This window comes from Haemorhous mexicanus, chromosome 14 (genome assembly GCF_027477595.1).
Source record: "Haemorhous mexicanus isolate bHaeMex1 chromosome 14, bHaeMex1.pri, whole genome shotgun sequence".
In the NCBI taxonomy this organism is placed as follows: Eukaryota; Metazoa; Chordata; class Aves; order Passeriformes; family Fringillidae; genus Haemorhous; species Haemorhous mexicanus.
The window spans coordinates 9635771-9745354 of record NC_082354.1 but is presented as its reverse complement, the minus strand read 5'-3'; the positions used below and the strand labels follow the sequence as shown (position 1 = coordinate 9745354).

The 109584-nt window shown below is 45.3% G+C and overlaps 4 protein-coding genes and 2 long non-coding RNA genes across 17 annotated transcripts; 3 read left to right on the top strand and 3 right to left on the bottom strand.

Moving 5' to 3' along the window:
- The first annotated feature begins 3853 nt into the window (after positions 1 to 3853).
- LOC132333672 (uncharacterized) lies at positions 3854 to 13913 on the top strand. Of its 2 annotated transcripts, XR_009488230.1 has the most exons (4): positions 3854 to 4199; positions 10619 to 10804; positions 10886 to 11413; positions 12929 to 13913. It is a non-coding gene; the product is annotated as an uncharacterized LOC132333672 (long non-coding RNA). The 2 variants fall into 2 exon arrangements; XR_009488229.1 differs by having other exon boundaries at positions 10886 to 13913.
- Positions 9821 to 15238, bottom strand: LOC132333673 (uncharacterized). The gene is made up of 2 exons (XR_009488231.1): positions 14769 to 15238; positions 9821 to 10036 (listed from the first exon to the last, which is right to left on the bottom strand). It is a non-coding gene; the product is annotated as an uncharacterized LOC132333673 (long non-coding RNA).
- A 61-nt stretch (positions 15239 to 15299) lies between these two features.
- LOC132333668 (phosphatidylinositol-binding clathrin assembly protein-like) lies at positions 15300 to 44485 on the top strand. Of its 7 annotated transcripts, none has more exons than XM_059858978.1 (21): positions 15300 to 15734; positions 23198 to 23340; positions 24532 to 24607; positions 25439 to 25541; positions 25733 to 25826; positions 25931 to 26042; positions 27074 to 27180; positions 27803 to 27844; positions 31266 to 31351; positions 32411 to 32534; positions 33188 to 33324; positions 33614 to 33717; positions 34578 to 34724; positions 35163 to 35222; positions 35348 to 35458; positions 36129 to 36260; positions 36377 to 36407; positions 36900 to 37020; positions 39071 to 39127; positions 39466 to 39573; positions 40130 to 44485. In XM_059858978.1, the coding sequence occupies exons 1-21, from the start codon at positions 15602 to 15604 to the stop codon at positions 40142 to 40144; spliced, it is 2043 nt and encodes a 680-aa protein (XP_059714961.1). In that variant the 5' UTR covers positions 15300 to 15601; the 3' UTR covers positions 40145 to 44485. The 7 variants fall into 7 exon arrangements, with proteins under 7 accessions (XP_059714961.1, XP_059714965.1, XP_059714963.1 ...); XM_059858979.1 differs by having other exon boundaries at positions 15301 to 15734; positions 36144 to 36260; XM_059858982.1 differs by lacking the exon at positions 34578 to 34724.
- An 875-nt stretch (positions 44486 to 45360) lies between these two features.
- On the top strand, positions 45361 to 54870 carry VBP1 (VHL binding protein 1). 2 transcript variants are annotated; one of them, XM_059858986.1, is made up of 6 exons: positions 45361 to 45505; positions 49542 to 49666; positions 50261 to 50327; positions 50788 to 50886; positions 52613 to 52751; positions 53682 to 54870. In XM_059858986.1, the coding sequence occupies exons 1-6, from the start codon at positions 45380 to 45382 to the stop codon at positions 53750 to 53752; spliced, it is 627 nt and encodes a 208-aa protein (XP_059714969.1). In that variant the 5' UTR covers positions 45361 to 45379; the 3' UTR covers positions 53753 to 54870. The 2 variants fall into 2 exon arrangements, with proteins under 2 accessions (XP_059714969.1, XP_059714970.1); XM_059858987.1 differs by lacking the exon at positions 45361 to 45505 and adding an exon at positions 47548 to 47567.
- Positions 54871 to 56049: 1179 nt separating this feature from the next.
- Positions 56050 to 63930, bottom strand: RAB39B (RAB39B, member RAS oncogene family). The gene is made up of 2 exons (XM_059858988.1): positions 63662 to 63930; positions 56050 to 59583 (listed from the first exon to the last, which is right to left on the bottom strand). The coding sequence occupies exons 1-2, from the start codon at positions 63874 to 63876 to the stop codon at positions 59157 to 59159; spliced, it is 642 nt and encodes a 213-aa protein (XP_059714971.1). The 5' UTR covers positions 63877 to 63930; the 3' UTR covers positions 56050 to 59156.
- A 9226-nt stretch (positions 63931 to 73156) lies between these two features.
- Positions 73157 to 108432, bottom strand: LOC132333973 (synaptotagmin-like protein 2). 4 transcript variants are annotated; one of them, XM_059859598.1, is made up of 17 exons: positions 108293 to 108432; positions 95680 to 96226; positions 93262 to 93413; positions 88596 to 88689; positions 87436 to 87526; positions 87168 to 87261; positions 85438 to 86553; positions 83954 to 84052; positions 81935 to 82026; positions 80785 to 80886; positions 78787 to 78956; positions 78528 to 78630; positions 77724 to 77885; positions 76919 to 76997; positions 76289 to 76388; positions 75836 to 76041; positions 73157 to 74776 (listed from the first exon to the last, which is right to left on the bottom strand). In XM_059859598.1, exons 2-17 carry the CDS (start codon positions 95778 to 95780, stop codon positions 74631 to 74633), a joined length of 2907 nt encoding a protein of 968 aa, XP_059715581.1. In that variant the 5' UTR covers positions 95781 to 96226; positions 108293 to 108432; the 3' UTR covers positions 73157 to 74630. The 4 variants fall into 4 exon arrangements, with proteins under 4 accessions (XP_059715581.1, XP_059715582.1, XP_059715583.1 ...); XM_059859599.1 differs by having other exon boundaries at positions 85495 to 86553; XM_059859600.1 differs by lacking the exons at positions 83954 to 84052; positions 85438 to 86553; positions 87168 to 87261; ... (3 more) ...; positions 95680 to 96226; positions 108293 to 108432 and adding an exon at positions 83257 to 83562.
- Between the last annotated feature and the right edge of the window lie 1152 nt (positions 108433 to 109584).

Below are 109584 nucleotides of genomic sequence, written 5' to 3'. Positions count from 1 at the left end.
GAGAGCATTGTCCAAACTCTTCTCGAGCTCTGGCAGGCTGAGTGCTGTGACCACTTCCTTACAGAGGCTGTTCCAGTGCCCACCCTCTGGGTGAGGAACCATTTTCTCACATCCAGCCTCTCAGCCCTGCCCTTTTTTGTCTCCTCAACTCTTCTGGTTAAAGTGCAATGGCTTTGGTCTTTTTTAGGTAGAGCTGCTCAGTAGAGCTTCTGCCTTAGAACTGGCATTCCTTCATAGTCCTTGGGCTCTGTATCAACTCAACACAACAGTGATGATATCTCATTTCTCTCCAGGAGATCTCCACGAGTTTTGGCAACAGAGCCATACTTTACTTCCAATTTTTCGTGTGGCTTTTGCAGGACAGTGACTTCACCCAGGCCAGTGGCAGTAGCAGAAACAACACTGAATTTGTGGGATTTTAGTCCTGCACTTTTGCTAGCAACTTATGCAGGCTTCACACTGTGTTTTGACAGGTCTTAAGATCTGCATTTCCCCATCAAACAGTATCCAAAGTTCCTCTTCCAGTTGTTTAGGGCAGAGAGTGCAGAGGGACTCAGCTATCAGGTTATACATATTTATGGGAGCACACTGGGAGCCAGGGGTACCACATCCAGCACAAACAAAGGACGCACTGGCAGAGGCTCAGCCCATTCCCACCTGGGGAGCTGATCCCAGGCTCTGTTGTAATGCAAGAGCGAGCAGGGAGCAACCCAACCTTTCATTCACTGTCCTGTTTTGTTCTCCTTTGATTTTCCTTTCACATCTGATTTTAGCATAAGCTCATTGTTAAACAGCCCCAACATCCTGCTCTGACAGCTTTGGGATCTTGGCATATCCATCACTGTGTAAGAACCTGAAAAGCCCTTGCTCTCTGGTGGGCTCACACTGAGGGCCTTAAAGCTTGGAGCAATTTGAGGGGGTGTTTTCATGGCATGCAGCTGTGGTGGTTGTTGCAGTTCAGTTTTGCTCCTTCGTTCAAAAATTCCATTCTTTGTCAGGAGCTCAGCTTCTTGGAGTTGCCTCTGACTATGCTGCTATCTTCACATGGCTGGCTTTGCCACTGCTGCTGTCACTTCTTAGCATCCTTCCCAGCATGAGCAGCATGGGGGAGACCTGCTCTGTATTTTCCCCCAGAAAGGAAAAACCACAGACCCCTCCCATGAAGAATCCTTTCTGTCACCTGCTCCAGGAGACTGTCACTCTGCCAGCATCTTGGTTTTCTCTGGGAAGTCACAGAGTGTTTGTAGAGTTACACAACAGTGAAAGGACAAGACATCAAATAGAGGCAGCACTGGCAGGTGTCTGCAAGCACTTGAGGAGGTGCCAGAAGGGAAATAGAGCTTTTTCCAGATCAAAATTCAGGACAAGCTTTAAATGCAACCTTTTATACAGCCTGAAAGTGAGAATTCCTCTACAGAAAGACATGGAGGACTGAGCAACACAGGAATTCATTAAATCCCCGAGATCTCCATAACTCTTCCATGTCTCTGTTTAGCATTAATGTGGAAGGAAGCAGCCAGGCTTATCAGGCAAAGGGAGACAAAGTTTACAGGAGGAGTCCTAGTGGGGCTTGTGTGCCTCCACTGCAGTGGCATCCAGCTGAGATCCCTGCCACCAGCCCCAGTTTGACACCGAGCTGTTCCCCTTCACACCTGAGCTGCCTGAGGACATGCCCAGCCAGGGGCTGGTGACAGGCTGTGCCCAGGTGCAGGCAGCCCCAGGAGGGCTACAGGGACAGACTGACCCTCTCCTGCCTCCTGCTGCTGCTGCTTCCCCTGATGAGCAGCCTCACCCCCACAGGGCTGTGCCCAGGCCCCTTGGGGCCCCAAAAATCCAGAGACCAAGAGATTTGCCCCTGGCCATAGGAGCAGATGACTCAGTCATACCTTAGGGTATGTTCATTTAGACTATGAACAATTTATTTTAAAGCACTTAGCAAGTCCAGTGTACTGACCCTGGCGAATGAAGTTCCCCCAAAATGGTAAGGGCTTCCCAGAAGAAAATTTATCTGGCTTTTGGTGTAAATTTCATGCATGAAGATGAGGCAGACAGCAGGACAGCAAGGCAGGCTGTTTACAGTTCAAAACAATAGATGTCTTTTAAAAAGTGTTTTTAAAATAAAAAATAGAAGATTCATCATTTCTTTGGTTTAACTTCCTCCACAGTTAGTCAGAAATCATCAGGAAATGGCACCGAAGGAAATCCGTCCCGTTCTGCCTGCTCAGCACAAGGAATGTGCTCACCCCAGGACAGGGGCGGGGGGGCTCTGCCCTTCAGAGCTGAGCAACACACCAGAGACAGCTCAGGAGGGAACTTGCATGGCATGTAAAGACAAAATGACAGGGAGAAAAAAATAAAGATGGATTTCCACAATCAGCACAGCCAGAATCTGACATTTACACCAAAATAAAATTTGGTGTCAGTAATTCTTTTTTCCGTGTTTATATAAAAAAACCAAAAAACACACAAAAACCAAAACAAACAAAACAAAACAAAACAAAAACACAAACAAACCCCCAACACCCACAAACTACACACTTTACCATCCATACACCTCTTCAGACTTTTCTCTAAACAGCTCTGACTGTTAACAGCATGGAGCCCGTGCCTGGCTGTGGGAACTGCTCTGTGTGCCCACCAGCCTCCAGCATGGGGAACTGGCTTTCATAGTGTAGGAGCCCTGTGTAAGCTCCTTTTGCTCTGTGGATCGAGAGGAAAACACACCCAGCTGCTTCCACCCTGGGAAAAAGTCTCAGTCTTGTACCTGGGGGAGGGAAACCCGCAGCCTCAGGAGAAGGCAGAAAAATTATATTCCACCAGAAGCCTTGCCTACAAGTACTGTGCCTTAGCAGCTGGTGGGATGGGCTGTCACAACAGCCTTTTAACTCTGAATGGTCAGAAAATACTTAAAAATCAGATTTCTCTGGTAACTCTGACACTTGCACTGCAGCCAAGCAGAGCCCTCTGCTTGGAAAACCTTGACACAAAGGCTTCCTGGTGCTGCAGAGTCTGTGTGAGATGGGATCAGTAACTCCAGCCCAGGATTGAGCAACCTGTTTGTAAAATTGTGATCTGGCCACTTCACTGGGGAGATGATTGCTTCCCTTCCCCATCAACCCCCCCAGTACAAAGGGCCAAGGGCAGGGCAGGCAGGGGAATCCCAGTGAGGAAAGCTGCAAGGCACAGGGTGAGACAGTGCTGAGCAAAATGCAAACCCTACCCTGCTGTGCCCAGTGCCTGCCTGCTGCTTCCACTGGGAGATTACAGCCCAGGAGACACCAGTGCATTCAATCCCACTTTGGTGAGGGGTTGGCAGTAGCTTTAGGGTGGGCACAAGGTGTCCAAAGATGGCTGTGGCTACATGGGTGAGAACTCAGGGGAACAAAACTTTCGCATCCCCAACCATCACCTTTTATTTTGGCTTGGGAAACATGTAAATATCTGTCCTTCAAAAGGTCTGGAGAGAATCCTTATCTGCTGTTCACATCATGAGTGGCCTGGTGGCCATCACCCCAACAGCAGAGGGGAGGAAAAAAGGAGAATACTTTGGTGAAAGAAAGCACTTGGTGCTGGCAAGGACTTTCAGTAGTCTTGGAATATACTTTGTGCTGTGATAGCTTTTTTTTTAATAGGCAGCCATGGTGATGAGCTTCCCCACTTTCTGCTTAAGCAATAGCCACCAGTCGTGGCTGAGATGGTTTTGGACTGTGGGAAGACAAATAATGTCAATAGCTAAGGGCCATTCCTCTTGCTCAACAGCTGAGGGCTGCCTGGGCATGTGCCAACCAAAATACAGCTGGTATGTAAATATGACCATAAGTCAGTCATCTTCCTCCATAAATAGTAGGCAGCCCAATGCCTGTTGAGCTTTCCTGCATCAGAGCAGGCTGCAGGACTAGAGCTGCCCTTGAGGAGGAACACCTTCTCCTCAAGGCTGAGAGAATCCTTGTCCTACCAGAAGAAGTGAATTAGGAATAAGTGTGCTGAAACTTTGAAATCTTAGCTAAGTGATACACAGAATTGCTTGGGCATGTACAGTCCTTCAGACTTAAACCACTGACCAAGTTTGTGTCTATGTCTGGATACAGCTGCACAGACGCCCCTGAGAAAGGAGTTCAGAATGCAAGGGGGCCTTCTGGAACCTTGTGTCTCAACAGGAGGGTCTCCCTGACACTTCTGGCTGACCTGTCCTCTCTGCAGTAAGTAGTCAAGCATACCTTGCCATGTTGCTACTTCTCTCTTGCAGGTGAAGTGTGTCACTGCATCCGTGACACAAACCTCAGGAAGAGTCACAAGGCAAAGCCAGAGGGGAGCGAGAGCCAGTGGATTTCTTTTAGCCAGTATCTCTCTCTTGTCCTTGCAGCCAAGACCTGGGGGTGCAGTGAGCCCAAATCCAACCCCTGCTGCTACCAAGGCAGAGAAGAGGAGCAGCTTCCACTGCCACCTGAAATGCCAATCTTCCATCTTAACTTGTGAATCCTTTCAGGGGGAAGTAGTTGATCTCAAGCTGTTGTTTGGAGTCATTTTAACGGAAACCTCCAAATAGATGTTTCGCCTCAGTGCTGAAGATAGCACTTCTTAGGAAAATAAATAAAATGCTGTTACCACAGACCACATTTTGCTGCTGATGATACTGAAGTGGATCAAGTTCAGCTGTATTCCTCCTGCTCCCTGCACACCCAAGTGTGTCCACAGCACAGGGAAACAAGTCCAGCAGTAACTCCTAGAGCCTTAGGCAAAGCTTGAGGGGAAATCTAGGACTCAGGCCCTCAAGTTAAAGGAATTCACCTGGATTATTTCTCATAAAAGGGCATTTTTCATTGACTGCTTGGTAACAAAACCAGTCCACATGCTGTTTCGGCTGATGTTAAATTGGCTGTAGAATCATAGCTCCCCTTGCCTGTTCCCAGCCCCACGGTGTCCACTGCCAAGGTCCATGATGTCCAGTCTGCTTCTACTAAGGCTGAGCAACTTGGATTTACCAAAGCCAGAATTTCTCGTATGGGTTGTTGTTTGTGCCACCAAGTTAGACACAAAGGACAGAGCTCAAGGACACCCTTCAGGCAGGGCTCACTTCCTCCTCCCCATGTCTCAGGCTGTCAGACACCTTCCTTATGTGCTTCTTCTTCACTTCACAACCCATCTGAAAGACTCCCAGCCCTGAGGAGCTGCCAGTGGAACAGTACATGCTGGAACTAAAAAGCAAGCAGCCCTCTATCTGTATAAAAGATTTTTATCTCTATAATGTGTATCTATATATAGCTTGAGGACACATCTATGTACAAGAAGCAGAAGACATCTGCCTCTTACACTGGGACACAGAGGCATGTGGGGGCTGGCCTGGAGCTGCACTGCTCCTGAGGGAAGACCAGAGTTTCCATTTCTGTGTCTGCCTTGCTGCCCAGTGCCTGCTCTGCCATGCCTGTGCACACCTAAACCTTGGAGACCATGCCCACTCCAGCAGCTCCCTGTGCTGCCTGGGAAAGGGACAAGAAAATGCCAGTTTTCCCTGTCACCTCTCCCATGCAGAGCTGCCCGGGGGCAGTGTGACCACCAGCAGCTTGGGCTGTGACAGAGATGGTGCAAAATTCCAGCCATGGTGACTTCAGCTTTCAACTGTATTTATTGCTATGGGAAATGTGCTCTCTCATGCTCTCAGTGTCATGTGGGCCTGAGCCCATGCTGTGGATCCTGGGGTCAGGCTTTTAAGGGTTGGTTAAGACAAATAAGGTGCAGTCACCTGTAACAACTCTGCTCCTGATCAGGTCAGTGAGGGATGGCTACAGCCAGGTTCACTCCATGCTATCTGTGAGATCCATTGCAATATTGGTCATATAGAAGTGGCCTCTACTGCAGAACTCGGAACTGGTGACACCAACTCTGCAGCTCCTCAACACCAGCAGTGCCAGTGCTGCTGTCACAGGGTTCTGGCACACAGCACGACAGAGGTGTGAGTACTACATGAGCTGGAAAGGCCTTGGTACAAACATCTCCCCTCCAGTGTCTTGGGCTCCTTGTCCCAGGGAGATAACCAGCAGTATCAGGCTGTGCCCAGCAGAGCAGGGTGCACCAGCCACGGGGTGGGAACCTGCCAACACCCAGAGCCTTTAAGGTGGAGGGCCCCAGGCTGCACCATGGCAGTTCACTCCACGACAGTTTTGCATGCAAGAATCATTGCAGTCCCTGGTTTTGTAATTTTTGCCATGTTTTACCTTCTGAAGCAGGCAGAAAACTGTCCATGTTAATATAGTTGCCTTTACCCTCTAGCATGGGCATTTGTGTGGTTGCTGGATGGTTCCCCAGACACCCCATGGTGGGTGGTGTTCCTAGGCCAGACTCAGAGATATCCAAGCCCCAGGAACACCCATCACAGTTAATCCTGGTCAGATGTTGGCCCACTGACCGCCACTCCAAACCCACGGCCTCCAGGGGTGGGTGAAACCCTGGTGAAGGATGGCCCAGCTGATGGTGTTTGCAATGAACACCCTCTCTGGCTGCCTCTGCCGCCCTCACAGCCCCAGGCCCTTCTCAGTTGCTGCCTGAGGAAGAAAGTGATGCCATTTCCTTCATGAGCTCAATTCACAGGTAGCCCTGCTGTGGCCATGCTGCCACCATCAGTTCTCAAGTGGGGTTTTGCTGCTCCCCTCAAGCAGGGACACAAAAACTACCATCACCTTCTCTGGTGCACATTCTGCTGGGTGCAGAAAAAGACTCTTTCCATGACACTGCAGAGCCCAGTGCCTGTGGCTGCATTGCTCTGTAACACCAACCCCACCACTGTATGAGGAATGGAAGGTTCATCCATCACCAAGATTCTGTGTGTGCTTGCATACTAAACCCCACCCACACTTGCATTCATCAGAGAAAAACCTGTCAGAAGTGGGGATTTGTGAGGGGTTGCCAGTACTCCCTTTCCATTTTTGCTGATTAATTTTATACACAGAAGGAGAATTCTTGCAAAAAGCAAGACTGGGGTTGTGCTGTGATATTTAAGGGTGTAGGGATGATGAAACCCAGGGGAAGAGGGGATTTTGTTGAATAGGCAGGATGGTGTAGTTGGAAACCAAGCAAATGGCTTTTCAGCAAGCAGATGTCTCTGTCACTGCCTGCACACTCTCAGCCTGCACAACCTTAACACTTCAAAAAACAATAGGAGCCAAAGCAACTGATTGTAATGCAAAAGTCATTTCATAGCTGTGAAAGTAATAACAACGGGCAGCTAATAAACATTTTTATTTTAGCTGATCACAAAAAGAGGTGAAATAAACCCATGCTTGCTGAGAGCAAAGCACATGCACAGGCTTGTGCTGTTAACATGTCTGTGTTCCACACTTTGGAAATGTGCATGCAATTTGGCCACAGGGCTTTCAGCAGCAGCCAGAGGATCCTTGTGCCAGCTGCCTATGGAGCACAGGGCACTGTCCTGTGCACAGCATTCTTGTGCCCTGAAACTTGTCCAGCCCTTGATGTTTTTTTCCCTCCCAGGCAATGTGGTGGATAACAAAACTTCACCTCTCTAGCTAGCAATGCTACCTCATGAAACAAGCTATTTTATAGCTGATACTTGGTACACCCATTCTCACCTCTGGGATGATGATGGCTTGTGTAAAAAGAAGGGAAGAGCACAGAAAGGAACGTGGTACTCTCTGCTTGGCTGACTTTCTAAAAATACCACGCTCAGCTCTCATCTGCACTCTCAGCACAGCAGCTCCTCCCGGCCCTGCCAGGCTGATGGGATCTGATTTTCAGCATTTTCCTGTAAGATCACACTCCATCCATCCTCTCCCCAGTAATTCTTGAACCCACCTTATTTTCAAAGAAGTAAATGTCTTGCTTGCAAATTTTGTGAGATCAGGTAATCAGGCTGAAAAAAAAACCAAAAGAGGCAAGAGAATGAATTAAACCCTGGGAAAAAAAACTTGATTGGGAGTCAGTGGCTATTAGACACCAGAAAATCCACTCTTCACTTAAGGTTTCTCTCTCATGTGGATTCACTGGTGCTTAGTAAAGCATGAACTTCCATTTGAGTTTTTCCTGTGGTTAGAACACTTGCAGTGTGTGGCTTCTCTGATGTCTTTTAAGCAACTGAGTTGTGCTGCAGCCTTGGAGAACTCAGTCTGCCAGTCCCCCAGCATAAACCCATTGAAAATTATCCCTTCATTCATTTATTAGTTCTGTGGCACATGGGGCTGCTTTTTGGATGCAGCATTTCCCACAGCACAGGCAAAAGGACAAGTGGCAAAGGCAGGTTGTGTACAGTGGGAGCCACTCCATCTGACAGTACCTGCTGCAACACCAGCTCAGGCTCCTTCCTCCACTGTGACCAGCCTCTCATCTGTCTCTAGAGCCTCTCAATTACCTCTGTGAACACCCCATTTTTGGTTAAATTCTTAGTGCTTGTGCTAAATTCTAAATTCAAGTATCTTTATTTGGTTTATTTCAGTTTGTATTAAAAAAATTAATCCCACATTCAAAAAAATCCATCTCTTGGAGAATTTCAAAACCACCGTGTTTCAGTGTCATTGACTTGGTACTTCTTCTATCAGCAAGGTATTGCAAACAAGCATTTCAATTTCAAAATACTTGTAATTCTACTGTTTGCATCTAATTCTGTGTCTCCCTTTCAGGATCAGCTTTTCAGAGGCTTATGAGCACTTAGTAACACAGTGAGATCCCTTGATGGCATCTCACAAGTGCCTAAGCTCATTTGTCCAAGCCTTTTTCTGTTTTGTTCAGGGGTTTTTTTTGCAACTCTAGATAAAAGGTATGTGCTGACCTTATCTTCCATTTCACTGACACACTTAAGGAACTGAAATGGAAGATTTTCCTTTATAAGTATCTGCAGCTTTGTCCCTCTTTATTCCTGCTTAGCCAAATGCCTCATTTTTATTGTTATTTTTTGTGGCCATTTATTTATTTGGTATGAAACTAATGCCTGATGGGCTGTAATTTCCAGGAGTGCTTTAAACTGATTTTAATACAGGATTGATTTCCATTGGCAGTGTTTTTTTTTTTTTTTTTGGAGGCTGTGCTGCTAGCTCCTTCCTCTGTTGCCATGGCACAGCCCACCACCCCCCCCCCCAACACCCAGATCCTTTTCCCCCAAGCCAGGTATGCTCCTTTTCCTTGGCAGGGATAGAAACATTGGGAATCTGCTTTAGTCCACAATTTGTATAATTTTATTAGGCTGATGATTTTAGCTTTCTTGCTACTGCAGGTTTTATCTAGTCTATAGTTAAAATTATAAGTGTAAGGGCAGGGAATGGCTCTCCTGGTCCTGACCAAGGGTTCTCCAAGCTGCAATCTCTGAGGCTTCCAAAATAGCTCCAGCACCTGCCTCATACCCTGTCTTATCACCCTGAGTCCCCTCTCACAGACAGGCCCCTGGAATGAACCCCAAGGTGGTGGAAACAATGAATGAATACACTGGTCACCTGTCAACACAAGCCCTCTGAAATGTTTGGAGCAGGGCAGCCATGCCATTTCCTCAGGTGAGAATTACACCTCCTTAAGTGTCTGCTAACACCAGCAGTGCCTGTCTGTATCAGAATTGCTCAGTGGACACAGACACACACACAGACACACAGACACACACACACACACATATGGTTCTGGAAAATAAACAGGGTTTGTCCTGGGACAGTCCCAAAGCCAAAACTGAACCCTCCCCCTTTAACCAAGACTGATCCTCCAAGCCTAAATCTCAATCCTAAATTTGTATGAGATACTGTACTCAGGTCCTGCTTTTCAAAACCCTTCTCATAAACCTACTCAGGAAGTAACAGACCAAACCAGGAATAATTATATTACACCAATTGCATCATATTGTAGTATTTATTTTGTTTTCCCTTTTAAAAAACCATTGAATTTGTTAAACAGAGAAGTCAGGCAAAGGAGACTTCCATGAACTTTGGTCAATTGCTCAGTAGATGGAACCAGAACAGCTTCTTCACCAAACAGAAACTCTTTCATAGGGAAGTACTTCAGAAATAAATCAGAAATCTTCTCAAATCTGTTGTTATTGACAGCCATACACCTGCAAAGAACACGAGGAGCCTAAGGGCAGGAACAGCAACCAGCTGCTGCAACGGGAGCCACAGGAGTTCTGCCTTTCTGCCTCCCAGCACTTTTTGCAACTGTGGCATAACTCCAGATTAGTTTTTCCTTCCCTTTCTTTCTTTTCCTCTTTCTTTTCTCTCTTCTCTATACAAAGCCAGCAAATTAAAAGTTCAAACTTCACCAGCAGTCAAGTTTGAGAGGCAGAAGTTGGAGATGGCTGGGAAGAGGAGAGACAGCTTCCAGGGCCAAGTCCTGCCCCAATCTCTGTCCCTTGTCAGGGGCTGAATGGAAGGGATAGAGGAAGTGAGACCTTCTTCCCTCATGTGACAGAAGAGGTGACAACCAGTGTGTGGCTTTAGCATTCCTACACTGTTCAGTATAAATATCATGTCTGCAGGGTGCTTGGAAAAGGGGCTTAAAGGCCCAGGGATTGTGTACAATTTTTGCATCTTGTGGGCTCCAAAACCAGCCCTGAGACAAACTTAGTAACTAGTCAGGGTCTCTTGAAGTGAGGTCCTGGAGGAAGGGGCTCGTGATCTGATTTTCTTACATTTTGCAGATTTGCAAGGTTTGAATGAATCCAGCTATAGAGGGTCCCAGTTCTGGAGCTCAATTTCTTACCAACATTTTACAACCCAGAGAGAGGGAAAAAAAGATCTTTAAAAGAGACTGGCAGAATATGGTACCCATAAATCCAAGTTGGACAACAGTGTGTGGAGTTTTTTCCTGTCATGTCTCTGTTTAGGTAAGAATTAATTAACTAACATTGAAACTCCTTCTGGTATTAGGCTTTATAAATTATGGTGACACCTTGTTTCTCTCCCAGAAACCTCCTCATCCAATTTTAACCACGCCTGACAGCAGTCAAGATTCCCAAAACACTCTGCTTCGGCAAAGCTCATGGAAAACTGGGAGTCAAGAAGAACTCTTGGTGCCCCTGTACAGAGAAAGGCTGGGACAAGGATTGACTCATTGCTCATGACTGGAGTGCTGGATCAGAAAATCAGCCTCAAGCCCCATCTCAGCCCCCAGGAGTCCCATCTCTGCTGCTGCCATGGTTTGTTTCCTTCCCTTGCAGGCAGTGTGGAATCAAGGTGTTTCTCAGACATTTCAGTGCCTGAACTGTGAAAGAAGCAGCCTTGTTTAGAGCTCACTCCTCCATGCAGATGTCTTACTGGCCACCAGGAAAAATGCTAATGACAACATTTTAACTCTCCTGGGTTTAAACTGGGATTGAACAAGCCTGAATACATTTAGTTTTATAATTTCAGATGCCAATCGAAGTATTAAAAAAAAATAATTGAGTTGTGATTTTTATCTTAACTCTATCAGCAAAACAACAGCCTCCAGAAAGGTAGGTTGTGCTCTATTTTGGATTCAGTGCTACTGAGCAGATGGTATTTATTGACAAACCTGCTGCTAAACTGTTTGCATTCCCGGGGCTGTAGGTAGAGTCAGCCTGCAGCATGCTCACTACTCATTGGTAAAATACTCATTTCCCTGGAAAACCATCTGAGTCATTCAGCCATGGCAGAAGCCCAGAACCATCCACTCCCTCCACTATCCCCAAGCACTATTTATATGCATCCAAGCCTGGACCACATTTCCTGTGTGATGCCTTCATTACCTGCCCTATAGTAAACAGAAGGCAGCAAAATGAATGAGATGTAAATTGTACATATAATTTCCACTTTTCATCTTTACTAAAATGAACTAAAGCATAGGTGCAGGAGAGTGGCCATGAGCAAGGCTTTTTGCATTAGCCTGGGCAGACATCAGGGCCTGAAGGGCAGTTTCTTCCTCCAAGTAACAAGGGACAGGACAAGAGGAAATAGCCTCAAGTTGTGCCAGAGGAGGTTCAGGTTTGATATAGGGAAAAATTTCTTTGCCAAAAGGGTTGTCAAGCATTGGAACAGGTTGCCCAGGGCAGTGGTGGAGGCATCATCCCTGGAGATATTTAAAAGCTGGGTAGATGTGGTACTTGGAGACATGGTTTGGTGGTGGCTGTGGCAATACTGGGTTAAGGGCTGGACTTAATGATCTTAAAGGTCATTTCCAACCTAAATGATTCTGTGATTCTACCTGCAGACATCCAGGATATGCATAGGATGGCCTGAACCCAGAGTAAGTCAGTGCACTGACTGAAGAGGGACATTTGAACTCAGATTTGGGCCTGACCAGCACATGGAGTAAAGACAGAACTATGGCTAAGGGAAACACTCAACTCAGGCACTTTTATGTGGAATTTAGGCTTTCTAAAACAGAATAAAATAAGTGAGTCCCTGCTGGGGAAGGAGGTAGTACAGAATGGCTGCTGTGCCTCAGCTCACACCCTCTTTTATTGCAAAAGAACTTCCCTGTTTAGACAGGCCCAAAGAGATGTAGACATTTGTAATGTGTATTTAATCTTTCCATCTCTTCTTTTCTTACTGTTTTGATGTTCCCTCAGGCTTTGAAGATTCAAAATCACTTTTTCCTCAGAAACTACAAGCTTTATAACAAAAATAAGGCAGCTGGAAATTGCCTGCTGCCAGTGAGACTGAAGAGGTTGTAACTTTTCCCAGCACAGGAAATGTTCAATAATTTAGTATCAGTGACCATGTATTAATGCATTTCTGCCCTTAGGTCTATAGAAATCCTTCATTCACGACATTACACACCCCAGTTCATTCACTAATATTTGTTCAGTGTTATTTTGTTTTTCAATGGTATCAAAAGAGACATCTCTGATGCTGACCCTGCTCGCCTTTGTTGTTCTCTTCACATTTATTTGGTCTGGCTGGAATGGAGTTGATCTTCCCCACAGCAGCCCTCATAGGGTTGTGCTGTGTACTGATATTCAATTTTAATTTTTTCTCCATTCCTCCAGCTGAATATACAGATGGGCTCTTGGTCGAGGAGGGGACCTGATCATGGAGGCCACCACAGTGGTCATATATGGATGTGAAACGTGCTGCAATCAAGTTAAATCCCCCTGGCAGAGAGGGTTATGGCTGGGTTTTGATATGGCAGGTCCTGGCAATGTTCTGGACTGTTCTGTTCACAGCCATGAAGATAGCAAGGTGAACACTACACAGTCACCACAGTGGGAGCAACCACCAGGAATGAATTGGGCTGAAAAAGAGGGAGTTTCACAAGGCATTGAGTGACTGCAATGATGACACAAACCAAGCTGGTGTTGGTGCCCAAGAACTTCACATGCTGCTTCTCCTGCCCTGAGCACCCATCTTGAAAGATGGGCTCAAACTACAGCCTGATCTTATGAACATTTGGAGGAGTAGAAGAAACCTACAGAATGGGAGTGTCTGTTAAAGGACAGGGGATATTAGTTAATAAGAATGTATAAACCTTTGTGCTGGGTACAAAAATGGTTTAAGTATGCAGCATAAGTTGGTAAGAAGATATTTCAGTAGTCCTTGTTCCCTGTCATGATCAATAAGGAATATGCTGAAGCACCTAAGAAACACCTTCTATATCATACATATATTATGAAAAGATAAAAGTTTTAGGTACTAGTGAAATACACAGTACTGTGAGTGCAAGTGTTTCCTGCTTTAGTGCTTTTATATGTGTACTGCAATAGAAAACGGTTGGTGTTGTGGCAGTCTACCCACATATTTATGGTGTATTTCAGTTTAGGGATAATTTAAGCAATACAGTTTTAATCAGCACCCTAAAATATGAGTTGACTGTCAGAAGCTGCTAGATTTTTGTTTATAACACTCATATTCAACTGCCTACTTTTTACTCTCCTTACTTTTTGTATTTTTACTTCAAAGTAAAAATAACTATTGCTGTGTTCTATCTTCTGTTTGTATGAGTGTTCACACTTATATTAGTGTACTATAAATGCAGAAGTTAAAAAACACTCCACCGTGGAATGGCTTAGGAAATGTTTGCTCTGACTGAGTAGTAGTGGTGCTGCATTCTTTTGTCACAGCTCTGGGTCTGGCTGGGATGGATTTCCCTCATGGCAGCCCTCACAGGGTTGTGCTGGTATCAGTAGCTGGAAAGGTTTTGAGAACCCAGCAGTGGTTTGTTGTTGTCCTGAAGGTGAGTAGTGCTCCATGGCATCCAGGCTGGGGTTTCATCTCTTCTCCCAGGCCACAAGTGACAGGACAAGAGCAATTAGCCTCCAATTGTGCCAGGGAGGTTTAGATTGGATAGTAGGAAAAATTTCCTCACCAAAAGCGTTGTCAAGCCCAGGAGCAGGCTCCGCAGGACAGTGGTGGAGTCACCAGCCCTGGACAGGTAAATGTGGCACCACTTGGTGACAGGTTTTAGTGGTGGGCTTGGCAGTGCCAGGTTAAGGGTTTGACTCAATGAGCTCAGAGGTCTTTTCCAACCTAAATTCTTCTACAGCCCCTTGAAACAGGCTCAGCATGGGAAGTTGGGCTCTTTTTTTTTTTTTTCTCCCCAGACGTTGCTTCTGAAAGTAAAGTCCCCAAGAGAAAACTCATCACCACAAAAACTAGTGTAACCGCATCTAGCAGGTGTCCCTGCCCATGGCAGGTAGGTGGAACTAGACTGTCCCAGAGGTTCCTTCCACCCCAAACTGTTGTGATCTGTGATGAAAATCTCATCTCGACCATTCCCCTCGGTCCCCGCTCCGCGCGGGTGCTTGTCCCGCCGCCCCTCGCCGTGAGGGCCCTGCCCGTCCCGCCTGTCATTCACACCCACCCACAAACAAAGAGCCGGCGGGCGATTACCTCAAAGGAGGCTGGAGCGGGCTGGGGAGCGGCCTCGTCTCCCACGCAGATAGTGACAGAACGAGAGATCATAGTCTCCAGCTGTACCAGGGGAGGTTTAGGTTGGGCATTAGCAGGAATTTCTTCACAGAAAAGGTGATTAGACACTGGAATAGGCTGCCCAGGGAGGTGGGGGTGTGACCGACCCTGAGGTGTTTAAGAAAAGACTCAGTGCCCTGGTTGACACGGTGGTGCTCGGTCACAGCCTGGGATCAATGATCGCACAGGTCTATTCCATCTAAGCTCATTCTGTGATTTTCGGTGCCGGGGGCGGCGAGTCACGGAGCGCCTCGCTGCTGCGGGGGGGCGGGTCCCACCGCCCGCGGACACCTGAGGCCCGGCGTGGAGGAGCGGCCTCGGGTCCTGCCCCGCTCCCTGCCCCGTTCCGCTCTCGCTCCTCTCCCGGCCCCGACCCAGCCGGGCCTCGGCCCCGCTCGGCAGCGGCGGGGCGGGAGCGGGGCGGGCGCGCGGTCACCTGACGCCGCGGCCGCCGCCATTTTGTCTGTGAGCGTAATGTGAAAGGGAAAGCCGGGCGCACCCGCGGGCGGAGGCGGCAGCGCCGAGCGGTGCCGGGAGCCGAGCGATCACCGCCGCCGCTCCGCGGAGCAGCGGGAAGAGCCCCGGCGGCGGCGGCCGCCGACAGGAGCCGCTGAGGGGGAGCCCGGCGAGCGCTCCTACCGGAGGGAGCCGCCGGCGCCCTTCCTCCGGGAGGCTGCGCTCGCCCCCGGCCGCGGGGGAGCCGCCGTCCCGGCCTTGCGGGGGGACGCGGCGGAGCCGCCGCCAGGGCCGCGGCGATGATGTCGGGACAGTCGATCACCGACCGCATCACGGCGGCGCAGCACAGCGTGACCGGCTCGGCCGTCGCCAAGGCTGTGTGCAAGGCGACGACCCACGAGGTGATGGGCCCCAAGAAGAAGCACCTGGACTGTGAGTAGGAGCCGGCCGGGTGGGCCCGGAGTTGGAGCTCCGAGCTCGGGGCAGCCCGACGGCCACGGGCGGGGGAGAGGGGAGAGCCGGCCGCTTGTACCTGGAGGGGGGTGTCGAGTGAATCTGGGTGGACCTGACTGGTGTGATCTCCAGAACTTATTTTCCACGTGGAGGGAGCGAGCTTTGTAACACCCGGCCGCGCCCGGGGAGCAAAAATATTCCAACCTCATGTGCTGTTCCCGGTGAGAGCTGCTTAGCTCTTGTGCTCTGGATACAGTGGTGCTCATTAGTCCGACACCTGCGGAAAAGGTTGCAAGGCAGAATTTAAATTTTTTTAAAGCACTGTTTAGTCCTTCCGTGCATCTTGTGGACTACAACCGCTTAAAAATTTCGAACATTTCCCGAAATATCATAGTTTTCTGTTTTACAAATCGCGAAACGAGGTAAAAGATTAAAAGGGAAGGGCGTAGGTTGATCAGTGTGTCTCTTCTGGATGAGAGTATGTTGCACTTAACGTGTTTAAACTAAGTATGTTAAAACCTCTTTCTCTATACCAAAAGATGCAGAGAGTTACCCCTGAAATCTACAGAAGTGTCAGTGGTGTTGCTTTGCTTTAGTAACAGAGTAGCAATTGGAGTTCCTTTCTGATTGCTCAAAAGTGCGCAAACCCTGTACGTTCTGTAGCATACCCGCTCTCCAGCTTGTAAAAGCGAAATAAGTGTCTGTGTGTTTCCATTAAAGAGAGGAAAAAAGGCTTGAAGCCTTTTGCTGGTTTCTTCAAAGACAGGCGGGGTAGTTTTGCAGGATTCATGCAAGTTGATGGTACTAAAGGTGCTGCTGGTTCAGGCTCTCGGCAGAAGCGTTCTGGGTTATATTGTTTGGGGATAGTTGGGATGTGTGACCCTGTGACACTGGTCTGCTCATACTGGCTTGTGTGAGAGCTTTCGGTGTGGATCAAACAGTTAAAACCAGCCAAATATATATTTCATTTGTTACTGCTCTGAATGGGTGGCGTCCAGCTATAGTAGTGAACATTGCAGCTATTGTGTTGAAATGAAAAGCCTTAAAACTGGGTAACTGACAATTTGTTTTCTAAAGATACCTTTTTTAAGTTACCTTATTTCTTCTGGTCTTGTGTTCTGCTGTGGTACAAGTTCAATGAGGTAACCTTTGAGTCCAGAAATGGCAACATAACAGGAAGCCAGAAAGTGGTGACAGCTTGCTCAATAGTTTGAAAGGTTCTGAATCCTAAAAAAGGTAGTGTGTTGTTTGAAAATACTATTGAAATAATGTCATCAGCTGTAAGTCACCCTTACAAAAAAAGAAAATGGAAACATGGAACAATTCTTAACTTGAGAATACCGTAAACTGAGAGTGCCTTTTGACTAACGAGTTCCTTTTGATCCCAGGCTGTTTAGAGCTGTCAGTCTCCTGACAGTCCCCTTCTGTGCCACGTGAGTTCTGTATTCTGGTGTAATTTGTTTGCTCAGACTTTGGCCTAAGACAGACAAAAATCTTGCTGTCACTTGGTATCTGAAATAGAGGAATGCTTTGGTGGGGTAGGGAAAAAAAGATGTGAAATATGGTACCTTAAATATGTCTGAAAGGGTTTAAAAATTCCCAGTGAACATGCCCCTGTCTTCATTGAGCCTACCCAGGCACTGCTTTTCAAACATCTGCAACCCTTTGGGTAGCACTTTTATTTTTTCACTTGTCCACAAGACAGACTTGTATTAAATGTGAGCAGGTAGATACGACATACTGCAATCTCTGGGGAAAAAAAAAAAAATCATACAGTATGTTTTTCCAAGATACAGTGCAAGTACTTCCTATTTAAGTACATTATGAAGGAAAACATAGCTTGGATTTGATGTAAAACTCTGGTGGTTGTACTCTGGTCACTACTTGTGTGTGTCATTCAAAATGCTACACCATCTGGTATTATTTGTAATTGCTGCTCAGGAAAAAGCTTTACCAGGAACAGTTTTTTGAGAGTTGCTGCAGTTGTATCAGGGATTGTGGAAGAGTATCAGTTTGTGCCCTCTGTTCAGATTAATTCTTAAAATCCCCTTATTGCCAAGTTTCCTCAGCAAGAATAACTGTGGTATTACAATATAGGTTTTTACAGAAAGGTGTTACATATGCAGTGTCCGTGAGTATTTAAGAGTCTTGTGGTTTGTCTGACTACTAACTGCTGAGTAGTATAGTCATATTTTACTTCAGGAGTGAAAAAACACCCACAAAAAATCCACCCCAAAAACCTAAGTAATGTCAATGGGCATACTTGGGGATTTACCTTTTAAAGTAGGTCATGGTGTCCTAAATAAGTAAACAGATCTGTTTCTGTGGAATTTTGTAATATTTTCGGATAATATAAAATGTTCTATAGAGGCTGATAGTGGAGCACCTGAAGGTCTTGTTTCTTCTTTCCTGGTGACAGTTCTGTCACTCCCTCGGGCTTCAGAGTCTGGGTTACAGCAGAGTGGGGCTGTTACACCTTTGGAGACAAACATCCTCTTGTCTAACCACTGAAGAATCACAAGAAAAAAGGATAAATTAAAGCTGTAGCCAAGCTGGTTACTGGCTGAGTAGACTTGTGTGTAGACCAAAACTTGGAAAAAACAAACCCCTAAATTAATTGCAGCTTAAACTTCTAAATTAACACAGTAATGAAAAAACAGCTTCTGTTTAACTGCTATACAGCCCACTAAAGAAGCACAGGGGAGGGGAAGGTAGTTAATGTTGTTAATCAAAACTTAAAACTCCCTTATGTATACAAGCTTTGGAAACCCAAGAAGTGGTAATTCTGGTACTGCCCATTCTTTCTTTTGGCAACTTGAGCTTTTGACTGTCGAGTGAATGCTGATGCAGTGTGGTTCATCTCTGTGCAGAGATGTGAAAGTTGTGATACAGGACAAAGGCATTTTCTTGAACCCTTTACAGACCAGTGGCTATCATTCATTTGAAGTTCTTTAGCCATTTGTGAAATTTTTCGGTACAATAATTGAGGAATTTAACTTGAACAAAAAAAAAAGAGTTAATATTGTGGGAATCTATAAATGGGGGTTGTATATAGCTTTTCTTAAAACATTATGAGCTATCTGTCCTGTGTCCTTGTTTAGTGGGGGAGTGAGACAGAACAGCAGAATTGCTTTGGTTGTGGTAAAGTAACTCAAAATTCAGATTTAGCTGTTATTATATAACTGAAATTTCAAGATTGCTCTCGGACTTGCACTATGAGCAAACATGGGCAAAACAATGTTTGTAACAGTTGAGTGCTGTCTTTTAATTCTTCCAGCAAAAATTGTTGCATTCCTTGGCTACATTGAGGAAGTTGGCTGAAGTGGCTCATTTTTGTAATATGCCATCTATGATGCAACTTTCTAGAAGAAAATGTATTTTTTTAAGACTGCTGGGACTGAGGAAAATGGTCTTAATTCTTATATCTGTCTTAAAGCAGTTTCAGTCCTGTGACAAAATGGAGGAAATACATGAATATTAAACTATTATGGTTGCCTTTATCTTATGTATTTACAGCTCTCTTGAGAGAGATTCCTGACTCAAGAAAATTATGGCTTTTCCTGTTACTTAAAAGTTGAAAAGTATGTCCGTTTTTTTCTGAGAATTTTACAAAAACCTGATATATATATTTTTTATTTTGTTTTTAATATCTGGATTTATGCTGTTCTCTGAAGAGCTGTATAGCTTCACAGATGATGTGCCAGTATTTCAGATGAGTTGTGGGAAAGAAATACTAAGTACTCTTCTAGGCACTAAGATTCTCACAGGTCTTCCAGGCTGCTTGAAAACCCCTATGGTACTCTTCTGGTTTAAAGCTGTTAGATTTTTTTTGTTTTATTTTATTTTTTCCTTTTTTTTTTCCCCCATGTGATGTTAACATGTCTCTAAATTCCATTCTAGAAATAGTGCTGCAGTTTCACTTGCAGTTGAAATGATTCCTCTGGGTAATTGGCAAAATGCTTTGAGTTGTGAAGTGTTTATATAAGTACTTCGATAAGAAAATGAGCATCACTCGCCCTGTGCATTTCATTCCAGTTTTTGCTGCCAACATCCATGTTACTGTTGCCCAGCTGTCAGTCTCTCAGGTGCATGTGTTCCTTTCTACTTCCAGCTGTATGGGGATAATAGTCTCTTCCTTCTGTGCCACCAGTTGTAATAGATCCCTACAGTTGTCTCTATGTAGATACTCCCATCGCAGGCTTAGAAGAATCATGTTAGAGAAATGGCACTTGCATTTCTTTTTATGTATCTCAATTGTAGGATTAAAATGTAATGTCAGCTTTATTTTTATTGCTAGTTGTAAAATTCTATTTTTTTTTTAATTACCCCAAATAGCCTTATTGAAGCTGCCTTAGTTTTAAACCTGGTCTTTTGCAACATGCTCTTAAGAAAGTCCAGTTTTGGCCAATAAAACGCAGTAATATTTTTTGCTTAGTTTAGTTTCAGAGACATTTAGTTTGTCTAAACATGTGTTCTCTGATATTGGTAACTGAGACTTACGTGCTTGGCTATTGAAGGAAGTTTGGAATCAAAGACCAGGCTGTGCTGAGTACCCCTGTAAAAATTGTCTTCAGGGCAGCCAGTGAGTGTTGTCCTCAGCATGTCTTGAGTGCATGGGGTGGCAGCTCACTCAGCCACAGCTTGAATTAGACTCCCAGTGGCCCTGCCTATGTGAGGTATTTAATTTTGGTTGCCTTTTGAAATGGACAGACACGTATCTTACACAGAACTGTCCACACTTGAGAAGGAAACAATAACAAAAGAGCTTCTCAAATAGAGCAGAGCTCTGTCAGCTTCACTCTGTTACTGACACTTGACAGAAGAGATCTGCATGGCTTCCTGTAGAAGTAAACCTTTATTCTGGCATAAAGCAAAACTTGTTTTGCTTTATGGATGTGGGGCTTAAGGAGAGCTCTCCAGTTAGATCACTGCATGCAGGTGCTAACAGTAGGATTCCTGTCACATTGTGCCCGAGCAGCACTGTGAGAACTCTCAATAGCAGTCACAGACACTAGAATGTGCAGAGGATCTCCCAGTGTTAGCATCATCTTGGTGTCTGCTGGAACATCTGCTGGGAGACCTTAACTTGAGGGAAGGGGACAGGACAGAAATCTTTGGGGGGCACTGGCAAAATATGAATGAAAATACCTTGGCTGGTGTGACTGGAGAGCAGCAAGATTTTGGGGTTTAACCTGGATCTTCCTTCTAATTCCATCTGTTATTTAATAAGCACATTTAATATTGAAAAATCTGCAGTGAAAAATTTGACTTGCTTACTAGTTATGTGAAGCAAAAGGACTTTGTGCTGAATTAATATTTTCGATAAGCTGTGTGGTCTTTGACCTCAGCAGATCAATGGAATTTCTTTAACTGTTACCTAGTTTTATAAGTATTGCTCTTGCAAGAGTTTGTGAGATTTTTGTTGGTTGGGGTTTTGTTGGTTGGTTAGTTTTTGTAAACTGAGAGTAGAACTTTTAATAGTCCTGTAACATTTCTGTGTGGGGTACAGACAGATCAGCTGCTGCTCTTAGATACTGCTCTGTATTTTCCATGTATTTCTATAATACCTGATTATAAACTGAGTGGATTTAGGAAGACTTAGTTGCCTTAGTGTGTTTTGAGATAACTACTTAGAAATGTCACAACAAGATCCTAATTCAATTGATGAGGTTGTTGCTTCATTATATGGGGCAATAATTGCCTATAGACTGTTTAGACTTCCAGGTTAAGGTACTTACTAATTTGACAGAGCATCTGATGGTGTTATAACCATGAGAAGGGAGCAGTAGCTAACAAGTTACTTGGGTTTTGAGGAAGTTCACATTTGTAAATATTGAACTATTTGAATGCTACTCAGCAGTAGGGTTTTGATGTATAGCTTGCTTAAAGCTGCTTTCTGGTGCTCTTTTTTTTGTGTACCTATTTCAGCATTTTTGTGTGTTGCTAATAAGAGTGAAAGTTTTCATCCCAACTTCCATGTTTTGTACGTACTTGGAAATCTGACGCCTGAATGAAATTAGTAACTTATTATAACTTGCATTTTATAGCTTTTTACCTTGATGAGATACTAAAATTCTTTACTCTATTAAAATTACTCTGGTTATTAAACTATTTTAAACAGCAATTCTTAATCAAAGGACTTTGTCTTAATAAACTAACCTTGAGTTAAAGTCCATCTGTAATATACTCTGAAAGATATAAATTTTAAGGGCAGTATTTCTGTGAAATATTTTGTCCTAAATTATCCATGTGTGAGCTCTAAGTTGACATTTAAAGTGCTTCTGATGACACAGTCTGTGCTCTCTGTGCTGCTGCTAAGGCAGAGCAGTTGGCTGTTTCAGTGGTGCCAACACCTCAGAACTCTCAGCTGCTGCCTGGCTGCCCAGGCACCTGCCCTCCTTCAGGTCCTCATCCAGACAAGCTGCACAAACAGCAGTGGGCTCTGCTACCAGTGGGCTGCTCACAGGCTCAGCTTAAATGAGAGGCCACAAAGGAAGCTTTTCAAACCAAATGTTTGTTTTACTGGCCTTGCCCAGTCCTTAGGGTGTACTTTGATCACACCTGAGCCAAATTTAGCACAGAGAGAATAAATGTCTGATGTGCATTTCTTGAGGGGTTTAGAGTAGTCCTGGATTCAGTTCTCTGCTCTTTCTCTGCAAATGCCTTCTTTAGCCTTCTCAGGCAAGTGTTCTTCCCATGTGTGTGCTGGAGCCTGTCCTGGATTTTTGCTAAATCTCAGGCAAAGTCTTCAACCTCTCTGTCTCTGACCTTCCAACTTAATGCTCTAGTATTGAGTTTATTGTCCAAGACACAAAGAGCTTTTTCGTATGAAAGCCCAAGACCTACCATGATCCATCACAAAATACTCAGTAAGGCTTGTGATCAGGTGTTTTTAAGCTAAGTGGGAGGGTGCATAGATGCAAATTCTTGCTCTTAATTCTTACAGAAAAGAGGCATATTTTAGAGATTTGTAGCATCTCATTGCCATCATGTGTGAGTACTTAGGCCTAGGTGGGAGTGGCAGGGTTGTGCTGCCTGTTGATCTCATGAGGTTGGGATGTCTCAGCTTTTTGTTACTTCTCAGATTTTCATTTTTTTGGTTAGATGGAGTGGCCTCGGTCATTGAGCATCCAGAAGGTCACACATCCAGCCAGCTCACACTGGCCTTCAGAGACTAATTTGGGCTCCATTTTAATGGAACAGGTTTTTTATTGATGAGATATTGGGACTCCATCAAATTATTGAAATGCCTTTGAAGTTCATACTTGGAGTGTTTCAGTAGTGAATCTGAGCAAGGAGAGTAAAGAAGCTCAATTATTTCTTAAACTACTGAAGTTAATGCTTCCAGTATGTATTCTCAATGTAAAAACCACAAAATAACATGTTGATCCTCTGAGCATGCAATTCATTGTAATGCTTTGATTTTTTTCCCTTTAATTTAGATCTAATACAGTGCACAAATGAAATGAATGTGAATATTCCACAGTTGGCAGATACACTCTTTGAAAGAACTGCAAACAGTAGCTGGGTTGTAGTGTTCAAAGCTCTAATTACAACACACCACCTCATGATGTATGGAAATGAGGTAAGACGTGATTTGTTCTCTTAAAGCCGACTAAACAGCTTTTAAAAAATTGTCTCAATCTGTAAAGCATTAGATATGTACTTCAGTTTTTCAAAGATTTTGTTTTTCCTCTGCTGGTAGCTCTAAAGTATTTGTCCAGAGGAAAAAAAATATAATATTCCTTCATTATTTCAATACCAAAATATATCAGTGTTTGCAGTTTACCTGCAGGTATCTGGGTTGGTCTGTGAGGGAATAATGAGTGACCTTTCTAGAATAAAGTCTTGAAAGACTTCTGATGAGCTTTACTTCATTAGGGTAGTGCTTATCAGTAAGAGCACAGCAGAAGAGTCTTGTTAGCACTCTGTAAATGTGCAGCCAACCTAATAACAGATAAGAAAGAATACTTGGTAAAGGGGAGAGGAATACAGTGACTAGCATATTTGATCTTGCAAGACATCATCTAATGGGCTGGGTCTTCATATGTTGTTGCTGTTAACATTCCTCTGAAGCACCCTTCTACTGTGTTTAATTCACTTAAAATATTTCGTTACTATTCATTAAAAGCTTCCTAGACAATAACACGGAGTTAGAAACGTAGCCTCTCTTGCACAAGCCTCGTGTTAAAAGCTAAACTTTGGTCAGGTGACGGTCCTGAACCTTTGTGTGGTCATTGACCTAAGAAATGATTGTTCACCACTGGTAACACTGAAGTGACAATTCTTAGAAGTGCTTTCCAGCCATTAACCTGCTGTGAAAGCTTGGTGTTCCTCCTCTCTGCCAAGCTCCGTGAACTTGATTGAAATGACCTGTAAAACATAGTGTGCTCTTCACAGTGTAGCAGCTGCGCTCTGTCAGACTTCAGGAGCCTGGATTATGCAAGTAGTGTTTTTGTTTTGTGTTTTGCAGCTTGTCTGTTTTAAAGTACAAGGTTAACTAGGAAGCTTCCTCTAGGATTATTTGTATTTTATTCATGAGCAGGGATGTCTCTTTGTTTAAATTTATATTTTTACCAAATCAAGTTTTGGATGTCAGAGGCTTTGCTAATGAGTATTTTCAGGTTTTCCTGTAATTTTTTCCCTTTTAACTAATTTCTATTGTACATAGAGGTTACTAGAAACAGTTACAAGGTAAGTGTAGTTTGCTTGTAATATGCTTCTATGTTTTGACTCTCACATCAATTACATTCTCCATTTTTTCCTTCACCAACAGCGCTTTATCCAGTATCTTGCATCCCGGAACACTTTGTTCAACCTAAATAACTACCTGGACAAAAGTGCCATGCAGGGTAAGGATCTTTCACTGAAGGAGATAGCTCTACTCTTTCTCTGTGATGGTGCATGCACTGGTGCACACTAGGAGCTAAATGACATTTAAATGGAAGGGTGTTTTGGTTTTTGTTGTGTGAGACGCCAAAGAATGTCCAGCCAAGAATGTAGACACAGGTAAAGTGACATTCTGAGTTACCTAGGTGAGTACTAGAAATCTGCCTGTAATGTATGTGGCATTGCACACACAGCTGTAAATTTTACAAAGTGAGCTCTTGATGCTTATTAGAATAAACCTGATTAATTATCAGTACAATAGTAATTTTTCTTGTTCTATTTTAAAGACTCAGAAGTAAATATTTACTGTTAAGGTGCATGGAATGGTAACTAAGATGTGCTGTACAAACAGGGAGAACGTCTTCAAATCTCTGATAAGTCCTTCAATTGCTTGCTCGTGGCAGAAAACATTTTTAGGTTTTTATGTGGGGTTTGAGGGATGGCAGATAAGTTACCAAATTCTTCTGCATTTTACTAGGAATACATTTTTATTCTAATTTCAAGTACATTTTAACAATAACTGCTTGGTGCTTGGCTAATCTTTCATGCTCAGTTCTTGTCTAATATTTTAATGTGTTTAGGTGTTTATTCTCATAATTGCACCAAATGTTTTCCTAATCTTAGCCACTTGGGAAGAAACTAATGTCACATCTCAAGATCCTGGAAAGTGCCTAGGAAGGACTTTTTATGCAAGCTGATGTAACATAGGCTAGTAGGAGAACAGTTTTTGAAAAGAACTGAAAAACTTCAGTTTTCCCTTCAAAATGTCTAACTTACAAATGCTTAACTTCTAGGCTATGATATGTCTACCTTCATTAGGCGATACAGCAGATACTTGAATGAAAAAGCACTTTCATATAGACTCGTAGCAGTTGACTTCACCAAAATGAAAAGAGGGTAAGACTACTCAGCTACCTGTGTTTGATCCTTCCTATTGCAGGGGATGGGACAAGGAGGACCACAGTTGTTCTTGAGCTTGCCATAGAATGGTCCTCTTTTGGCCCTTGAAAGCAGTGTTGCATTGTTGAAACAATACAATGTGTGCTGAGATCTCTGTATCTTGTAAATGTGTGTCCTTTGCTCTGTAGGATAGATGGAGTGATGAGAACTATGAATCCTGAAAAGCTTCTGAAAACCCTTCCAATCATACAGAACCAGCTTGATGCACTCCTTGATTTTGATGTAAGTACTTTAAGCTCAGTGTTAAGTAACATTCTCTCTCTTTGAAGTGAGAGTTTCATTATTTTGTTAAATACTAATTTACTTTCTCATTGCTTTCTACACAGGCAAATCCAAATGAACTAACAAATGGTGTTATAAATGCTGCCTTTATGCTCCTCTTTAAAGATTCCATTAGACTTTTTGCAGCATACAATGAGGGGATTATTAATCTTTTAGGTATGTGAGAATTTTTTTTAGCTTTTGAATTTTGTGAAAGATATTGAGAAAAATAAAGAACATAGATAATTTATTACTTCAATTTCTTAATAAATTTTCTCTGCTTTGTTGCTGTTAAATGAAGCCCGTCTTAGTTTTAGTGACCAGGAGCATAGGCTTACACATTCACTTCTACCTGGAAGAATGCATATTGAAACAGAAAGTGAAATGAGAGGGTGATTGGTGAGACTGAAACAAAAATACCATGAAAGTGCAATGGATAACCTTTGCAATTGGACTGTAAAGGTTTGGTGAGATATGTGATGTTTTGAGTATTTAATATATTCACAGTATGGCTGAATTCTGTTTTCCTGTTCTTTAAAACTTGGCTGGTCACCTTTGACTGGTACCTGAATCTGCCTGAGCTGATGAGATGAAATGTAGGGTTTTTTTTAAAAAGGTGATAAGCTCATAGCATAGCCTTTTCATTACTTTTTAAGCAAATTTATGAATGAAGCCATCAGTTTGTTCTGTTAATCCATTAATTTTTACTTGATGCCATATTTGTAATTATATAGGGCAAAACCATAAAAAGTGAAAGATGTGGTTGGTGCTCCTTTTGGTAGGTCAGTTCAGCATACATAGCCATTTCAGTATCAAGATGTATTGACACAGGATGTGAAAAGGTAAATAAATACCAGGAATATTTTCAAATTATAAAATAATTTGTCTTATTGCCAGCTTTTTGAAAAAAAGCTGACTTTTTGAAAATGTTCACCATAATACCTAATTTAACGATTTGCACTGATTCACATCTTTGTTAAATAAATTTTTGCATTATGGTCTAACACACTGAAACAGGAAAATCAGTGGTTTTGTATTGACTGACTTTTTCTAAAAGGTTTCAGGTATTCCTATAAGCTTGAATATCTGAATAGCTTTGAGTTACTGCTGTCCTCCTACTGAAGCTTGTGTCAAAGTAATTTCTATAATACTGTGTCAGCTTTTTGCTGGGGAGGGTATTTTCTTACAAGTTTTATTTGCATCCTCAGAAAGATATTTTGATATGAAGAAGAACCAGTGCAAAGAAGGCTTGGATATTTACAAAAAATTTCTAGCCAGAATGACCAAATTGTCAGAGTTCCTCAAAGTAGCAGAGGTAAATAAATCTTTGTGTATGGAAAGGATATAATTTAGCTGTCTGTATTGGTACACAATCACCATTCACAGAAACACCTTGAAACAGAGTGTTTGCTTAACTTCACTACACAAGGAAGTTTTCTAGAGATTAGGTATTTTAAAGATTGTATATGCTTGTTAACATGGAGTGGGATTCTTGGGTATCCTTTTTATTAGCCAGACCACATAGTAAACTTTCTGAAGTATCATTATAAATTTTATGAATGCTCCAGAATGTATAAACTGATTATTACAGTCTATTTAAAGATATTAATAGGGCTCTCCTTTACTGTAAGTACTTAAAAATTGATAAGTAGTTCCAGTAAGCAATGTGGCTGTTTCTGATGCTTCTAGCAGGCTTTTCTGCATGAAAGTTAGGCTGAATGGAAAGCTGAGTTTGCCTTCAGATACAGTTTAATGCATTTTTGATTTCTAAGGTGTGTTCCTGGCTAAACTTGTAGCAGTTCAGAAAATTATGAATATCCCTTTTTAATATGCTAGTTTCTATGTAACACTGCTGGTTTTTCAGACACTGCTGGTTTTTTATGTTCATTTGCGCTGCGTGTAGTAATGTACTTTTTTTCCTTGTTTTGTAAACCCAGCAAGTTGGAATTGATCAGGGTGACATTCCAGATCTTACTCAGGTCAGTATACATTGCATATTGATTAACCCAGTTATTTTGTTCTTTGTGTTTTTAAAGGTTGGCATGTAGTATAGTAATCTTGAGGCTGTATTCTCTTTCATGTGTTTATATGTGGCAAATGTGTATAGTAGCTTCTCACATGGATTAAATGTATTCTTACACTTCGCAGTTCTTAATGAGATATTTTGATTGTTTAAAGCAATAAAACCTGTAGAAAATATTTTTCAAGAACTTCTGGTTTTTATCACAGAGGATTCCTTGGTAAGTAAGCAGAAGTATCTTGCCATACCTAGAGGAAAGCCTTCTATTTCACTCTAATGTCTTCCAGCACTTAAAGATGACATTAAGCTGGTTCAGTTGAAAGTTTTTTCTGTCCCCTTAAATCTGAAGAATAAATTGGATGTTTCTATATCAGCTCTTAATGCTGGCTTTTATTTTACTCAGTCGTGTAAGGGACGTGTGCTATGCAGGTTGTGTGCTGGAAAACTCAGTCTGAAAGGTGGAAATCGGGGAAACACCTTCCACTGAGGATAAACTGAGGGGCAGAAGGGAGGTGAGAAAATGCTTTGACCTGGTGAACAGGAAACCCTGGTAGTGCACAGAGGTCAACAAGGTTATTCTTTGTGCGTCCCTTCAGTTTACAGGGGTGTTTTATTTCTCACCTAGGGCCAACCCAACAGAGCAGAGTGTTTGTCATTATTTCTGTAGCACAGAGTAACCTGCAGGGTGCAGTAAACAGCCTGAGGAGACTTGGGCAGAAAATGCAGTGCCTTAGAGCTCGAGTACTGGAGCTGTTGGAGTGCAGTCAGTGACAAACTAACAATCTAATGTGTAATGTGTGAACAGTCACATCTAATCCTACACTAGCTTCTTGAAATTAAATTTCAGGGGCTAATAATGAAAAATATATCTAGTGTGAAGATTTGCCTAACCTTAATCAGCGTCTTTTTAATATGGAAATCAAACCTAAGCCACAAACTTCCATTGTCAGTGGTGTTCATTACTGCCTACAGTATGATTTCCATCTGAAATCACGCATGCTTCAAAGCACAAATCTCTGATGCTTGCTCCCAGCATTTAATATTAATCACTTTAAGAACTTGCCTATGTGGTATGAAGGAAATATGACTGAAACCATCAGGGTAAGGGCAGGTAATGATTGAAAACAGTAGTTTGAAGTTTTCTGTTGCTGTTTGATCTTAGCGTCTTGCTTTGTCTTTTGATTAGTACTGCAGTATTCAGCTGGGCGGTATTATGCTAATCACATTATACTGGAGTCTGAAGTTATTTATACCTCACTGGGTTAGTGTGCACTTGGCCACTTAATTGGGTCATTAAAAAGCTCTTGAAAGCAAGTGGGGTTTTTTATTTACTGGGAATAGGGGTATTTAACTTCATTTTGCTGCTTTTGGTATCTGAAACTTTCAGTGAGAAAATACTTAATATCTACTGTGCCCACAACATTTTATTTCTAACAGGCTCAGCTGTTTTGTTGTAAGAGCACTTAGATGAGAAAAGCAATTCTGAGCTGGTGGTAGACCTCAACATCCTGTGCATTTTGGCAATTTTAGTGCCACTATTAAACATTCCACTTAGACAGAAAATTTCATGGCATTTAATATGAGCTGAATAATTGTACATCCATTTAGTGCCACTTTAAAATTATTTGTTCTAATTTCTTAATACTGCCACTTTTGCCTGTTTCTGCAAAGAAAATATTTTCCTTTGTAGGTGCCCTGTTTCACAGTGATGTTGCTTTCTGTTAATAGCTGTTCTTGTATTTCATGAACATAACTGGGTTGATTCCCTCTGTATGGATGTTAGTCTGTCATGTGTTTTGGGGGGTGGGGGATGGAAGTGAATCATGAAATACAGCCTTTCTCAAGTCAATGGCTGGATTAGCCCAGGTATAATTTCTGATATAAAACTACCCTGTTCACTCCAAGTCTGATGTTTTGTTGGAGATCTGCAGTAGTGAGAAAGTTCAGAAGAGGTTACTGGATTGTTTGGTTTAGTTCTTGTGGTTGTGGGGGTTGTTCAGAGGGCTTTAAAAAAAGTAAGTACAGAATATGCTTTTACATACATAGAAGTTTGAGTGGATTTGGGAGGTAAAAAATAGGATAAGCTTTCTGGAAGTAGGGCATGGTCTCCTGTTACTAAGACTATCTAAGTAGCTGTGCCATGCAATGCCTTTTGCAAGCTATTGTGTCTCCTGAAAGGTAAAAGTATGGGAAGGTTTGGTCTGATTGGGTTTTTTTTTGTTTTGGTTTTTTACTTCTTGTTTTTCTTTGTTTGATTTGGGTTTTTTTGTCCCTGATACTTTTCCAAAAGGTTATTTCAAAATGTCCCCCTTGGGATTTAGCTGTCTGGGTTAAATGCTGAATTTATTCATGACCTGGGGTGAGGTAACTACACTGTCTTAGCTTACCTTGCTCTACTTAAGAAATATTTAAGCTCAGGTCTTCATTTTAAGACAAGCAGTTTTACAGGATTATTCTGATTGTAATTTTTTTTTCATCACTTAAATTTGCCTTCAGTGAAAGTGGGAAAGTAGAATTGTGCTCAGTAGTTCAAAGGGGAGCTTGCCTGCCAAAGCCTTGTGTGAATAATATTTTCCTCTTTCCAGGAAATGCCTTGTTCTAGCTTTTGGTACAGAAGGGCTAGCAAGGGCAAGTTTATTTTTCCTCCAAACAATGCCTGTTAAATCTGTTCTACCTCCTGAAAGTTGGCAAGTGGTAAGAGAGGCTTAATGTCTCTGAAACCCTGCCAAGTGAGGAGGACTGAGCTGGCAAATAGATTTACATTTTAGAGGTACATTCCCTTCATCTAAATCTGCAGTAGGATTTATTTCACTTAGAGTAATTGAGTTGGTTTATTGTACAGTTACATGTTGAATAGCTACTCAATCTGCAGTAGTGTCCTTGGGATCAGATTGGATTTGCTTCCCTGTTTTATCAAACCTAACATCCTGCTGTTGTCAGGTGTTTCTGCTGCAAGCCTTTGTAAATATTTGAATGGAGAGTGACTGGGTTTCTGTTGTTACTTGGGAAAATATATAAAAAATGCCAGATCTTTGTCTGGGGACTTGCATGACTTTAAGAGAGTAGTGCTTCGTCAACTTTGGTTATTCAGTTACTTCTAACATAGCAAATACCGTTGCCAAAACCAAGAATCTGACTTGCATGCACAAAAGCAGAGCCACTCTGGGGAATCCTTCCCTCCTGCCTCTGTGATCCCGCTCCTTTTAAGGAACCACCATTGAGTAGATGGAATTTGGATGTGTAGGATGGCAGCAAAACCCAAAGGCACCGTTACTGATGTGTGAGATTTTGTTTGTTTTCAGTTGGTGAGAAAACCAGTCTGTGTACTAAACAATGATGTGTTGATAGAAGCAGTGTTTTATAAATACTTTTAATTTTAGGCACCCAGCAGCTTGCTTGAGGCACTGGAACAGCATTTGGCTTCTGTGGAGGGAAAGAAAACAAAAGAAGTCTCTGCTGCCAGCAGGTGAGCACCCAATGAATTACAACAGTGCCCGTACTTTAGATTTGCCGTTGTCATTCTAACAATTTTCAGGATTCAGTCGTGTGCTGTTGTTGATTTTTTTTCACTTCTGAATGTATCTTCCTAGAAATATAAATGAAACATCTAGTAATAGTCTGATAGCTTAGCCACATTTGAAATGTAGGTATGTCTGCCTGTGTCTCAGACAGACTTCTGATTATGCTGTAATAAACCACTTAGACCTTGTATATTATTCCTTTTAGCTTGTACTTTTTTAAAGTCCTTTGACTTGTAACATTTATAAGGTGTTTGGATTTTGATACTCTTCTTACCCAAGATAGGATGGTATTTATCTGAATTGTTATTATTTATATATTCATGGCCTACCTCTCAGACCATGAATTTATTTTGACCTTCTCATAAAAGTTCTTCAGCCCCTCCTCAAAATAGCCAAATTTGCTTAGATGTGTTGTGCTGAAAGAAATTGTGTTATTCTTTCTGTCAAGTACAGTATCAGTATGTATGAAAATATTTCTGACTGAATAATGAGAGATCTCTTTTGGCATAGACATTCTCCCACAGAAACTTGGTAATTATTGATAAATGTATCAGGCTGAACTTTGTTCCAAATTTGCTGGCTTTCCCCTCATTATTTTTTTCAAGAATCTAAGGATTCACGGCCACAATATTCTGTTCATATGTGTAATGCTGTACTTTCTTTGCTGTTATATAGTGCACAAACAAGCTTTCTGTGCCTCTGACATTTGAATAACATTCCAGTCTAGTCTAGATAACTTTAAAGAGGAAAGACAACTGCTACGTTCCACATTTTCCGGTTCCTACCCGCTGAAACTCAGGGGTGTCACTCTGTGCACTCATGCCTCTTTGTCACCAAACTGTTTTTGGGATGTCTGCTCTTATGTACCAGAGAGTAAGGGGAGAAGTGACTGGGAAGGAGGATGACACACAACTAGATAAGACATTTGATGATGAAACTGTAAGTGATGTATACCCGACCATGGGTTTTTTAATAATATTTTTTTAAAATCTTGTTCTTTTTAGAGCCAGTGCCCTATCCAGTGCTGTTTCCACACTTGCCAATACAGGAATGTCATTCAGCCGGATGGATGAGAAAGAAAAACAGCAGGCATTGGAGGAGGAACAAGTTAGGCTGCAGGCACTTAAGGTAGGATGTTTTTATCAAGTTTTGTATTCAAAGATTTTTTGTAAATTGATAAAATGGTGAATGGTGATGAAGCTTGCACGGTCACTCAGTGTTGTATGTGAGGAGTGTGAGCTGTGTAAAGCATACACCTGTGCTTTGACCAGTGCTGTAAATATGCATTGAACATATCTAGAAGTAGTGAGGGATGTAAACCTGAAATTAATTTAAACAAGGCTGTTACATTGCTACATTATGGTTGGGTTGCATGTTGTGATACTGATTTCTGAACATCTGAGTTGAACAATGAAGAGACTCACAAAGTAGGGAGATGAGTCTACTTGAACAAAGGTCTATTGAGCTGTTTCTCTGAGTGACTGTGGAGGGAGCCTGGGATGTGTAGCTTGTCTAGAAGTGATTTACTTCTAGGCAGATATGGTTGTTAAAAAACAACTATTTAAAACAGCAAGTCTCACCTTGATTTTTACATGCTTTGTTAAAAAAAATACTCTTATCTCTAATTACAGTTATTTTTCTGGTTTTAGAACTCTACATAAGAAAGAGTGGTTTATTTATTAAGACCATAATTAAAATTTTCTTCTTTGAAAAGGTCTCCAGGACTAAAATGTTAATAAATTAATAAGACTAAAATGCCAACTGTCTCTCTCACCTTTCAGGAGCAGCGATTAAGAGAAATCTCTGTAGTATCAAATTCCACTTCCACATCAGCATCCCCAAGCACTTTATCAGGAAAAAGTGTGAATACCACTGTAGCTGTTGACCTCTTTGCTGCACCAGCACCCACAACAAATAGGTGAGAAATATTTTGCTTTCCAGAAGAAACAGAAATTACTGCAGTGATCTATAGCTCCACAATCAACTGCAAAACTGTGATCTTAGTTACCTCTCAGGTACCTTTTGCTGATGTTTTCTTGGTGTACCCACAATAATTTTGTCAGTAAGTGCTTAATTACCAGTTTGTTGTATCGTTGTTGATGGGCTGCTAGCAAATAAGAGAAAATGAGATTGGTATGAGTGTTCATAAAAGCAAGACTACAATGCCTGTTACATATCTTTATATTTCTCTCTCATTTCTTATTCAGCATGCCCAACCTTTCTAGTGATCTTTTTGATCTTCAGCCTGCATTTGTTCCAACTGTGCAAAGTACTCCAGCTATATCAACATCAGCAAGCAATGCTTGGGGAGGTGAGCTCATACCTTGATTTGACTGTCTAAATGATAAGGGAATTCCTAGAATACAAGGTTCATATTTAATCGAATCCACATCTTAAACCTTAACTATTTTGCATCCAAACATTTATAACAAAATATGAAGTAAATCTTCTGAAAATTCTGACAACTTCCTTGAACACATAGCATTAGTGTTGATGGAACAAAGGAGTGGAACTGTTCGATAAAGGGGCCAGGGAGAAGAGTTATAACTCAAGATCTAAGTTAGAAAACACTGAGAAATAAAACCTGAGTAGGTGTAACTGAGAAGATCCTGGACTAGTGTTTCCATTTAATTAAGCAATATTTAATATACTTCTCATTTAAAAAGTGTTGGCAATTTCAGAGTTTTTGTAAAAAAGCTGTGGACCCCAATTTCTTCACTCATCCTTCCAAAGAATGGTCAGGCTAGATGGCAGAGAAATTGCTTAAATGCCAAAAGAAGGCAGTGATAACACCATGGTAAATGTTAGTATTTTAATAGGTGGAATTGATATTCTTATGTGCTATTTAAAAGGTAGATTATTGAAGCCAAAAACGTAGGATCTAACTTCTTCGATATATGTTCTGTCATTCTCCCCCTCCCACCTTATGTCAATACTAGAATTATTTTCCCTAAACAGAGAGCTGTTAAGATTTTTATCTGAAACTAAAAATTTGTATCTAAATTTGTATTTAGATAATATCTATCTAAAATTTGTATCTAACTTTGATCATTAGGTGGAATATTTACAATTTGACTTAGTCTAGAGATTCTCATATTCAATCATTTCAGTCTGTTTTTCTTTTCCATTATTTGTACTCTGTATTCTTTCCTTCACTTCTGCATCTGAAAGGTCCTTTCTCGTCTTCAAATGGTTGTGTTGGTTCTCCACCTCATCTGGACATCTTTGACATGAAGCCTGTTGAAGAAGCTGTAAAATCTGCCACCCCTTTCATCAATTCTTCTTTTTCCTCCAAACAAACAGTGGAACTGTTTAGTGGTAAAAAAACCAAACCCCATGTAATTTATTTGCAACTGGAGGTGATAATGTTAATAATGTGGGCCATGTAATCTTTTTGTGATATGGGCCAATCTTCACTTTTTATTAACAAGTGAAAATGGTGCATTAATTCCAGATGTAGTAAATTATATGTTTCCTTAAATGTTTATTTCTGTAGTTGAAATAAACTATTATTTTGTTCTGCTTACCCAGTCTAGACTAAGACCTGCAGCTGATTTCTTTCAAACTGCAGCCGCCTTTCTCTTTTGTAATGGGGAATGCAGGAGTTTCTTGGCTTTTCAAATCTGTAAAATAAAAAAAAAAAAACTTTTTATATTAGTAAAATTACCTAATTTTTAACTGCGGACTTAATTGTTGGGTTCCATCTTCCTTTTTCTCTTTAAAACTGATCTTATTTTCTTCTCTCTTTTTGCAAAGATGACTTTAGTGGTCATAAACCAACATATGCTTCTGTGTATCATCCTGTGACTGTTGATGGTAATTTGATTTCTTTTTTCTTTTTTATAAACTTTTTTAAACTTTAAGTTTTTAAACTTTCTGGTTTCACTAGAATGAGTGATATTACTTCATGGCTGTATTTCATTACTCAACTTTTTTTTCAGGTTTTCCTCTTCATTCAGCTTCTCCGAGTACCGCCTCTTCAACAATTAATGTGGACTTTGATGCTGTTTTTGGAGGAAAATCTACAGCACCAGAGTACAGGACTGCAAGTGGTAAAAACTGCCTTATGACTAATTTATACCCTACAGGCAAAAATTGCTTAACAATTTAGCATAATTGCTATTGCAGTTGGAAATTTAGTAATGTAATATATTTGCAAGGTGATTATGGACTGATAAGAGGCAATCAGTTCAGTTGTTAGTTATTTACTTTAAAATTAGCTTTGACTGATTTCATTCTCTGTGTAATAACTGTTTCCTCTCTCTCTGGGGGAACAAACTTGGAATTGTCCTGAACAAACACTGGATTGTCCTAATGGGTAAGCTCATGTTCATTTTTCTTCTATGCTTTCTCTTGATGCATGGTGATGATTTCCCTCTGATTCCATTCGGAGGCACAGCTGTTGCAGAAGTGCAGAACTGGTTGTGTGTGTTTCTTGAAGAATACCTGAGTTAGTGTCTTTCTTCTCAGTGTAGCAAAATATTGTTGAAGTACAGTTAAAGATTCTTTTAGATTAGTAGGTACAATACAGTATTCCATGAAAAATAAAAAGTTAAACTATGCTTCTGTCAAAGTCTTAAATACTTCCATCATGTTGAACCTTCACATATAAATATTCAAATTAGTGCTCTATAAAGAAAATACCTCCCTGGCCTATAGATGTCATTTGTTAAATGTAATGTAACCATTTTGTTAACAGTTGCTTTTATTTTCTTTGTTTAGGTTTTAACTTTCTAGATGATGTATTGCAACCCACAGTACCACCACAAAGTCAAAGAGCCACTGCAGCCAGCCAGCAAAGTGGAAAAATTTTAGCAAATGACCTTGATTCTTCACTTGCAAATCTAGTAGGAAGTAAGTGTGAAGCTTTTAAAATTTACTTTCCCATTTTTTACTAAAAGCAAAACAAGCTTTTTTTCCCTCCTAAATTAAAATGCTTAAGGATTTTGTATCCTTCTTTTCCCCTACAGATCTTGGCTTTGGAGGAACTCCATCCAAAAAGTAAGTGCATGTATGTACTCTAGACTATTCTCATGTGACTGTTTGAAAGTCTCTGGCACGAACATTGCAAGGATCTCATCTCTTGAAACAATCCAAAATAGCCGAGAAGTTCATTGGAGCAGTGTGTTTGTGATCAGTCAGCACAACGTGGCCAACCTTAACTTTTAGAGAAACTCACTTTAATTAGTTTTGCAATTGCTGTATTTTTATTGAAGTATTTTTATTTTTATGAAACACTATAAAAGTTACATCAAACTCCAGTTAGTCATTATATGCACAGTGCAGCACTGATAGTTCACCTTTAACACAAACAGAAGCCCCAGACTTCACACTTACTGGAGAAAAGATACATAAGTAATTACTCAAGTTCTGAGTGTTTCTTCATAGATTTCAGCTGTATGCATGCATTTATGGATGTTTGGGTTTCCTGTCATGTTGTTTTACTCTAGCTGTTGCCTCTCCATGAAAACTAACACCATGGCTTCATTTTAGATCAGATATGCAGTGGTCTCAGCCTACAGAGAAAAAACTTACAGGTGGAACAAACTGGCAAGCAAAAACAAGCACATCAACCACGTGGACCCCAACTCCCTTACCCACTATTCCACACATGGTAATTTCTATACTGTGAAATCACACTTCATTCTAGTAAATGTTGCTTCTCTGCTTGTGTAAATTTATAAAGAGCAGCAAAGGCATTTGATACAAGACTGGGGGTAGCAGGGAGTGCTTATGGGATCATAGGATCTTACTGAATGAGGTAGAGATTTAAGCATGCTTTATTTCCCCTCATTGAAAAACTTGTCCATTAAGGGCTTACAGCTCAAGTGAAAGGCAGATTACCTGTCTCAGTTCATAAATCCTTTCAGGATTGAAACAAATGATCCCAGTCCAGAAAATTGCTGTGTGCATATTTGAGATGCTCCCACTCCCCCTCACAGGCAAATATGCACACAAAAATTCACTTTTAAGAATCCAGAGAATGTGTTTTAAGGGCAAAACTGCTGTTCCTTCCAATCCTTGCTCCTCTTTCAGTTTTATCATGAAACACTGCTGCAACCTCTGTAAGGCACCTTAATAATGAGGTCAAGCAGCACTTTGGACTTCTGATAATGCTCAACAGCAACTTCATATTTTTAACACAGTACAAAATGTTAAGTGTATCTTCTATAATAGGTTATTTAAATGAAGAATTTTCATTTCTAGGAGGGGTATTTGTAGGCAACTGACTTTTCTATGATTTTAAAAGAGATTTTTCAACTGTTGTAGTCATAATATATTCACAGAAATATGAATCACTTCTAAAATACAGCTCTTAGAGGGAAGTAGATGTTCATCTCAGTTACATAGACAGCTAGGATAATTACCACATTTCCTGTGAATTTTGGACTGCTGTCTGACTTAATTTTGCAATAACTATAGTTTTGCCTCAAATGCCTATTTTCCTTGTCTTCTGACTATGCTCATTTAGAATTATAGAAGTTGAATACAGCATTTAATTCAGTATTGAACTCAAAAATGAAACTAAAAAATTTGAGAGGGCACAGTTGTGTTGCACTTTTATGTGATATTTTTTGAGACCATACAATCTCTTTATCCCCTCTAGGTGCTCTAGAATCTGTTGTTAGAGTGCTGATGCATTTTTATTTACGGAACATAGAGGGTACCTTAGTACCCGTCGTTCACTGTGGATTTGAAGTTATTTCATGTGTTCATCAGGTCTAAGCATTTGACTGTTTTATGCCAGGTGTCTGGTCATGCATTTTCCTGGAACTCCCAGCAATTACTGATGTGAAGATCTAGCTCAGCTATGAGCCCCTTTAAAATGTGTGCCCCAGAACTGCAAAGGTCTCAGTGTCCTGGCTGGCCTCTGGCCTCTGAGCTAACCCTCCAATTCATGAACCACTGCATCCTATCCCATAGCCAAGTGCTTCATCCAGCACCTGGGATTCAGTGTAATTAGTACAGCTTAACAAAGCATGGCCTTAGGAAGCACATGCATTGCTGGGCCTGTGAATGTAACCTGATAAGCTTCCAATGTTCTTCATTTTTCTTTTGTCACGTTGTGGTACGTGCTGACATCAGATGTTAGTAGGTGGGCAACACCAACCTGACTCAACATCTGTTGCTATTCGATTCCTAAGCCAATGGTCACTGGCTTTCTTGGCTTTTTTTCCCATGCCCTTCTCCAATAATGGGAGGAAGAAGGAGCATTGCATGCCATGCCCTCTAAAAGCTTCTCACACACATGCCTGTGCAAGCAATATGCTCAAATCTGGCTAGGTATACTAAAATTTCTAATTTTGCTGTAAATTGTACTAGTGGTAGCTTTCTAAGCTTATTAAATTATGTTACTGTCCTTGCACTTTTTTTTCCTCACACTTTAATGGTTTTAATAAATGAGCATATTAAAAACTGTTATGGTACTGGACTTGAAGCCATCCCTTAGTTAGAATTTCCAGTATGAATACCTATTAAATCATTTTCTATCTTATCCTTTTGCTATGCCAGAATGGAGTACACTATCCTGCATATGTAAGTCAATTTCTTGTAAATATATTGGTTATTTTTAGTATTGAAAAATATGTGGTTTTCAAAGTTCTGTATATCTATTACTAAGTATGCATGAGTTTCCCTGAAATTTAAAATTTTCTTGTTTAAAGGTACCTGCTCCTATCACATACCCATTGACCACACCTCAAGTGCCTGTATATGGAATGGTAAGAAGCTTGATTTGTTTTGTATGCCTGAAAACTGAGTTGTCTCTACCAGTGGGTTTCATGTCATGAATTATGATGTTCAAACCATCCTGCAAATTAAATATATTGGCAGTAGTGTGTGAAATCTAGTATGTTTCTCACACTGCGTTGAAAGAGATGACTCTGAGGTTGATATAGCAGTGGTTTTTAAAAGCTTTGACTTTATTCTCTGTGTGTGTGTGTGTGTGTGTGTCTATATTTTTCTTTTCTACTATAATTCAAATGCAAAAAGATGTATCTTGTGGAAGTAGTTTGAATTTTATGTATTTGGTTTTGTGGGGTTTTTGTTTTTCTCACAGGTACCTCCTCAGGTTGGAGCTGCTCCTTTGATGGCACCCCAGACAATGATGTACACACAGCCTGGTCTAAGGCCAACAAATCCTTTTGCACCCGTTTCTGAAACTCAGGTGAACAGTGCTCTTTAATCTTATTGGCATTGTAACTTCAGCCTTGGCAAACACAACCAAATGCTTCATGAAAGGCTGCAGGTGTATTTCTGCGTATGAAAGTGAGGGGTTCCTCAAGGGCAGCAATTTTTTCTGGTGAGGAGGCAAATTCAGATGATGGAATTGCAGGAAGCAAGGAAGAAAGTCAAAATCAGATTTTTTTTTTCTCACTGTTTCAATATTAAGTAGACAGGAGTGGTGAAGGTGTGTAGGCTTTAGTCTCCCTATGACATTAGCTGGATACCTGGTTTAGTCATGCTGACCAGAGCAGTGTTGGAAGCTTCTTCAAGGATCGGGTGATCTGGAAGGGGAAAAGGCATGGACAGGAGATCATTCAAGCTGGAGAAACTGTACTCTTGTCATCCAAATAGGTCTTAATATTTGGGGTTTTTTAAAGTGTCAAAGTCTATAGACTTAACTTAAAAGTAACAAAGCAGCCAAATAGATTCTTTATTCTAAAACACTGGGAAAGCATTTGTTATGTAAGTGGCATTAATACATAATCTTTGTTTCACAGATACAGTTTATGTAGAACCACCAAAGCAACAAGATGTGACAACAACCAAATACTGGTAAAAAAGAAAAGACTGAATTTCAATCTTTCCATGATGTATTCCTGAACAGGGCAACTGCTTTTTCCCTGTATAATACAATATTATTTTGAACTGCAATGCTTTAGAGATTCTTGTTTATAACAGTCACTGCAGTGTGAAGTCATGTTTGTTTCCTGATTTTTTTTTTTTTTTAACTGCTCAGCAGAAGACTGTATTTTTATTGAGGTTGACTCAGAAGGTGTAAGCTGGATTACCATGTTCAAAATCAAGGAGAAGGTTACATGATTGCTCTACAACCTTCATCATCAGTGGGTTACCTTAGGAATTTACTGAGAATGTCAAAGTTATTTATTTTATTCATAAATTCTGTGGCTGCTGTAACCAAGACACAATACAAAATCAAGCTGAGCAATAAAATTTTTATGTGCTCTAATAAATACTCTGATAGAGCAATGCTTGCATTATCATAAGGCCAACATTGTGTGAAATCAGACAGCTTTTTCACATTAGAATAACTCATAGTAATTTGCAAACTTTATAATGTGAGTTTGAAATGCTGTGAATCATCAAGACACATGTTACACAGACATAGTAAAAATAATAAATTGCTCCATTGTTATGTCAGTATTACAGGGCTAAGTAAAAAGAGCCAGCAGCCACAAGGCTGCAAGTCTGTGATGGAGTAGGGGAAATGAGTGTGTTCCAGAACAGCTCATGCAGCTCCAGCAGGTGCCAGCAGCTGCACTTCCACAGGTACCTTCTCTGCAGGTGGCACCTTTCACCAGGGGCTCGGGGGAGAGCAGCCTTGGGAGCCAGGGTCTGTCAGTGCCCCAAGCACAGCACACTGGAGCACTCTGAGAGCCTTTTGATAACTGCAGTGGAGGCAAGAGAGCCAACTCTTCTTTCTAAAGTCCATTTGGTCAAAAAAAGACTCAAACCTTGTAATCATGCTGACACTCGTCAACTGGCAACTATTTTGAAATTTGAAATCCAGCTGTAGAGAATAGCTTGTGCTTCTTTTTTGAAATAAGAACCTAGTTGTAAACCATATAAAAATAATTATTTTTAAATGTGTAAATACATGTAAACTTTTAGATAGATGTTTCTTTGATGCTGCAGTAATCTTTTTCTTCTGTAGTAATTTCCAGGTAAAAATGCTACATTAAAAAATCCAGACTCTTTTTGAGAGGAAAATCTTTAAAATAACTAATTTATGAAACATTGCTGTTCACAATGGGTCAGATGTGTACTGACTTCTGGATCATATTTTGTACTTAAGAATCTTCCTCCAGATCTGAAATTGGCTATGAAAATGCCTTATCTTGTATTTTTCACTGTCTGATAAAAAGTGATAGCATTAAAAAAACCCATTAGTTATAATTAAGTAGATAGAAGTGGGAACCTTTCCTCCAGAAGTTTTGTGGCAAAATGCAATGAAAAGCTCTTCTGTAAAATTACTTGTAATAATGATTAATATTAAAGCTGAGTTTTCTATTGTTACAATCGACCTCCAGCATAGTATGTCCTTTATCTTTTGGGAGAGTCTGTAATTGCAGAAATATCTCACTCTCACCATAAATGCAGATAGGCCTGAGAATCTCGTCAAACTCTCCTGTAGAGAACTTCTAAATAAAGCACATTCCTCAGAGTGAGAACAACCCTTCTAATTTTCCAAATGCTTAATTCTGTCCAAAGAGTGCAAAAGTAGTATTTCTTAACTCTATGGTAAATATTTTGCCCAATGAATCAATACAAAAGAAACAAAATAAAACTCCTCAACCCTTGAAATCTGTAACTGCTAATTTCCTGGAAAATGAAACCTTGCAGAAATTTAAAACTCAGTGTTCCTTGATGTATATTGATGTTGAAAGAATTTGGACCCAGTATATGGTAGTTTAATGTTCAAGTTTGAATTACAAAGGGCTTCAAGCTTTAATCCACCTTTATTGGGTTGAACAATTGTACAATTTTAAGCCAATGAGTTCTTCAGTGCCTATAGTTGCCCTCCACATGCTGAGGGAATAGATGCCATTTAGAATGGGTCGTTGTGTTAAGGGGACTGTTTATTTAAGAAATAGTGAATTCCATAGATTCATTCAGCAATCAAAAGTCTTGTGTTCAAATTAGATCAGTCCATGTAGTTATAAATGTCTGGGCATTAATGGCAGAAGTGAGAGTGCTACAAGCAGGCAGTTCCTAGCACTGTAAGCTGTTAGGTCTCTTTCTTATACTGAGTTGTATAAGTAATAACACATTATTTTAATAAAATATGCAAATAAATGCCTGGCAAGCAGTATATATTTGTTATAACTTTATTTCAGAGCATTTTGAATATCTGGAATATACCTGGCTCAGAAATGGATTTAGTACTGGATAATAGCTTGCACTACTTCTGATTTGCTCTGGATCTTTTAATGGTTCTTTTGGTCTGCTTTCTTGTAGCAAAGCTGTCTGATACCAACTTACTAGTATTAAAACAGGAGAAACAGCCACAAAGTATGTTTTAAGAACTTTGTAACCTACCTTCTTTTGTTGCTTTGAAATGCAGCTTACAGCTTGATCTTTGTGAAGCAAAGATTGCATTGTACCTTGTCTCTGCACACAAGTGCACAGGACTGGGCTTTGCCCAGCTCTTCCTTGTGCATGTATTGAATCACATAAAATGGCAGAGTATGTGTTTAAATAGCATATGTGAGAAGTGGAAACCAAGGACTTAAGATGCTGTCAAGGCTTTTATGGCTATTCTCCACAAAAAAACCCACTTAGAACACCAGGGTTGTTCTTGAGGGTGACTGTACCAGCCTGCAGAAACTGCCAACAGTAGTTGTGAGGAGTGAAGAGAGATGTATATAAATGTGATTTTCCTTCCAACTCATTGGATAAGAATCATGTTCCGAAAACTTCAGGAAGCTGATGACTAAGATCTCTCTCCGTGCTTGTCTGAACAAGGGGGAAGACTTTGATTTGTGCTGTACACTTTGCATTATTGTACTTTAGGGGGTCGCTTGAGCCTCACTGTTGGGACCTGGTGCTGCTACAGGCAGGCTGTCATGGAACATGCCATAGGATGGCTTCTGAGGGACTTTGGAAGGGTGGATTGTGTGAGGCCTCTTGGACTTGAACATGTACCTCTCTAAATAACTGGGGTTTTCTAATGTTCTCTAGATATAGTTTGACTTTGCCTCCAAGAAGTTATTGATTTTTTTTTTAAATAAATTTTGGACATGTGTACTAGAAAAATCTGTTCTGTGCACATAGTGGTGGAATATTTGTAGGTAAAATAACAAATGGACTTTTGTTTAAGAAAAAAACAAAACCAACAGCAAAAACCACACACACAAAAGTAACAACAGAACTTCTGACTACAAGATTGAATACAGGGTGTATCTATCCCCAGCTGGATACTTTGATGTGTGGCAGGGATGGGGGGGGGAGGTTACAATTAGAATAGTATGCACTGTGGATCGGTGCTTAATTTGTACATAAAAAGGAGAACTTTGTTTGGGGTAGTTTGTATTATAAGGATAACATCTAAAGGCACTGTATCAGTCATTTATTTCCATTGAAAAGATTCTATTTTTGAGCAATGGAAACTGTACATGTTATCATTTATACATTACTGATAGCTAGGATTATAGAAAACCTGTTGCTATGACTCTGAAGATATATCTGACTTGTCATTGATTTGTACATTGCTGCATCACTACTTTATGCAGATTCTCATGATCATCTATTTAAAGAGATTGTAGTAACTGGTACAGTTACAACAGGAATTGTAACGTCAAATCTTTCAGTATCTCTCAGATGTGTATCCTTGTGATTAAGCTTAATCCTTTACCAAATGTTTGGCTGAAATCTCATCTTGGAGCAATGACAAAATAGGTGCTGGAACAGATTTTCCCTCACCCCAACCCACACTTTATTTATTTAATAGGTCTTGTTTTGTATGTTATGTTTTCTCCCATAACAGGTTTGTGCCTTTTATTGGATATTTATTTAAAAGGAGCTATGATAATTTAGGTTGCTTTTTTTCAGATGTATTCTTGTACAGATGTTCCTTTCTGTGAGTTCCTTCATTTTATAAGAATACAGAATGTGTGGAAAATATACTAGCCACAAACTGGAAAAAAAATCTAAGGATTTATGTTCTATGATTTTTTTAAAAAATAAGCCTAAGCACAAGACTGGCTGTGTTGATATTTTAATTGTGGAACTTCACAATTTGTTAATATGCAAATTGTTCATTTTTTAAAAAACTGCTCATATCCACATATTTGATGAAACAGGTTTTGGAAAAAAATAAACTTTGGCATATGCAAGGCATGTGTATATGTGATCATTTTTTGTGTTCTCAGGTTTATGGCTTTCTAGAATGCTTTAAGCCATGGCTGAATTAGGGTGTTTCATTGGTTTGTTCCACCTCTGTTTACATTGGAGAAGAGAAGGCTCCGGGGACACTGTGAGCCTTGGCTGAGTTTGCCTAGAGCTGGGTTCATTCCCCAGCCATCATCATGCCAGCAGTGTGGAGGGCCTGCGACAGAGTAAGGACATGGGGGTGCTGCAGGTGCTCCTTCTTTATACATCCAGAAACTCTATTTTTCATAGTAGTATTTTGTTTCTTTAGGCTTCAGAGATCTGTTTTCGCTTGTGAGCTTGGACTACTTCGTAGTTGATTCGTGTTGGTCTCCATCTCAGTGCTACGGCGCCGGGCAGCAGCGATGAGCTGCGGGCTCCGGGGGCTCGGCCTGGTGCTGCCGGAGCGGCCGGGATTCAGTGAGCCGGCTGCGAGGGCACGGGCCGGGGAGCAGCCTGGGCGTGTGAATGCAGGGCAGGCATTACCGGTGATCCTTTAGAAATGGTTATTGCAGACTGTTAAAGGCAGAGCAAACAGGAGCAATATGTGGCTTGTCATCTGCACTGTGGGAGAGGCGGAGCGGCTGCGTGTAGAAACAAGGGCGCTTCCGCCGCAGGCAGAAGCAGAGGGTGGGACAGGCGGCATCTCCGTCCCGTCCTTCCCGGGACACGGCACGCGAGGCACTCACAGTTCCGGCCACCCCAGGCAGCCCCCGCTGCCGGAGCCTTCCCTTTCACACCGGAGCCGCCCTTTCCTCCCGGAGCCCTCCCTTCCTGCCCCGCCTCCTCCTCCTCCTGGCCAATGGGCGGTGCCCGCGGCTGCCACCGCCCCGCCTGGCGCCCCGCTCGGCGCTGACGTGATGACGCCGTGTGGCGCACGCCGCGCATGCACCGTCCGTTCCCAAATGGCGGCGGCCGGAGGCAGCGAGGCGGCGGCGGCGGGCGGGAAGCGCGGCCCGCTCGGCATCCCTGAGGCGGCGTTCGTGGTGAGCAGGGCCAGCGAGTGCGGCTGGGCAGCCCTGGGGCGGGGTTCCTGGGGAAGGGTCCGGGCAGTGGGGCTGGGCGTCCCCGAGGCGGCGTTCACGGGGAGCGGGGCCGAGGGGTGGGGGCTGTGCTCCGCCAGCCGCGCCCGGCCCCCGTGAGGCGGCACCTCGGCGGGCGGGCGGTACCCGGGGGCGCGGGTGGCCGAGGCCCTGCACGGCCTCAGTCCTGGGCCTTTTCCCCGGTGAGTTGCCCTGTTTCCATCGCGAGCTGGCTCATTACCGTACAAGAAGCCCAGCTGCCCGCGCTCAGCAGTATCGCGTAATTGCACTGCCAGGCTCGGCAGTGAGCAGCGTGTAGGGAGAGCCCTCCGGCACGCACTGGGCGGGGCGCGCCTTGCCGCTCCTGCTGCATGGGTAACGTGCCGTGCTTCAAGCACCTTTCCGTCCATCTTCGTCTCTTAATCAAGTTCTACACTGCTGAGAAGATTCACTTTTCAGGGGCGCCTGTGTGTTCTTGAAAACCAGCAAATGTACATCTTTGGAAAACAGGCCGAACTTGTTTATTCAGCTTTGAAAACTGATGTACCGAGGGTTTGATGATTCTTTTGAGGGGTTGAAAGCAGGAATCAGTGACTGGTGCAGTGGCATTACCTCGCAATCATCTGTTGTCCACTTTCAGCTGTGAGCTCACTCTTGGTACGCAGTCTTGATTGCTGTTTTATGTCTTTTGAATTATTGATCACAGTGGCTGTACCTAGCTGCCTTGGGGATCTTGGGAAGTGTTGGATATCTGCCCCATCTGATACAGCTGCTTTTATAGAGATAAATTTGTTTGACTTGCATTTTGGTGTTTCTAGATGTAGTGTTTGTACTGCTGATGTGTCTTGTCTGGGCATAGGACCTGACCAGACAGGTGCAGTGCATTTACTTCCAGTGATCCAGTTCTTCCTTTTCCTTTAAGGTTTTTTAACAATAATTAGGATCTGGCAAATCCTTAGTGGGCTGGAAAACCATTGCTCTCCATGCCTCATGAGAGACCAGCAAAGATGAAAGGGAAGGGCCAGGTCTTCAGCTGCCCTGTGAGACCTCACTGATCCTTACAGAGAAGAACTTGTGGTCTCTGCTGACTTTGCAGTCAAGGTGGCCACCCTGGCAGAAGGCAGGACATAAACAGCCTCAGCAAACACTTTAAGGGCATCTGTCACATCCCTCATGCCATGCTGGTGGCTGGCTTTGTTTGGTTCCATGTGGTTTCCTTTCAGTACCTGTGTCTGAAGTATCTTGTGTGCTGTGTCACATGGCTCCAAGAGTACTGGGGCTGTGCCTAAGTCCTGTGCTTCTCTTCAGTTCTTCAAAACCTTGTGGATCTTCCTAATCTCTGGATCTGAACATCTTGGAAGCTTCCTAATTCTCAGTTTTGAGAGGTGCTCTGATCAAATACAGGTGTGTCAGCAGACGAGATCTTGGATGGTGATCATAGAGTACTTGGATGTAGATGTTAAAATAGACTTTCTTTTATTCAAAATAAGCCTGCACTGGGGAGTTGTAATGGTATTCTGCTCTGCAGAGTGAAAATACTACTGTCTTGAGGGTAGGTTTTACTAGAGCCTTTTTATTTCAGAAAATAAATGTTCAAAAACATTTAAAGACTTGCTGATCTCTTGCTTGGCATTTTCCCCCCAACTTGCTGCATGGGCAGTCTTACTGTGAATCTTGTCTTCAGAGATGTTTCCTGTGAGGGTCTTGGTTCAGTAGAGGCTCTTCGCACAATTTATAGCTCATGTCTTCTCTGAGGCAGTTGTTCTGTACACTCCTGTCCCTCTCCAGGTTTCAGGTGAGGTTGAGCACTTGGAGTAAGTCGTGTTGATACACGGGGTTTTACTGGATAACAAACTCTCAAAACAGAAGTTTCATCTGTGGGGGTTTTGATCTGTTGCCCAGACATTTCCAAATGAAATGCCTTCTTTGTTCTGCCTTCTTCAGCAGGTGTGAGGATGCAGGTCTGCGGTAGGTGTCTCTTGTCATGTTCTCTGCACATGCTCCAGGTGATGAAGCTCTCTGCAGAGTGAGTGCCTGCAGCTCTTTATTTGGGTCATCACTCAGAAGAGAACCCTAGGGACACGTGGGACTGTGCTATCCTGCTGCACTTCAGGGCTTCTGCAGAGCATTCCTGTGCCTTGGCTTGAGGTTTGCAAAATGGTGCTTTGCCAGTGAATTCTCTTCCCTAAAAAGATATCGATGAGTTTTGGCAGGTCCTTGCAGAACCTGTAAGTGTTGTAAAAATTCTGCAGTGGAGGTGCTGTGGAATACACCACAAAGTGGGGATCCTAATGGCTTTGGCAGCCAGCTGTGCCTCAGAGCTTTTCTGGTCAAGCTTAGAAAAGTGACTGTGCCTCAGCCTTGCAGATGGGGAGGTGGGACAAGAGCCTGACCAGGCTTGGAAGCCCCAGCTGGAAAACCCTGGGTATAAATCTGAGCTCACCTGGAGCTGGGACACTAGTGGAAGGAGATCACCAGTATGTAGGGGGCCTGGATTTACTTCTGGATTCACTTCTCAGCATCTTTTGTTTCGGGAGGATGTGGATTGTGTCCTGTCCCTGTGCACAAACAGATGGGGGCTGAGGCAGAGCTGGGTGCCTGGCAGGGTGTGGGGGAGCTGCTGCCCACCTGCTTTTGCTCTCTGCCCTTGGTGGCTTAAACAAGCTGAGCTGCTTCCACAAGAGGGAGTTTCATTTCACACTATCCTCAGGCCTCACTTTGACAACACTTTCCCAAACCTAATCCTTGTTTTCTTTGTTGAAGGCTTCTCTGGGAGCCTTATCCAGAGGCAGGAGTGTTTCCTGGGCTGTGAGGTAGCTCAAGGCATTTTCAGGCAGTCTGAGGTGTGGTCTCTTGAGTTTGGATCTACCACCTGGACAGTGCTGCCTGTGTAGCTTGTGGAGTTCATGGTCTGCTACAGATTTCCTTTATGATAAGAAGGGCAAGGACTTCTTACCAGATTCAGTAATTTCCTAGTAAATTTCTTTAGCCAAGAGAGTTAAGGCATTATAATGAGGGGGAGCAGCTCCATCTCTGATATCGCTTTAGTAACATATTACAGTCTTTTTCTGGTGTGAAACTTCTGGAATGGAGACACCAAGTTCAAAAGGAGGAGCTGAAGAGGCCTGTGGTAGGGCTTCCATCACATTTTAGTGAGCTGTGTAGACAAGGGCAGAATTGCCTCAGTGGGGGAGTGGGATCATCTGGAATTATGTGTGTACATGGTGGTGAGGCCAGAAACACATGGTTGATCTGATGTACCTCTCAGCAGCTGGGAACACTGGTCCCCAGCAGATGAGCTGCTTCCTGGGGTTCTGAAGGAGGCACATGCCAAGGTTGACATCCTTGCCCACTCAGGCCTTTCTTCTCTGGCAGCTTTTCCTGCCAGTCCCGTGGCTCTCACTGTCAGTTGATGGTAGGACTGGCTGGAGTTGTTCTCTGGAGGTTTCTGTGGCTTCCTGCTAACTATAGAAGGAGCTTTTGAAACCAGGCTGTTCACTTCCATGATGCCTGTCTGAGCAGATTCCTCAGTTTTCCCACCTTTGCATCTTTTTCTGCCACAACATGCTCGATCAGGCTCTTTTCCTTCATCAGTTTTATCCAAAATAGTTCATAATCTGGTTAGCCACAGAGAAGCATTATCCCTGCTTTACAGGTAGGAAACCCAGGTTTAGCCATGCCCCATGGACACCCACCCCTGTAAGGTGGCACTTGACATCAGCCAGGACTGAAAGCACCACTAACCATGTCCTCACAAATATGGTTATGAAGTAATTCTTGCACCTATCACTTAGTTCCCTACAAAAAAAAAAGCAGGGAGAGGGAAATGAAGAGATGACTAAAAAAAGAAACAAAATGCTTTTGTACTCCAGTCCAGAAAAAAAGTTTGTTTACATTTCAAACCCCCTCTAAATGTAGCTGCAGTAAGATGATAGCATGTCTGTGTCTAGGATTTCCATAAAACTCTTCTAACACTGAGGGTTTCTTTCTCCCCTTAAAGGAAGATGTAGATTCTTTTATGAAACAGCCTGGAAATGAGACAGCAGATGTAGTTCTTAAGAAGTTGGATGAGCAGTATCAGAAGTATAAATTTCTGGAACTTAATCTTGCTCAAAAGAAAAGGAGGTAAGTTGTAATTTTTGCCGATTTGGGAAATGTTTAGCACAGTTCTGTTTTTTTTTAAATAATAAGTCTAGTGGCCTGGAAGGCCGTGGGTGGGCCAGTGCCTCTGCCAGGGCTGTCAGGGAGAGCAGTGCCCTCAGCTCTGGAGAGCTTTTGCTTGAACAGTGCAGAGTCCTGTGGCTCTCACTGTCAGAATAGTCCATGAACCTCAGAAGAAACACAGGTTTTGTTTTACCTGCAGTGGTTTTGCCCTCTATTTCTGCTGAGGTTTCCCTGTCTTCTGAGGGATTACAAATATTTGGAATGTACTGTTTTAGTGAAAGGGGGTCTGTTACTGTTACTGTGTGTTGTTCCATGTGAAAGCTGAGTGGATTGCTGTGCTTCCAAAGCCAGCCAGCCTTGGTGTTGTGAGGGGCAGGTGAAGCTGGAGCTGAGCTGCCTTTACATGCCATGTCTTTCAAACCTGCTTTTGTAAGCTGGAAAAAGCTGTTAACAAGTTTTAAAATGGAGGGTGGACTGTATAATAAAACTGATCACTTGTTTAGGAAACTTTGTGTCTCTGTAAAATAATAAATTATGACTGTTGTTAATTCACAGGCTAAAAAGTCAGATTCCTGAAATTAAACAGACATTAGAAATTTTAAAACACATGCAGAAGAAAAAGGTAAATTATTTTGACTATCTAATGAGTATGAGAAAAGCTAACTACCTTTCCACCCTAACAGAACACATTGCAAGAAATGTTTTGGAGAGCACACTTAATATGCCTTTATAAATAACAGAATTATTTTTAAAGGTATGTAGTACTTTTTGAAAGCTAGTTCAAAAACAGTTAATGTTTGTAATGCAAACTTCATTTTTAATAGTGTATAGATTGCAGCTAAGCTTTGACTTCATCTCCATTCTTTATAGAGATTTCTGTATTGTTTTTAAATATATCTTTTAAAAATGTATTATTCTTGGAGCTCTAACTTTAGTGTTGAAGTAAAGTTACATAGAATTCCACACAAGTTAATACTGTATCAATGGCAGAAAGCAGAAAAGTGTGCTCTTTATTGTAAGTTTTGTGTCTTTAACATATTTCCAGTGAAAATAACAATTGTAAATTTATTATTTGTCTTAAGGATTCCACACATCCAATGGAAACCAGATTTTTATTGGCAGATAATCTCTACTGCAAAGCTTCAGTTCCTCCTACAGATAAAGTTTGTTTGTGGTTGGGGGTAAGTAAAATGGAACTTTCTCTGAAACTGTTGCAATAACTTATAAAAGGCTTGTGAAAGAGAGTTTTGGTTGCTGTCTCCCCTGGTTGGAGTGGACATGATTCTGTTGATGGGGTGCATGGTGGTGCTACACCATGGCAGCAGAGCACATCTAACCAGGTAACTTCAGTGTGTTAGTGAAGATTTCTTGTTCCATTTTATTTGATTCTTGAACAGTAAGACTGCAGAGAATTGGTTTTTTTCCTGGATTGTTCTTTCCAAAAACTTGTTTGCGTTTCCCTTACCATTTCTGTCACTTTTTGGTTCAAATTAATGACATTGCCTGGCATGGGAATGTGCCCAGCAGAATAACTTAGTTTGGCAAGTAGCTTCCCATCTTCTCCATGTTATTTGTATTCAGCATCTTGCCTTCTCTTTTCATGCACCTTTTTAGGGAAAGATGGGATTTCTGTTGCTCACAGGTATCTGCCAGCATTTAGAGTGGACTTTGCACTAAAGCCTGCTGGGATCAGCATTCACAGCCCAGATTCCTAAGTAGTTAAGCACTATCATGTTGGACCATTTTGTATTTAGAGGCTTCATTATATGGGGAGATTAACCTGCTTATGCTTATTTTGAGACTTTTAAATCATGGATGTTCCTAAATCCCAGTGTTGGCTGCCAAACAAAACCTCTTGGTTAGGACAGAAACACTGCTGACACATGAACCATCCAGCCTAATTGGACAGTTGCTCCCAACCTTTCCCACTTCTATCATAAAAAGAAAAAACGTTTTTGATAGCTGTTACTGTAAGGAAGCTGTCTTCAGAATTCATAAACACTGACTTTCATGGAACATCCCAGGTTTATTTTCTAACAGAACATCAGAGAAGGTTCATCTTATTGACAGTTCACACTGAAAAGCTGCAACGAAATGCCACACACAGTTAATTTTATTTAGGTGTTCTTGGCCTTCTGCCTTTCTCCTGCTTGTTGCCTACACTCTGTGTTGGGCTGTGTGTGTCACTGTTACTGGGGATCTCTGTCCTCCACTTGCTTTAAAGAACAGTTTATGCAGCTCTGGCAGCTCAGTGTAGCCTTCTGTGGGATCCTGTCAGTCACAGACTGTGGCTCCATTCAGGGCACAGTTCTTGAATAGGACAAAGTTTCATTGGTGCATTTTCACCTGATACTGTTCTTTTATCTTGTCCTGTGGTAGCTTCTTACTGAAACAACCATGTCTGGATTAAAAACCATCACCACACCCCTATCAGAGAGGACTTTTATACCTGTTGTATCTCTAATACCTGTAGTAGCTCTTGTTGCTGACAGTGCCAGCTGTTTGTCAGTGTTCCACACAGAGCCTGAGGTTCATCTTGAATCCAAGAAAAACTGTTTCTAGAGTTGTGTGGCACCTGAAAGGTGATGCTAAGAAATGTAAGGTCTCTCACTTTTCAAATATGTTGAGGATGAGATGCTAATACCTAAAAGGCTGAATGTGAAATCCCTTCTTGCTTAGCTAAAGGAAGAGAGCTTAACTTTTAGTCACTAGGGAGATTTATTATTCAGTTACTGAAGGAGTGGAGGCCTCAAGTGGATTTGGACATTGCCTGTCTTGAATCTTGTCTTAGCCTGACAGGACAGTCTGTTGTTAACATGATTAGTTTTGAACAGCCTAAAATACACTTGGTGGGGCTTAGTCCTTACAATGCAAGATAAAAAGCTTTTATCAATCTTTCTTTTTCAGGCCAATGTGATGCTTGAATATGATATTGATGAAGCTCAGGCTCTGTTAGAGAAGAATTTGTCAACAGCCACAAAAAACCTCGATCTTCTAGAGGAAGACCTGGATTTTCTCAGAGATCAGTTTACCACTACAGAAGTCAGTATCCTTTTCATTCATGGGGGGAGGAGATGTATCTGAAAGCCATCCAGGTAACAACCAACTTTCTGATGTGTTTTTATCTAAGACTGGCTGCCTCAAAATTCTGTAGCACCTGTGAACTTAACTGTCCTAGCAATGCAATGGAATATTGTGTTGGTAGGGCTAAGTTGGAGGTTGGTGTGTGAGAGGTAACAAAACTTGTGTAGATGTCCTCGTGAAATCTAGTGCAGTGGTTGCAACCCAAACTGACTGCAGAGTGAGTTGGAAGGTTGGGTTGATGCCCAGGTGACCACCTTAAAGCACAGTGACCTTCCTCTAGAGCATGTGAACATTGTTCTTTGTTGCCCATCACAGCCTTTGCAGCTGCCTCTAAGCAGCACAAGCCCTGCTGCAGCAAGCAAGGGGCTGGCTTGGGCTGTGCTCAGTGTTTTTAAAATTTCTTTATACTGTCATGAACCACCTCCTGGGTGTGTGGGGTTGTTCTTTATGCTTTCTAGTTAAAAACTATTTTAATGAGTGTAGCCATGAACTGAAGCATTAGATTTTGTTTCATGAAGGCACAACTGCTTGTTCTTTCAAGTTGATACTTGAGCTGTCTTAGTGCAGCAGGAGTTTGGGATGCCTGAAAGAGGCAAATACAGCTGATGTGGGCAGCTTGACTGAAATCAGCAAAGAGGCAAAACTAAAACTGTGTTTCTCTGCAATATCTTTTTGGAGGTTTTTTAAGTAATGACCTAAATACTGCAGTTACCAACAGTTACCAGTGCTGAAGCTCTGCACCAAGTCAGCCCTTTCATGAAATGGTTTCTGTACTGACTGTTGTAACTAAGTGGCCAACTCCGTAAACTGCTCTTTCTCCTTTTTTAAAAATCTTTTTGTTTCTCTTTTCTGATAGCATGAGAAAGCTGTTTCCTTAATTCCACACCCTCAGATATGGCTAGAGTTTATAATTGGGACGTAAAGAGAAGAAACAAGCAAGACCCATCCAAAAACAAAGCATAGTTTTTCCAATTTTAAATGTGGTTTCAATTTCCAAGTATTTTTTATTTAAACACCCCCCAAACCTCATTCAGGACTGAGTTACTTTCAGCATTTCAGTAAATGGTAAAATATATAAAAACTAATGGTGAGCACCATTTTATTTATTTGTAAACTCAAAATTTGGTTTCATGCATGCTTCATGAAATGAATTATTTGAAAAGGCACCGCAAAGGATGTCCAGCAAAGGATGTAGTATTTTGACCAGACCAATCCATCATAAATAATTTTTACCTGAAAGCCTGTCTGAAAAGCTGAGGGGCATGTATGAAATGGAGCCTGACATGTTCACAGGCTAAGGCAATGCAGGGTTTTTCTTTTTCATCTCTGTACAGCTGATGGAGTTGACTTTGACTTGGGCTGGGAAGATGTGCAGCTGTAATGTTCTAGGAAACAACAAAAATAGAGTGGAATCTTGGGGTTTGTTTCAATCAGTTAATGGCAGCACCAGCCTGCAGGCATTCCTGAGCATCCACTTTGGATAAACTTGTGGTAACTCTGGGTTAGCTGACTGCCTGTCACTGAGCTCTCAGCACTTCACAGGCAGCAGTTTGTGATTTGTCCTCAGAGCAGTGGAAAAGGAGTGAGCAGCACAGGGCATGTCAGGCCTGCAGGCCTCACCCCTTGTTTTCCATACGTGTGCCCACGTTGGTTATTTTGGGGAAGGCACTGAACAAGGACCCAAGAGCCCCCAGCTTGTGAGAGCCTCCCATTTCCAGCCCCTTGGCCCAGATGTCCAGTCCAAATGTCTGAACACAGCCTCCCAGGTGGGAAACCTGGGTTAGGTCAGGATGGCTGACTGGAACATGACTTCTGCTGGTACAGTTGGAGTATTTTTTGGTCCTTACGAAGCCTTGCGAGATTGTTGCCTCTTACCTTTGCATTTTCTTTCTAAAATGAAATGCTCAGTGGTGATGTCAGTGGCTAATAATCACATTCTGTGACTGAGAGTACAGGTTTCACTGCAAAATAAATGCAAATGTTAACTGTTCAATCTTCATGTAAGAAACAATATACCTGTAAATTTTTTTGTACTTTTATTTCATGATATTAAAATAGTAAAACTAAACAGTTGTGGCAAACAGCTGTTTTTGTGCATTTTTCTTTGTGTGAAAGTCATGAATGTGATGTGTGATCTTCTATGTTTCCCTCCCTTAACTTGGCGTGGGGGGTGAAAAATTCCGTGGAAGCAACAGAGTGAAAAGTGTGGCTGCTCGATGCTGGTGTGAATGAAAGAGGGAGTGTGAGTCAGCACATCTGAATTGGTGACTGAAAGCAAGTGATTTACCAGCACTGTGCCTGTCAAAAAGTGAGCTCCAGGGAAGGGCAGAGAGCAGGTAAACCCTTAGCCCTGGTCAGCAGTAAGTGCCTGGGCTCTTCTCTTCCTTCCCCAGGGCGATGCTGTTGTTTCAGTGTCTGTGGCTGCAGCACAGGAACGTGGAGCCCTGCTGTGTTCTCCAACAGGTGTGTGCCACAGCAGCAGGATGTGGCACTGGTCAGGCTGCAGACTGCTGCTCCATTTCCTTTTTCTAGCATTAGCAATGATGGAAAGGCAGCTGCACATGCAGCCTGATTTCTCTCAGTTTTTTCTTCAGTTTGGAATAATGAGATCCCAACAGGCTGTGCTCCTCCACCCCCCACCCCTGGCTGGTCCTAAGGCAGCAATTGCCTGCCTTTGTTGTGCACAACGAAACGACCAGTTAAGCATTTTTGCACAGCAAAAGCAGAACCGAGCAACATCTGCGCCTATGCCGCTGCCAGGAAGCTGCTGCCTCGTGTCAGAGAGGACAGGGTGACAGCCTTGGAGCTGAAATGGCTCCTGTGTTCAAAGGGCTCTGGTTCCTGGGGAATGGGAGGTGGCTGTGGCCATCATAACTCAGGGTTTGGCGTTTGTGTGTTTGATCTGAGGTAAAAATATACCCAGAACTCCCAGATGAGCTCCATGACTAATCCTTGCCTGGGTCTGCTCTGCCCTTTGCTGTTGCCACCAGACCTGCAGAGGCCTCCTGGAGGGGCCAAGGCTATGGTGGCTGCAACTGCTGGGAGCAGGGGGTGGTGTTCTCTCAGAGGAGCTGGTCTGGCTTTTCTCAGCAAGGCAGAGGACAGGCTTTGCAGAGTGAGCAGGTTCTGTCCAGTGGCTGTGAGGCAGTGCCTGGGAATGGTGGATCCAGCCCTGGCTGGAATACAGAGCAGGGACAGGGAGCAGGGAACACACTAAGAGAGAATGGGCAGGGGGAAGGGGGAAAAAAAAAACACCAAAGTTTCTTTACAAGTTTTGAATTTCACATTATCACGTAGTAACCATTTTGCTAAATACAAGCATATTTTCATTCACATACAGACAGCTAAATACAGCATTATTTTCACATTTCCTTACAGTGCATAACAAAGCGAGGACAGTGTAAAGTATGCTTTTATTCTGGAGGTTCTGAGCAAGTTCAGTTTAACATGCAGATTGTTTTTAACATGTGGTAGACACCACAGAAAGTTAGCTTTTGCTTTTTTTTTCCTCTTTTTGCCCTAGAGTAAAAGAGCTCCTGACCTTTTGCCTGTGAGAGGTATCACCTTCTGATTTCTCAAAGTCCCTCTAAGTCAAAGCATTAAAACCAGTTGTTAGAAAAGAATTCTTAGCATATCCAATAAGTTCTTCATCTTAGAAAAAACATTCCAAATTTTGTACAGATGAATCTACATTTCCTATCTTTTAATAAGCTGTCTAGAAAATGCAAGGAATTAGAAAAAGATGTAGATAATGATTTCTCTATCATTTAATATAACAATTTATTAACTCTAAAGTTAAGACCATGTACATTTTCTTCTGTACTGTTCCTCTTTAGAAGTACAACACTTCTGTATTTAAATTGAAGATTTACTCTGAAGGCCAGAATGCACTTACTGGCTTAGGCTTTCTGGAATTTCTCCCTGGGAGCAGTAAAGGGGAATGTCCAAAACCCATTAAATGCAATATTGTCTGTCTCATGAAAAGTGATCTTTCCCCTCTGGCCAGGCTCTCACACAGGGAATTACAGAATTTGACTATTGCTAAAATGTCTGATCCAACTCCTCACTGTCCCTCATGTCACACTCTGGCTATGTGCCCCTGGGAGCTCAGCCAGACACCCCCAGACACACCTAGTGTCCAGCTGGCCCCTGAAAAGCTGAAGCAGCTGCTAGGTGGACTTTCCATCCAGGGAACAAAGAAACTGAACCTTTGGTGCTGTCTGTCCCTGCCTTTGTGAAATGCAACTGACTGAGCTGGTCTGAGCAAACCCCTCACTCTGCCCTGGCAGCTGCCCAGTTCCTTGAGTGCTCCCTGCACCCACCTCTGCTCACCCAGAAACAGATTTTGTAAAGGGCATACTTTTCTTTTTAATCTTCAGGGCACTCAACTCAACCACAAGTGCCTGGCATTCCCTGGCCTTCAGCACGAGCTGTTGGATGCACTCACAGCCTATTCCAGCAGTGACAAGCTCACCAAGAAGCAGCAGGCCACTGCCACCCCCCTTCCTGGCATTTGCTCCCTGTGCCCTCCCAGCAGGTGCAGCGCTACTGCTCCTCTTCAGAGCCCAGGAACTGAAATTGTTCCTAGAACACCAAAAACTAAGGTGTTCAGGGTTTGGGTTTCTTTTACAGCTTCACTATGGAAACCACAGGTTTTTTCTTTATACAGACCTGCCCATGTACTGCTGCAAACTGTGAGAATGGGTTCAGAAGGAGAAACAGTCTGAACTCAACAGCAATCAACACCTGCACTTCTGTAGACAGGGCAGATTAAAAAGCTGGAACAAATATTTTCTTTTTCTGTACTCAGAGGCCAAAAATAAACACTAGATGCTTCCTGTGGCTTTTACCTAATCCCCCATCCTGCCCATTGCAGTTTGGTATATAAAGCTTTCAAACACAAGTAAAAAAGTCACTATAGTTTTGTTTGCTCACTTTCAATAGGCTGAAGTTCCCTAATTTGCTACAGGAGCACAGTCACCCCATTGCACTTCAAAAGCTTGGGTTAAAATTTGGCAGAAGCAAAGCTTTTAAGTGGTGAATGGCATTCCCAGAAAATATCCACCTACATACAGCTTTTGTGGCATGGCTGCCATCCCGTGATGGCCAGCCTGAGATGGATCCTCTTTTGTCAAACTAAAACATGGAGGAAAACAAATTTTACTCTTGAGTGTGTCTTGAGGCTTTCCTTCCCACCTGCTCAGACACTTCTGCTGTGTGTTCCACCTTCCCAGTGCCAGTTCTCTTCCATAGAGGCCAAGACAGAAAATGACACTTTAACAGCAGAAAGTACTGATGGAAGTTGTTGCTTACGATGCTATTTAATTTCTTTAAGAGCTAATCTCACCTTTTAGGATGTCTGATGCACCTGAGTTAAGCTTTTCAAGTTTTTTATTTTGTTGGGTTTCTTTTTTCCCTCCTTCCTTTCCATTCCTCCTTGTGACCTGGCTGGTAAGGTCAGCACAGTGCTGTTAGTGAGACAGAAATGGTGTGTCCCACCTGGCTGCAGCACCCCAGCCTTAAGACATAACACCTGAGGACATGGTTCTCTCTTTATGCTCTTGATCACTTAATTCTGCTGGAAAGACTGAACTTGGGATACTTTTAAGGTACTCACTCAGGCACAAATGAGTAAAAATTGCATTTGAATAATCTCTACTGCAGCAAGAGTTGCCACTTAGAGTCTTGGTTCAGCACAGCAAGAAAAACACTGTTAAGGGAGGAATAATTTAAACCTTAATTACCAATCAAATAAGTACTGTTTTCCTCTTTAAACCCCACAAAATATTCTTTGCTATTGAACTAGGTTCAAGAACATAAGAAAGAAAACTCAGAAGTGTGCATACCATGTCAGTAAACTTCTCCTGTGGAACTGACCTTATGAGGAAATGGTATCTGTGCTGCCTTTAGACCTTCCTGGAAAGAAATAGCTGACACAAACCAAAATGTCCTCCTGCTTTCTCTCTGTCTGCCTGTTTGTCAGACAACTCGTTATCCATCCTGTGGCTCCAAAAGCCAGCAGGGAGCTGTGGGTTTAGTTAAAAGAGAACACGTACAGTACCCTGGCATGTACCAGCCCATTCAGCTCTGTATACCCTCTCCTGTGTTGTGCAGCCCCTCCTTTCTGCTTCCTGTCTCCTTACAACATCCACATGCACCCTCACTCACTCTCCTTCAGGTTTGCAGCCCCCAGTTCTGAAAGGTTATTTGGAACAGAACATTTCTTTCCAGGGTCTGTCCTGGTGTCCAAAACAAGGTGGGAGGCTGTTCACAACGGGAGCGTGGCTCTCCCTTCTGCCACACTGAGTTCACTTAGTAAAGAACGTTTGGTTAGTAGAGTTCATCACCACGGCCTCCCTAGAGGAGCTCAGCACAAGCACCTTCTATCTGATTTCACCACTTCTTCTGAGGAGTGCACTACGTTCGGGACAAAGCCGCTCTTTACCCCTTCCCATCCCTCCTGGATTGAAATGTCCCCCCTTTTCACCAGCTCGTAAATATCCCGGGTCAGGTCGGTGAAGGCCTTCTCCACGTTGATGGCATCCCGAGCCGAGGTCTCGATGTACTTCATGCCGTAGGCAGCCGCCAGCTTCTCTGCCTCGTGCCGGGTCACCTGCCGCTGCGTGTCGAGGTCACACTTGTGACCCACCAGAACAAAGACGATCTGGTAGGGCTGCACGTGCACCTTGGTCTCCTCCAGCCACTCGTGGACGTTCTGGAAAGACCTGCGGTTTGTAATGTCAAAGAGGAGGAGTCCTCCGACCGAGTTCCTGTAGTAGGCTCTGGTGATGGACCTGCAAGCCAAGGAGCCACAGCAGTGTTAACCTGCAGCTCTCTGAACACATGGCCTTTCAGAAAGCAGCACTGCCTCCACCCTGCCTACCCTGCAGAGTACAGGGCAAGAGAAGGCCATTCAGGCAACGCCTTCAAACTTCCAGCTTGTGCTCTGTAGAGCTTGTCATTTAAAAGGAAAACTTATTTTGGCCTAAAGATTTCACCCTTGGGTAACTGCCCCACTGATTATGGCTCTCTTCAAAATGCCCCCCACCACTTTTTTCCCTCATGGATTTCTGTATGCCCCTATCTGTTGAGTCCCACACCCCACCATGTCAGTTCCATGGACACCTCACCCAACCCACGGGTTTAAAAGCACTGTGACAAATCAAAGGATTCAGCTGGAACCAAACACCCCCTCTCTGACAGCCACATAAAAGCAGGAGGTCAGAGATCTGGAAAGGCTGATCATGGGGTTGTAGCTCCCCCCCCAGAGCTCTGGGATAGAGACATCCACCTATCCCTACAGCTTCCTCCTCCACCCAACTGGGTGAAAGTGACATTGCAGTGACAGGACACTGTTACTGTTCGTGGCACTGACCAAGAAACAGCAAAATAATACAAGGAGAATCTGCATTAACACTGGTCATGCTCCTGCCAAATACTGACATTAAATAGTCACCAAAAAGACCCTGGAACTGCAGGCTGGAAAATGACGTACATTTCCCACAGCTCTTCTGAGCCAGGCCAGTGAAGGCAGTCAGAAGCAGCACAGGAAATCAGCAAACTCGGGGCAATGGAGCCAAGCTGAGGCCATGGGGCTAAGCAGAGCTACAGTTCAGTGACTGCTACACAAGGGGAAACCAAGAAGCTGATGAACAGTGGTGTTTCTGCAAGTCATGGATTTGCTCTAAATCCAGAAGCAACGATCAATTTCAGTCCCTGGAGGAATTCACACTCAAGCCTGAACTTTCCTTGCTGGAGTAATACAAGCACTGCTGCATTTTTACCTTAGGACAATCTTTTTTTGGCTATGCAAGACCATTGTTAGGTGCCATTTGGTCCTGTAGTGTGTGTATCTGTCAAAATTGCCCCAAAAAAGGACGGACTAGAGTTTTCAAGAATTGTTTTATCAATAAACATACAGTGATTGGTAAGAATTCACAGACAAAACCAAAGAAAGCCAGTAGCAGGGGAAAAAACATAGTTGGCAATGTTTGGATAATTTCTCCTCTCCAACTGTTTGGCTTAGGGACAATAGTCACTCTGCACATTTGGCACTGAGGGAATTAGATCTGCCTTTTGCTATCTGGCCAGCTGCAAACAGATATGGGCACTCTGAATTCACCCCCACACTGTCACAGACATTTCTGCTTCTCCCTTGTGTTCTGTGCCATCAGCCCTGGCTCCTCCTGCCAGCAACAACAACGCCTCAGGTACTTCTGAAAGACATGATGGGATCTAAGCTGAATGCTGCTTCAAGGTAAAATCAGGTGAAGGTCTCAGTGCCTTTTCTTAAAGCCTTTTCCACAACTATTTTCCTCTGCAGGAGACAAAGCATATTGCCTTCATGCTGCACATCCCTCCCCAATTCCCTTCGGAGGTTTCTACCTTCCCTCCTCCTGCCACACCACACACACTGACCAGAGCAGAACAGGGACTTGCAGCTACTTTGGCCAAGTTTTAACACACAGACAATGTCTCTGGCTGGGAGCTGTCCCCTGCTCTGTACCCATGGTGACACTCCTGCAGCCAGAGCACACTCCTGCTTGCTTGAGTATTCCCCTCTCAGCCAAGGCAGAGCTGCTGGCTGGAAGAAAACAGCTCTTCTGGAGGTGGTGGGACAGCTCCAGGGAGAGAGGGCTGCACAGGCTTTTGCGTTTGCTAGCATTACACAACATCACGTTTCTGACAAGGAAACAGCAGTATCTGAGCAACGAGAAATGGGCAAAACCTGCTGGATCTGGGAAGAATTGGACCCTGCTCTTCTACAGCTCCAAAGCAGCCTCAGCACTGCCCCAGGCAGCATGTTCTGGGGCCTGGTCTGGCAAAATAGAGTGGCACATGTTTAACTGCAATTTAAGCCTTGACTGCACAGAAATTGCTACTAATTTATGGAGAGTGAAAGAGCTCACAACAGGGGGTCGGGAAGAGCAGAATTGTAACACAGCTGCTGCTCAGAGAATGCCAAGGTGTTTTCAAAATAACTACAGTGGTTTTGTCCTCGTGGGGCAGCTGTTAAACTATGTAAAGCAGACTGGAAATGCTCAAATCTGAAAACGGGGAGCTCATTCTAACAGATTTCCCTCTTCAAAAATTCCCTGTGCTTGACACGTGACAAAAAAAGTTTCAGGTTTCTGGAGAGTACCTGCTCCATTGTGCTTCTTGCCTATGACAGTCCAAGGGGCTTTGGCTTATTCCAGTAACAGCTAATTCTTGTCTCTGTCCAAGAAACATTCCTTGTAGGAGGAGCCCAGGTGTTATCTTCATGGGGCACAATTTGCCACACAAGGCTAAGAGCAATTTGAAAGGGATAAACACAAACCAGATTTTACCTTATTTTTTTTTTTTTCCACATTTCAGAGTGCACCATAAAGTGTCCTGGCTTTGCTCCAGCTTTTGACATTGGGAATTCAAGTCTGCACTTTGGCAAGGGCATTTCAGAGTTGCACAGTGGGGTTTTTTTACTGTCACTGACCATTCCTGCCCCTTGCACCCTTCCTGCCTTTGCAGGCTGCTGCCCAGGGCAGCAGTGCAGCTGCCCTTGCTCTGAAGGTCACCAGCTCATCATGCTGACACCCTGAGTGCCAGGCTGGGTTAGCCCCAGCCCCGAGGGCAAGCAGCCTCCAGGGCCCCGGATTCCCTGATGTGCAAAGGAAAGGAAATTGAAGCCATCCAAGAGCTCTTGCTCTTCATAGCAACGGCAGAACGGGGCACAGCACTCAGGTGTGTTTTCTACAGACCTCAGCCAGAGAGCCAAGGCTGGAAGCTGATGCAACTGCAATATAAAGCACCTCCTCTCTCAGCAGAATAAAGCAGCAGCTCCTTGCCTGCAGGGCATCAAGACAGCAGAGGAAAATCCTGTCAGTGGATAAGGACCAACTACTGCACATCCTGGGCCAGACGCCAGTGCCACAGATGCGAGGGAAGGTGGTGAGAGGGGTGGGGTAGGGGAGCTTTCATCTACTGAATGAAACCAAAACATTCCTCAGGCGAGTCATTACAGCAGAGAAGTAGAAGCTCTGCGATGCTGCACAGAGACGTGGAACACAGGAAGTGATCCCAAGGGAGCAGGATGGAGGAGAGGATCAGGGTTAAAGACACATGACAAACACAGACAAGCAGGACCTGCAGGTACACTCACACACCTTCAAAATGAGCAATGTGAGCAGCACTGTCTGAGCCCCTCTTCGGCTTGGGCCGAGCCTGCTCCAACCGGGGCTGCTGTTTTTCCCACATAGTCCTGCGGGAAACTTGGCATGGTCCCACATGCTGCCTTTATTTTACTTCGAGACTTGGTTACTGTTGCTTAAGCTCCCAAATTGTGTGTGCCCATGCAGCGCTCGGCGTGGCACTCTCCAGAAAGCACCTGTCATCCCTGCACAGCCACAGCCAAAGGTTTGTCCCGACCTTTCTCTGTCCTACGGAAAGCTGAGCTCTGCTGTCGCAGCAGAGCACCAAAACGCATATTCCACTGCGTTCCGCGTAGTGTTCGCCTGGGAAACATCCTGGCCACTGCCTCCGCACCGGGGGAAAGCAGGCGCTTCCCCTGCCAGCTGCACCCGCTGATGCAAGGACACCTCCAGGCTGGTAAAGCGCGGACCCAGCGCTGCCTCGGGCCTCGTATCCCTCCCCAGCGGCAGCGGGGCCGCCCCTCGACATCCACACCTGCACATCCTGCACACCTGCCTGCGGCCATTTGGGGTGGACACGGGTCCCAGGGATGGGGGGAAGGATGCGGGGGAGGATGGGGGGCACAAAAGGTGCCAATTTGACTCTTCTTTGTCTCGTTTCCATACGCCTCACCCGTCCGAGGGCCCCCCCCAAGCCGGGGCCGGGCCCGCCGCCCCCGACCCCGCGCCGCGCCGCGGGTCTCACCGGAACCGCTCCTGCCCGGCCGTGTCCCAGATCTGCAGCTTGATCCTCTTGCCAGGCTCGATCTCCACCAGCCTGGAGAAGAAATCCACGCCCACGGTGGGGTCGGAGATCTGGGCGAAGCGCCCCTCGGTGAAGCGGCGGATGAGGCAGGACTTGCCCACGGTGGAGTCGCCGATGACGATCAGGCGGAACTGGTACAGCCAGATCGCCTCCATCCTGCCGCCGCCGGCCCTCAGCGCCCGCCCGCCGCCGCGCCGCCCATGCCCGGCCCGCGGGCCCGGGGGCGGCCGCGGCCGCGCCGCTCAGGCGGGGCCCATGGCGGGACCTGCGCGGCTGCCGCGGGCCCGTCACCACCGCCGCATCCCGCCGAGCCCCCGCCGAGCCCCCGCCGAGCCCCCGCCGCCTCCGCGCTGCGCCCTACGCGGGCCCAGGGGGCGGCGGCGCTGCCCCGGAGCCGCCGAACCGGCGCTGGAGCCCGGCCCGAGTCCCTGACCCGCTGCCGCCGAACCGCGCTCGCCCCGCCGCTCCCTGCCGGAGCCGGAGCCGGGATGTGGATGCGGGATGCGGGATGCGGGATGAGGGATGCGGGATGGGGTGCGGGGTGCGGGATGGGGTGCGGGGTGCGGGATGGGGTGCGGGGTGCGGGCTGCAGGCGCGGCCGGCGCGGGTGCCGGTGATGCAATGGCGGCCGCGGTACCGCACTGCCGGGAGGAGCCGCCAGCCCCGGAACGCTGCGGTGCGGGAGCCGGGCGGGGCGGGGCGGGGCGGGACCGTGCGGGGCGGCGGGGGCGGCCGGGGAGCCCTGGCCGAGGGGACCGGAGGGATCCCCGGCCCCGGGAGAAGCTGTGCAGAGCCCATGGCCGGGGAGAGCTCATCTTCCTCAGCGCTCCGCCAAGGGAAAGGGGAGTCGAGCGAGGTGCGCAACACCTTTCTGTGCTTTAAACCCGCGACTCATTTCTGGAGAGATTCAGGCTCCTTGCTACTGCGCTGGGGGCTCCGTTCTCTTTGAAATCTCCCGGAGGAGCCAAGTGCTCCTGGCACTTCTGGAGAGCCTCTGCACCGCCCCAGGGTCACCGGCACCGCACCAGCCTGGAGAGGGACAGTGGGAACAGGAGGCGTCCTGCTCACGAAACCAAACAAGTACACATGCTCACACATACCTGCGTGTCTGTATATGAAAATATATAGTGTGTGCAAATGCGATGTGTGTACAGTCTCAAAAATTAGTAATTACGGACATGAAATACCCAGCGACTTAAATACCACAAGTCAAATCCATTTCCCTCACTTTGCTGGAGTGGTTCCGGGCTCGGCAGGCTGAAATGCGGTGTCAGGAGCCCGAGCAGCCGTGAGCATCTGACAGTGCAGGCACAGACACCTCGGACTGCCCGTCCCAGTTCTGCCAGCCTGCCCCACACAGGGAGTGCCACAGAACACAGCCACTCTCCTCTGGCTCCTTGGGATATGGCTGAGTTTGAGCACCTACTTTTAAATCTCTCACCAGAGCAGAGTTTTGATCTCTGGAAGGGAAAATTGACATGTATATTATTAAAAACAGTGAGTAAAATGTCTGTATTCAGTCGGACACAGAAAGGAGGAATACTGACACTTTTTAAAAATTTTTTTATAGGTTGGTGGTTTTTTAAAAATAAAGATGGTTTCTGATTTAAAAGCTCCTCCTTCATGACCACTATTGAAATAAATGCATTGAGAGTGGCTGTTATATTCATTAGGTCCTCAGAAAAAGGACATTTATATAGGCATGAGACAGTTAACCACCATGTAAATTGGACTAGGACATTACAGAGACCATTTCAAGTCTTGAAGAATAAATGGCAAGGAACTTTTTCAATATTCTTTGAAATATAATCTATTTATTAAAAAATAACAACCCCAAAAGATCCTACTTTAATGTACCTCAGAACAGGAAAGAAAATTGATGAAGCAATCTACACAGCAACAGCAACAGCACAACAGAAAAATATTAGACCTATAAATCCGAGTTAGTGGTACATTAACCAGTGACTCATTGCCAGTGAGGCTTTGTGGGGATCTGGTACACTTTACAGAATGATTTCTGAGTGCTCCATGCCCATTAGTTGAAGCCCACAACCAATTGTGGTTTCTCTTCCCTGTTTTTCTCTCCTCCCCATGTGCTCACACAGAGTTGCTCCGTTCCCTTTCTTCCACAGGTCTGGCCATGCTCAGGCAGGCACAGGGCACTCAGTAGCACCTGTGAGTCACCCACCTGCAGCATCTCCAGGGGCAGCTCAAGGCCCACTGACATTTCCTGGCGTGACCTTTGACAAGGAGCAGCAGAGCACTGTGAATTGCTGAGGAGAGCACCAAGGTGCCCAGCAGATCCTGTCCTAGCTAGAGGAACTCCTGAAGCATCAGGTACCTGTCTTCCCCTGCAAATCAGCTCACAGGACCCTGTGCTGCAGATGTGAGGTTCATCCTCTGTGAACACGTGCATGAAGATGAACACCCACTGCCTGACTGGGCAGCCACGGCATTAATTAGCAGCAATCAGAAGGTAGGAGCAAATGAGATCCTGGGACAGAGAGCCTTTGTTCTGGGGCTGGTTTAGAAAATGGAAAATCTGGTGTCTGAGAGACAGTAACCCAGATCTGGTGCGAAATGAGGTTTGTTGGCTGAGGTCAGGAGGTGCTGGTGACCCACCATGAGAGTGTGTGCACCGGTGGCAGCACTGGGAGCAGCCCTCGTGGGCTGATGGCAGCTCAGGACTGGGAACAGCCCTTCAGTGCTCCTTCCCGTGGCCCTGGGGGAAATTCCAGAGAGCCCCTTTCCCCTCAGAGCTGGCGGTGCTGGGGAGAGCTGCCTGAGAACCACCTGAGCACAGGTGAGGGCAGGGCTGATCCCAGGGCTCTCCCACCTGCTGGCAGCACGTGTGGGACCCCACGAGCAGGTCCAGTCCAGCAGCCAGCACCACGCTGGGAAGCCAAGGGCAGCTCTGGTGTAGGCAGTGCTGGCCTACACCCTGTGCTGGCTACAGCAAACGTGGGTGACAGCCCTGCCCAAGGGCTCTGTGCACACTAGGTGACAATCACCCAGACATCAGCCACTGCAGCAAGTATTTCTTATTTAGTACATTTATTTTAAGGCATAAAAGCTGAGACAAAATGAGGCAGAGGCTGGAGAATGACTCTGTGCTCTCTGTAGTCTCCGTGATATTCACTCCCTTTCAGTGTTAGATGAGGAAGCCCTGAGCAGATAGTGGGGCTTTTTGCAAGCCCTGTTCCTCAGGTTGGTGGGGGGTTGCTGTGCAGGAACTGCACCTTAGGCCTGGCCCCTGCCCCTGCAGTCCCTATGGCTGGGGTGGGATGGTCTGGAGGCAGACAGCTCCTCTTAGGCAGGAACTCTGCTGTGAGAAACACCACAGAGAAGGTGCTGGGCTGTGGTCAGGGATGTCTCAGAGCCAGACACCCTCCTGGACCCAGCACTGCAATTCACAAAGGTGCTTCACAGAATGGTTTGGGTTGGAAGGGAAGCTCAGCTCCAAACACCTGCCATGTGCAGGGCCACCTTCCACTAGACCAGGCTGCTCAAAGGCTCATCCAACCTGGCCTTGGTTGGATTCCCTCTGAATAGATTGTATTCCCTCTAGGCAGTTTGGTGTTCAGCTGCAGCTTAGCTTTTCTCTCAAAGCAGTGCCCTTTGCAGGGCATCTGGAGGCTGAAGCCATCTCCCAGCCCAAGGCTGCACTACAAGGAGCAGAGTGCATCAGCACTGCACACACCATGCAATTTTAATGCCCTTTCAGTTTCCAAGGATACAAAAAACAATCAATCAGCCACAATCCCTCGCTGCAGGTCTGGAGCTCTGTGAGGCAGCCTGTGTCTGTGCCCCAGCCTGGGACAGTGCAGTGATCACATCACACTGGTGAGCTCCCCATCCACAATCTGCCATCCCTGGCCCTGCCAGGTGTTACCTCCCAGCCACGTGCACACTCTGCTCACTGCTGCAGAGACAAACTGCACACCAGCAGAGCCCCAAGTCCCTCCAAAACAGGCCAGAGACTGAAAACAGTCACAGGCCACACACCGGGGTGATGGGAGCGCTGAGAGCAGGGCTGGGAACCACACAGAGCAAACAATTTATTAGCTAGTTCTAAAAAACACCTCTGTTAAATTAGGCCTGTCCAGATGTGACATGGAGACAGATTACACTGATGACAGGGATGTGATTGCAGCCATGACCTATGGCTGAGTGTGCTGCTTTAAAACCCAGGACAGAGGGAAGGTATTAAGTGTTTATTAGTGTTTATTATTTATACCATGCCCACAGTTAGTCAGGGCGGTGCAGACAAGCGTTAAGGCAAGGGCACCACACAGTGCTCTGGAACTGACAGCCCAGCTGACAGAGGCCCTGGGAGCATCATTTAGGACTTTGTGATGAGGTGACAGCCTTACAGCCTCCAGCAGCAGCAGCAGGAGGGGAGAGCAGGCAGGGCTGGGTGCTCTGCCAGGAGGAACGTGCAGGTAGCTCCTGTCCCACCTTGGCTTTTGTGCCTTTTGGAGAGGTGGAGTTCTCTGACAGACTGGCAGCCTCTGTCCCCAGGAAACTTGTCTGCCCTGCCTCCCCAAACACCCCCCTGTCAGCAAAATGCCTCTGGTGCACAAGGGAGCGAGCACTGCCCACAAGGCAGTTCCAGGCATGCTGGCTGGGGCTCCAGGGGGGGCATTCTGCAGAGCTACATCCTGCACTTGCTCCCCAGTGTCACACTGGAATCAAAACAAAAGCAGTAAAGCAGACACAGGCTTGATAGAGTGAGTCCTGGCTGAGTGATGCTGGCTGTTCCATTAACAGGCCCCCATCAATAGAGGAACCCATTACCTAAATGGCTCTCTTGCACTCGGTGCCCAGCTCCTTCTGTACCCAGCTGAGAGAGGCAGGAGCATCTTGAGAGCTATTTATCCCGCTCAGCTTGATGGGAAGAGCCATCCTCCACCAGCACTTCTCTCTCCCTTGGCCACAGAGGAGCAAAGGGCCAGCACAGAGTAGTTTCAGACAGCTTCAGCTGCCCCATCCCTGAGCAGGAGGCTCTACCTCCTCACAAGGAGCTGAACATGGCACAGAGACAGGGCTGCAAATCCAGCCAGGATCCATGACAGAGGGAGAAGTGAGAGAAAGGCAAACACTGAGAAACTTCAGAAATAACCAGAGAATCCTCTTGAGTTAGTAGCAGTGCTCCAGGGCAGTGTTAGCTTTGCAGCCAGAATGGACAAGATTGAGCTCACATACGGTTTCACCCACTTGATGTCACCTGTACAGAGGACGAGGTTGTCCCCACATCCCTGCAGGTGGCAGAGCCACCCTCAGCACCCATGACACAGCCTCCTCTAGCCCCATCAGCAGGCACATACAAGCAACTCAGCTGGGCTTTATGAAGAGACATAAAACACTTGCAAAATGTTTCCCCGTGACAATAAATTAAACAGCAGCTCCTTACCACGGGAGGGCTCACTCCAGATGCAGCTCCTGGTGTCTTATTTCAGATTACAATCACATTAGAATGGCCATGGGCTGGCTGATCCAAAAGGGGCCTCCCATCAAGAGATCATTCTATCTGCCTGAGCCTGCCTGAATCCTAGCACAGATCCTCCTCTGGGAATATTATGTCCTTGTAGCTGTTCTTCCCAGGAAGGGAACAGGATCTGCTTTGAGCAAATAGAAGCCATTACAATCAGGATAAATTAGTAATGGTGGGTGGGAGAGAGAGAGGAGGGAACGGAACGAGGTTATTGTGATTTTTCTTGCTATAAAGTGGATGTCTGAGCTACTTATATTGCCAGAAAACAGCTCCCTGGCTTCCCCTCCAGTCCAGAGTTCAGACTGCTTGCTTACAGCTCAAGAGCTACTTTGGATTGTTAACAACCACTCTAATGGCATTAGGGGTTGTTAGATGCATGAAATCTGATTTCTGTTCCTGCTGGTAGTGTCTGTGGTTCAGCAGCTGCACAGGCTGGTGTGCAGAGGAGAGGAACACACACGAGCAGCCTGTTCAGCACCTTCCATCACACCCTGCCACCCCTGCTAAGGGTGAGTTGTGGGGGTCTTTAAGGTGCTGCAGGGGGTAGGACTTGTGGCTCTGTGGTGTTGTATAGTTTCCATTTTGTAATGTACAGGATGCCAAGTGCTGGGGAAAAAAAGGAAAACTGACCCACAGAAATCCTCCATGCACAGGATTCCTTCCTTTCCTCCTAAAGCAGGGCTGGTTTAGCTCGTTTGGGTCCACACCAGAGGCTGAATTGCCACAGCCCAGAGACAAGTTCAACCACAATATGATTTTACAACATTTTAAAAAGCAGGTATCTGTCTGCTTAAGCGAGCACATATTTCAGGTCACTTGCAGGGCAGTGACTGAACATCAGCCCCTTTCCAGCAGGAATATTTACTGGAGCCCTCAGGCATGAACCTGCTGAGACCAGCCAACCTGGCAAGCTCAGCCCCTGCTCCTGTTTGTGTTTTCCCACTCCTTCTGGGATGCTGCTGCCTGCTGACAGCTCCACCCTTCATTCAGACTTTACTATCTGACATGAGGCATTTAAGCTGAGTGAATGGGAAATTAATGCAAAACAAAAAAGAGCCTGGGTTGGGGCTGCCAGACTCCTGCAGGGCTCCTGAAGGAGACATATCCAGCTCTCCATCATTCCCATCCCTCCCCCAGAAGAAAGAGATCTCATATAAACCATTTATAGAGATTTCTCCATGGGTCTTCTGGAGACTGATGCTCAGTTTTTGCACCTTCAACCAACCAACCAGCCTGTTCAGAGGTGTGGGTGAAGGTGGCAAACACCCCAAAAGTGGGACTGGCCACTCTGGAGTTGCCCACTGTTGCTCAAACGTCATTTTTCCAAAGGAGCCATCTCCTGCTCAGGAGAGGCCAGGAGCTGGTCCTGCTGTCTCCAAACTCTCTGAGTCCTCCTGCAGCCCCACAAACCTCACCCTGGAAGAGCTGCTCCTTGTGACAGAGCCACCAGCTCCAGGAACCTCCCAAAATGCACCCCAGGGAAGCAGTGGCTGCTCCTGCTGACCTCGTGGGAAGGGATTTCTGTTTCAAGGGCTCTCCAGTGCGGAGATCTCTCAGTGGATCTCATGCAGCAGTGATGCTGTTGGGAGCTCCAGGGACACAGACCAAAATCTGGGCACTGATTTTGCAAGGGCCTTCACAGTGAGCTTCCCAATTTCTGCTGAAGACCTCTGTGACAGTGCTTAGAGGGACATCTGCTCCCAGGCACCCCCTCTAACACCCGAGGGGTGCAAAATGAGCAGGTGGAAAAGAAAAGGGATTGAGCCATGAAAAATCTTCAAGTACAAACCAGACAACTAAAACAAATAATCCAACCTGGTGCTGAATGCACTCATGCTTAGTTATCAGGATCAGAAATGTATGTATTTAGTTTTTGATATACCAGTCTGTTTGATAAATTTTTTGACTAAACAAGCCTGCAAAAATGCAGCATTTTTTAATTTTAACAGATCACATTATTACAAGGGTTTATTAAGCCAGCATTTTTTTTTATCTCCAAATCTCTACAGTACTTCAATTTATCCCTGTCTTGGTGAAGAATAAAGCTAGGCAAATATTTAGTAATGGATAATTAATTCAGCCACTTCTTTCCATCTCTGCTGAAACACTCATTCAAGATTCAACAATTCTTTCTTTCCCTTCTTTACTTAGGTTCTAAACTATTTTCAATAGTTTCTGATATTGTAATTATTCCTATTACATATTGAATGGCCGTAGGCCACATATTTTATTTGCCTGATAAAGCAGAAATACTTTCTAGAATTTTGCTTTTTCTCCATTTTCTTTTAATCCTGGAAGATTTCCAATAAGAAGTTACATAAATCAGACATAACCTAGAAGAGAGCACATTGGCTCACAAATGCAGAAGCCTCATGGAAAGCAGCTGCCAGCTCTCCTGTGGGTGCTGAGGTTTGTGTTTGACATTAAAAGGATGGCACTGCACTCCCTGGGGTCACTTCTGTGTCCAGCCCAGGGGCCACCTCAGCTCCCACTGCTGGCACTGCACCTCCCTGTGCAGGGAAAGGAGGGACACAAACCACATCCTCTGCCAGCACAGGGTCTCTCTTTGCATGCAGCTTTGCTTGACCCATTCTGCAATGAACCAGTAAATACAGTCAGAAAACTTTCCATGTTTTTCTCTTTTATTTTCACCAGTTACGGCCCCATTCTTGTGCCAGCAGCACACACTTACAGGCCAGAGTCTCTGTGAGGTTCAGCATTCACAGATAACAAATGTCAGCATCATAAACCACAAGCAAACAGGCCATTAACCTTATACCCACAAGATCCTCTGCTCCTCCACAGGACACTGGCAATAAATGTGCCTTAAGTCATTTTATGATAAAGTGCTTTCTGTGCAGTAAGTGAAACAGAGAGCATAGCAAATTTTACTGCCCCAGAATTAGCTGTGTGACAAAAAAAGTGTGTGTGGTTTGGCAGTGTAATCTTTTACTCTGATAAACTATTAAGTGCCAAAGAAAGCTTCTTAAGTTAATCAGGGCTTAATTTAAATAAACAAGCCAGCAAAAGATTAACAAAAAAATCCTCAATGGAATCTGAATACAAAAATAGTCTCACAAAGTCCCGTGCCAAGTTCATAAAAGTAACTCTGCTGGGATGAACTGGCCCACTGACCCCCTTTTTGTCCCCTCCTGGCACCAGCAATGAAAAATCTGTTAATTTCCTGACACACAAACAACCATTTCCAGCTCCACTGATGCAACCAGCACTCCTGGCAGCATTGCCATGCAGTAGTGCTGAGGAGGAGGAGGAGGAGGTGGGTTCACTCTGCTGTCATGATGGAGAGGAATCAGCTGAACCACCAGGAAGAGACCTGGACCCAAGACAGAGCCCCTGGTGCTACCACCCACTTTTCCAGCCCCGGCAGAAAGTCTGTCCCCAGGAATATCCCTGGGGACAGGGAAGCACCGGGAGGAAAGCAGCAGTCCTGTAACTTCACTGCAGCAAGCCCCCCCCCTGCTGTGTGCACATCAATTCCAGCTGAACCCCCCACCCCTGCCACCAGGGCTCCTCACAGCAGGTCAGGTACACTGATGGATAAATATTCACATCTTCAGCACCTAAGGTAAGGACCATATTGTTTTTAAACTCTCAGCTTAGGCCCAGTATTGTTATTTTATCCCACAAAGGTAATAAATGTCCAAATCTTGGTAAACAAAACATGTCAGGCTGGACCCCCTACAAAGTGTTTTTGGGCTGATGTTAACAGATCTGTCAGCTCCTTCATTAGACAGTCACTGCTCAATTCTGTTGCTCTATGGACTCTCTCTCTCCTAGTGCTTTTATTACTGTGTCTGGTGCATTTCCAATTATTGTCTTTTTCCAACTGCAAAACCACTTTAATTCTTTCTTTTTTCCCATGAAAGCTGATTATATCCCAAATGTTTCCATTTAAAGAAAAAATCTTATCACTCTAAGTGTACATTTTTCCATTAATTTATTTACAACCATCTTTGCTAAGCTGAAAATTCACAGTAGGTTTGAGTTAAATAAAATCAATCCATTAAAGAAGAATATCAAAATAATCAGAGAGCCAAAATCTAAAGTAGGATAGTTATAAAAATTATTTCTTCATGACATTTCACTTGCCCTTTGGCAAAAATGCCTCATTTTGACATAACAAAATTTAACACCTCTTCTGCTTTTTTGTTATTTGGAGCACAGTGAAAATAGGTACAAGACAACCAACTGATGACAAAAGAAAAACATTCTATTTAATCACAGTATGTACATCCAAAATAGAAATTACAAAGCTGCAATTCAAAACGTATTCACAACACCACTCCACCACGGTCCGTGTGCCAGATGCAAAGATTTTTTTGCAAGCTACTGGCAAAAGGGAAATTCCAGCCACTGACAACTCACTAACAGGCATCAGGTGAAGGGAAGAGGAGAAGGGCAGCAGGGATGGAGATGCAGGAGACCCCAGGAAACTGCACTCCCTGCTCATTCTCTCGCTCCCTCCTTAGCTCCCAGTATCTCCTGTGCCCAGGGTGGCTGTGACCTTTCCCCCCTGACCCCTGATGCCAGGCCAGTGTGACACTGTCTCCCACCTCATCAGTTCATATTGAAATGTTCTGTACACAAGGCCTTGCAAAGGCCCCTTAGCAGTGTAACCATATTCTATATTTGGGCAAACATTTTGGTTTATATTGCACTCAAACTCTCATTTCACAAAGAGACCTTCCTGAGGTCTCTGAGGAAGCCTGTGGGAAAGCCAGGGAAATAGTCCCAAAATCCCACTATCTCTAAAGCATCCCTGCACAAAGAAATTAATGTATCAAATTCCTCATTGTCATCCTCCTCAGGTTTCTTCATTTTCTGCTGCAAATAGTCCCTCTTTCTTTAGATGCACCTTGGAAGTCAATTTCCCTCATGTTAAAGAGGTGTTATCACGGGTGACAAATGCAAAGCTCCCATTCTCAAACTGTGCTGGTGATTTGGAGCAATTGTACACCAAGTACAAAGTGTACCCCTTGCAGGGAGTATGAATAATACCATGCTGCTGCTTCAGTACAGCTACATCTCTGCATGGAAGAAAAATGGCACAAGAAATGGGGAAAAAAAAAAGTATCAAAGTATCCATATCTCCTTTTCCTTCTGCCAATGTTCCCAGAGCTTAATGGAATTCAAATATACTGAATACAAAATGATTAAACAAAAAGGCAAATTAAGTTTCTTCTTGGTTAAAATCCTGTATGGCGTCAGTTTGGCATGGTCCATGTCCTCTGTGAGTGGATTAGTACTGAACATTAACACCTCCAAGGTGATGCCCATTAACTGCCTCATTACCCTGACACTTGCAGCCCTGTGGATGGTCTCTTTCACCCCGGTGCAGGAAGTTTCCTAATTCCTAATGAGCACACTGGGCATTTCCATGGCACCAACAATGGGTTATTTCAGCTTCTTCCTCCCTGCCAGCGAGCGCAGGGGCAGCAGTCCCTCGATCCATTCATTGGCAGCCAACATCATCTCCTGCCAAAAGGCCACCTCCTCCTGAGTGGAGTCCATCCAGTCCACAGAGATGCCATAGCTCAAACCTGAAAGGAATGACAAACTTTGGGAGCTACACAAAGAGTTCCCACTGCATGCAAAAACACTCAATGGGATGTAACTGCTGCAGGCAATGTCTCAACATAAAAGCTGCTGACTCCCCCTCAGCAAGCTACACCCTGAGCACCTCCTGTTTTCTTGCAAATGCCCATTCTACTCCAGAGTTCAGAATGCAGTCACTGCAAAAGCCATAAAATGCAAGAACCCTAAACATAACCTGCCAAGGAAAACAATATTGGGCTCAAGCCCTTCCTGCATCTTTTTGAATGGTAAGAAAAGTCTGAAAGACTTGGTTTTCCTCTTAAAAGATTTCCTGGTGGACAAGGTAGAGTATTCATCAAAATTCTCATTTCGTTTCTCTAGGAATCAAACATACCATAGCAGAAAATGTGTACATCCATTCCAATTTAACCAAAACTTTAGGTGCCAATTATTTGTTAGTGAGAGGGAAGTCTAAATTTAGATCACAGCTAATCTTGGTATTTTTATGTCTTATTCTTGTTACCCCTTCCCTCTGGAGAGCTCACAACCCACTGGTGACATTAGAGGTGGAAAACAGAGAACATAGAGGCAAATCCAACAGCCACAGTGCACCTGCCAGGCAGACCTGCCAGCTACCATGAGCCCTGTCCCCCAGGGAACACTCATCCTCGACTGCAACGCTGTGAGATGTCTCAGAGAGCACCTCAAGGATGGACAGGCACCAGGTGGTGCTGTCCCGTGGGACATTCCAGTCTCTCCCTCAGCACTCTTCCCTGAGGAGCACCAATACAATGCTGGTTTCTCAGCCTATTCTCCTGAAACTGCAGGAAAACCCTCTTGAGTTTTGGCAGATCTCAGGTCTGATGTTGGCAGAAAATGTGGGAACAGAGGGCTGTCACCATGGCACCAGGGCCCCCTCCATCCACGACACAGTGCAGGTACCAGTTACTGAGACACCCATCCCTGGCTTCTCTCCAAGGCAAAATACTCTGTAACTGCCCACTTTACCTTGTAGCTCAGCACTACAGGAACAGTTTTGAGTTAAGACAAAGGAAAATACTGACCTGTCCCAAGGCCCAGCCTGATTCCTCCAAGGAAATGGTTGGTAAGCTTCTCATGATCCCACACAGTGAGTTCAACACAGGCATCCTTCAGATCCTCCGTGTGAAAGCCATCGTACACAATGGTGTGATTGAAAACAGGGTTTGTGTCTCTCTTTATGACTCGGGTCTTTTGGTAGCTCTTCTTACTGGTGTCTGGAAGCACATAGCTTTGGGAGGAGAAAACACACAGCATGAAGCACTGAACATTGACCAAGAGCTTTATCACAGCAAGGATTTTCCTGCCTTTCCTACAGGTGAAAAACAAGGGCAATTCTCCCCTACACTACTCCCAGTGCAACACAAAGGCGTTCCAGTATGGAGGCACAGCTTGGTGAGCCTGAGAACAGAGTAGGAAGCACAGCCTTTGTGGGAAGCACAGCCCAGAGCAGGAGCAGCCCCGTGCTCAGCACTCACCATTTCACAAAGGAATCTACTCCAGACGGACGCAACTGCAGCAGGTCCTTGACGTCTTTGACCCAAATGTGAACTTCACCAGAGGGAGGATTCCTGGGCCCTGCAGTTTATGAGAAGAGAAAAGCTGTCATGCCAGCCAGAGCCACAGCTCAGAATGACAGGGCTCCTCTAGGGACCTGTGGGACCCACATGGTTCCTGTGTGCTCACTGCCCCTCCCTGGGCATCTCAGCACTGCAGCCAGCTCCATCACTGCTGCAGCTGCAGAGGCTCCTGACACAACTTGCCAGTGCTGTATCAGACAGGAAAAGAGATGGAGCTGCTGAGCCAAAGCAACCTTGTGCCTGCCCCACAGTAACATGGGCTCTCTGCTCCTACCTCATCACAGCACCCTACAGTGCCCACAGGCTCATCAGCTGGAGGTGGTTGAGCCCTTCCTCTCTCCCCAGTACATCCAGATGTGGAAATCAGATGCAAGGCTGCAGGCAGTGCTGTCAAACACTGCCTTTGTGCTGATCTCTAAGACCTTGCTCTGATGAGATTGCTCTTTAAGCAGCCCCTAAGCAGATGAGGCATTGCAAGCTGCATGTTTGCACTTGGGCAGTAGCCCTTAATGCATGAACCACACTCACCTAGGCTTCCAGGGGGGACATACTTAATGGACAAACTCATCACTCCTCGATGATCCACACCATTAACAGCAGAAAGGCTCTGAAATGGAAAGGGTTGTGACTGACTTAATGGAGAATTGTGGAAACACAGCAAGGCAAACAGCTTCTGACTTCAGTGGAGGAGCACAAATGGACAAACTGATTTTCCATGGCTGGAGCAGCCCACTGTTAGGGCAGGTCATTTCTCTGTGGGTTTGTTCTCAAGCTCAGCCTCTCAGAAGCAAAAGCCTGAGGATTCAGAGTGCAAGGTTGCCCTTCCAGACATGTCCAGCTGGATATAATTAAGCATCTTGGTTCTGGAAGATAAATGTCCTCTATTTACTTTAAAGGGACCTCATATCAGACCTGTGAATCCAGAAGCATACAGGGAGATTTACAGGCTTTACAAACAGTGGCAAACTGAATATTTACCTCTCAAAGCACATCAGCTGCTTCACCTAGAACTCTGCTGCTTTTAAGACTTTAAGACTCTGGGTTTTTTTAAAGTTTTCATGTGAGTGGAGAGAATGGCAAAGTCATGCCAAGTTGCTGTGATTAGTGTCAGGTTTCATTTATGACAGTGTCCCTGCAGATCAGACACCAAACAGACCTGGGAAGGCCATTGTTCTGAGCACTGAGCTGCACTGAGGTGCCCAGGGGGTGTTCCCTGGTGCAGTTCACATTGTTCTGCTCCACCAAAACACCTCAGAGGAGTCAGGAAGAACTACTGCCACCCTCAAGGCTTCAGGGCTGGGCTGGAAAGCAGGACTGCAGCTGAGACACTCACCCGGGGCTTCAGCGGGTACCAGTTGAGTTTCCTGTTGCTCCAGTCCCAGCTGGCCAAGTCTATTTCAATCTCTCCCAAAAAACTGTTACGTCCCAATGGATCATTGTGCCAAACAGAGAGATTTAATTTTTGGATCAGCAATACCATTTTCTCTATTTTATACTAGAGAAAGAAAGAGAAGTCAGGTTGCTCAAGTTTTTTCTTCTGTTTCTTTCACAAACAGAAATAAATCACTCAAAAGTTGAAGAAGCTCTGAGACACTCAAACCCACCCCACACATATGCACAACCAATTGACTGGCTTCAGTCTGAACATCTCTTTTTTTTTGTCCTGTAGCAACACTACTATCCTGACAAAGTTTTTCTGCTGAGCACAGGGAAACCTGGCATTCCATTCATCACAGGGCAAAACCAATATTCTTTCAAGAGTTATTACCACAGGCCTGGCTGTTGTTAAATAATCCTCTGTGCTTTGATGAGTATGATCACATAATGCAGACCTTTCTTAGCAGTCCTGGGCCTTGTGACTGCATGCCAGGGAAGGGGGAGGACAAACAGCCCTTGCCCTCACTGCAGGACCCTATTGCATCCAAAGATCTGTGGTTTTGGCAGAGAAATCTTGGGTGCCACACAGATGGGTGCAGAGGAACCTTGAACATCCCAGGCCTCTCTTCCCAGGGAAGAGCAGTGCAGTGCTGGCAGGAGGCAGGCAAAGAATCTGGCCAAGAAGGCAGGATCTTTCCAGAGCTGCCTGACAGAGGTGCCTACTCCAACAGAGGTTTTCAGAGCGTGTGTTTGTTCTTACCCGTAACACCTCATTGTAAATGGGGTTCACTGTCCTCTTCTTCACTGATGTTTTCCTCTTACCCATCCTGGCTTTGTCTGGGAGCAGGTAAGTTTTAACATACCTAGAAAACAAACTCCAGTTGGATAGTGCCCCACATTGCCAAGCTCTCCAGTAAGCTGGCAGGAAGGAAGGAACCATTACATTTAAGAAAATAAAAGTCCTCCAGAAGACAGAATTCAGGAATGCAGAAGTCACAAGGCACTAAAAGCTCACTCACGGGTCAGTTCTGCCTTTCCTGTCATCCACTACAGCCAAGCCCTTGCACTGGGACACGTGCACCTGGAACTCCCGGCTCTTCTCATCATAGTCCAGAGCAAATTCCACAGTTCCTTGGGCATCCACACTCCCAAAGTCACCACTGTAGACACTGAGCACACTGCCACTCACCTGCCAGGGGGAAGAGCAAGGTCAGTGCCATGCAACAGGCACAGTCTGACTCGGTTTGGGACAAAGATGAGAGTCTGAGAAATGCATTCCCAGAGAAAAAACTCTGGAGTTCCTGCCCTTGTGCAGTGTGGTGCTCTTGACACAGAGAGGGTCCACAGCTGTGGCTGCTCTCAAGCAAGCCAGGGCTGGGGAACCCCTATAAGGGACTCACAAGGATGTGCTATCCCAGACCAGGACTTAGAAGCACAGAATCCTCAAGAAATACAGAAGATTTTTCACTCCTAAATCCCAACACTTTGGGAAATGAACTCAGATATTCCTGGGGGAACCACACGTCTCTTCCCTATGCTTATAGGACAAATAACTGATATCCTGACCCCATCTTATCTTTAAGAAAGAAAGATATTGAGAGAACTTGAACTATATTATAAGAACTTATTATTTCAGGTAGATATAGTCACACAATTGTCAATCCAGTTATAAAACAGGCTAATAAGAACCCCATCAGACTAGAAATGCAGGAAGAACTATTCCTCTCTTGTTGCTTACCCACAATGGTCATGGAGCAGCACAAAACAGATACAACCCTGTTCTGAAGAGCCACTACCCCAGCAGACACAGCCTGTGCTTGCCCCAAAGGCACAGGAACATCAGGTTTCCCCAGATACAAATCTGGAGCTAGGCACCCAGGAGTTATTTGCTTTCCCAGAAAAAACTGCAGTTTGTCCAGACAACTTGGGCTTCTTTCTTCAGCTCTTTGTCTTTCACTGATAGAAAGTCATGAAACACAAGCCAAGCTCGGCCACAGAAAGCTGAGATAATTTTCTCTTGCACCAATCACTCATGATTCCTGACAGGATATCATAAAAGCTAATGCTGTTTACAAAGCAAGCCATTAACCCTCTTGGCACCTCTCTGTGGTACCATCATGAACACTTATCAAAAAACCTTCCTGGTATTTAACTCAATTCTTCTCTGTCTTCCCTTACTTACTTTGGTTCTGAATTTTATTATAACCTCCAAAAACCTGCTGAACATCTCCAGTCAATCCTTGGAGCTGCATTTACCATGACATCAGGATACCCACCCTAGCTGAGAATCCTGAATGAGATTTTCAAGAACACTTGCATGACCTGGACTCATTTTCAGCTCCCAGATGCTCCAAATTAGGTGAAGAACTCATGTGCCCCAAAGTTTTTAACATATTTATCTACATTCATGACCTCTCCTGACCAGCTTTACTTCACATATATTCTGTAAATTTCAAATATACTCCTTGGAGAAATCTATAACAGTAATACAGCAAATTTAAGCACTTTTTAACAGCTCCCTCCCCAAATACTGTCTCTAAGGAGTCTTTTAAAAACACTCAACTAAACACATTCAGCTTTTTTCAGCTTTCCTTAGAAGCTGAAGCTCCAAAACATGCTTTTTCTGCCCAACTCTGAGTTCCCTCTTATCTGCTGATAAAGGATGAGCTTGCAGAGGGTACTCATCTGCAGTCCTGAACCACAAACATGCCCCTTAACAGCTGTGTGCCTCATTTTCCCACCTAGAAACCCCTTCCCCACCTTCTGCACCACCAGGACCAGAGCACCCATCCCTGGCAGTGGGGAATTTCACCAGCCATGACTCAGTGGGTCTCTATTGTGAGGTGGCACCTGCATTTAACCTGAGGCAGTAATTAATCACCCCTGTTCCTTTACCAATGTACCCTGCAGAAAGCAGCAGGCTGCTCTGGAGGCCCCACCAGCAGCAGCTGCCTACCTGCAGCATCCCTGCACCCAGCCGAGGAGCCCTGGGCAGAGCCGCCGCGCTCGGGACCTACCGAGGAGACAGAAGCCATGTCAGAGGAGTGGCTGCCAGTGCTGGGGGACTTCTTGTGCCTGCCCAGCTGGAAGCTGAGCTCCGAGGCCGTGTCTGACTCCGTCTGCTCAGAAAACAAGAAGCATCTTTAAGCTGTGCCCAAGGAGCGCTTTGCAACGCTGGAGAGAAAAAGGAACTGCTCAGCAGAGTGCCATTAGCAGAGATCAGGTTAGGAGAGCTGGAGGAGAGTGCAGGGAGCCTCCCCAGGGCATCCCCTCCGAGCAGCGCTGAACGTCATCACTCACTGCCTCCAAGCAGAGCTGCATGCCCCGCCTGGGCTCGGGGAAAGGGCACACAGCAGCGTGGCTTGGCACACAGGGCAACATCCTCCTGGGTGGAACAGCTGCTCTGGCTACTGGGGGCTTCTCTCTTAAGGCATTTCTCATGTGGGGGCTCCAGCTGTGGGTTTCTCTGGGTCTGGCTTGAAGGCACTTGAGATGGTAGTTCATGTTGGGACTCAGGTGTTTATTATTTCTTACCAGTAAAACAGTCTCACTGCTGTGAGTTGGGCAGCTTTTCTTTAGAAGGCACAAAATGGCTAACTACGTCTTGTTCCAAGGTCTTTTAAGACTAAACTATCCAATTAAGAACTAACACCTGGATTATTTCCCTTTTAACCCAATAACTGATCCCAAAGAGCTGCAATGCAGACTTTTCTGCACAATTACAAAATGCCACCCAAACCCAAGAAGAAGGAGGAAGAAGAAGGATGAAGAAGAAACCCAGGATGACACCCTGTGCCCTCCATCTTGCTTCTATCCACAACATACTAAAAATCCCTAAACCTAAATTTCTCACCAAGTGACACACCTACACTACTCTCTATAATCTATTTCACACTTTTGTAGATTCTAGTCTATCTTGAAGTCTGGGAAACTTTCTCCATGGATGAGGGCCAAAGTCAGTGCTCCCCTGGGGGTCAGGGCACCCCAGAGCAGACAGAGAAATATTCCCCGTGCCCTGGGTTTGCACATTCTCATTTATTCATGACATAACCAAGGCATGCTCTAAAGCAAGTACTGTTGGTCTCCAGGAGAAACATTCTCATGACACCAGCTGCCATTCAGGGGATGCTGTGAACATTATTTCAGCCATTTCTGGCATCAACCCACCTCAGACAACAGGAGGGGAGAGGATCTGCTCAGGTCTTTGACTCTTTCAGGTTCAAGAAATTGATGTGGTATCAATTGAGGTTTATTGTATGCTGCAGGTACAAAAAAAAAGGCATCAAGATAGCTTGTCAGAATCAGGAAATTACAAGTCACACTTTGATTAAAGGGCACAAGGAAGGAGGAAAAGCTTGTGGAAGGCACTGGAGCACTACCTACTTGCTCTGTGTCACCTGTCATTGGATCTGATCCTCCCCAAGACAAAACCTGCTAATTAACATCTGAAGTATTTTCAGCGATTTTCATTCACGGTGTGGGAGTGTGGAACTCCCTCTAGTGGCTCATCTAATTCCCTCATCGGCGCAAGGACGTGGATGTCGCCTGCTTTGCGTCGACTGAACTTACACTAACACCACCCAAACCTGCCTCCTTGTCAAAGAAACCAATCATGTTCACATTTTAGCTCATAGCACACTGCCCTGGAGAAAAGAGCACTAAAATATTTATACCCACGATTTCACCAGTGCATACACCTCTCAAATACTCTGCTAGACACAGAGGTGGACAATAGCCAGATTATCTAAAAGAAAAAAGTTAGAAAGTTTCCTATCAATAGAAATATGGTTACTGTACTGCTTAAATGTCTAACTAAAACTTATTTTTGTATCTTTATCTTCTTCCAATAACTCTCTTAGAGGTGACTTTCTCCATCCCAGAAGAATTTGTTTTGGAAAGATATATGTCCATGAACATGCACGTTCATATACACACTTGTTTGGCATTTTAGGCATGATGATACATTGCTCAAAATGCCCAAGAGGTTCTTGATTTACCATTCATTTGATATTTACTATTTTTATTTCCAACCTTGAATAAATAATAGCATCCACAGACTATTTGCTATACTGCAAACATGAAGCTGTAACTCTGTTACAGGAGGCTTTCCAAGGATGAGCTTTGGGGCTCAATGTCCTAGGGTGATATTATGATGCTTGTATCCCCATTTGTGTGTTCTGTTTATGCTGGATATTATGTTTTGTCCCAAATTTGCCCTAAATCAGGACACTCTAGATAAGGGGAAGCTGCAGTCTTGGTTGTCTTGGTGGAGAGCAGTCCCTGGACAGCAATGTGGGGCCTGGAGCTTTGAGCCAGCGTGCCCACTGACACATCAGGCACCTCATGATGGGGCAGTGCTTGGCACAAGGTGCCAGCCAGGGTGGGCACAGCCACAGGGCTGTGCAGTGGGACCTGCCAGCAAGCTGCCTCCCTCCCGTGACCAGCCTTGGACTCAAACTGGTTCAATCAAAGCCTCTAAGTGGCTTTACCTTTACCTTTCCTTGGGCATTGCCTTCTTCTCATTTCAGTCCTGGCAGCCTTGGCCTCACCCCTTCCCTCTGAGGCAAGCTCTCAGCTGCTGTCTCTTTGGGCTTGCCAGTCCTTCTGGGGATTGTCATTGGCTTTCTTGGGCACAGAGGCTGCTGCTGCCTTCCCTCAGGTGCTTTCCATGGCTGCAGCTGGCTTGGGCTTCTTCAGGCAGGCTGCTGCTTCCTTGGTTGCCTTCTCCTCAGCTTCTCTGGGTTTCTCAGGGAGAGACTGTCACCATAAAACATGTCCCAGCTGGCAGCTGGGGACATCAGTCCAGCCACGGGCTCTGCTCTGGGTGAGGGGAGAGGCCTCATGAGCAGGAGTCACAGGTGACAGCAGCTCTGGCACCTCAGATCAACCCCCAGGCTGCCAGCAGATCCCACAGCCTCGTGCAGGAACAGCAGAGATGAGCACAAGCTTCTTGCCAACCCTTGGAAGCCCTTGTGGTTTTGCTGAAGTAACAAACCATCAATCTAGCTGTAATTTCCTGGCTCTGAATTTAATTTTAGGCAGTATCAACTCTCTAATTTGATGATGAAATAATTTGTCATTTTCCTAGCCTGGTACATGCACAGAAGCATGGTGATGAAAAACTGGCATAATATATCACCTTCAGCAAATGTAAACCAAAAAAGAAGAAAGAAAGATGTTACTCACTCTCAGTGGTTGTGTAAATGTTCACCATGCTCTTGGCAAGATTAATGCTGTTTGCTCGGGCCAGTGCCTGAGCAGCAGGAGAATGATCCCCATCTTCCTCTGGAATACACAAAAAGCCAAATCAACATGGTAAATAAATAAATAAACACAAATGGGCAGTGCATCAACAAGCCTGTGTGTGTGTCTGTGTGTCTGTGTGCCTCTCCTGGCCCCTCTGCCTCGAGCACACTGCAGTCACACTGCACAGGGCTGCTTCCCAATCATCCAGGTGCTCTGATGTCTCCCCTGAGAAAACCTCTTCACACTGTGTCAGGAAATGCAAATGCTGGATTAACCCAGTCCCCAGGACGGACCAACTCTCATGAAGAGCTTTCAGAGAAACAGAACCATCTGCTAATATCATCCTGAAATGAATGAGTTAATAAAGGGAAAAGCCCTGAGAAATACTAGAATGATTGAGTCTATAAATGGTTGGACTTAATGATCTTAGATGTCTTTCACAACCCAAAATATTCCATAAAGAAAATACTTGCAATGACCTGAAGTGCAACTCAGGATTTTCATAGGAATGTTACATGAGGTAGGAAATAAGCCAAGAAATGACACAATTAAAAAATAAAAATCAGATGAGCCTGTGGAAAATCCTCTCAAACAGGTCTTATCCAGGTACATGAGGACAGAAAATTTGGGAAAAGAAGGGAAGATGCTCTCTCTTCATAGGTCTGCTAGGAAGAGAGCAGAGCTGTGGGTAATCAGAGCCCAAATGTAAAGTGAGTTGCAAATAATAATAGCGTTTTCTCATAGTAATAGTCACTACAAGAGCCCATCAAACCCAGAGGAAGAGGCTGCTAAAGTGGTGATGCTATTGACACCACCATGGCTGAGAACATGGTATCAGAACCCAGGAAGAACAGACTCCTTCTTCAGTCCACTTTGCTTAAAGTTTAATAACTTGTGAATTCCAAAAAGACACAAAATGTCATTTAGGCACTGACAGCCAGTGGCTATATCAAGGTACTCTAAGAGCCAGTGTATTTATTAAACACTTTGCTTCACATTTTATTTCTTCTATTTGTGTTAGACTTATCTCTTCTACCACAAAGAATTCTTCCAGCCCCACATTTGAAGAAAATACAATCTTGCCAGATTATATGAAATAAATGAGTTCCTGTGGTGTGTTGTAGGCAGTGGAGGGCTGTCCCAAGGTGAGCTGCTTGCAGGTAAGGCCCAGGGGCTGGGAGAGGGGAGGAAAGCAAGGGAACATGGCACTGTCCCCTTCTGCACTCTCACTAGGCTAAACAAGATGTGTTTCCAGAGCTGTTTGTGGAACACATTCCACACAAGCTAACTCTGCACAAATTGCAATATAGGATAAATGGGCAGATGAAGAAAATGTGCAAAATGCAGAAGGGTAAGGGAAGAAAACCAGCTTAGGGATGGCTCTGTATTTGGATTTCACAGGGTGCGGTCACAGCCCTCAGTACCTGAGTAAACAGCTGAGTCTGCTCCCTGAACAGCCTCTCTCTCTCCAGATGGCTCACCGGCTGTCGGCTGGTCTGAAGACTTGCACATTTTTTCCTCAGGTAGCTCTCCATTTATTTCCATGTGGTCTTGAGTGCCCAAATCAGACCTTTCCTCTTTCTCATCCTCACTTTCCCCATCTGTGGGCACAGGCTCGATCAGTATCTGCACCCTGCTCGCCGGGGACCTCCCTGTGGGCTTGCGCTCTGCTGCCACGACCAGCTCCTCCTCCACGGGCACCGCTGGCCCCAGCGTGCTGCCAGACACATCCTTGGTGGGCGACTCGAGCTGCATGGAAGGTGCTCTCACTGGCAGCCTGGATTTCTTGGAGCAGTGCTGCACCACCTTCTCTTCCTCTGGCATCAGCAGCTTCCCGTTGCTTTCACCCAGCGAGTCATTCCTTGTAACCAGGCCCCCTTTGCTCTTGGCACACGCGGATGTGGGAGCGACAGAAACGGAGCCCTTCCTTGCTGGGGCGGCATAGCTTGGCTCTTCCTCGCTGGAAGACAAGGTTACTGTCCTTTTGTAGGGGCTCCTTGTTTTGCTGAAGGCACCGGGCTGCCCTTCAGCGTCCTGGCCTCGCCCGGACTGCAGGGAGAGCGAGCGGCACAGCCTGAGCTGCCGAGCGTCCGCCCCTGCCCCGCCCGGCTCTGCCCCCGGGCTGCCCCCTGCCCCCGGGGCTGCTCCCTTCTCCCAAAAGTTCTTCAGGTTCCTGAAGTGCTCGCGGTCCAGGCCGATCTCCTCCTCCCTGTTACTCATGGATGAGATGGTGTAGTTCACTCCCTGCTTGCCAGCCCGGCTGCTCTCCCCTTCTGCGGGCAGTGCCCTGGGGCTCGCCACTGCCTCCTCCTTGGCAAGGCTGTTCTCTGCTGGCCCCGTGTGATTCACAGCCTGCTCACACCTGGGCAAGGTTCTGCTTGGTTTCTTCTTAACTGGTATTTTGCTGGGAGGATAAGTTTCCTCGGCTGGAGTTTTTGGCCCCTCTGTGGCTCCATCAGCAGCTTCTCCTCCAGCTGCAGTGCTGGGCTGAGGCACAGCATCCCCTGAAAGCCTGGTGGGCACTGGAGATACTCCATGACCTACAACAACAACAGATGCTCAGAGCCTGTCCCACTGCATCACATCCCATCTCCCCGGAAGGTCTGGGCTGCAATTTCTCAAAGAGAACACAGGGGGAATTTTCAGAAATCATCAATATATTCCTAGCTCTTTTCCATATTCAAACTCTAGAAAGCTCCCTTCCACCTGAAGAAAGCCCTGAAAACCCCAGCCCTTCTCCCTGCAACAGGGCACAGAGAAAATCCACTGAGCTCTAAACTGTTGCTGTGAGTTGTGGATTTGTTTGCAGGTTCCCTTTCAATTTGACAACTTCCCTGCTGGCTATCTGCTATGTTCCAAACCTACACTATACAGTCAGTGCTGGAAAGGGAGGGTAAGTCCCCTTCTGGATTAAAGAGCTGAGAGCCAAGCATTTAGTTCAGTACATACTGAGAGCCTGGAGAAGTTTCATCAGATTGCTTTCTGCCTTGGTCCCTGCTGCCCTGCCTGCAATTCACAAAGTGTTGGCAGCCCATTCTTAGATGCCAAGGCATTCTTTGTTATTTATTTGTACACACACTGAAAAGCATCTTGTCTCTTGGTGTTTGATGTTGAGTGACAAAAGCACCAATAGCTCACAGAACAAAAAACTTACCTTTTCCAGACAAATGAAAGCTGTTTGTTTCAGTCACAATTGGACTTGTTCCTGTGTCACTCTCTGAGGAAGAGACATCATGTATGCTGGATCTCTGAACAGAATACAAATCTTATCAGTGTATAAATACTGGCAAGACTGAAAAAATGTGCTTTATTTGAGCAGAGACACCAGGGCAGGCAGCTTGTGGAGCCCCTGTCAGCAGGTATAGGTTGTGTGAAGCTCCAAGGAGTAACAAAACAAAGTGCAGAGGCTGTGCCTGTACTACCTTGTATGATGCAGATAAATGGACAGGAAGTCTTGGCTTCGGTTTTGGCAAAATTTTCTGCTCTGTGGTTTCAAGAGTAGGTGTACTGGATCTGTGGGAGAGGAGAAATGCCTGAACAAGGAGGTCTGTGGTAATGATGTGCCTGTTTGGGTGCTCAGGCAGTATTCAACACCACCTCAGTTCTGCTCAGATGCAGAATTAGCTCAATAGAAACAATGTGTGTCAACTACTGGGTTTATTCAGACTTTCCCCTTCTGGGAAGTGTCAGAAGAGCCCAAGGGCCATGCAGAAGGGAGAGACATTTCTGTGCTATGGCCCAGGAAGGAACAGGCCACACCTTGCTTAAGACTGAATGAGAAAAACAAAGCTAGCTTTTCAGGATTTAACCAACCTCCTGCAAAAAATCCAGTGGGTGTTGTGGCAGCAAAGCAGGAGTACCTAGGGCCTGTTGCCTCTGGATCCTTCATTAAACAACACCCACTAATAAGCTGAAAGAGGTTTCCAAGTGTTGTCAAGGCCCAAAATTAATATTTAACTGGAGCAACTGCCACCTGTGGAGAATGATTCCTCATTCTGCTGACAAAAAGTCAAATAAGATGGGAACAGCAATACATGAATATGTGAATATTTTAAAAGCTTCTCCATAGTCCATGGATATTGAGTGAGGTCACTGGCTTGCTCACTGGAGTGCTTTTCATAGATGTTTCTGCCCAGTCAGCACAACGTGAAATCCTACCAAGCCTTGATGGAGAGTGCTGAGCCCTGGACACAAAGGTTGGCACCAGCAGGAAATGAGCAGTTTCCTCAAACCGTTCATTCTGTTAGTGTTGCTCCATAGCAAAAATTAAACAAATAAAACCATAATTACTTTGAAAAACTAACCAGCACATCCTGGCATTAGAGACAGCTTCCATTTTACTGACCCCTTATCAAATCATGCAGGAAAAGACCTTTGTGGGATAAGCACATTAGCACTTGATTATTAGGGGTGGATTGATATTCTGACAATTTCTAGAAGACAGACTTAAAAAATACCCAATAGAACTTATTACTTATAGAGTCTTGGAAACTCAGTTAGAGACCAGGGTTTAATGGGTAGCATTCAATTCTCATTAGAATTAAGAGCAGCAGCCTGAGCACTGCACAGGCAGCAGAGTTACCTTCCCTTTCCTGCATCAGCAATGTCCTCAGGAAAGGCAGGAACTGGGACAGCTTTGCTTTCCAGACTGGTCTGGATGTGCCTCTTGTCCTCATCTGTAATACAACAGAAACACCTGAGAAGTGACATTTCATTAAACTTGCCATGTTTGGTGTGCTTTGTTTGGGGTAAGAAAATGCTTTGTCCAATGAAAGTGTCCCACCAGCACAATCCCTGGGGGTTTAAGAGGAGAGGGTTTTCAGGGGTTTTCAGGGGTTTTCAGGGGGTTTTCAGGGGTTCTGCCTGCCCTCCCCAGGGATGGGGAGGTCCTAGGGCAGCAAAGGCACTTCCAGACCCCACAGGTCCAAGAGAACGAAGCTGCCCACTGCCCAACTCGTGCCAGGAGCTGTCACATCACTGGAAACCTCCACAGGATGCTGCCACTGACTGTCAATAAAGTTAATCTGTTCCAGGATTTAAATTCAGCCATTTCCTGTTTTGACTCAAGTCATCCAATCTTGGCAAACAAAGGAGGAGGCCAATACAGTTAATGAGGAGATCCCTGTTATTTTTACTGGCACAAGGCCCAGCTATATCTTGTGAGCTCCCAAAGACCCCAAATTAAAAACAATAGAGGATGGAAACTTTTATAGCAGACTGCAGGGTATAATGCTGCATTAGATATTTTGCTAGCAAATGGGTTTTCTTGCTACTGCAAAACCAAAAGGATTAAACGCTCAAAGAGAAAATAAAAAGTAAGCTTAGTCTGGTCTACAAGATCTGCACATATTTATTCATGCAGCTAGGTCTATTTTAAAGAGAAAATCTACCTATTACAAGAACTCCCAAACCATTTTAGGATATATTTCACTAAACAATTCAATAGAAAAAGAAGTTCAGATGATTCAGAAGTAACATTAAACAGGATAGCCTTGCTTGTTATGGTTGGAAAACCACATGAGGCCCAGGAGCAGGCCAGTCCCTGGTGGTGCCATCCAGCACAGTCAGCCTGCAAGTCACAGCAGTATCCAAAGATTCACTCTCCCTTGCCTGTGCACTCCTATGGAGAAAAATGCTGCATTCCCAATCCTCTGCCCTCCCAGCACCTGGCCCTGGGGTCAGGAACAGAGCAGGCACTGCTCAGAGCTGTGGGCATTAGGACTGCACATCTGGCACACAGTGGGGCAGCTGGGGGCCCCGTGGTTTCCAGAGCAGGGGGAAGTCAGGGAGCTGCTCCTGCTGAAAAACAAGAGCCTGGCTGTGTAGGAATGAGCCAGTTTTAGAGAGAATGTTTTTGAGAGAGGGACTGTTCTGCCCATGCCCACACTGATGTGCACAAAGCATCACTGAACATTGTTTTAGGAGAGAGAACCCGAGGCATGGCTGGTGGCACGTGCTGGCCATGGCACGTGCAGGCACAGCAGGGCACACTGAGGAGATTTATTGATACAGTGAGCCACATCCTCCTCTTCTGCCTCAGACCTGGGGAGGGAGGTGGCTGTGCTGGAAGTGAAGGACCCAAACACAGAGCCCCCACGCTTTCCCTTTGCCTGTCATGGTCGAAAAGACCTTGACAACCAAAGACTGCATTAATTTCTCATCCCACTTGCAAAGGCTCTGTGTTGTACTAGCTCTTCACTGACACTTCCCCCTCAGACAGAGCTCCTCATTCCTGGCTGGCAGAGGCAACAGGAAGCTTCACTTCCACCCATCCCAATCCCTGCCCTAAAAATGGCTCAGCCCCTGCCACAGCTACACCTGGCTCCTGTCACCACAAACACTTTAGTACATTACAATCCACCAAGACAAGCAATATGCCTTTGCTAACTTTAGGATGAGACAACATAAGAAGCAAATTCCAGCAGAAATCAGGAGTGGCCTGACCAGTTTAACTTGCCCATAGATGCATTTTTTCACATGTGTATAAAATTGGCAGGCACTCCTGCTGTAACACTTTTATTCATTTCCTACCACTCTAAAACAAAGACTCTTAGTGCCTGGGACATGGATAACTGCATCAGGGCTCACTTGCCACAGCAGGTGGATAAAATGGTCTCTCTTGTAGGTGATTTTTAGCCCTCAAGAATTGCACATAAGCACAAGGAGAAGTTATCACCAAATTCATCCATCTGTTCTGCTCTGCAGGTTGTCTTTTAAATATAGGATATCTAGCTCTTTGATAGATCTGTATTACTGCCCATGACTAGTGTTTTCTACTACAATCAATACCAACTGTGAAAACCCTCAGGGATCCCCACAACCCTCCCTTCTGAAGGCTAAAACCCTCCTCCAGAAAAGATCTCTGGGAATTTTCCTTTGCAAGCACAAATTTCCACCCCTCCTGAGCCCACTTACCTTGCAAAGGGAATGCCAGCAATTATCTCTGTGGGGCTTTTCCATGCAGGAATCTTTTCATTTCACTCCCTAACACAGAGTTAAGTCTAAAGACTCAAATCAGGAGTTATGAACACAGATTTGACTAAATGAACACACACCCCTTCATCACCTTGATAGCAGAGGTGAATGACTGATCTTTCCAGGGGAAGGAAAAAAGGTGTCAATATTGCAAGCAAAGGCCCTTCTCTCATCTAAGGAGAATATATTAGCTGCAGAATCTTGATGCACAACCAGTGATGTAAAATGGCAGTGGAAAAAGGAACAGGAAGGAATAAAGTCACATGTTATACCTGTGCTTCATCAAAATTAGTCTGAGAATACAAATAGAAGAAAAAGGGAAGAAAAAAAAGTTGAAAAAGGAATAAAGGCTAAATCTAGACATAACTATATTTAATAACATTTGCTTCTTCCTCCTTCCAACAGCATTAGTCAAGCAATGCACGTGCAGTGATTCTGGCATAATACTGCTGCATTAGTAAGGATATTATTTTATATAGGACCTGAGACATCACCTGATACTTTTAGGCACGTCAGCCCAAAAAGTTAAATCTAAAACCAACAGTACTTCAAATTCTGCTCTCCTGAAGTGGGCAGAGAGCTAAGGGTGCAAGGCAAAGGGTAGACAATCCTATCCACTGCAGGCTCTCTGCCTGATCTGGGCGCTGGCAGAGAGGCTGCTGAAGCTCTGCCCCTTCATGCCAAGAGGGTGCAAGCACAAATGCACATCCTCAAAAAGGAGAACATGCTCTGCAGAAAAGCCAGGCACCTCTGCCAAGATGGAAAAGCTTTTATGTGTTTTAGCATTCTGGAGGTATGATAAAATACTAAATGTAATGACATCATGAATTCATAATACCAAGGATAAAAGCAACTTCATATGAAATATGATGGGCCAGTTCTGCATGAGAGGCTCCAATGAATCTGTGCTAAGTTATGAGAGCTGTCAGGGGTAGGTAAAGAGCAAAAAGAAAATGAGGCCCTAGTCAGCATTTAGCTTTGAGAATGTGTCTAAGTAACACGGAGCAAGGAGGAGTACCCCAAATCCTGCTACAGACACATCCTGGCCAGGGAGACTCACAAAGGAGGGATCTATACTACTGCTCCCCTGGCAGGAAGGGGAAGCTGGGCCCAGGAATGGTGGCTGAACTGAACTGCTGGAGATGAGCTTTGGGGGCTGGACAGATGCCCCTCTGCCAGGGGCCTTTGCTGCAAAGAACAGAGCCCAGCCAGGGGCCCTTGCCAGAGCCAGCAGCAGGCTTTGCTTAGAGCTGCCTGCCAGGGCCAAGGCTTCCCCAGGGCAGCTGCAGCAGCAGCAGCAGTAACTCCCCAGCCATGGGGAGGATGTGTGACTGCTCACCCTGACAAACCCTCAGGAGCTCGTGTGACACTGGGCTGCTGGGCTGTCCTCGTGTTGAGGATGAGTGAATCATCCCCAGTTCTGCTTTGCTCACGTGTTCAGCACAAAGTTCCAGCTCCAGCCCAGTTACATGTGGACTCTAAGCACAGTCCTGCTTGTTTCACACAGGGCTGATCTCTTGCCCTGAGCTGACAAATCTGCTTTGATCTGTTTTACACAGCACCATGGAAGTTTATCTGCACATCAAACAACACACAACACATCTGCTTCCAACCAGCACGTGTGCCACACAGCCTGGGCACAGACTGGGCCACAAAGCCCTTTCTGCTTTGAAAACCACATTTTGCCTTGGAATCATTTCCATGTAAGAAGTGATGCATGGGCCCTCTCAAGTGGGCAAACACGTGGCAGGAGGAGAGAGGACCCTCTCCCTTTGCAGAAATGTGACTGAGCTCCCCACTCCAGAGGCCTGTGAGAGCAGCTCCTGGCTGCCCACTTCAGGAACTGGGGGATGTGTTTGACCCACACGTGTCAGCTTGATGCCAGAAACTGTCCTACATCATCCCCTTCTCTTTTTACTTCTGTGCTAAGAAATGACACCAATGAGCTCTAGCAAACAGAAATTTTGGGGAAAAAAGAAAAAAAAAAAAAAAGAAAGAAAGAAAGAAAAGAAAAGCTGAAGTGGGGAAAAGGCATTCACTGCACATGGCTTTTGCCTTGGTTCTCAGCCACACTGTAATTTTTTCTTTGGGCCCTGATTTTGATAACAAGGGATGTTTTTCTGGTACTGAAAACACAGATGAGAATCCCCTTATCACAGCACAGGGACTGGTTCTCAACAGACTGCCAGTACAGGGAGAGTCCCACCCTGGACCAATTTTTTTCTGCTCCATCAGTTTGTTTTGGTAGGATGTGCACTAACACACTCACTCACTTTCTAGCTTGCCCTTCTTCCTTCTGATGGATGCCCGAAGGAGATCCGGCCCTGCCAAGTCTTCCTGGAACCGTTTTGCCTTCACTTCTGAAAACCATTCACCTGTCACAAACTTCTTCTTCTTTTCATCTGTGATGGAGCCTTGAATCCTCCTGAAAGGCAGGGCAAGCATTTCACCAAACAGATCTTCCAAGTTTCCACTTCCCCTGAGCTACCTTTGCAATATTTCCATGGGTTCACCTGCCTGACTCTATGAAGGACCCAGAGATTATTCTCTGCAATCACTAGAGCCAAACCAGCACTAGAACAGCAGGAATAAACACCTGATTTACTCTCTATCCAAAATGGTAACAGTACCTTGTAAACACAGGCTTTCACCTCTTCCAAATTTCACAAATCCAAATCACTCACCAGGCAAGGAGATTTGTCCCCTTGCTTGGCTGCCCTCAGGGTTGAGGAAGAGGTGGGGCTGTTTGTCTGTCTTGCACTCCTCCATTTTATTTGTTTATTAATCTATTTATGGCAAAACCTTTTGGATCAAATTTGCTGCAGACCACAGAAACAAATAATGATATTTAGGGAAGGAACCTGTCCCTGCAGCCTTCTCCCTGGACACTGCTCCTCTCCCTGCTCCCCCTGCCATGCCCCTTTTGGCACTTGCACAGTTAGCTCTCCCTCCTAAGCACTTGGGCACACCCAGGGCTGGTTTTTGGCACCTAAACCTGGCAGTGCTCTGTACTCTAACTCACCATGGCTTGCTGAATTAGCTGCCTTTCAGCTGGCACAGCTCACCTCAGTTCAGGGTTCCTGTGAAACCTGGGAGGCCAGGGGGAGCTCCCTCCTCAGCCCAGCTCTCAGCAGGAAAAGAAGGCAAACCCCCAGGTAACCCTGGAGCCTTGAAGGGTCACATTTGGCTGCCTAAAGGCCAGGAGGGAGCAGGGATAACTGGGCTCAAGCCTCTGCAGGCCATGCTGGGGACTCAACAGAAGCTCCCATCTAGTCCAGGGCTGCACTCCCTCCATGAGGGTCTCAAGGTGCTGGGCCAGAGGAAATAGTTATTTTAATCTTTATTTTAATATTATTAAAATAATAATTTAATCTTATTTTAAATATTATTTTAATAATTATTAAAGTTATTTTTAAAATTATGAAGTTATTTTAATCTTACTGACAGCAGATCAAAGAAATGCCATTGACTTCATTTTGCCCAGCAGGCAGGCTGTGTTGAAAACAAACCTGTCTTACTGCAGGTAGCCAAACTGACAGCAAGGGGCTCTGGGGCCCTAATTCACTTCACTCCCAAATCAAAGCCTCCTGTGCAACAGCTTTCAAAGAGACAAAACCAAAATAATCCAAACACTCTTTTTACCAAACCTCAATTTCAGAGGGAAAATTTACTCAATTTCAGAAACAAACAAACAAAACCCAAAATAAATAAAAACAAGCCTTTTTGAAATTGTTTCAACTCAGAGGAGAGGCAAGAAGAGCATGCAGACACATACACCCCAAGTCCAGGCTTTGGCTTCCAGTTGTTTCCCCAGCCCTCACCTCCAAGCAGAGGCCAGGGCACACAGGCTCCCCGGAGCCTGCAGCAAAGCTTCCTGCTCCCTCTGCAAGCCTTGAGCAGCCTTTCTAGATGGGGATTACTCTTTTTCTGGCTCAACAATGGAAGACTCGCATCCTTAGCTGGGGTGAGCTGGCACAGTGCCACCCACACCCACTGGGTTACTAATTTCTTGCCATGGAGAATTCAGTGCCAGCTCCCCGAGCCTGGTGCACACTGTCAGCCCACATGGTCTGATGGCTGCCATTTAAAAAGCAACAGCAGCAACGAGCAATCTTGATCCACCAGAGCTGAGCTCCAGCATGGCCAGTGGCAGAGGAGCTGAACTGAGCCAGAACCCATGGCTCTGGAACAGCTCCCTGCAAACCTCTGGTAGATCCTGTAGCCTCTAATCACCCCTCTCTGTGAGACAGATGGTGCACACACACCCACCTCAAAAAGCAATGGGGCAACATTAAAAGCAGAGAAGGGGATGTAAAATCTCATTTTAAAACACACTATGGCCTTTTTGTGCTACCAGGTGAGTAAAACAAGGTAGCAGCTACTCCCCTGCTCAGATCTCTGCCACTAAGAAATCAGCATCTGCCCCCACCCAGCAGGAAAGGGGTGAGTGCCCTTGGCATCTCTGAGGGCTGATGATAAACTCAAAAGGAGAATCCCCTCCTGCAAGGAGAGGACAGCAGCAACAGAAGGATGGCTGAGAAAGACAAGGTACAATGAACAGATCTATCAGGATCTGAGCAAAAGGGACAGCACTGCTGCAACCTGCACACACACACATGCTCCTCTTAGATCAAAGGAGTGAAAAAGTCTTCCCCAAGGGAAGCTCACCTCCTGCCATGGCACACTCTCACCTGATGCGATCCCCATCCTTCTTCTTCAGCTCTGCATCTCTCTGCAGAACCTTCATCAGCTGTTCATACTCCTCCTCGGTCAGGAAGCTCAAGTCCAACATCTTCCCTACTGTCTTCTTCAGTTCCTCAGATGGCTCAAGGGGACACAGAGCAGGCACTAATCCAGCCCAGGCTGCCACGGGGCCATGGGCAGCCCCTCACTCACAGCCCCCCTGGAGCTGCAGAGAAAGGAGTCACCAGAGCGTGGCTGGGTGGAACTCACCCTAGCACCTGGACTCGCACTTCCAGGCTCTGGGCTGGCACAGCTCTCAGCACTGCATGCCTTCCCCTGCCAGGAAAATTCTCTCAGCAAAATCAGGCTCCTTTGCTTTTCTTCAGGCACAGCTGCAGAGATCCGGGTGCCGGCGTCAGTCACAGAGGGGAGCGGGGGAAGGAGCGAGCTCCTGCCTCACCAGGCACGAAAGCTCCTCTCACCCACAGCAAGCCCAGCTCCTCTGGCATGCACTCTCCTCAGCAGGCAAGGCTGCTCTGTGCAGTTCAAGCATCCCTGCAAAGAAACAGCCCCGAGATGCCTCTCAGATAAGCGTGACATATGGCAAGTGAATGTGTACATTGGGGGTTTTTTTTTGTTCTCCAGCACAAGTTCCAAAACAAGCTGCCCTACTTTCCTTCCCGTCCTAGAGCTCCTCACGTGGTATTAACCCAACCAAGACGATGTTTTATTTCAGCCCTTTCCAACTAACAGATAAACAGTTGACTCAGCATGCTACAAACAAAATATGTATATAAATTACCAAACTGCTTGCTTGCTTTGTACCTCCTTTCTTCTTATCCTCATTTCTTTATGCCCTAAATGAGACCAAGGATAAGCAGCCAACCTTTGTAAAGCAATCAGAAGATGGCAGAACAGCAACCTGCAAGTATTTCTGCTGCATGTTATGCTATCAAATACCAGGAGCTGCTCATTTTCTAATATGTGTGCCCTTTGCTCTATGCTGCACTGATATTTGCTATTCAAACACTGCTGGTGCAGATCACTTTGTGTTTCAAAAGACAGCAAAAATGGCCAGAGGCTGCAGGGCGTGGAGGAAAGGCAAAACAAGCACTGCCTTGCCACTTTATTCCTTTTCCTCTCTCCTGGCCAACTTGAGGGCAGTGAGACCCACCTTGGAGGGAGGATAGTACTGCTCCTGTCCATGTAGGCAGTTTCTACCTCACTCAATTTTCCTACTGTTTGCAAACCTTTCAAGTGTTTGTGGGTTTCATGATACTTTGTTATTTCTTCCAAAGCCACAGCCTCGGGAGTCAGATCATTAAAAATCAATAAATCCCATCTTTCATGGCAAACATGATCTGAAGGTCATCAGGCCCATTCCCTAACCTCAAAGCTTGTGTCACCCTCAGTTCCTAATCTGTGCCTTTGAGGATGCCAACCTCAGCCCTTTCAGGCCACCTATTTCAGTGCTTTGCTGTCAGCAAGAAACTTCTTCCATTTGCTAGCTGATTGACACCTGATGGGTGTCAGCCCACCCCAGCTGACACAGGAATTATCCCTTTGCAGCCATCCTCCCTGGGCTTGACACCTCAGCCTCCAGGTTAACCAGCCACAGCTCCTTCAGATCCCTCAAAGCTGGCCTTTTCATCATTTTTGTCACTCCTTTGGACTGTACATGGTGCACCTCTTTCATCAAGGGACCCATCCAAAGCTGAGAAGCAGTGCTTCAGCTGAACCTTGCTCATCATTTGACATCATTTCACAGACTTGCCTTATTTTACAGAAGATAAACTCACAAAAGTTTGTGTAATGGTGTAACATCTTGTTAAAAGGAAGAAGAGGCATCTGACCATAATGTTTACAAATAAAGACCACAGAACACTGCAGGAAAAAGCTAATAAAAGTAATGGCATTGTCATAAAAACTGTTGGTTTTCTTTTGTAAAAAATTGCTGGAGGAAAGGAAACAACATTTCCTACTCCTTTAAGGCAAGAATGGCTGTGCTTGTCACACTACAATATAGCCTTTATCAAGTGAGAAACTATCCATACCACTCTAAATAGTTTAAACAGAAACAATAATAGAAAAACCCTGGTGAATCTCTACTGTTTAAACCTACATTTCATCCAGCTTGTCATGGCTCTTCCATGCTTAGTTCCATCTTCTCCTCTCTGGCTCTCAGGCACAATCCTGCTTCTACAAAGACATTCACAGAATTTTCTGGGACAGATTTTATTTTTGAAAAGGTATCTAGGGACACATCACAGTATTTGCTTCTTGAGAACTTTTATTTATTTTTAACAAACCCCATGACATGTGGGCTGAAACTACTTCAGAAAATATTTTCAGAGAAGACTCATATTTATTCATCAGTACGGCAGTCAATTAAAAATAAAGGCTACATCTTGGGGAAAAGGCTGCTTCTTTGTAAAGAGCCTATTCTTTCCTTTCCCATGAAAATGTTTTCTCTCACTGAAATAGCTACATTAGAAGGAAAAGGTTAACAGAAACCACGAGCCAGCTCCTTTTGTTTTATATAGTTAAAAATCAAACCACTTGATGCACGTGCTGTGGCAAAGGGAGCTGCTCCAGGAGCTGCTCCACCGGAGCTGGAGGTTTTGCTGCAAGTGTCAGGAGCTGCAGAGCTGCTGGCCCAGCCCTGCAGGAACTAACAAGCCTGGGGAATGATCTCCACCTGCAGCATGGCCACGGGGCTGTCCCTGCCCCACCGGCCTGGGCAGCCTCTGATGGGTGCCCCATGCGTGCCCTGGGCAGTGCAGAGGCCCCACAGGAGAGCCCTCCACGAACCACCGAGGTGCAGAGCACCAAGGGAGAGCGTGCAAACACTCACCTGGGGCTACAAGTGCAAGAGATGAAGGACAAGAAGGAGCTGACAGGTACAGAACGTTTTCAGGGAGGCACAGTGCTCAGTGCCAGCCATCACCCAGTGCTTCATCCCTGAGGCAGCTCACCCTCCTGCTGCAGCACCACACAGCTGGGGTGTGCTCTGTTGGATTGCACACAATCCTCTCCCCGGCAAAGCCTTGTTAATGGACAGCTGGGACACCACTGGGGTGATGTAGTACAAACACCTAAGTCAGCAGGAAAGCCAGGACCCACACAGATAAAAACAATTTCTGCATGTCCTGCCCAGCCCTGGCCTTGCCATCTCTGCAAGCAGCCAGGAAGGAAAACACAAAAGCCTTGCAGCTCTGTGGGGCAATGGCAGGAGTCACTGCACAGTGCTGGGGCAGGTTTTACCCCAGCTTGAGGCTTCTTCAGCACAAGCACTTTATTTAGCTCACTGATGTAAGCTGGCTGGGGACAAACTGTGACAAGCACAAAGAAAGTTGCACTCTCCTTCCATCTCATCGGGGGGAGATCCCTCCTAGGGCTAGGATTACTCTCTGGTGACAGGAGCAAAATGGAGAATCATAAAGAAGTGAATTGTTTGTATCCAAATAGGCAACTTCTGCTCAAGGCCTGTGGCTCACCAAGCAGAACAAATCTGGGCTGCCCTCAGGTCCTGCACCACCACAACAGCCCAACACAAGGGGTCCTGACATCTCACAGCAAAGCAGATGGGTAAAACTGTCCTGGCCACAGGACAGACCACAGATGTGAGCAGAGAAACACGCTGGATGTGCAAAGGACCTTCACTCCTCTGCCTGCCTTTATGGGGAAGAGAACATCACCAAGATCAACTCACATGCCCAGCCCTGTTGACAAATGCTGGGTGTGGAGGGGGAGTGGAGACAAGCAGCAGCAGGACCCATCATGTCCTGCATCTCCTACTGTGACAGCTTCTGATTTCTGGTGGCCACCTCCCCAAGGAGCATCCAATGCTGCAGTCTCCAGAAAAGATCTGTGCTGGTGCATGGCACTGCCATCAAACACAGAGCCCAGGCTGCCTGAGACGTGAGGCCTGCCCTGGCATGGGTGCATTTCACCTCCCAGCAGACTCTCAGAGCAGGGAAGGCCACACACAGCTGGACTGAAGGTCCCTGTACTGCTCCAGCTGATCTTCAGCACAGGCTAAGAGCTTACAGCAGAGCCATCCTGTGCTCCAGCTTCTGTAAGGCACCAGGCAGGGATGCCTTGACGGGAGCACTGTCCCTGCATTTCACAGCTTTTCCATTTACCTTCTGAACTCACATTAATTTTAAGCATTTGAAATACCCTCAATGCCCCACAGTCCCACGTTTTAAACACAAAAGTACTCATCCTTGATTTGCTTTGACCTGCCACTTGCTTGTTTCATTTTACATCCTCGAGTGTTTTATTAGAAAACCCAGTAAGGATCCCTCTGCATCTCCTGCTCCGTTCTGCAGACCTGTGTCACAGCCATGGCTCCTCCTTACACACCAAGGAAGTTTCTTGTTTGCTCATCCCAGGTGTTACTCAGGGAGCTTTGCTCATTGCTCACACCCTTCTCAGGCCCAGAGTTTGCTACAGAACTGCTTGGCAGTGTTCAGGTGCAAGAAGGCTCTTTCCAAGAGCTGCAGCCCCGGGGATATCCCGGGTGGGACTGGTTTTGCAGTGCCAGCTGTAAGGCATGCCCAGCTGGGAGGGACAGGCAATGCCAGCCTTCACACAGGGCACAGCAAATGCCTCTGCCAAGCCCTCAGAGAGGAGAGCTCTGATCACCTGCAGAAAAGCTAAGAAGGTTACTAACAAAAGTACTGGAGAAGGCTGTTGTTCCAGAAGCTGTTTGGGTTTTTTAAAGTTATATCAAATAGTTTGATCAGATAAAAATTAAAAGCTTGCTTGGCCTGGCAGGTGTGAAACATCCCTTTTCAGAAAGGCAGATGCTGAAGGGGCTGACACCTTCTTTGTGCTGCGTTTTCATTTTATTTCTGGGAGGTTTAACTGAGCTCAGAACTATGGTAATGCTCTGCATAACTAAAGCATGAACTGCTCAGATACCCAGTACAGCTCAGAGCCCTTGCTGACATCTACCTACAGACACAAATTATTTGTAGGCCATCTGCAGGGCACTCCAATCTTGGTTCTGATTTCTCAGCATGCACCTCTCCTTCAAATTGTTGCACATCTTCCTCAGCACTGGGATGTGCACAGATTGATAATATACAGTACAGGCCAAGCAGACTTTATTGGCTACACACTGAGTGGCATGTAAAGGGAGAGGAGGAATTTAGGAACTGTAACCTGACAGACTGGTAGCCAAGACCCCATTCCATCACCCAGGTGATCACAGGACCATCTAGGCCCACCTCACCCTTCAGACCTGGAGCTGCACATAGGTCCATGTAATAAAGATATGAAAACCTCCTAACACAAAGCATTACAAAACCTGGAACAGATAATACTGACCTCACAAGACTATTCATAGCCCAGTGAAAACAGCAGCTAGCTGAAAAGGCTGCTGTCCATACCTCTTTATCACACATCATGTCACAATGTAAGGAAATAACCTTCTTTTGTTCTACAATGTGTGGACACTTCCCAGTACCCTCATTAGTCAAGACAGCCCTTGCAGGGCAGGTCAGACCCAAGAGCAGCATTGCACTAAGAATGATGGATGTGCTCCTGGCACCCACAGTCACCCTGCAGCTCCCAGCCTGTGCTGTAGCTAACAGCACCAGAAAGATTTAGTGCCAACCCTGCCATACCTAGAGAGTCCATGATCAGCCTGTGCCTCTCTCTGTCTCATGCTGGACAGTCCAGCCCCACTCTTCCTCCCATCTGATTGCTTCTGCAATTAATGAAATATGCAGAGGCATTGCCATCATTCTTTTACTTTTATTTTACTATTATTTTATTTTTATTATCAGGCAAAACACTGACAGCCATTGTAATTCTCACTGCCGTAATACTTTAATTTTTAATGGATGTCCTTTGCCAGCAGAGAAAAAAATACAAAGCAAACTGCAGGATGGTCTTTCTCTTTGTGAGGGATGGGCTGAAAACCAGCATAAACCCTCCTGTCTGTAGGGCTGGCTGGCTGTCCCTGCCTTCTGCTGCAGTGTAGAGGGAGCTGTGATCCCTGTTTGTGCCCTTTGTGCCCAGAGCTGGCTGCAGCTGGCACTGGCCACTGTCCCCAAGGCAAGGGACAGTCCCAGCCCAGGGATGGGGCAGCTGCAGGGGCCAGGTGGGAGCCCCACTTTAGCCTGTGGCAGCTCAACTGATGCAAGTGCTCCCATTTACGCACAGACAAGCCCCAAGGTGCAAAAATACAGATGGGAAAGGTGTTGCACAAGCTTACAACCACTGCTCCTAGAGAATGGAATTGCTGGCAAGTAGGACAGTGCTCTTAAGGCAGCCAAGGGCTGTCCCAGGGAGAAGGCACATGGCTGAGCAGCAGACACCCCTACCCCTGTCTATTCTGGCCACACTCACACCATCAACCCTCCTTCTCTTTCTCTGTGCTCACATCTCCCCTCTCACTGTGATAAATGAATACAGAAAATACCTGCCTTTTCTTTAGTTGTTGTGAAACTCCACAGCATCATGAGAGCTCTTCCAAGGTGCATTATTTTCTCCTAATTTGCAATAAAACACTTGCAGCTCTGAACTGTCTACTTCTCTGCTGACTAAGAACAGCTGTGGACTACAAGAACAGAGATTTATTTAATTGCTTTCTGAAAAGCTATTTCACTAAAAATGTGTCACTGCACAGACTGCAATGATATTTTGTCTGACTTGTTGCAGAGAAATGAAAGAGAGACCTACAGCTCCAAAACCCTCCTAAGCAGCTAAGTCATGTACAAATGGCCTTCAGGTGAGAGACAGCTGATAAGATAAAGAATAACTTCAAACAAAGCAGGCAGCTGTGGTCTCCCAGAGCAGTCCACATCTAAACACATCTGTTACCATCACACAGGAAATGTCAAGGCCAAATTCTGGCAGTGCCAGGCACAAATGCCAGAATTGCTCAAGCTCAACTGCTCACAGACTTTACACATATTTTTCTCTATTCAGTGAGGGCTGTGCATGACAGAGTGCCATTCCCACCTCAGAGATGAGCAGCTCACATTGCTGATAACCCCCACTGAGGGCAGCTTTGGCAGGCCCTGAGCTAGAAGAGAGCAGCTCTGACCCCAGAGATGGCTTTCCCCTCCAGTGTGCATCCCAGAACAAAAAAACTGCTGCTCAGTTCATTCTGAGCACAGCCCTGGGTGGTTTCTCTCAGATCAAGTCATTGCTTCCCATCACACTTTCCAATAATGTCCAGCATGATGGAGAATCTCTGCTGTTTTATTAAAATCTCTTCCCTCCCCCTCCCCTTAGGCAGCTTTAGTGAAGGATGTCCATTGATCAGGAATGGCCCTGAGATGGCACAGAGGAATTGCAGGAATTCATCAGAACAAGCAGGTCTCTGGCCCAGCCCCTCAGGAGCAGCCAGCAGAAGATATTTTAGAACAACAATACAATGCTAAGCCAAAAAAATGAGCCAACTCCCCTGTTCAGTGCCTGTGAGGAATGCTTAACTGAGGAAATGGGTGAATTCTGCCTATTTGCACTCAGCCTCAGAAATCCCTTGGCTTCCAAAGAACATCCCAGACCCAGGACATTACAGAAGGGTCAGTTAAGGATGCATAAGGATTTCTCCTCCCCTCTATATTTCTACCCAATGCAATGTAACCACCACATGAATAATTATCTCCACTGAACTCTACTCATCTCCTCCTAACAAGGAACTGCATGGGTGGAATTTGCATTACACACAATTTACTTCCTTTTAGCCATTTTTAATTAAATGAACCATCCTTTGGTTACCACCTAGAGTAAACAAAAGACTGAGCTTCTCAGTCTTAATCATTATTTCCTAGAACCAACATTGCCAAAATAAAAACACCCATCAGAGGAGAAGTCTGACTCAGACTCCTTAAGGTCAACAAGTCCTTTAATGGGTAATAAACTGATAATGCAATGCTATAGTCTAAATATTTGAGAGTTCTGTTGATTTCATAGGTGGGAACTATTTGCAGAGCTTGCAGGATGTAGTTCATTGTAATTCTGCAGATTGCCAGACACAAATAAACAAGCACAGCCACCTGGGACACCAAGAAATCCCTCAATATCCCAGGGAACAGGGGTGGCTGGATCTCCAGAGAGGATGCCAGTACCTCAGAGACTTTGCTCTGTCCCCTGCCAGACACACTGTGCCTCCATTCACTCCCAGCACAGGCATTCCTCTCCCAAAAGCTTTGGTGGAGGTGAGGGGGAAGCCTCCCACATCTCCACTAAATGGCTTTGGGGTAGGGGCAGAGGCTTGTGCTGAGCTTTGCTCTAAATCTGCACTTATGTCCTCGAGAGAATGAGTTCTACAAGGATTTGCATTCCCTAGTTATTAGTTTGTAACAGCCCCTCACCCCCACAGCTGAGCTTAGGGCATCTCATGGAGGTTGTGCTGTGCTTCTGCCACTCTGACATTCCTGATGTCCAGGCTTCCCTCTCAGCCAAGGGAGAACAGACTTGCTATGTCACCTTTAAAAATTCAGCTGTCCTGCTAGCAGGGTTTCTAGATGCCACCTGGTATGATGGGTGCTCCTAAAAGCATCTTCTCAGCTGTTACACTGGAAAAGGTAAGGACAATTAAATGTATGGTATCTAAAGCTGAGCAGCTAACAGCTTAAAGCTAGGACACTGCAGTAATTAGATTAATCACCTCCCTGGCCTCCTTGGTCACTCACTCATCCTCAGAAGCCAGATATTTTCAATATGAAAAATGGGAGGTGGAAGATAAGTGTTGGCTGAGTTCAAACAAAGAAACTGCAGAAATGGAAGATGAAGAAAAAAGCAACCACCCTTGAGAGCTTCTGTCTATTATTTTTGACCCAGAAAAATATTTGCTGACCTCAACTGTGCTTTCTTCCAAGCATAATTTCTCCATGTTTGCCTGCAGTGGTGACATGTCTTAAATTGCTTTCCTGACCCTGCTTGTTATGCCCCAGTAATTGTGAGCTTACAACACCTACCCTGGTCAGGAGCCCTCCAGATCAGAAGACATTTCATTGAAAAAAACACAATGCTAAAACCACCTTGTTTTGTAACATGGTGCAGTTAGAAATATGCAGGGCCCAGTTCCTTTATACTCCTGTGCCTGCTGAGTTCAAGGCATGAGGCGTGGTGATAAATCCCAAGGGACAACAGTGCTGTTTGTTTAGGAAACTTTGCATACTGAGGGATCCTTCCTTCTGGTCACTGATTATTTTTAAGCCTCAGCCACGCCTGGATGATTCTGAAATACCTTCATTCCAGTTTTGATTTAACTGTAAAACAGCAGGGTGCATCTCATTGTTTGAGATATCTGGCAGGTGTAATTCCCTCCAACATGCAGGAAAAGGAGTTTTAGAAGCACTCTTAGGAAGCAATCACCCAACCTGGAGCTTCTAGTTATTAATGCCAAAACAAAGAGGGTCTGCATCCAAAGGCTGGGGTCACCCTCCCCATGATGGAAGGGGAGAAAAATGATGCCCAAGGTCTGTGTCTGATCTGCCACATCATCTGATTTCACACACCTTGTTCCATGAGAAAACAAATTCATACATGGGAATACTTCTTTTAAAACTGGCCACTTTCCTTCCAGAAATAATGCAGCTTTCCAATGCAAACACAGGCTCAGTCATTAATTCACCCACTGCAGCCAGGTCTGTGACCTTGGAGCAGGATGACCTGAGTGGCACAGGAGGCCCTGGCAGCACTCATTGCTCACAAGAAGGAAGAAGGCACCTGCTTCCACTGCCTGTCCCCTGCAGTGCTTACAGCTAGGTGAAAGGTTTAAGTCTGCCCAGTGAAGGGTGACATCCAACACCCACAGCCATGAGGAGGCTAATACTAGCAGAGATGGGTAGTCTCAAATCACAAGGAGATTAAAAGTGAATCAGATTCACTAATTTCAACACAAAACCACAGTTCTCATAGCAGGTTCTCTCTTCTGGACAAAGTTGCAGTAGGTTAATGAGCTACAAGCACAGCTATAAACAATGTGCTTAAACTAGCACAAATCTGCATGTAGACATGGCCTGTCATTTAGTTCAGCTTAACATAAAAGTTTAGACAAAATTGAGTGAGAAGTCCAAACACAGATTGCACTGATTTAATTAAATCACTAAAAATAAAATCAGCATCAGCTGATCATCTGGTACCACTTCTGTGCACAGACAAGGTGTTTCTTCCATCTGTGCAGCTCCACAAATACTTAGCAAATCTTGAAGGAAGGTGGAGAAAACAGGCTTTTTGGATAAAAGCAACAAGGTCATCTGAACTATTGAACAATGTAGTTTTATTTCTAGGTGCTTAAGCTGAATAAGATTGGGAGCTTTTACATGAGCAGTGACGACTCTAATTCTGCCCAGACACAGCTGTATGATGATGCTGTTGTGTAAAATGCACATTGTGCTGCAGAGGGTAAGATGCCTGCCCAGGGACACTTCACACTGGTGACTCTGTGGTGTCAGCCCCGGGAGTGCAGGTCTGCAAGAAGGGAACAGCTTGGGCTGAAGCTCCTGAAGCCATGGAGGCTCAGCCAAGCAGCCACCCAGAGCAGTTCCCAGCAGCATCCTCCCTGGGTGAGTTTCTAATCCCGTCTGTTTTGGCTTTCTAAGATGAACTGTAACATTAGGTTTAACTTGCAAAAAAAAAAAAAAAAAAAAGTAACTTTGTTTTGAATCAAGTGTCACTTACAAGCCCTTATTTTTCTCAGGCTCTGACCCCTGTTTACACCCCAGGACAGCCCTGCACTCCTTTCAACTTTGTTGCAAACATTTACCATTGCTTTGTTTTTCTCCCCCCCAACACACACACTCCCCTGCTACATCTCTGAGTGCAGATAACAATATTGATTTAAATGCAATCAAAGTGAGCCTCATGCACAATGAACACTTTGTCCCACGTTGTGCCACACTGTGGCAAGGGCTGCCCCTTTCCCAGGGATGGAGGCCCATTAAAGGGATACAATTTATGAGTTCAGGAGGAAAAAAACAAGTTTGCACTTTAATTACAGAATTGTGCATGAGAGCAGAAACATGGGTCACCACGTGGAGTTTCTCAGATATTCTGCCAAAGGTGGAATAGGGAGGGAGGTAAAGGAATTGGGTTCAGCCCTCAGAACCAGCTAACTCCTGCCTGCTGACACCCTCACTCACAGAATTTCCATAGGCACAGGTCAGTAGATCTGCACTGTCTGACCATGCCCTGTGGTCTGCCCCAGGGGCAGAGACGCAGGGGCCTAGAATGGTTTACAGCATCACTGGAGAGAATAAACTGCAAACTATTTTATGTGAAAGAGACTCAGTGCCAAAGCAATTCAAGAAAGGCATAAGGACAAAACAGGCCATGGGTTACCATGGCTTATACAACAGCACTGATCACACTGGAGAGATGGCTGCAAAGGGAGCAGAAATTAATAGATGCTATTTTTATTGCCATGTCAAGCATTTACAACAATGAAGCATGAACAGGGGAGTAAATAAAACCAGGATGGGGAGGGGAGATTAGGAAAATACAGACAAAACAGCAGAAGTCACAGGGAAGTGACACATCACATTCCACATTTTTACAAGTTACTTAGAATACAAAGTGGGGAAGTAGTAATAAAAAGTACGCTATAAATCATCAAAAGTACCCCTTATTTTCTAGGACTTTCCTTTTTTGTAAGTTTTTTATGTCAGATATTCTCTACAGGGAAAGTTGTGGATGCCCCATCCCTGGAAGTGTCCAAGGCCAGGTTGGATGGGGCTTGAGCAACCTGGTCTAGAGTAAGGTGTACCTGCCCATGGCAGGGGGGTTGGAATGAGATGATCTTCCAACCCAAACTATTCTGATTCTATGATGTCTCCTCTGAAAACCAACAGCTGCCTCACAAATTTAATTTTAATAGATGGGACAAAAACCACCCTGTGACTAATTGCAAAAGGCTTTGATAACACAATTCATCAATGCAAGGTAAGATACACTCTGATTTGACAGCCCAAAGTCCCGGCCAGGTGCAGGGGAATGATGCCCCGTGCCAAGGCAGCCCGGTCGGTGGAACCAGCCCCGAGCCGTGCCCTGCCGGGCTGGGAAAGGCACGGCCAGCTCCGAGCGCTGCGCTGCCGCTGTGCCGGGCGCCGTCCCGACCCCGAGCGCTGCCGCGGACCACACGGGAACCTGAAACCCGTGTCCCCGCCTGCACTGCCGCCCCGCCACGGCCACCGAGGCTGTCCCCGTGTCCTGCCCGCTGTCCTGCCCGGCAGCTGCTCCATGCAGCTCCACCCCGCACTCCCACCCGCTGCCGGCCCACGCGTGCCCAGCGCATGGTGCCCCCGAGGCCAGAAGGGAAGGGGGCACTGGAAGGGAAGTCCCGGACCCCCCGGGGACCCGCGGCTCGGCTGGCCCGGGGCGGGGGGCAGGGGGGAGCGGCAGCTCCGCCCGCTCCCAGGGCCGCCCGGCCGGCGGGCGAGCTCGGCAGGCACCGGTGTGTCCCGGCGGCGGCTGTGCCCGGCACACGGGCACGGACACGGACACGGACACGGACACGGACACGGACACGGACACGGACACGGACACGGACACGGACACGGAGCGCTCGCACCGAGCCCGGCCCGGGGCTGCGCTCCCGCCCCCCCGCACACCGGGGCTGTGCCCGTCACGGCCGAGCCCCGCAGCCCTTACCTGCCCTCGGCGGCGCGGGGCGGGAGAGGGGCTATGCCGGGGCGGGGCTGTCCATCCCGAACCGGGACTGTCCACCCCTGGGCGGGGCTGTCCATCCCGAACCGGGACTATCCACCCCCGGGCGGGGCTGTCCATCCCGGGGCGGGGCTATCCAAGGCGCGGGGCGGGATCGGGGCTGTCCATCCCGGGGCCGTGCCCATCCCGGGGCGGCTGCAGACGGAAAACCCGGGTCGGAGCAGGGGCGGGTGTCAGGCTGGTCAGCGAGACCTGCGAGGGGCTGGAGGCAGCCTGGGTTGGGGATCATTTCAGTCTTGCCAAATACTGTTATTGTATATTAATACAAAGTAATTAGTTGCACCCTTGTCTCAGCCAGGGCAGGACCCGCCTTGGAAAGGCAGGGTATTAGGAGAGGTGTAAGGTGTTACAAGAGCAGATTTAAGTTATTGGGTGTTCGGAGAGGAGGTGTAGGCAGGAAGGCACCCCCAGGGCTCGGAGCAGCCCCGCATCCGGAGCAGGCAGAGCAGCCGCCCCATGTCCCTTCAGCATGACAAAGCTGCCTCCTTGTGAAGCAAAACCTGTTCCTCTCCCTCGGTCTGTGCCTGGGGACAGGAGGGAGTGAAGAGGGATGCTGGGGACCGAGCGTTATGCCAGTGTTCAACTCCGGCAGGTAACCAAGAGTGAACCGGCCCAGCCCCTGTTCTAACCCAAACCAGCAAAAATTTAAGCTTCAAACTGAGATTTGAAGGTATATTTCCAGCAATTCCAGTTTATTGGGATTTCTACTCCCTGCTGTTTACCTCGGTAACTCAATCCAGACCTGTGACGCTGCCCCCGCGGTGCCTTGCACCAGGGGCTGCTCCCAAGAAGGCACAGTAATGGATACATTAATAAATTTTAGATGGGGAGGAAAAATCAGTAGGCTCCAGGAGGCTCTGGAGGGGCTTGACAGCTGGCTTGCAAGCAAAGCTGAGTAATAAAAGAAATAAAAATTGATGATTTTCGAGTGTATCCATGGCAAGGAAGAAGATAAAGCCGTCAGCATGGGAACAGATTAGAAAAGATACATGAAAATTTTTGTAAGCTAGACTACATGCGTAAGTAAACTTGTATACGTGCCTTATTAAATTCCCGTAAAACTTTTACCAATTATATTAACATTAATTGCTTTACACCCATAAATATAGTAAGTTATTGGGATGTAGTTAATGCCTTAAGATCACGCTTTCTTAAGAGTATATAAACTAGAGAACACACAAAATAAAATCTTTTTCTTCTTAGACCCTGATCCCGTG

What these genes read in the sequence shown, in the direction of transcription:
- VBP1 (XM_059858986.1), top strand. Translation starts at nt 45,380, where the DNA reads ATGACGCCGTGTGGCGCACGCCGCGCATGCACCGTCCGTTCCCAAATG. An exon ending in AACACATGCAGAAGAAAAAG is followed by an intron (nt 50,328 to 50,787) that starts GTAAATTATTTT and finishes ATTTGTCTTAAG; the next exon opens with GATTCCACACATCCAATGGA. An exon ending in GTTTACCACTACAGAAGTCA is followed by an intron (nt 52,752 to 53,681) that starts GTATCCTTTTCA and finishes CCACACCCTCAG; the next exon opens with ATATGGCTAGAGTTTATAAT.
- LOC132333668 (XM_059858978.1), top strand. Translation starts at nt 15,602, where the DNA reads ATGATGTCGGGACAGTCGATCACCGACCGCATCACGGCGGCGCAGCAC. An exon ending in AGTTCCTCAAAGTAGCAGAG is followed by an intron (nt 27,181 to 27,802) that starts GTAAATAAATCT and finishes TTGTAAACCCAG; the next exon opens with CAAGTTGGAATTGATCAGGG. An exon ending in GAAGTCTCTGCTGCCAGCAG is followed by an intron (nt 31,352 to 32,410) that starts GTGAGCACCCAA and finishes TGTTCTTTTTAG; the next exon opens with AGCCAGTGCCCTATCCAGTG.
- LOC132333973 (XM_059859598.1), bottom strand. Translation starts at nt 95,780, where the DNA reads ATGTTGGACTTGAGCTTCCTGACCGAGGAGGAGTATGAACAGCTGATG. An exon ending in GCTGATGCAGGAAAGGGAAG is followed by an intron (nt 87,527 to 88,595) that starts GTAACTCTGCTG and finishes CCTCTCCCACAG; the next exon opens with ATCCAGTACACCTACTCTTG. An exon ending in CTCCCCTCCTGTTGTCTGAG is followed by an intron (nt 80,887 to 81,934) that starts GTGGGTTGATGC and finishes TTTTCTGAGCAG; the next exon opens with ACGGAGTCAGACACGGCCTC.
- RAB39B (XM_059858988.1), bottom strand. Translation starts at nt 63,876, where the DNA reads ATGGAGGCGATCTGGCTGTACCAGTTCCGCCTGATCGTCATCGGCGAC. An exon ending in GCCGGGCAGGAGCGGTTCCG is followed by an intron (nt 59,584 to 63,661) that starts GTGAGACCCGCG and finishes CTTGGCTTGCAG; the next exon opens with GTCCATCACCAGAGCCTACT.